Below are 144179 nucleotides of genomic sequence, written 5' to 3' on the forward strand. Positions count from 1 at the left end.
TGTAGTAACCATGAGTGGGGTACACTCCCAAAAGCTTTATGGTAATCAATGTATGCGTAGTGTAGTGACCTTTGTTTAGTTTTAGCTTGATATGTCACCCCTGCATCTATTATCAGTTGCTCTTTACATCCTCGTGCTCCTTTGCAACAGCCTTTTTGTTCTGTGTTGTATGTGTCATTAATTTCTGTGCAATGACTGAAGTTAATATTTTGTATAAGAAGTAAACAATATTGTGTATAAATTTCATTGGTATACTGTTAGCTGTTTTTGAGAAAATGTTCCTAAAAGATGAAAATTTTTTAAAGTTATGGGAAATGGCTTCCAAAGTTTTTTAATACATTCCTGCCCCATATGATGGATTAACAGCATCCTCCTCTTTTCCAGTGAGAGTTTCCTTTTCACTGGTCTTTTCTTCCCTTTTGGTGCATGTTGTAGGCTTTTGAGTCTTCTTCCTGCACCTCTTAGTCTTTCTTTATCAGTTAGGTGCCCTGTGGAAATGGTGTGTGCTGGTTGGAAACCTAAACGTTTCAGCACATCACATTTGATAATGTGTCCATTGTATGTTGCCACTGCATCATACACACGCCGAAATGCAGTGTTTTTATCTGTACAAACACTCTTTTGGGAATCCTAATCCAAATTAAATTATTTACACTTTCATTTGGATTTTGTGTTTTCCCATGTAAATACTTTTCCAATAAACTTGGCTGTGATAAATCTCAGAATATGGGCCTAATTACATCAATTACAGCATTTGACGAACTGTTTTTATGGTCCTATTCCTTTCCCAATTGGTACTTACACAATGAGTCATCACCTGTGTGGCACAGTGCATGTTGTGGGTGCTCATTTGTTGTTGCAATATGAAAAAATAATGCCTATACTGCTCTCCTCATCTGTGCTCAATGTTTCTTGTATTTTGCCTAATTGCATACCCATAATACTTTTGTGCAATCTGTCAATTGCTTCATCTGTCAATCTTCCTCTTCCTCCAAGGGTCTTACCATCACTAAGCTTCTGGGATCCTGATGTCTGCTTTAGTTTGCGCAAGCTGCACATGTCCAATGCACTTTTTTTTTTTTAATGTGAATTTCATTGCCATAATGTTCGAGTTCCTCTACAGCTTTTTATACCTTAGAATCACCATCTCCTAGATAGTTAGTGTATTGTACGTTATACCACTTCTGTGATCTGTGAAAAATTGCTTTCACAGCTTTCACAATGTTCGTCCTTGGTATTGCCCTTAAATCTACAATGTTTTGAGAGAATAGCAACATCAATTACTTTGCAACTGTCTCCACTGGTAGCTGTAACAACTCCATTTAGAGATTTATGACTTCTACGTTGGCTTGATCCATCTAAAGCAACAGTTAAATCTCTACAATTCCCATTATCTGTCACAGCTGCTTCAACAGCTTTCTTCATTGTTGCTTGAGCAATATCTTCAGCAGAAGATACACCAATTCATTCTAAAATTCAAACTTGGTTGGTGGTTTTGGCACGTTCATAATTCCACATAACATTGTCCCTGCAGCACTGCCCTTGCCAATGCAACGCAAGCCGTACACTAGCCTAACATTTATATCATACACCTTCTTTCCACTATTACCACTACAAGGAATACTGTTAGAATTAGAAAACGGAACTTCTGCAGCACATTTGTTACACTTCGATAACATTCTACATGCCAAACCAATGTATGAAGTTATTTTCAATTCCAGTCCTCTTTATTTGCAAACGTTGTTTCAAAATATTAGAGAGCAAGGAAATGTTAATTATTTCATTCACCTCATTACTGTCACTTTCAGAGTTTTAAAATTTTTCTTTGCTGTCACAAAGTGTCTTGCTGGAAGAAGTTCTATCACAGTCATTTGGAGTAGTCGGCGAAGCAGTCTGAGCAGTATCTCCCTTCCAAACAACAGAAGATTTCTTCTTCCACTCATTGTGCCTTTTCTTAAACACTCAATTGCTGAAACGGGGCATACTGATATCCACAAACCAGATACGTAAAACAGGTATGGCAAAATTCGTCAAACACGCAAAACTGAACAACTAAACAACACAAAGCAAACTCCACAAGTCAACACACACGGTATAGCAGTTATGTTTATCGATTGGAACAGTCACTTGTCACAGAGATAAAGCCATGCAACCCTGGAAAACAAAACACTGTCTAATTCCGCAAAGATACCCTGCTTGCAGCCAATGAGTGGCGCCGTCAGAGGTGACACACCAAGTCACTACAACAATTTACGCGGTACGTCAACTTTACAGTGATACAAAACCACTTAGAATTCACTTAGAAGGGTGAAACTTTATTTTTTTTTTTATTCAGAAAACTCTAAATAATTTTATAATGAAAAAGCCAAAAAACGTTGAGTCATCCCTTAATATAAAGGATGGCTTTCTTTCACTGCTAACAAATAAATGCAGAAACTGAGATTACCGAAGCCTGTAAGGTACAGAAACATGCAATTAAATTTCAGAAGACATTAACTTCATACAGTTTATACAAACACACAAACATCTGCAAATATATTCCTTGACAGCTAAGCTTCAGCTGGATTTTTCACTTATCAAAACATAATGCTCTACTTTGCCATAGTTAAGAGCCACATTAAAAAATCAGGTTCTTCAAACCTACAGACTTTCAATACTTTGTGAAGATTAATACAGTGCAAAATCATCATCTCTACTCTGTCTGGCAATTCAGACCACAAATTTGTCCTCCACTTTAAAGCAAAAGCTAGTTTTTCACAAATCTCCATGTTTATGATGTCACATCTCCTGAACTGTGTGGTGTGTAGTGATAATTTTGCACATGTGGTACGAGATTATGTAGCTGCTGCATGCATGGAGTGTTGCAAATGAAGTTCATAGGAAAGAAGTAATAAATTTAAAAGTTATTCCTGATGCCATGAAATTTTCTCCAGGGTCCCTTTCTTTTTCAACTGTGGCAGAAAAATTATTTTTCTCTATAAAATTCACAACACTGAAGCAATATTGTAGAAAAAAGAATTTGACCTAATTCAGCATGGGTCTGAGATAGCGTGCTCATTGCACGGTTTTCCTAAAGTTACACTGAATATAATATGTAAAAGCCATCAAATAAGCCAATATCTACAATTTTAATAACTAGGGCACAAATGGAAATAGGTTTTTCCAGTACTGTAAATCAATTTGTAACAAAGTTTTAAGATTGGGAGTGTGGAAAGTTAATGGAAATTTTTCTTCCCATCACTGAATATTAATCTATTAACTAATTCACACAAAAGATATATATTTACAGATCTAATATTGCATAAAAAAGACACACAAACATTTCAGCATGTTTCTCATACATAGATGTTCCACAGGTCAATATGTTATGACTAATGTCACAGAAAGTATAAATACAAGAGGCACAAGCATGTGCCAGGAAAGTAATTATTCACAAATTAAGTATTGCTTGCAAAGCAAATGTTTGAACTGTTCTCATTCTCTCACAAGAAGGCTAAGAAATCATATAATCAACAGAAACAGCTTCAAATAGAAAATAGGTATCACCTGCAAATATTGCATCTAATAGTTTGGAAATACAACGTAGTGCAAATAATATCTGTCGATTCACTTTTGAAAGCAGCACAAACAAGTGTGTGACCACATCTTTGGGTGCAGCAACCAGTCCATATTTATTCTGTTTTTGTTCGTTTGCTGCTTGGTTCACTGCTCTGGGAGTTTGAGTCTTCAGAAAAACCGAGCTGAGCAGAGAAGTCTGTGGGCCCTTGAGAATCACTAACAACAGAAAAACCTGCAACATGAAACACCAATGCTAATTCACTAAGACAAACTACCTCAGTAATGTTTTATCACAACTGCAAGACAGGATAAACCATCTATAGAAGTTATACAGGAAAAAGATATCCATTGTTATGTAATGGTAAACACTGTGTTTAGTAAGTATCGAAAATTTCATTAGTAAATTAATGATGGGAAGAACCCTTGAGAGCATCTATTTCAGCAGTTTTTTGGCTTCTCCATTCCAAATGCCTAATGCCTCAGCAAAAGTAACAACCTATGTCAAGAGGAGTAAATTGAGGCCTGTATTTTTGACAACTGGAAAGTCTTTTGACTGGTGGCCACTACAAAGGAGTGCAGAATGAAAGGACCATAACAAATTTATTATAGTGATGGAAGGGAAAAAAATTCACAGCAACAGTGACAGTACATGCAGACAAGGGAAAAAACTTAAGATATGTATTTAAACATATTACTTACTTGTTGGGCTATTTGATTCCAAGTGGTCTAATTTTGGAAAAGTTCCCACATGACCATCCTGGATTTTTGCAGAAATTGTGTGTGAACATTTGCACATGTTCCCAGTGAACACTAGTAAAATTTTACATTCAGCAGTTTAATACTTGCAGAGATATAGTCACTGCTCTCAACAGTGCACCCACGAGTTTTTGGCAATTTTGAGACATAAAATCACCAGCAATATTTTCTTGAAAGAAACCAAACTACACCCTCTTGTACAACTTTTTGTTCTCTCTCAAGCAATTTCCTGAACAATTTTCATATAAATAGTTTGAAGCAAAGTATGCCAAAAAATGTGAAGTTTAGTTTTTTATATGTCCACAAGTGAATGTGAGATAAACCTGAAACTTTGCATGTAATAACTTAGCAATAAAAGGTCTTAAAATATAAAATTTCATTCTCTTACTGCTTTCTAGTAGTTTAAAAATTGAGGGAATAGTTGACAATTTTTCTAAAAAATCAAAATGGCTATTTTTGGCCCACTTTTTTTATAAAAAGTGTACTGTGAACTCTTTCCACTTTCATTAGAAGACCCATGTTCTAAACCCCCAACAAACAAGTTTAGCAATGTGAGCATTTAAGGCCCTAAAAAAATTACATCAATGTGGAGGTACATTGAAAATGGTCCTATATTCTGCTGATGTGCAAGTCTGAAATCTTATTATGTTCTACAATTGTTTAGTACACACTGTGGAAGATAATATCAAAAGTCTTGATGACTAGGAAATGAGTGAGTCACAAAAACTGCAAATAAGTAGTGTTTCCATTTTTTAAAATGTGCTATAAAATTCTTTTTGTAAAAAATGGAATGGAATAAGGAATCCAGCAAAACGAATAGTTTGCTCTTTTTGTGGCTTTAATAATTTGAAAAGTGTAATTTCCTGCATCCTGTCTTATCAAAATTTCTTTCTGAACAAACCGATCAGCGACATCATCTGGCTGGCAGTATAGTTTTCCTCATTACATTCTACAGCAAATTAAAGAAAGCTGTAAAAAAAATTCAAGTAGCTTGAAGTAAACATATGCTTTGGGTCCTAAAACATTTAAAAGGAACCAGCAGTGGTTAAGCCACCATGGACCACTGCAACACTAATGCACTACATGAACTGTAAACTATGCTAACACAAAGTATATTATACCTTAAATTGGAATTAAACTTTTACTTCACTAGCATTACACAATAAAAATATACTAATAATTCTCTATAATTTGAATCCTTTCAAAAAGGCAGGACAACTGCTATGAAATTCACCAAAATTTACACAATGTGTCAACGGTGTCAAACCTGAAGGCAATTTTTATGACTGATCTCCTATTGTGAAGGTGGTTTGGCTGGATACTTAAAGGGACCAAACTACTAGCTCACGAGTCACTTCGTGCTCTATCAGACAGATCTATATGACTGTAGATCAGGGATAGCCAACTGCACACAGTACAGGGGAAGAAATCCCAAAGTCTACAAATGTCAGCAAAGCTGAGGTAAGTGACAAAAAAAGACAGGGAGATGGAGGAAGAAAGGTAAGCAAGGTGCCCCATCTAGGGAGCAGCCAGTAGCCCCTGAAAGCAAAGTGCTATGAGGGGATGAAGACATGCCCCAGCCACTGCCACTTACCAGAGGTACTCAACTCTGAAAATGCCTTGGAAGGACTAGACACAGGGAAAGAGAAGCACAGAGAGACAAAAGACGATCAAGCCCAGACAGCAGCAGCCTTGTCTGGAAAGAGGAGGTAACTGTGTGTCCTCCCAACCCCTCAATTTATCAATAAGGTTAAACAGCCCACCCTTAAGGAGAAAGGTAGAAGCCCATTTCACAAATAAAACTTAAAACTAATTCAGCCACTGGGACATCGTCTCCTAACACCGGGGGCTGCAAATCAGGGATTAAGACTCTGCTGCAGGGTGGCTAGGTTGGGATATACCAGCAAAATGTGGACCACCATTAGGTCCTCAGTATGGAGGAGATGACCATGAGTCAAGCCAAGTACAGCCAATGTGGAGATGGCAAAGGATGGTAGAGTTCTTGCAAGAGGCTTGCATGGAGGACATCCAAGAATACGTAGTATCCTTTATCACCTGTAGTTAGTTTGATGAAATCAGAGCGAGTCATTCCGTATTTAAGGCACCTAAAACTTGACAGAATAATACATATTGGAGGTCTGTTTCTGGAATATTTATCAAGAGTCAGTTTAATGGTAGCCTACCAGCAAGTTTATTCCTCAGGATCCTGGATAGCAATGAGCAAGGGATGGAAAGGGTAGCACTAGTAGAAAGCTTGCAGACTACTCATGGAATCACTGCAGATGGGAAAGGACCCCACCAATGCAGAAAGAGAAACGCTCAAGAGCGTGAGGGATGGCTACCAACTCCGCAGTGAAAACACTACAGCCATCCAGCAAAGTGAGTAGTCCAGTATGTCCTGCACGACTATAAGCAATGCCTGTATGACCAGCGAGCCTCAGCACCGGCTACCTGGCAAATAATACTTTGCTCAGAGTCCCCACGCCCCAGTCACAACAAGCTAATACTTCTTGGCATGCAAGGGTAGTTTTCAACTCTGTGGCACAGTGCAATCCCTACATGGTCAGGAGCTACCATGCATTATGGAAACAATGGCTTTCTGAATACCTTTTGACTAGTTACACCATGAAAAGGAACAAGTGATATGTTCATCAGTGGCAGCATATATGAAATGTGTTTCCATAAATGCTGTAAATAGAATCTAGATTCAGATTTTCAGCTGTGTTACCCAGGAAGGAATTTAAGATAACCAGAACCATTTCCACACTTATATATCTACTACAACTTTATATATAATGAACAAAGTATGAATAAGAGTAGATAATGCAGCCACCACAACACACAAAGACTCAACGGTCAGCCTGGAACTTTAAATTTTGTAGATGGTTACAAGAGAGAGAGCACATTTTATTTAAAAATGTCAGTGTAAAATATTTTCCTACTGCGAGTCAAGTTTTTATTAAAATTTATAAATAAATATGTAAATGGGATAATTAATACTCCAGACATAAAAATGTCACCACTCAAAATGAGATACTATTTCATTACTCTTATTGTGAAACAGGTAATGTTATTCTCTTTAAGTATCAGTTGGGAAGAACACACTTGAGTAAAACCATGTTTACATGGGCAACCTCCTGTTCAAAATCTGCTACTCATGATGTGTGCATGTCTCATACAACGATGTATATTAGCCACTAAAAACATTTTAAGTAGGTCAATGATCAGTTGATCATGCTAAGTGTAGAGTTCTCAAATGCCAAATATACTGAACAGCACACATGCCCAAAAACAGTGTGGCATCATCTAGTGACAGTGGGACTAAAAAATTAACCACATTCATGTTAAAGTAATATATTCTGTGCTTTTTGTGTCTTCTTAATCTTCAATTTACTTTTAGTTATGTTTCTGTGATACAGTGCAAAGGTTATATGAGAACTTTTTTCCATAAGATTTGTGTCCCACAAGAGAGACCCAATATTTTAAAGCAGTGAAGTATTTAGGTTTCACAATAGCTGGACAAAAAAGAATGCAAATAAATGACAGTTTTTATTTAAAAACTTTTTCAACAGTGACAAAGTTAACCCTATTATAGAATATAGTTTCTGATACTATTCGGCACCTAGACACAAGAAACGAAGGGCATAGTAAAAGTATGCTGTACACTGCCTTTTAAATAATGTTTGCTGCATGTGTATGTAAATATTTTCCCAGGCAAATAGATCCTGATGCTCTGATATGTTTGGACGAAGACTTTCTTTGAAGTCTCTTCGAGCTTGCTACTGGATACTAAAATCAATTCAATATTTTGGCAATCCAACTGTTCATCTTCAGGAAAATACTGCTTCTGCTGCTGAGTCCCACTGAGAACCGATACCAAGGCTGCAAATCAACATATTGTATAGGCCTCCATACCATACACTACGCATCACAGTTGCTGCCCTCCAAGACTGGGCAGGTGGTGCTACCCTTAGTAGAACACCAGCAGCTATGATGTATCTTACTCAGACAATTTTCAAACAAACTGACTGACTGACTGACTCACAGAAGAATGTTCTGTTTTCATGCAGGTTGGTACAGGGCCCACACCCTGCTAAGAGGGAACCCATTGTCTCTTTTAATCAAATTAATCACCAACCTAATTTCAATTGCCTGTTTATAAACACTGTTCCAAAACCAGAAGCATTGGCAGCTATCACAGTTTCGGCAAATTTCATACCATGTCCCTCATTTAAGCAATGTTCTGCTACCGCCAATTTTTACGGCTGTTGCAGCCTCGCATGACGGCTATGTTCCATGCATCTGTCATGAACTGTGCGAATCTAACAGCCAATGTAAGCCTTCCCACACTGACACAGGATTTTGTATATACCAAGCTTCTAAAGTCCCAAATCATCTTCCACAGGGCCAAGTACTGCCCTAATCTCTGAAGGTGGACGGAACACAATGTTAAAACTCCTTAAAATTCTTCCAATCTTACAACGCCCTCAGCATAAGGAATAAAAGCCACCGAGCTATGCTCCTCTTCATGCAACTCCGGTGATGCTCCAAACTCCATAGCCTGACGAATCTGCTTTTCACAGTATCCATTTTCCTTAAAAATAGCCATCCAATGCCCGAGTTCTTGGGTTAAGTTGTCCGTGTTGCAAATGCCATATGCTCTGCATATAAGAGTCCTCAGGATGTCACTGCGTTGGTATGGTGGATGGCAACTTTTAGCATCCACACACAGTGTGCATCAACTTTCGGTGAACACTGTGTCCCAGAGTACAGTCAGGTTTTTTGTAAACCGTAACACCCAAGAATTGAGGCATCCCATGACTTCAAACCACAATGGTAAATTTAATCCTGGGATGAAAACAGTTTCAGTGGTCCAAAAATCTGTTGAGAGCATCACATCCGTGCAGCTGGACGAAAAAGGTATCATCTACATACCTTCAGAAGCATGTTGGTTCCAAAGCCAAAGTCCTCAATGCTATATCCTCGAAGTCCTTCATAAATAAATTTGTGATTACAGGTGATAAAGGAATGCCCATAGCCACTCCATCATCCTGTTCAAAAATGTTGCTGTTAAAGGAAAAGTGGTCTGCCTAAGTTACATAAGGAAATCCTATTGTTAGCAATTTGGGTGCGCCCACTTATAACCTGGCGAAGTATTTAGAATCTGTTCTCAGTCCATACATTGGCAAGTGTGAACACCATATCTCCAACTCTGTGGATTTTATTCGATGACTGAAATCTTTGAGGCTGGGTCCTTCAGATTTATTAGCGAGTTTCGATGTGGTATCTTTGTTTACATGAAATCCTCTGGAAGTGTCCCTTTGATCAGTGAAAAACTGAATAGAGTGATAGTGAAGCTTTGTTATGTGCCGACATCCACATATTTTTCATTTTATTAACTGTTATCATTGCTAGTTGATTAAAAGTAGTCATCTGGGACAATGTTCCTATGGCGAAGAGGATAAAGTGCAACACCCTGCCATTTCTACAAAATGCTCAAATAATTTCCTTTCCTTCCTCCCTGTCCCCCTCCCACTAAGCCTTCTACTTTCATGTAGCAAATTCTACAATAAAAATCTGATCCTAAAATGGAGGGTACCTCTGTGGATTGTACAAATGAATTCCTTATTACCTCCTTATAGTCCATTGTTCACCTAAGTGGACAGATATTGTACTTACATGTGTTAGAATCTTCAAGTCCAAAGTTGGAATTTGAGGAATCCAGGGCTGCTTTCCGTGAAGGTGTGTTCTCTTTGTTGTGGTCTTTCATCTTCTTTTTCTGCAAACAAACACAACATTGAGAAAAGTTTGTATAGGCTAAATACTGTTTAGCAGCAAAGGTTGTAGCAGTTTTCCAGCACACTGGACAAAAGCTGTTAACTCTAGAAAGCTCTAGCAATGACTGCTTTAGAAATTTCTCTGAAGGTTTGCTGCAAGACAGGGAAGCATCTTTGCCAGAAGAAAGAAGCTTTCCGTGTTAACAGATAAGCATAATTTGCAGTTCTGATTAGTGGTAAACAATACTGTCGAAGGCATCTATCAATGTGAATGAATTAACTACAGTAAATCCACTATAGAAGCAACACCTTCCACGAGGAATAATGTGAGGACCACTACAGCAAAAAGTGAGCCCCAACCACCACACCACCAACACAGGAGGATGTGGGGTGGATAATAGTGATAATAATAATAATAATAATAATAATAATAATACAGAAAGATAGCAAAGCAGATAAGAAAGAAATACCAAAACCTCAAGTACAAAGTTCAATAAGGGATCCAAAGAGAACACAGCCTGCCAAATTGTGACTGTACCCATTCCGCATGCATTTGCAACACTATTGCAGCCAGTTGCAGTTAGTGCATATCATTTAAAAACAGTAGATAAAAGAATACTGACAAAAGTTAGGAATAGTGGGATTATTTCCTTAGATTGCCATTATAGAAAGTGGATGTAAAATGTTACAGTGGCTCTATCATATGATACTTAGTTCACTAGATAAGTTCACAAATTTGATACTGTCACCCATATGATGTCAGCAAGTCTAAATAGGGGCAGAGGTAATGTGAGCATCAAAACTTCTACTGGATCCAGCAAATGGAACATATACAAGAGAATGGTCCAATCTGACAAGCTGAAATCTACCCTGAAATTTTTCACACACTAAGAATATACTACAATTAATGTACTGTCAAAATTTTAGCTGCCAATGCACATTGAAAGTGTGTTTTAAAAAATGTCATGTTTACTCTGTTTTGCTGTTAAAAAAGCTTATTATAATAGCAGTTTGTACAGCATTTCCTGCACAGTGTGCAACTCTGAATAAGCATATGCAGCCATGGCAAGAGAACATAGTCCACATAGCGTGAAGTCCAAGGTGCTCACACGCAATTTTAAGCACTTCAACCGTACCTAAAATGTCAAGTCATTAATTTTGTGAAGGGCTTGCAGTTCATATTGTCAGCTAAACTGTTCTCTTCTTTAATTTTTGGTCCTAACGTCCACTGAGGTTACTGAAGAAGCACTGGCATTTGAAGCTGTGGAAACAGTAATCCACTGATACCACACACATTGTAGACAAATGTGTCTTAATACTCACCAACAGCACAAGCAACTATCTTTTTTGCTTGAAATGATAAAGCATGGCACGCAGTTCTTGCATAAAACCTGATGATTGGCTTTATACAAAACATTTTAGGCGACAAGAAGCAGCTTAGAATTCAGATCAGCTATGAATTTCTCTATAGTCTTACCTATTAATGACATTATCTCAACACTTTTACTTGAGGTAAACATAATTTTGAGGGGGAGGGATAGTATGGTGGGGATGGCGGACAGTGAAGGGCTGCAGGTTCGATGTATTGCAGGGAAAGTTCCCACCTGCACAATACAGGAAAGCTGGTGTTAGTGGGAACGATCAATATGGTAAAGGCCATGAACCAGTCATTGAAATGAAGGATGTCAGGTTTGGCAGCATGTTCAGCAAGAGGGTGGTCCACTTGTTTCTTGGCCGCAGTTTGTCAGTGGCCATTCATGCGGACAGACAGCTTGGTGGTTGTCATGCCCACATAGAATGCAGCACAGTGATTGCAGTTTAGCTTGTAGATCACGACTGGTTTCACAGGTAGCCCTGCCTTTGAAGGAATAGGTGAAGTTCGTGACCACATTGGAGTAGGTGGTGGTGGTGGTGGTGGTGGTGGTGGGATGTATGGGACAGGTTTTGCATCTAGGTCTATTACAGGGTATGCGCCATGTGGTAAGGGGGTCAGGAGCAGGGGTTGTGTAAGGATGGAAGAGTATATTGTGTAGGTTCAGTGGACGGTGGAATAACACTGTAGGAGGAGTGGGAAGAATAGCGGGCAGGACACTTCTCATTTCGGGACACGAGAGATAGTCGAAACCCCGGCGGAGAATGTAATTCAATTGCTCCAGTCCTGGGTGGTACTGAGTTAAGGGCAGAATGCTCCTCTGTGGCTGGACAGTGGAACTTTGGGAGGTGGTGAGAGACTGGAAAGATAAGGCACAGGAGATTTGTATTTGTTCAACCTTGCACAGTGTGCGTGTGTGCGCGATAACAAAGGCCTTAATGGCCGAAAGCTTCATTTGTTATTTGTGACAGTCTTTTTGTTGTGCCTATCTGTAACTCAGCATCTCGACTGTATGATGAGCGGCAACTTTCCTTTTCGTAATATTGTTAATAATACTGCACTAACAGGAGCAGTTCTAAACCTTTCAAATAGTTTTTCTTTCCTACTTCTGTGAGCTTCATTTTGACATACATTTCTTACTTTGTGTAAATCTTTCTTCCATTTATACAATTCATGTTCAGATTTTACAAAATGAAACTGACTTTGCACATTGCACACTACTTAAGTTTAAATTCTCCCTTCTTTGTTTAACCAAAAAATGTACAGCCTTTTCTGTGTGACAAGACTATTATTGTAGGGCCTATATGTTTTCTTGGGCTTGGAAGGTACTATATTTTTGTTTTGGACTTTAGTTATAACAACAATCATTTGAACCACAATTCAAGGAATCATCTGAGTTATTTCCTGTTTCTGCTAATATTTCCACAATTTCTAACAAAATGGTGACATCATTTGAATCAATGTCCACAAAATTAACTAATAAGTAGCAGACATGTAGTTCCTCAGAAAAAGTAGGCTATTTCGACTGCATACCAACAAGGTGCACAGGTATTGGAGGGGGGGTGGGGGGGGGGGTGGGGACCTCGTATGAGGTGTGTCCAAACACACTCCCGTTGGAGCCATGAAGCTTTTTTTTTTTGTGGCTTTAAAGTCACGTTAAAATCTAGCAATTATTAGTTGTCATGAATATGAGTTTAAATTCTGACTGTAGGAGATAGTAACTGAAACATCTGCCAGTTATCAGAAACAAAACTGGATATTATATCCTACTAAAACCTAGTATTTCCCCTACTAAAAACTAGCAATGCAGACAAGCTGATAAAATCTCAGGAAAGAGAATGACGAGGATAATAATGACTAGACAGTAAACCAACAGATGTAAAAGAATATGAAGAATTAAAAAGGTGGGAAGGACAAGAACCAGTCTAGACCACCAAGCAAAGGTAGTCATGAACTCATTAGGTCAGAGCAGGTGACAGTGCAATCCCTCAAGCGGCCAATGAGGCCAATGTGCCCCATCTCACAAGGAAGAGCAGAGATGGCCATGGGTAAAAGTAAAACAAAATCAGCTGCTTTGGTGTCCTCCACTAGCACCAGAACCAGCATGTCAGCAAGTTTAAGGTTACACCTTAAGGTGATCAAATTAGGGCAGTCCAGTAGGATGTTGGCCACCATCAGACAGACACCACACTGATAGTGGAGTGGACCCTCACATCACAAGAAGTGGCCATGGGGCATACGAAAGCAGTCACTCAAAGTCAACAGAAAGGTAGATTTCCTGGGAGAAGCACAAAGGGAAGGTAGCCACATGGCCTTGGTCCCCTTTATTGCTTGCAGTTTGGAGGAATTAAGGCACACCAGCACACCAATCTCCCAAGTCGGCAACCTAGTAGCCTACTTGGCCAACCAATCAGCATGTTCATTCCCGGTATCTCCACATGACCTCGGGTGTAGATAAAGGCAATCTATCATCTAGCTTGGTAGAGGTCAGAAAGTAAATCCTAGAAAGTCACAATCAATGAGTGTTAAAGGTAGCACTGGTCAATAGCCTGCAGACTATTCAGGGAGTCACTCCCTATTAAAAATGTCTCACTGGTGTAACAATGAAGGTGATACAGGACTCAGGCAATGGCCACTAATTCTGCAGTAAATACACTGCATCAGTTTGGCCAGGAGTGTTGGTTACTGCACCTCTTATGTGCATCAGCAAAGTCGTTTGTCCATCAATGGTAGATTAGTCCATATATACCACTTCCAAACATCTAAATGCATCGAAGATGGCCAGGAGAAGGCAACAAAAAAAACCATGAGTTTAAAAAAGGATAGGTCGAGACAGATCCCAAGACAGTGTATACACCATGGGGCCATATGCAACTGCTCCTTGGAAAGAGATGACAGTGGGGAAGTAAGTTCAGAGCACAGACACTGTATGAGAACTGCAATTGTAACTCCAGTCCTGGGCCTATGTTGTTTGAGGTGGCTTGCCCTGAAAGGAGAAATGACACAGTAGTTCGGATGCTCAGGGAAGCACCTAATGTGTATCACATAATATGTAGGGACCTCAGCCTCTGCAAGCAGGCTGTTCACCAGGCTGGTCCAAAAGGCACCTGTCCAAGTCCGACCGTACGATCGTGTATTGGGTCCAGCATCTGCAAAGTTGAAGGTGATACAGAGCCATATGCCAAGTTACCCTCATAGAAATGAGACAGGATCAGAGCTTTGAGGAGCCACAAAAGGGTAGTGAGACCAGCATATTCGCTTAAATTGGCAAAAACGGGGAAGCCACATCAACCGAAACGGGGAAGCCACATCAACCGGGCATCAAGGACCAGTCCCAAAATGCGATAAGAATTCACCAAATACAGCAATTTGTTGTCACGGTAGAGTTCTGGTTGTGGATGGGCAGTATGATTGTGACATAAGTACATGCCTTGGTAGCTAAAAATCTGAAGCATTGGTGAAAGCCAAAGACTGTACCTTTCATATAAGTCACCTGCAGTCAGCAGACAGCAATACCCACAGTGGGGAGCAACAGTAAATTGTCAGCATACAGGGAGGTGGCACCAGATCCCACAGCTGCAGCTACAACAGACAGCCACTTGAAAAAGAGGCACACAATACACAGCCCAGCAGGACCCTATTCTGGGGGGGGGGGGGGGGGGGTGTACTGAAGGAAGTACCAACTTCGACCTGGGAAGTACGGTAGGACAACAAGTTCTGGACAAAAATCAGGAGCTGGCCTCAGAGATACCACTCGTGTATGGTAATCAGGATCTGATGATGCATTATGATATCATAAGCCTTTTTGCAAGTCTAAGAAGACAATGATAGGGTGTTGATACCAAGCAAAAGCTGACCAGACAGACTCCAGGCAGACCAAATTATCAGCAGTAAAACAGCCTTGACAGTAACTGCCCTCTCAAGGAGCCGAAATACCTCCAAACTCAATGTACCAAGATTGCTGCCGATTCACCATATGTTCGAGCAACGTGCAGAAAACATTAGCGAGACCAACTGGGCAATAGCTGTCTATCTCAAGGGGTTATTTACCTGGTTTCAGTAGTACTGGGATGATCACGCTTTCTTGCCACTGAGATGGGAACTCACTCTCACTCCAGATATTGTTGAAAATGGCAGCGAAATCATGTTGGATAGCCACCAATAGGTGTTGGAGCATTTAGCTATGGATGCGGTCTGGCCTTATAGCCATGTCAGGACAAACACCACTGAAGAAGTCCCACTCACTGAATGGAGCATTACTTGGCTCTAGGTGATGTGCAGTGAAAGGTAAGTGAATTTGCTCCACCTGCAAGCTCAAGAATAAGAAATTCAGGCTGATAATTCTCAGACACAGGGGCTCTGCCAAATGCTCTGAGGCACCATCTAGGTCAGTGTACGTAACATCAATCAGGGATGCACCAAGTACACCTGTGGCCGACTGGTGCCCATAGAGGTGTCAAAACTTTGCCCAAACCTGCAAAGAATGGGTACATGGTCCAATGGTAAAACACTATTCGCATAACATCTGTCGTTTTATTAGGTAACAGACTCAGGATGGAGCCCTTTAAAGACAATGAAGTTCTCCATCAATGTATGTCACTTACGGCATTGGAGAACCAATCTGCAATCTCTAATGGCCATGGAGATTTCTGAAGAACAGAGGATCAGTAAGCGTCCAGCTGATAGAATGGCTGCAGTTGCACTTTGGATGGCTACACTGATACCTCCATATGGTGTGGTGTGAAGGGCGACAGTAGAGGCAAAGGCATCTGTCAGCATTGTTGACAGCTTATGTGGGCTGGTGATACTGAAAAGGGACAGGACGATCAGAAAATCATCACTGTTATGTGGGTCATATTGAATTCTACAATGGATAGTGGAGAGAAAGCCAGGACAGCAAATGGCAAGATCAATGGCCAAATAAGATTCTTCTGCCACAATGAAGTACGTGAGGACACGTATTCAAGAGACTGGGATCAAGCTCTGCAAGCTAAGTTTACATTGATTTATCTGGCAAGTGGTCTTAGTTCCATCAGAACTGTGCTCACACGAGCAGCCACAGCCTCCTAAGTCTTATCGAGTAGCTGATGTTCACTGTACACAGTGTCCAGAAATTATGTGCAAACTCTAACCAATGCTCTGTCACTATCAGCTCAATTCTTACAGCATCAACGGCTGCAAAGGGTAGGGGTTTACAATGCTGAAAACCAAGTTTCCTGGAAGGCAATGCAGAAATCTGGGGAAGCACATAAGAGATGTCCCAGCTCAGCCAAGTGGTGGAAAAAGACCACTACAGTTTCACTGGAGGATCACACAATCGGTATCCTTTGGGGCATGGATGGACCAAGGAGGCCACTCATGTCCTAGGTTCGCCTGTTCCACAGGCTGAAAGGATATGGCATCCCTACACATTGGTTCTGAATAAGGTTTCGTGTGTGTGTAAGGGGGGGGGGGGGATCTGATGCCACAGGAACTCCACCTCATGTACATAGGGACCACCAGAACATCCTGTCTTTGAGTTGTCCTTTTTGTCCCTCTTCTCCTTGGATGATTTCTATGTCTGCAAGAGCTTTTCTGCTCTAGCTTCTTGGACAGTAGGAATGTGAAGCTCTATAACCAGCCACTTACAGCTCTTTCAACCACTGGCTGGTGTCCAGTTGCAGATCAGCAGAATCCTGGGATGCAATCAACCTAAAGGACCCCGAACTGATGAGAGGCGGGGGCAAGGTGTGTGGGGAGTCACTCCCACAATGTGGCTGGAGCAAACAGTAGGAGTGGGGCCCCAACTAACAGGGGAGAGGGTGTAGGCAAGTGGCACTGAGGGCTCGACATAAAAGGCATGAATGGTGAGGGTACCATCACTGGAGTGGTGACAACAGCATAGCCTTAGCGAACAATGTACAGGATGCTAACCATTTCTTCTTGGATTCCTTGTACCTAAGTCAGTCAAGTGTCTCATATTCTTGGATTTTCTTTTCTCATCATAAGATGGTCCAGTCCAGTGATGAGGAGGAATGGTTGGTTGGTTGGTTGGTTGGTTAGTTAACTGAGGGGGGGGGGGGATCACACAGTATGGTCATTAATGCCATGACTGAATTTATCCGAAAGCACAGTCCAGTCGAGGGGAAGGGAAAATAGGCAAACAAAGAGAGAAAAGGAATGTCAGGACAGCAGGAAGAGGAAAGAAAATGAGAGGAGTGGGGGGGGGGGGGGGGGGGAATGAGGAGATCAGGGGTGTCCCAGAACCATCCTAGTCAGCATACGGATCCATACTGGGAAGTCGTCACTAGAATGTAAGTCTGGAGCCACTTCCCACAGAACTGAGTCTGCAATAGCTGGGGAACAAAAATATCAATGGCTGAGAAAGACCCTCTAGGAAAAGTGTGTCATCTGACCCGCATTCAGAAGGCAGATATTCTCAGAATGAATGTGCCACTCAGTCATCCGAACCCTGGAGCAAGTGGTAGCCGAGCCCCGTAGCACATAGCACAATGTGTGCCACAAGGATGGTTTGGTTGTTTGAGGTTTAAGGGACCAAACAGCAAGGTCATCGGTCCCTTGTTTCACATGTGGTCCATTCCGCTAATGTGACATCTCAGGAAAGTCAGAACAATAAAAGGGAAAAGGCTAAAAACGTAAAGGGGCAGTCGTGTTGTCAATGGTAAAAACAAAACGAGGGAAGTCAGCAAGAGAACGAACCCAACGCTATGCTGAAGCAGCATAGGCAAGACCAACTGTGACGTAAAAGGTACAACTGCTAGAATGTAGAAAGTACGTATGGGAATAGAAAGACTAACCAAGCCTTAAAAAAGAAAGGGTAAAACCAGAGTAAAAGAGGGAAGAAAAGAGGATTTCAGTCAGGGAGGTGAATCGGGAATCTCCGAACACTGCTTACAGTGGGAGACAGCCAAACACTCACCACCCTGCCCCAATACCAGAGAGATTAAAAACCTTAAAATTGCGAATAAAAACCACTTTCCCGGAGGAAACCGAGAACAAGAGAGACCATCCGGGAATCGTCAGCCAACATCAAAGGTAAAGTGTGGGGGAGTCTGTACTTAGCACGCAGAGCCAAAAGAAGGGGGCATTCAACCAAAATGTGGGCTACCGACTGGAAGGCTCCACAACCACAAAATGAGGGTGGCTCATCACACAAAAGAAAACCATGGGTCAGCCTGCTATAGCCAATGCGGAGAAGACACAGTGTGGTCAAGTCCTTTCGGGAGAGGCGAAAGGAAGAACGCCACGAGCCTGGTGTCACCTTAATCGCACGAAGTTTATTAGACAGGGGAGTAGCCTCCCAAGAATCGGCCCATGACTGCGCGAAGTGGGATTGGATGTGAAGCCGTAAATCCGCTGCAGGAAGGGTTACAACAAACAGGGGGGGGGTAAGTGACTGCTCCCCCAGCCAAACGATCAGCGAGCTCATTATCTGGGATACCCACATGGCCAGGGACCCAAAGGAAGTCAATGGAACAAGCAGCACGGTGAATATCAGCGAAATGGTCATGGGTGGCAGAGACCAAGGGATGGTGCGAAAAACACCGGTCAATAGCAAGAAGGCCACTCATCGAGTCCGTACATAACAAAACGCGGTTGTGTTGGGACTGTTTAATAAAGGTAAGGGCCTGGGAAATTGCCATAAATTCCGCAGTAAACACCCCACATGTAGGTGGCAGCAGATGATTTTCCGTTCCGACAGAGGACGTGAAGGCATACCCCACATGATCAGCAGATTTAGAGCCATCAGTGTAAAAAACAACAGCATCCCGAAACTCCCATAAAATTTGGCGGAAAAAGGAACGGAACACCACCGGGGGGATGGAATCTTTTGGACCTCGGCGGAGATCCATCCGAATTCGAGGCCGAGGAACTAACCAAGGGGGGTTGGAGGGGAGGGAGCGAGGAAGGCAGGACAAAGAAGGAAGCTGAAAATCACGGCAAAGAGACGCAAGGCAGAGCCTAACCGGTAAACCCGCCCGAGGGCGGGAGTCGGGTGGGCGACGTCCATGGTCTGGGAACAGGATAGAATAGGAAGGATGAGTGGGAGAGGAACGGATAGTGAGTGCATAAGACACCAGAATCTGGGACCGCCGAACAGAAAGGGGAGAGGATCCCAGGTTCAACCAGGAGACTATCAACAGGGCTAGTAGGGAAGGCACTGGTGGCCAAACGGATACCACGATGGTGGACTGGATCCAGCACGTGCAGTGTGGAAGGAGCAGCTGAACCATAAACTTGACAACCATAGTCCAAGTGAGACAGAACTAGAGCACGATAAAGACGGAGGAGGAGGAGGAGGAGGAGGAGGAGGAGGAGGGAACGGTCCGCACCCCAAGAGGAGTGGGCAAGGAAGCGAAGGACATTGAGTTTACGGAAACATCCTACCTTCAGATGTCTGATATGGGGCAGCCAAGTGAGCTTGTTGTCGAAAAGAAGACCCAGGAAACGAAACTGTGGGACCACAGGCAATCGGTGGGCATCGAGATTAGAGCTCTGGATCAGGGTGAATCATAGTACGGCAACAGAAGTGGACCACCCGCGATTTTAGAGGAGAGAATTGGAACCCATGTGAGAGGGTCCATGCAGAGGCATGCCGTATAGCTCCCTGGAGCTGCCGCTCTGCAGATGCCATCGAAGAGGAACTAACCCAAATGCAGAAATCATCCACATACAGGGCAGGGGCGACCAAAGGACCGACAGAGGCCACAAGTCCATCGATAGCAATGAGGAAAAGGAGGACACTCAAGACAGAACCCTGTGGGATGCCTGTCTCCTGGGTCTGTGGAGAATTAAAAACAGTACCAACTCGAACTCTGAATGACCGATGGAACAGGAACTGGCGGATAAAAATCGGGAGTGGGCCCCGAAGACCCCACTGATGAAGGGCAAGTAAGATGTGATGGTGCCAGGCCGTGCCATAGGCCTTGCGAAAGTCAAAAAACACTGCAACCAAATGGCGGCACTGGGAAAAAGCCTGCCAAACTGCGGATTCCAAGCGAAGTAAATGATCGATTGGAGACCGTCCCTCTCGAAAGCCACACTGGTAAGGGGACAATAGATCCCGAGATTCGAGGACCCAATTGAGCCAACGGGCTACCATCCGTTCAAGTAACTTACAAACAACATTGGTCAAACTAATTGGCCGATAGCTGTCAACAGATAGGGAGTTCTTACCAGGCTTAAGGACAGGAACCACGATGCTATCCCTCCACTGAGAAGGGAAGTCACCCTAGAGCCACATACGGTTAAACACCTGAAGAAGATGTTGCCGTTGTGGAGCACTGAGATGCTGAAGCAGTTGGTTATGAATGGAATCTGGGCCAGGGGCTGTATCATGAGAGGAAGAAAGTGCAGAAAGAAATTCCCATTCAGTAAAAGGTTCGTTGTAAGATTGTGACTCAACAGGTAAAACATAAGGTGGAAGCTTCAGCCCATTGTTTCAGGTGAAGGAAAGCAGCTGGATAGGAGGCTGATGCTGAGGCCACTGCAAAATGGGTCGCAAGATGTTCTGCAAGAACTAATGGGTCCGTACAAAGGCCATCTGGGAGGTGAAGGCCTGGGAGGGTGGACTGCCGATGGCAACCTTGGAGAGAGCGAAGTGTAGCCAATACCCGTGACAGAGGGACAGTAGAACCAAGGGAAGAAACGAATCGTTCCCAACATATCTGCTTCCTCTGTTTGATTAAATAATAGGCTTTAGTGCGGAGGCGTTTAATGGTAGTAAGGCTGGCTAGGGATGGGTGCCTCTTAAAGTGTTGCAAAGCTCGACGGCGATCACGGATGGCAATGGCAATGGGCGTACTCCACCATGGGACTTGCCAGCGACGAAATGGTCCAGATGAGCGCGGGACAGCAAGGTTAGCAGCGCGAACAATCGCGTCAGACATGTCACGTAGCACGCCATCAATACAACCCGACAAAGAGGGAGAAAACACGACCTGTGCAGTGTAGAGAGGCCAATCGGCACGTTGGAAAGACCAACGAGGTAACCTGTCCATCGGGGAGCGAGAAGGGAGCGAGATAATCAACAGGAAATGGTCACTATCACAAAGGTCGTCGTGTGGCGACCAGTGTAATGATGGGAGGAGAGAGGGAGAAGAAAGAGAAAGATCAATGGCAGAAAAGGTACCATGACCGGCACTGAAATGAGTAGGGCAGCCATCATTAAGAAGGCACAAGTCGTGGTCTGCAATAAACTGGTCTATAAGAAGATGGTCTAGATGGAAAGTCACTGCCCCACAAGGGATGATGAGCATTAAAATCCCCAAGGAGGAGGAAGGGAGGAGGAAGTTGCTGAAGAAGAGCAGTTAAGGCTGCAGGTGTAAGAGTCCTGTCAGGAGGGAGATAAAGATTGCAAACTGTGACCGCAGAGTCTAGGTGGACCCTAACAGCAACTGCTTCCAATGTAGTTTGAAGAGGAATCCAAGTGCTAGCAATGTCTGTACGGACCAACGTACAAACGCCACCAGAAGCCCGCAGGGGTCCGACCCGATTTCGACAGAAAACACGGAACCCACGGAGGGTCAGTGAGTGAGAATCAGTAAAATGAGATCCCTGGAGAACCACGCAAGCTGCAGAGTAAGACGAAAGAAGGGATTTCAACTCCGGAAGGTGATGATAGTATCCATTACAATTCCATTGCAGAACCACAGAACGATGATTTAAATGGGGGCTGAACACGCTAAAGCCAGTCATACTGCCGGATCCCCACCCGTCACCAACAAGGAGGGGGCGACATCCATGAACGACAGGTCAGAATCCAGTTGTGAAGTCAGAGAAGGGACCTCTGGTGACACCAGAGGCTCTTTGTCCCAGGACTTATGTTTCTTCTTCTTTTCAGGCTGAGAGAGGAGGGCTGTGTGGCATAAAGGAGCCAGCTACAGCAAGATCAGGAACAGAAAGAGACCGGGCGACCTGGGGGCCGACAGACCGCGGCTCTCGCGGTCGTCGCGCGGCAGCAGACCTTTGGCCTGGAAGGTGCCGGGAAGGGGCATCCCGGGAGAGGCGCCCTTGACCGGCAGACGCCGAAGGAGTGGGACACTTCTCCGGCTGGGGAGGGGGAGCAGCGCCCAGAGGAAAAGGTGTGAGGGGAGGGGGGGAGGATGGGGGTGAAGGATGGGGGTGAAGGATGGGGGTGAAGGATGGGGGTGAAGGATGGGGGTGAAGGATGGGGGTGAAGGATGGGGGTGAAGGATGGGGGTGAAGGATGGGGGTGAAGGATGGGGGTGAAGGATGGGGGTGAAGGATGGGGGTGAAGGATGGGGGTGAAGGATGGGGGTGAAGGATGGGGGTGAAGGATGGGGGTGAAGGATGGGGGTGAAGGATGGGGGTGAAGGATGGGGGTGAAGGATGGGGGTGAAGGATGGGGGTGAAGGATGGGGGTGAAGGATGGGGGTGAAGGATGGGGGTGAAGGATGGGGGTGAAGGATGGGGGTGAAGGATGGGGGTGAAGGATGGGGGTGAAGGATGGGGGTGAAGGATGGGGGTGAAGGATGGGGGTGAAGGATGGGGGTGAAGGATGGGGGTGAAGGATGGGGGTGAAGGATGGGGGTGAAGGATGGGGGTGAAGGATGGGGGTGAAGGATGGGGGTGAAGGATGGGGGTGAAGATGTAACCAAGGCGTAACTAGATGTCATGGACACAGGGTGAAGACTGTGTATATTTCTTACGGGCCTCTATGTAGGTTAAACAATCGAGGTACTTATACCCCTGTATCTTCTTTTCCTTTTTTTACACACACAGGAGGGGGAACACAGGGGCTCCCCTCATGGAGTGGATGTCCACAGTCACCACAGAGAGGGGCCTGTGAACAGCGGGAAGACGTGTCCAAAACGCAAGCACTTAAAAACACCTCATAGGAGGTGGGATGTATGGCTTCACATCACAGCGATAGACCATAATCTTAACTTTCTCAGGGAGGGTATCCCCTTCAAAGGCCAGGATAAAGGCACCAGTATCAATGCGATTGTCTTTAGGACCCTTCTGGACACGCTGAACAAAAAGTGAACACCCCGCCGTCCGAGATTGTCCCGAAGTTCATCATCAGTTTGAAGGATGAGGTCCCTGTGAAAAATCACACCTTGTACCATATTTAGACACTGGTGGGGGGTAATGGACACAGGAATTGTGCCAAGATGGGTGCAGGCACGAAGGGCCGCAGATTGGGCAGCTGAAGCCGTTGTTATCAGCAACGAACCCGACCGCATCTTGCTCAGGGAGTCCACTTCGCCAAACTTGTCTTCAATGTGTTCCACAAAGAATAAAAATTTGGTATTGGTGAAAGTATCTCAATCAGTCCTGGTGCAAACTAGATAACAGGGGAAAGGTTTCGACCCTAGCCGACGGGCCTGACCCTCCTCCCAGGGGGTAGCCATGGAAGGGAAGGCCGAAGGGGCAAGAGAAGAAGCATTTGAAGAATCAGTTCCACGCAGAGAGACAGCCACAGAAGAACGGCCAGAGTTCTGGACCCATATGCGTTTCATTTGCATAGCGTCCGCCCTGATACCATCCACTCCGATCAGTGGCTCTCCTCACGGGCGCAACCCAGCCACAGCAAGGGCCGTCTGGCACGGCGGCCATTGCCGGGAGTTCCGATGCTCCAGGATGAGCAACCACTCCAAGGCATACATGAGGTGGTCACAGTTCAGGTATCAGAAGTGTGATCCCTGTGTGTCCAGGGGGCTCAACCAAAGGGTACATAGCGACCCCACCACACGGGCTGGCTACCGTGCTGGCTATGCACCCTAGCATCAGACAACAACATGAAAGAAAAGGTGGAATGTACTAGGAAGGCGCACGTCGGAGACACTAGGTAAGGTGCTCTTCCCCGAATGGCTCGCACTGCGGAGGAGAAATTTTGTAATGGAGGTCAAACCCCAGAGGGGGACCAAGGAATGCCAAAAGGAGGAGATGATTACGCAACAAAGCCGGATTGTAAAACCAACAGAACCAGGAGGATAGCAGGGGCCAACATAAGCAAGGACACCAAGAGAGTGAGAGGAGAGGGCGACGGGAAAGGAGCAAGGAGGGGAAGGGGAAGGAAATGCAGCTCTGGAGAGAAAGAAGGCTGCAATAGCTCGGGGCCCCGCGCTCGCCACGCACATATCCACAAAAGAGTTGTGGACCCCTGGGGGGGAGCCACAAGGAGCATTGAGCTGGGAGTGCCCAGAAGAGTTCTGCCAGTACATCTGCATCCAAAGCATCATTAGGTGGAAGGTATAAAGAACATCTACATGATTACTCTGCAATTCACATTTAAGTGCTTGGCAGAGGGATCATCAAACCACAATCATACTATCTCTCTACCATTCCACTCGCAAACAGCGCGCGGGAAAAACGAACACCTAAACCTTTCTGTTCAAGCTCTGATTTCTCTTATTTTATTTCGATGATCATTTCTACCTATGTAGGTTGGGCTCAACAAAATATTTTCGCATTCGGAAGAGAAAGTTTGTGACAAATTCTGTAAATAGATCTCGCCGCGACGAAAAACGTCTTTGCTTTAATGACTTCCATCCCAACTCGCGTATTATATCTGCCACACTCTCCCCCCATTACGTGATAATACAAAAGGAGCTGCCCTTTTTTGCACCCTTTCGATGTCCTCCGTCAATCCCACCTGGTAAGGATCCCACACCGCGCAGCAATATTCTAACAGAGGACGAACGAGTAGTGTAAGCTGTCTCCCTAGTGGACTTGTTGCATCTTCTAAGTGTCCTGCCAATGAAATGCAACCTTTCGCTCGCCTTCCCCACAATATTATCTATGTGGTCTTTCCAACTGAAGTTATTCATTATTTTAACATCCAGGTACTTAGTTGAATTGACAGCCTTGAGAGTTGTACTATTTATCAAGTAACCGAATTTTAACGGATTTCTTTTGGAACTCATGTGGATCACGTACACTTTTCGTTATTTAGCGTCAACTGCCACCTGCCACACCATACAGCAATCTTTTCTAAATCGCTTTGCAACTGATACTGGTCTTCGGATGACCTTACTAAACGGTAAATTACAGCATCATCTGCTAACAACCTAAGACAACTGCTCAGATTGTCACCCAGGTCATTTATATAGATCAGGAACAGCAGAGGTCCCAGGACGCTTCCCTGGGGAACACCTGATATCACTTCAGTTTTACGCGATGATTTGCCGTCTATTACAACGAAGTGCGACCTTCCTGAGGGGAAATCACGAATCCAGTCGCACAACTGAGACGATAACCCATAGGCCCGCAGCTTGATTAGAAGTTGCTTGTGAGGAACGGTGTCTAAAGCTTTCCGGAAATCTAGAAATACGGAATCAACTTGAGATCCCCTGTCGATAGCGGCCATTACTTCGTGAGAATAAAGAGCTAACTGCGTTGCACAAGAACGATGTTTTCTGAAACCATGCTGATTACTTATCAACAGGTCGTTCCCTTCGAGGTGATTCATAATGTTTGAATACAGTATATGTTCCAAAACCCTACTGCAAACCGACGTCAATGATATAGGTCTGTAGTTTGATGGATTACTCCTACTACCCTTCTTAAACACTGGTGCGACCTGCGCAATTTTCCAATCTGTAAGTACATATCTATCGGTGAGCGAGCGGTTGTATATGATTGCTAAGTAGGGAGCTATTGTATCAGCGTAATTTGAAAGGAACCTAATCGGTATACAATCTGGACCTGAAGACTTGCCCGTATCAAGCGATTTGAGTTGCTTCGCAACCCCTAAGGTATCTACTTCTAAGAAACTCATGCTAGCAGCTGTTCGTCTTTCAAATTCTGGAATATTCAATTCGTCTTCCCTGGTGAAGGAATTTCGGAAAACTACGTTCATTAACTCCGCTTTAGCAGCACAGTCATCGGTAACAGTACCATCAGCACTGTGCAGCGAAGGTATTGACTGCGTCTTACCACTTGTGTACTTTACATACGACCAGAATTTCTTTGGGTTTTCTACCAAATTTCGAGACAATGTTTCATTGTGGAACCTATTAAAGGCATCTCGCATTGAAGTCCGTGCCAAATTTCACGCGTCTGTAAATTTTAGCCAATCTTCGGGATTTCGCATTGTTCTGAACTTCGCATGCTTTTTCCGTTGCCTCTGCAACAGCATTCGGACCTGTTTTGTTTACCATGGGGGATCAGTTCCATCTCTTACCAATTTATGAGGTATGAATCTCTGATTTGCTGTTGCTATTATATCTTTGGATTTGAGCCACATCTCGTCTACATTTGCACAGTCAGTTCGGAAGGAATGGAGATTGTCTCTTACGAAGGCTTCTAGTGACACTTTATCTGCTTTTTTAAATAAAATTATTTTGCGTTTGTTTCTGGTGGATTTGGAAGAAACGGTATTGAGCCTAGCTACAACGACCTTGTGATCACTAATCCCTGTATCAGTCGTGATGCTCTCTATTAGCTCTGGATTGTTTGTGGCTAAGAGGTCAAGTGTGTTTTCGCAACCATTTACAATTCTCGTGGGTTCGTGGACTAACTGCTCGAAATAATTTTCAGAGAAATCATTTAGGACAATCTCTGAAGATGTTTTCTGCCTACCACCAGTTTTGAACAAGTATTTTTGCCAACATATGAAGGGAAGGTTGAAATCCCCACCAACTATAACTGTATGATTGGGGTATTTATTTGTTACGAGACTCAAATTTTCTTTGAACTGCTCAGCAACTATATCATCGGAGTCTGGGCGTCGGTAGAAGGAGCCAATTATTAACTTAGTTCGGCTGTTAAGTATAACCTCCACCCATACCAATTCGCACAGAGTATCTACTTCGACTTCACTACAAGATAAACCACTACTGAGACACAAACACTCCATCAATTCTGCCTAATCTATCTTCCCTGAACACCATCTCAGAGTTCGTAAAAATTTCTGCAGAACTTATTTCAGGCTTTAGCCAGCTTTCTGTACCTATAACGATTTCAGCTTCTGTGCTTTCTATTAGCACTTTAAGCTTAGGGACTTTTCCAGCACAACTACAACAATTTACAACTACAATTCTGACTGTTCCTTGATCCAAGCACGTCCTGTATTTTCCATGCACCCTTTGAGATTGCAGCCCACCCCGTACTTTCCCAAGGGCTTCTAACCTAAAAAACTGCCCAGTCCACGGCACACAGCCTCCGCTACCCATGTAGCTGCCAGCTGAGTGTAGTGAACTCCTGACCTATTCAGCGGAACCCGAAACCCCACCACCCTATGGCGCAAGTCAAGGAATCTGCAGCCAACATGGTCGCAAAACCGTCTGAGCCTCTGATTCAGACCCTCCACCCGGCTCTGCACCATAGGTCCGCAGTCAGTTCTGTCAACGATGCTGCAGATGGTGAGCTCTGCCTTCACCTCTTAAGGAAGACCGACAGCCTTCAGCAAATCAGATAGCCGCTGGAATCCAGAGAGAATTTCCTCAGATCCAAAGCGACATACGTCATTAGTGCTAACATGTGCCACCACCTGCATCTGGCTGCACCCTGTGCTCTTCATGGCATCCGGAAGGACCCTTTCCACATCAGGAATGACTCCACCCGGAATGCACACGGAGTGCACACTGGATTTCTTCCCCCCCCCTTAGCTGCCATATCCCTAAGGGGCCTCATTACACGCCTAACATTGGAGCTCCCAACTACCAATAAGCCCACCCTCTGCGATTGCCCGGACCTCATCCTCAAACAGGGCAGGCAGCTGCATCTGGCTCAGCCAGAGACAGTACCTGAAACCTGTTTGTCAGACACACCAGAGAGGCTTTCTGATCAGCCTCCGGGGACGTCTTTTGCTGCCTGCCACGCCTTGGAACGACCTCCCAATCAACCACAGGCGAGGGCTCAACCCCACTGCCTGTAGCAACCGGGGCAACCACAGCGGCAGACCGATCTGGGGACAGACGGGACGAGATTGACATCCCCGTGATACCCAAGTCCAGCTCCCCACAGTGGTGCCCATTGGCAACAGCCTAAAGCTGCGCGACCAAAGTCAGCACCGCCTGCAGCTGTGAGAGAAGGGATGCCAACTCAGCCCTCATCCGAACACAGCAATCGCAGTCCCTGTTCATTCTAATCGATGTTGAACAACAGTTACTGAAACACGAGTCCGTGCCTAGATAATGCAAGGGAAACATGCATAGAATGTATGAACTAACCTGTACAAATGCCTAACAACTGCGCTACAATCTGCCTGAATTTACGATTACAGTAACTAAAACTCGACATTACACCTCCTATACGTAACTCACACGCAATTTAAGTAAGAATCTACGAAGTAAACACAGAAAAGAAGCTATATACGTATCTTTCTGCACTGTCGATATGCACCAACTGGGAGCTCAGGCCACACTGTAATATTAAATGGTGTGAGAACTATCACGGCAATTGCTTGCGTGGCCATGATAAGAGGGACAGGAAAGCAGTGGCATCTGGCATCAATGAAAACAGCCACTCCACCTTTACCTTGTCTCCAGTAGTATCATCCTTCCTGTATGGGTCGTAACCCCGTAATGCATGTGTGTCAGTGATTTTACGATGCATTTCTTGTAAGCAGACACAGAACAGTTTCTCCTGGACCAGGAGCTGTAATTCTTCCAAATGTGAGCAATATCCATTTCAATTCCACTGCAATACACAAGTCCCTGTGGAAGCCATTTTTTAGCAATGGTTGTTCTTTTATTTCTCCCTCGGAGGCAGTGATTTACCGGTGAGATCAGGGGGAATGTTAGCCAGTTCCCAGTTCCTCTGATTGGAAGTCCATATCCTCCAAAGCATAGTCCCTATCAGAGAGGGACAGTGCTCACTGATCTGGAGGTTTAACTATTGCTTTCTTGGACTTTGAACTACTTTTGGAAGGACTTTTCTTTCACTGATGAGAGGCGATGCTTGCCTGGGTTGCGGGGATGGCTTAGTTGGCTTCTGGTGGTGGGTAGTGATATGTGGCTTAGGTGCTAAGCCCATTGCTGATGGCTTCCGAATAAGTTCAGTTTCAAGTGGTGCATTTCCCCCACAGTTACACCAACAAGTGCATGTGCTCATACTTTAATCTGTGTTCTGAGTTCGTGTGAAGGCATCACACTTGGCGATTGGTGTCTTAAGGGCTGATTTGAAAGAAGTAGGAAAAACCAGAGGTCCTGAATTTTCCTTTCCTCATTGTAAACCTCACACTTTCTACTCCACACTGGATGCTGCCCCAGAGCAGTGTACAAGAACTGCCCGATTCGTGAGCTGAGCCTCCACAATTGTCACACACAGCACTCCCATAACATCACACAGTGGTATGGCCAAATCTCTGAAATTTGTAGCATTGCATTGGGTTAGGAACAAAACGGGTGAATCTGAAGACAGATATAGCCTGCAAGGATATGTTCAAGGTAACTCTGGCATACTAAACATTAGAATACATGTTGCCAATTTTTCCAGTTTGCCACTGACTCTCCTCATAGAGTTCTGCACTTCCAAAATGTCCATATTTTTCCATTCTTCAAGTAACTTCACGGGGTCCATCTCCATTATATCAGAGCAGGTAACCAAGCCCTTACTAAAGTTAAGGGTGTTATGGGACTCCAACTGGGTAGTCATCTAATGCCTTACATCCCAGGATCTTAGATATTTCCGTTGGATTAGCAGTTTCAACTAGAAATGTTCCACTACAAAGTAGAAACTTCTTAGAAACCCAGCAATACCTACCAATTCCTCGAAAACATGGAAAAGGGAGAGCTAACTAAAGGTTCCCCCCGTTCACTTGATTACAATAAAAGTTATGACACACTACTGCCCTGTTACTAAGATTCTAAGAATTCTTTTCAGGAAGACTGACCAACCGAGCATTCTTCGATGAGCAGATGTCGGGTAGGACAGTACACCCGTCTCGTCAGTAGTAGTAGTAGTAGTAGTAGTAGTAGTAGTTGTTTTTGTTTGGTGACACCGTTCCATAGGGATCCCACGAGACACTAGGGAAACAACTGTTGACCCAGGCACAACCCTGCATGCCTGAGCAAGCCTTATACAGCTTAGGGGGTGGAGGGGTTGGGGGGGGGGGGGTGGCAGGTGCCCCACAGGTTGCCTATTAGACACTGTTTTACCTCAACAGTCATCAGCACACAGCACACCTTGAGGTTGAGGGATTTTTATAGAGGTGTGTACCTTCCTCATGGTCCAGGCAGTGAAGCCAAGACCTTTGTTCTCTAAAACACACAACATTCCACCGCCGCACCACACAGTGGCCGCAGAAGCATGCCCGTAGCTTACGGTAACAGAAGGCTAGTGGCGCTTACCAGTCCCCAGCTCAGGAACCCAGAGGTCACCAATCCTGTGCTCAGCAAACAAATGCTGAATCTCTGAAGGGTCCTGCTGGGGGAGATGGAGGGAAGAACACTATGTGGGTAGAGTAGCCTTGATTGCATTATTAGACAGTGAGGTAGCCTTGGAAGAGTTGGTCACAACTGAGAAAAAAGGAATTTAATGTAAATCTGTCCCAGGACGTTTAAAAGAGATTGGGGAGGAGGGGATAAGTGTCCCTCCCCCTTCTGCCCAGCCAATAGATCTGCAAGTTCATTACCTGGGAGACCTATGTGGCCCCGAACCCAAAATAAATCAACCAACAAGCAGCATCACCAAGATAAGCAAAAAGGCCATGGATGGCAAAGACCTAGGGGTGGCAGGGAAAGCACTGAGCAATAGCCTGAAGGCCAGAGTTCACATGTAACAAAATTCATGTGAGGGAGGACCATTTAATAAAGCAGAGGGCCCAATATAGAAGGCCATCAATTCTGTGGTAAACTCACCATACGTAGCAAGCAAGATATGCTGTTCTGTGCCAACAGCAGACATGAAAGCATACACCCACATGATTGACAGATTTAGAGTCATCGGTGTAAGAAACATTGGCATCCTAGAATTCCTGTAAGGGTGTTCAGAACAAACAATAGGACACTGCTAAAATGATAGAGGTATCCAGACCCCAGAAGAGATCCATCCAAATCCAGGGCCAAGGAACCAACCAAGGAGCAATGGCGAGGGGTTGATCAAGAGAGGGGAGATGGAAATCACGGCAGACATAAGCGAGGTGGAGCCCAACTAGTAAAACTACCTGAAGCCGGGCAGCAGGTGAGCGACAGCCCAAAGTTGAGAAAAGAACAGAATAGGAGAGATGAGATGGGGAAAAGCGGATAGTGATTGCACAGGAAACCAGGAGCTGGGACCGCCTAAGCAAAAGGGGAGGGTTCCCAGCATCAACCAGAAGACTAATGATTTGGTTAGTGTTAAACCAGTGGCTAAACAGATACCACAATGGTGAACCAGGTCCAAGAGGACCAGTGTGGAATGGGCAACTGATCCATGAACTTGACAACCATAGTCCAGACGAGACAGAACTAATGGCCAGCAGAGGTGGAGAAGTGTGGAACGACTCATGCCTCAAGAGATGTAGACAAGGGAGTGAAGGTCATTGAGTTTACAAAAGCAGTCAACCTTCAGATGTCAGATATGGGGAAACCAAGTAAGCTTGTTGTCAAAACAAAGACCCAATAAACAGAACTGAGGGACCACAGTCAGGTGCTGCATGTCAAGGTAGACATCCGGATCAGGATGGACCGTACTATGGTGACAAAAATGCACCACCATCGACTAAAGGGGAGAGAATTGAAAATGTGCGAGTGTACACATGTAGAAGTATGCAGGATGACAACCTGGAGCTGTTTTTATGCAGAGGCAACCGAGTGGGAACTAGCCCAAATGCAGAAATTTTCCACATACAGAGCAGGGGTGACCAACAGTCTGCCTGAGGCCACAAGTCCATTAATAGTGATGAGAAAAAGGACACTTAAAATAGAGCCTTGTGGAACACCAATCTCCTGGGTATCCAGAGACCTGAGAAGGATACTGACACTGAACAACCAGTGGGGCAAAAACTGGTGAATAAAAATCAGGAGGGGGCCATATCATAGGCCTTACGAAGACCTAAGAAAACTGCAACAAGATGGCAGCACAGAGAAAAGGCCTGGCAAACTGCAGTTTCCAATTGAATCAGATGAAGGCTGGCCCTCCTGAAATCCGCACTGCTAAGGAGATAAATGATCCCAAGTTTCAAGGAACCAATGGAGCCAGTAAGCCAACATCTGTTCTAATGACTTGCAGAGGACACTGATCAGGCTCATTGACCGGTAACTATCAAGGGACAATGTATCCTCACTGGCCTTAAGGACAGGAACCACAATACTGTCTCTCCAGTGAGAGGGAGAAGATAGTTTTGTTGTTGAGGATTGAGGTGTTGAAGCAATTGGCTATGGACAGAATCAGCACCAGGAGCTGAACCGTGGGAAGAAGAGAAGGTCAAAAGAATTTTGCATTCAATGAAAGGTTCACTGTAGGATTCTGCCTGACAAGGGGTAAAACATAAGCAGGAAACTATGTTTCTGGAGGAGGAAGGTGGATGGATAGGAGGCTGATATTGGTGCCATCACAAAATGGGCTGCAGGAACTGATGGATCTGCACTAAGGCCACCTGCATGGGCAAGGCATGCAACAATAGACTGTGCTGACAACCTTGGAGTTTTTTTTTTTTTTTTTTTTTTTTTTTTTTGTGGTTTTAGGGCGCAAAACTGCTAAGGTCATTAGCGCCCAGCCCGTGACTTAAGACAGTAAAAAACCGAATTTTAAAACCAGCAGCAATGGGAACAAAGTCAGAAAATTTGAGAAACTAAAAATAGAAGAATGCTTAAAAATCCACTACAGGAAGGGGGTGATTGTCCCCAAAAAAAGGTTCAAATGACTGACGCCATTTCACTGTCACTAATAAACTGGAGAACGCGGTCGGCGGAGCGCGTGTCATCTGCTAAAATCGACGATAGATCAGGCGATAGCTGTAGACGGGAGCGTAACGGATTAAAATAGGGGCATTCAATTAAAACGTGTCTTACCGTCCACAGCTGAGAGCAGTGGGGACAGAGTGGGGGAGGATCGCCGCTTAAAAGATGTCGATGGCTAAAACGACAGTGCCCTATCCGGAGTCTAGCTAAAATTACCTCCTCCCGACGACGCGTTCGGGAGGAAGAGGTCCAAGCGCAAGGAAGGGCTTTCACTTCCCGCAATTTATTACAGAGAAGTGCCAACCAATGCGCATGCCATAAATGAGCAACTTGGCGACATAAACCGCTCCGTAGATCGGTGAAGGGAAGCGACCGAATAGCTGGCCGAGGAAGAGAGACTGCGGCCTTGGCCGCTATATCAGCCGCCTCATTCCCACAGATACCAGCGTGTCCCGGGAGCCAGAGGAACGCCACCGAGACGCCCCTCAGGTGGAGCAAGCGCAGACAGTCCTGAATCCGGTGGACCAAAGGGTGCACAGGGTAAAGAGCTTGGAGACTGAGGAGAGAGCTGAGAGAATCTGAGCAGATTACGTACTGTATCCGCTGATGGCGGCGGATGTAGTGGACAGCCTGGAGAACAGCGTAAAGCTCCGCAGTATAAACCGAACACTGGTCGGGAAGCCGAAAGTGAGTTGGGGTGTCGCCAACAATATAAGTACTCCCTACACCTAACGATGTTTTCGAGCCGTCGGTGTAAATAAATGTGGCCTCCGACATTGCTGCACATAGAGCAGCAAATGCCCGACGATAAACAAGTGTAGGGGTACCATCCTTGGGAAATTGACAAAGGTCACGGAGCAGGCAGATCCGGGGACGGAGCCAAGGCGGTGCTGTACCCCAAGTTGTCCAGAAGGTTTTAGGAAAGCGGAAGGAAAGAGAATGGAGCAGTTGACGGAAGCGGACTCCCGGGGGTAGTAGGGAAGAGGAGCGGCCTGCATACCCTACATCAAAGGAGGCGTCGAAAAAAAGGTCATGGGCTGGATTAGTAGGCATGGAAGACAGATGGCTAGCATAACGACTCAGGAGTACTGCCCGCCGATTGGACAGCGGAGGTTCAGCAGTCTCAGCATAAAGGCTTTCCACAGGGCTAGTGTAAAAAGCTCCAGACACTAAACGTAATCCACGGTGGTGGATAGAGTCGAGACGCCGAAGAATAGACGGCCGAGCAGAGGAGTAGACTATGCTTCCATAATCCAATTTCGAGCGCACTAAGGCGCGATAGAGGCGGAGAAGGACCACTCGGTCCACTCCCCAGGAGGTACCATTCAGGACACGGAGGGTGTTAAGCGATCGCAGACAGCGAGCCGAAAGATAGGAAACGTGGGAGGACCAGCTTAGTTTTCTGTCAAACATAAGACCCAAGAATTTAGCGACATCTGAAAACGGAAGGTTGACAGGACCTAGATGTAAGGAGGGCGGAAGAAACTCCTTACGTCGCCAAAAATTGACACAAACGGTCTTACTGGGTGAGAAACGGAAGCCAGTTTCGATGCTCCACAAGTGGAGGCGATCGAGACATCCTTGAAGACGTCGTTCAAGAAGGCTGGTCCGTTGAGAGCTGTAGTAGATCGCAAAATCGTCCACAAAGAGGGAGCCCGAGACATCAGGAGGGAGACAATCCATAATTGGATTTATGGCGATGGCAAATAGTACAACACTCAGCACAGATCCTTGGGGTACCCCGTTTTCTTGGGAGAAAGTACGGGAGAGAGTAGTGTTCACCCGCACCCTAAAAGTGCGCTCTGCCATAAATTCGCGAAGAAAAAGGGGCAGCCGGCCTCGAAAGCCCCAAGAGAACAGTGTGCGGAGGATGCCTGTCCTCCAACAGGTATCGTATGCTCTCTCCAGATCAAAAAATATTGCTACCGTTTGGCGTTTCCGGAGAAAATTGTTCATGATATAAGTGGAGAGAGCAACAAGATGGTCAACGGCAGAACGATGCTTCCGAAATCCGCATTGGGCTGGTGTTAAAAGACTGCGGGATTCTAGCCACCAAGCTAAACGGTAATTCACCATACGCTCCAAAACCTTACAGACACTACTCGTGAGAGAAATGGGGCGATAGCTAGAGGGGAGATGTTTGTCCTTTCCAGGTTTCGGAACGGGAACGACAATAGCTTCCCGCCACCGTTTGGGAAAGGTACTGTCGGTCCAAATTCGATTATAAAGGCGGAGGAGGTAACGCAACATTTGGACATGGATACCATCCGGTCCCGGGGCGGAGGAGCGAGAAGATGAAAGGGCATGTTGGAGTTCCCGCATGGAGAAAACAGTATTGTAGCTTTCGTGATTTTGAGAGGAGAAAGCAAGAGGTCGCACTTCCGCTGCACGTTTCTTCGGGAGAAACGCTGGCGGGTAATGTGAAGAGCTCGAAATCTCAGCAAAGTGCTGACCCAACGAGTTAGAAATTGCGACGGGGTCCACTAAGGTATCATGCGCGACAGTGAGCCCAGAGACCGGGGAGACACTAGGCGCGCCTGAGAACCGTCGAAGCCGACTCCAAACTTCCGAGGAGGGAGTGAAGGTGTTAAATGAGCTAATAAAGAATTTCCAGCTTGCCTTCTTGCTATCGCGGATGACGCGACGGCATCGCGCACGGAGCTGCTTATAGCGGATACAGTTGGCCAAAGTAGGATGGTGACGGAAAATGCGAAGAGCACGTCGCCGCTCACGTATTGCATCACGGCATGCCTCGTTCCACCAAGGAACTGGGGGGCGCCGGGGCAATTCGGAGGTGCGTGGTATTGAACGTTCCGCAGCTGTAAAGATAACGTCGGTAATATGTGTGACCTCATCGTCGACGCTGGGAAAGCGACGGTCATCGAATGTCGCGAGAGACGAAAAAAGTGTCCAATCGGCTTGGGCAAACTTCCAGCGTCGCGGGCGCATATATGGCAGTTGAGGCTGCAGTCTGAGGACACATGGAAAGTGGTCACTCGAGTGTGTATCATCAAGGGCGAACCATTCGAAGCGCCGAGCTAGCGGAACAGTACCGACCGCAAGGTCCAAATGAGATAAGGTTGTCGTGGAGGCAGACAAAAATGTGGGGACCCCAGTGTTGAGGCAAACTAGATCCGCTTGGTGGAAGACGTCTAGCAATATGGAGCCACGTGGACAAGGATGTGGAGATCCCCAAAGCGGGTGGTGGGCATTGAAGTCCCCAACCAGCAAATAGGGGGGTGGAAGCTGACCAAGAAGATGAAGGAGATCAGCCCGTGCCATTGGTGTGGATGATGGAATGTATACAGTACAAAGAGAGAACGTGTATCCAGAAAGGGAAAGACGGACGGCGACAGCTTGGAAGGAACTGTTTAAGGGGATTGGGTGATAATGGAGAGTATCATGGAGAAGAATCATGAGTCCTCCATGGGCTGGAGTGCCTTCAACAGAGGGGAGGTCATATCGGACGGACTGAAAGTGAGGGAGAACAAAGCGGTCATGGGGACGCAGCTTTGTTTCCTGAAGACAGAAGATGACCGGCGAGTAGGAGCATAAGAGGACCGACAATTCATCCCGATTGGCTCGAATGCCGCGGATATTCCAGTGGATAATGGACATGGGGTGAAAGGAAAATGGAGGAATGTGACCGAAGTTGCTGTCAACTCAGAGACTGCTCGGAGCTAGCAACCGACAGCATGGAATGGCATTCAGCCGAAGGCAGAAGATCCTGATCCATAGGTTGGTCAGGAGCAGTCCCTGCCACCAGCGATCGGCCGGTTGACCGGCCACCAGCAGTGCGCCTCGGCGACACAGAAGATGGCCGAGGGCGATTTCCGCCAGGTGGTGCTGTAGAGGGGGCACGCCTTGGCGGAGAAGGAGAGGAACTGGGTTTCTTTGTAGCCTTCTTGGAAGAATGTGGTTTAGATGAAGAAGGAACCGATGGTTGTGAAGTTGCGGTACGTAAAACATCTTCACGAGTATGCTCTTTTTTCGAAGACTTGGCGTCCGACTTTTGGGCTCGAGATGTAGCAGAACCCGACGAAGGGTGAGCCACAGAGTGGGCAGGCGAAAGTGGTGAGGTTGAACGAGCGATCTTTGCGCTGGCCGATCTGACGACCGTGGTACTAAAGGTGAGGTCGCAAGTCTGCGTGGCCGCCTCCTTTGTTGGCCGAGGAGAAGCAAGGACAGTGCTGTATTTTCCTGTCTGAGGCACGGTGGGCTTGCGACTGGCGAATAATTTTCGAGCAGCAAAGGTCGACACCTTTTCCTTCACCCTTATTTCCTGGATGAGCTTCTCGTCCTTAAAAACGGGGCAATCTCGAGAGGAAGCAGCGTGGTCACCCATACAGTTGATGCAGCGAGGGGATGGAGGTGGACAAGCACCCTCATGGGCATCCTTGCCACACGTAACACATTTGGCTGGATTGGAACAGGACTGGCTGGTGTGATTGAACCGCTGACATCGATAGCAACGCGTAGGGTTTGGGACGTAAGGGCGAACGGAAATTATCTCATAGCCAGCTTTGATTTGCGATGGGAGTTGAACTGTGTCAAATGTCAAGAAGACAGTGCGGGTTGGAATGATGTTTGTGTCAACCCGTTTCATTACTCTATGAACTGCCGTTACGCCCTGGTCAGACAGATAGTGCTGAATTTCTTCGTCAGACAATCCATCGAGGGAGCGTGTATAAACAACTCCACGCGAGGAATTTAAGGTACGGTGCGGTTCCACCCGGACAGGGAAGGTGTGGAGCAGAGAAGTACGCAGCAATTTTTGTGCCTGGAGGGCACTGTGTGTTTCTAACAACAGGGTGCCATTCCGTAATCTGGAACAAGACTTTACAGGACCTGCTATTGCGTCGACACCTTTCTGAATAATGAAAGGGTTGACCGTGGAGAAGTCGTGACCTTCATCAGACCGAGAAACAACAAGGAACTGTGGCAACGATGGAAGAATCGTCTGTGGCTGAGACTCAGTATACTTACGTTTGTGAGCAGACTTAGTGGAAGGTGAGGAAACCATTGCGGAAGAATCCCCCATGATTACCGGCGTCTCCGATGGCGCGCTCCTCCCTTGTGGGGGCCCTCTCTGAGGGCACTCCCGCCTTAGGTGATTGTTCACACCTTAGGTCACACCTCCCGACAAACGGACGGAGGGACCAATCGGCATTTTCGGAAGGTATCAGCTCGGGTAATCACCCCTCCCTGGGCCTGGCCGTTACCAGGGGGTACGTACGTGTCCTACCTGTCTACCCGGGGCGGGGAATTACGCGTTACCCCGTCACCGGCTACGCACGAAGGGCGTGGGTCGGCCTTCAGACACGCACAGGGAGGAAGAAAGAGAAAGGGAAGGGAAGGAAGAGAGGTCTCAAACGCCGCAGCGGAGAAAAGGGAAAGAGAAGAGGTAAGGAAAAGAGAAGGACAAAGGAAGGAAGAAGACAAAAGCAAGGAAGGCGAAGAATGCAGCACAATTACGAGCGTCCGTCTCCGGACGTAGGCACAAACCATACTCCCAGATGGGGAGAAAGGGAAGGAAAGAGCCAGAGGTGAGGGGAGGAGGGGCGAAGATAGGGATGGGGAAGGATGCGGAAAGGGAAGGTATGCAGCCCGGAAAGGAAGGAAGGCCACATTAGCTCGGGGTCCCATGCTCGCTACACACGTATCCACAAAAGAGTTGTGGACCCCCTGGGGGAAACCTTGGAGAGTGCACTGTGTTGCCCACGACCAATAAAGGGACAGAAGAACCTAGAGGATACAGAATGCTGCTCTGCTTATGTAATGGGCTTTGGCGTTAAGACATTTAAAGATAATAAGACCAGCAGAGGACAGGTGGCTCTTAAGATGTTGCAAGGCATGACGAGGATCATAGTTTGCAGTGGCAATAGCCGTGCCCCACTATGGAAGTGGTCAATACCAAACAGGGTCCGTCAAACGTGAACGGCAATACCAGCAGCATGGATTATCTTATCAGACAGATCACAGACAATGTCAATACAACCTGACAAAGAAGACATATACAAGACATGGGAGGTATACAGAGGCCAATCAGCATGATGGAAAGCCCAACAGGGTAAACTGGTCATCAGTAGGAAGGAAGGGAATGAGGGAATAAATGGGAAGTGGTCACTATCACGTAGGTCATCGTGTGGTGACCAGCGTAAGGAAAGAGAAGGGGAGGGGAAGAAAGCAAAAGATCAATGGCACAGAAAATGCCATAAGTGACACTAAAATGATTAAGGGAACCATCATTAAGAAGGCACAGGTCCTAATCTGCAAGAAATTGATCACTGAGGACCCCCAACAAGATGAAAAAGCACTGCCCCATAAAAGGTGATGGGCATTATAATTCCAAAGGGGGACGGAAAGGGAGAGTTGCTAAAGGGAAGGAGGGCAGTTAGGGCAGCATGTGTAGGTGACCTTTCAGTGAGGGAGGGAGGGAGGGGGGGGGGGGGGGGGAGAAATTGCAAACTGTGACCAGAGTCCAAGTAGACCCAGATGGCAACTGCTTCCAATGCGATGCAAAGTGGGAGCCATGAACTAACAATGTGCATATCTATGTGCTAACACCACCAGAAGCCCTCAAAAGCCTGACCCGATTCAGACAAGAAGCATGGAACCCATGAAGCGGTAGTGAGTGATTATCAGTACAACGAGATACATGCCGAGCAAAAAGCAACAAGTGACTGCAACTCTGGGAGGTGACTGTGTATCCATTACAGTTCCACTGAATAAGCTTGGAGCAGGTATCCAAATGGGAGCCACTGAATAAGCTTGGAGCAGGTATCCAAATGGGAGACACAAATGGGAGACAAACAGGCTGGAGCCAATCATGCTGAGAAGAAGAGAGGGGGGACAGTACTGTGGCGACTAAGACGGGGTAGGGGAGAAAGATGTAACACAGGTGAAGGTAGAAGTCATCAACACAAGGTGAAGTCTATCATATTTCTGACAAGCCTCAGTGTAAGAATCGATCAAGGGACTTATACTCCTGTATTTTCTTTTCTTTCTTATAAGCCAGGCCATCTTTGTGAGCATGGAGAGTGACAGTCGTGACAACTAACACACACGGGTGGCAGAAGACTTGGGGCTCCCGCCATAGGGTGGATGTCAACATTCACCACAGACGGTCCAATGTACAGCAGGAAGATGTGCCCAAAATGCAAGCACAAAAACACCTCATGGGTGGCAGGTCATACGGCTTCAAGTCACACTGGTAATGCATAACCTTGACCTCCTTCAGGAGGTTATCTCCATCAAATGCCACAATAAAGGCACCCCTGTAGGTGGGACTGTCCTTACAACCTTTCTGAACATGCCAAACAAAGCGAAAGCTCCAAACAAGTTCCAAATTGGCCCAAAGTTCCTCATCAGTTTGAAGGTTGAGGTCCTTATGAAAAACAACTCCCTCAACTATATTCAAAGACCGCCAAGGTGCAATGGACACCTGGACATCGCCATGATCAGAAGTGTGAAGGGCTGCAGCTTGGACAGCAGAAGTAGTTTTGATCAAAAGCGAAACCAACGTCATCTTACTGAGAGACTCCACTTTGCCAAACTTGTCTCATATTTTCCACAAAAATAGCATAGTGGCGGTGAACACGTCCCTGGCATTACTAGTAGTACAAACCAGGCAGCGGAGAAAGTGTTGTACCCAAGCCGGTGAGCCTGGCTCTCCTCCCAGATTGTTGCCAGGGTAGGGAAGACCGCAGTAGGAGAGGGAATGGTGGTGCTCCTCACAGCTGACACCAGGGGAAGGGGCATGCAGGCAAGGAGCATTCATGTGTTACAAATTATGTCCACAATCCCTACAGATGGGGCTGACATTAAAATGCGAAGATGTGTCCAAATCTCAAGGATTTCCAGCACTGCGTGGGAGGGGGAACATAGGATTTCACATTGCATCAATACATCATCACCTTGACCTTTTCGGGCAACGAGTCTCCTTTGAAGGCCCAGACTAACGCCCCAGTATCAACCCTATTGTCCTTGGTCCTGGTTCAACACTAACGACAAAATAAGCACCCCATCACTCCAAATTGGCATGTAACTCCTCATATGTCTGTAAAAGGGGGTTACAGTGGAAGACACTGATACCTTGTAACGTACCGAGACTTACGGAGAGTGACAAACAGGAAAGTCACCCTGCTTGTCATAGGCAAGCAGCACCCGTGACAGTGGTGGATGCTATTTTAATCAGAACTGAACCCCTTTTTATTTTAAAACTTGCTGTTACTTCACCAAACCTGGCCTAAAGATGTCAACAAAGAATAATAGCTTTGTCATCAAAAATAACTATCAGTCCTAGAACAAAGTACAAATTGTACCAATTGCCTTGTCTCTTAGCCCTATCTTCCTCCCACAGCATAGCCAGGGAAGGAAACGTGGGGTTGTGGCCATGCAGCCACAAGCGGGAGAAAGTTTGATCCACTTCATCTGCACTGGAGTCGCCCAATCCAGGTGGGGCGGGCTCTCCCTGCAGGCACCACCCAGACACCACAACAGCAACCTGGCTCATTAACCATTGCACGAAGTCCCCCTGCCCCAGCCACAATGAGCACATACTCCTTGGCATACATGAGGAGTTTCCAACTCAGGCACTGATAGTGCACTCCCTGCACAGTCAGGGTTGGGGGCTACCACTGTGCAATTACTTAATTGAACCCCTTCCTGGGCCGACTTCTACATCTACATTTATACTCCGCAAGCCACCCAACGGTGTGTGGCGGAGGGCACTTTACGTGCCACTGTCATTACCTCCCTTTCCTGTTCCAGTCGCGTATTGTTCGCGGGAAGAACGACTGTCTGAAAGCCTCTGTGCATGCTCTAATCTCTCTAATTTTACATTCGTGATCTCCTCCGGAGGTATAAGTAGGGGGAAGCAATATATTCGATACCTCATCCAGAAACGCACCCTCTCGAAACCTGGCGAGCAAGCTACACCGCGATGCAGAGCGCCTCTCTTGCAGAGTCTGCCACTTGAGTTTGTTAAACATCTCCGTAACGCTATCATGGTTACCAAATAACCCTGTGACGAAACGCGCCGCTCTTCTTTGAATCTTCTCTATCTCCTCCGTCAACCCGATCTGGTACGGATCCCACACTGATGAGCAATACTCAAGTATAGGTAGAACGAGTGTTTTGTAAGCCACCTCCTTTGTTGATGGACTACATTTTCTAAAGACTCTCCCAATGAATCTCAACCTGATACCCACCTTACCAACAATTAATTTTATATGATCATTCCACTTCAAATCGTTCCGCACGCATACTCCCAAATATTTTACAGAAGTAACTGCTACCAGTGTTTGTTCCGCTATCATATAATCATACAATTAAGGATCCTTCTTTCTATGTATTCGCAATACATTACATTTGTCTATGTTAAGGGTCAGTTGCCACTCCCCGCACCAAGTGCCTATCCACTGCAGATCTTCCTGCATTTCGCTACAATTTTCTAATGCTGCAACTTCTCTGTATACTACAGCATCATCTGCGAAAAGCCCCATGGAACTTCCGACACTATCTACTAGGTCATTTATATATATTGTGAAAAGCAATGGTCCCATAACACTACCCTGTGGCACGCCAGAGGTTACTTTAACGTCTGTAGACGTCTCTCCGTTGATAACAACATGCTGTGTTCTGTTTGCTAAAAACTCTTCAATCCAGCCACACAGCTGGTCTGATATTCCGTAGGCTCTTACTTTGTTTATCAGGCTACAGTGCGGAACTGTATCGAACGCCTTCCGGAAGTCAAGAAAAATAGCATCTACCTGGGAGCCTGTATCTAATATTTTCTGAGTCTCATGAACAAATAAAGCGAGTTGTGTCTCACACGATCACTGTTTCCGGAATCCATGTTGATTCCTACATAGTAGATTCTGAGTTTCCAAAAACGACATGATACTCGAGCAAAAAACATGTTCTAAAATTCTACAACATATCGACGTCAGAGATATAGGTCTATAGTTTTGCGCATCTGCTCGACGACCCTTCTTAAAGACTGGGACTACCTGTGCTCTTTTCCAATTATTTGGAACCTTCAGTTCCTCTAGAGACTTGCGGTACACGGCTGTTAGAAGGGGGGCAAGTTCTTTCATGTACTCTGTGTAGAATCAAATTGGTATCCCATCAGGTCCAGTGGACCAACCAGGGGACAAACAGGTCGTGCTGGATGTTCCCTAAATCTCCATTTCCAGCCCCTCAGTGATGCCCATTAAGAACACCTCAGGCTGCGTGACCAAAGCCCGCATGGAGCTGTGAGCATAGAGTCTCCAGCTCCGCTTGCATTGGGACACAGCATTCAGTTCCTACCCATATTCAATATTGTGGAAATGTACACTATAAAAACACAAGAAATTAAAGATTAAACTACAGAAGAATACAGACTAAGCAACTTGGTCCTACTTAGAAACTTTTAATATAGTGCACAAATGAACAGTCTCCACTGCTGCTACTGCACTAACAGATGTCGGCACCCTTTTCATCCAAAAATGAGATACTGATTGATAGTGTGTGATCCTACACTAGATAATGCCACCAATAGTTGTTTCTTAGAAACACCTGAAATCTCCAGACAGTACCCTTATTTCTAGCCCATAATGCTGCTAAGCTCCAATCTAAAGCTCACAAAAATAATAATGATAATGGATTAAGAACTGGTTTCCATGCCATTTGGTTTCCGGATAGGTTCTGTATAAATGGATGTCTCTGCGTGGTGTTCCCAACTTAGTCTATGCACATAGTCCAGTCAATAATGCAAAATAATCCAGAAAACCCTATAAGAGTAAGTACAGGACAGGTTTATCGCAGGGTGCAATTTTGTCCCTGCTCCTTTTTAACACATTGACAATGGACTTCAACTGCCAATCTACACCATGCTGATAAATGTAGTCATGCAGAGAATGAAATACTGGTATAAGAAACAATTCGAAGGCTAAATTATTTGAGACAAATGGATTAAGTAAAGTCATATTCACCAAGAACAGATAACAAAAGTCTTGCTGTCTGAAAACCTGAATGTGTAACTTACATGATCATAGTCAAATATTTGTCTTCGATGACAAGGCCCACAGGAACTTTCACATCAAACATTACTGAAGAGTACAAAAATGTAATATATATGCTCCATTTGCTAATGAGGATCAACTGGGGAGCAGACTTCAATACTGGACTACAGTTTAGCACGACCCCATTTCAGTTATGCCCGTGTGTACTGTTTTGTTGACTTGTGATTCAACATTACATCATCTTGACAAATGCCAATACAAAAAAACATTTTAGTTTCGCTTGTTGAAGCGAATCCAGACCAACAAAATCCCTACTGATAGAGATGATACACCATAATTTATCGCCAGCAATCCAGTACAAACATAATGAACTGTTTTTCTATCTTAACAACAAATCAAATTGTATATATCTGTAATTACAAATCACTGATGCTTCTTAACAATTTCTTGATTATTATTTACATAAGTAGAAACCAAATTGTTAATGAAGTTTTTCAATCTTAAAAACAATTGAATTGTAGATATTTTAAATACAGACCAGATAATGCTTTGCCTGAATAAAGCGAAACTCATCTGATGGAAAAAAAAAAAACATTTTCTTGTACTTTTAACAATCGAATGAAAATACCCTTAGGAATTGCAAAGCAACTACGGACAATATGGTCACACAAATGAAGAATTTGATGCCTACTACTTGTCCACTGTCTTTCAGTTGGAAGACTCATGTTTCATTTTTACAAAGCGACATTTGCAGTACCCTACACAATTATCTCTCCAAATGATGAAGCATCTTCAGGCCCATAATTACTAATACTTACTAAAATATAATTACTAAACAAGGATAAAGAGATACTAGTATTTTGTTGTATTATAGGAAAATTTATTCTTTCACCTGCCAAGCCATCCTATCCTGCAGTTTATAAAAAAAATGGCAATTCCTATAATCATATTTAATTTCAGTTCAGTGCTTATTCTCATGAAGCATTTATACAGCTAAAGAAGTAATCACCCCATTTCATAAAAACTGCAGGAAATGCTACCATTATTCCACGACTGCATTGCAAGATAGAGGCATACCGAAGAATTACAGAAACAATTTATTTTTTTGAGAAGGAGTCCATCCATTTTGGAATAATAATTAGCCACTGCTACCAATTTCTTATGAAGAGTTAGAGCTCCAGCCATGAAAGTGTAGAACAAAAAATTTCAGTACCTCTTCAGAAGCAGGGCAAGACCTTACACACAGATATAGCTTTCACTACCAGTGAGTCACTGGTATACCTGCAGCTGTTCAAGGAGTTTCAGAAAAAACACTAACATCAGTCATGTCTGCTTCAATAAAAATCTGTATCACAGTCTTTTACCACCCTGACAAATGGACACAAAGCTTATCTATTAATTGGCATGAAACCACAAATTCTCCAAGGCGAGAAACACTACAAATTAAGGGTCTTTTGTTGACTACTATAACATTACTGTGGGGAAACACAAAAACTTTGAAAATCACCTGCCAATAGAGAAATGAGTCAGAAGATGTGTGGAATTACTTGCAAGTTTTAAATTGTTCACCTGCCTTGTAGTATTAGTTACGAATATAACAGCACTTACTTTAAGAGACCACCTTAAATGCTTATTACTAAACTCACATAAAGAAACAGAATTTACTATACCTACCTGTTCACTACTGGAAACTGGAACCCATTTGTAGATTTTCATAGTTGTGTCTCCTATAGTCACCCATTTCTTTTCCCTATAAACAAATCACACAAGTTTATTCTAGCAGTATTCACAAATACAGGGTGGGTCAGGAGGAAAGGTACATGCTTTGAGGGGTGATAGTGATTCTGAACAAAAAAACTTCTTATGGACATATGCCCTACTCCACATGGTTTCCAAAGTAGAACAAATTTAATATCACTTTTGTATGTTTTTCTTGAATAACTTTAAAACTGCACCCTCCCGTGAAAACGTGTCACAGTACAAAATTGTTGTTGTTGTCTTCAGTCCTGAGACTGGTTTGATGCAGCTCTCCATGCTACTCTATCCTGTGCAAGCTTCTTCATCTCCCAGTATCTACTGCAACCTACATCCTTCTGAATCTGCTTAGTGTATTCATCTCTTGGTCTCCCTCTACGATTTTTACCCTCCACACTGCCCTCCAATGCTAAATTTGTGATCCCTTGATGCCTCAAAACATGTCCTACCAACCGATCCCTTCTTCTAGTCAAGTTGTGCCACAAACTTCTCTTCTCCCCAATCCTATTCAATACCTCCTCATTAGTTACGTGATCTACCCACCTTATCTTCAGCATTCTTCTGTAGCACCACATTTCGAAAGCTTCTATTCTCTTCTTGTCCAAACTAGTTATCGTCCATGTTTCACTTCCATACAGGGCTACACTCCATACAAATACTTTCAGAAACGACTTCCTGACACTTAAATCTATACTCGATGTTAACAAATTCCTCTTCTTGAGAAACGCTTTCCTTGCCATTGCCAGTCTACATTTTATATCCTCTCTACTTCGACCATCATTGGTTATTTTACTCCCTAAATAGCAAAACTCCTTTACTACTTTAAGTGTCTCATTTCCTAATCTAATTCCCTCAGCATCACCCGACTTAATTTGACTACATTCCATTATCCTCGTTTTGCTTTTATTGATGTTCATCTTATATCCTCCTTTCAAGACACTGTCCATTCCGTTCAACTGCTCTTCCAAGTCCTTTGCTGTCTCTGACAGAATTACAATGTCATCAGCGAACCTCAAAGTTTTTACTTCTTCTCCATGAATTTTAATACCTACTCCGAATTTTTCTTTTGTTTCCTTTACTGCTTGCTCAATATAGAGATTGAATAACATTGGGGAGAGGCTACAACCCTGTCTTACTCCTTTCCCAACCACTGCTTCCCTTTCATGCCCCTCGACTCTTATAACTGCCATCTGGTTTCTGTACAAACTGTAAATAGCCTTTCGCTCCCTGTATTTTACCCCTGCCACCTTTAGAATTTGAAAGAGAGTATTCCAGTTAACATTGTCAAAAGCTTTCTCTAAGTCTACAAATGCTAGAAACGTAGGTTTGCCTTTTCTTAATCTTTCTTCTAAGATAAGTCGTAAGGTCAGTATTGCCTCACGTGTTCCAACATTTCTACGGAATCCAAACTGATCTTTCCCGAGGTCGGCTTCTACCAGTTTTTCCATTCGTCTGTAAAGAATTCGCGTTAGTATTTTGCTGCTGTGACTTATTAAACTGATAGTTCGGTAATTTTCACATCTGTCAACACCTGCTTTCTTTGGGATTGGAATTATTATATTCTTCTTGAAGTCTGAGGGTATTTCGCCTGTCTCATACATCGTGCTCACCAGATGGTAGAGTTTTGTCATGACTGGCTCTCCCGAGGCCATCAGTAGTTCAAATGGAATGTTGTCTACTCCCGGGGCCTTGTTTCGACTCAGGTCTTTCAGTGCTCTGTCAAACTCTTCACGCAGTATCTTATCTCCCATTTCGTCTTCATCTACATCCTCTTCCATTTCCATAATATTGTCCTCAAGTACATCGCCCTTGTATAGACCCTCTATATACTCCTTCCACCTTTCTGCCTTCCCTTCTTTGCTTAGAACTGGGTTGCCATCTGAGCTCTTGATATTCATACAAGTGGTTCTCTTTTCTCCAAAGGTCTCTTTAATTTTCCTGTAGGCAGTATCTATCTTACCCCTAGTGAGACAAGCCTCTACATCCTTACATTTGTCCTCTAGCCATCCCTGCTTAGCCATTTTGCACTTCCTGTCGATCTCATTTTTGAGACGTTTGTATTCCTTTTTGCCTGCTTCATTTACTGCATTTTTATATTTTCTCCTTTCATCAATTAAATTCAATATTTCTTCTGTTACCCAAGGATTTCTATTAGCCCTCGTCTTTTTACCTACTTGATCCTCTGCTGCCTTCACTACTTCATCCCTCAGAGCTACCCATTCTTCTTCTACTGTATTTCTTTCCCCCATTCCTGTCAATTGTTCCCTTATGCTCTTCCTGAAACTCTCTACAACCTCTGGTTCTTTCAGTTTATCCAGGTCCCATCTCCTTAAATTCCCACCTTTTTGCAGTTTCTTCAGTTTCAATCTGCAGTTCATAACCAATAGATTGTGGTCAGAATCCACATCTGCCCCAGGAAATGTCTTACAATTTAAAACCTGGTTCCTAAATCTCTGTCTTACCATTATATAATCTATCTGATACCTACTAGTATCTCCAGGATTCTTCCAGGTATACAACCTTCTTTTATGATTCTTGAACCAAGTGTTGGCTATGATTAAGTTATGCTCTGTGCAAAATTCTACAAGGCGGCTTCCTCTTTCATTCCTTCTCCCCAATCCATATTCACCTACTATGTTTCCTTCTCTCCCTTTTCCTACTGACGAATTCCAGTCACCCATGACTATTAAATTTTCGTCTCCTTTCACTACCTGAATAATTTCTTTTATCTCGTCATACATTTCATCTATTTCTTCATCATCTGCAGAGGTAGTTGGCATATAAACTTGTACTACTGTAGTAGGCATGGGCTTTGTGTCTATCTTGGCCACAATAATGCGTTCACTATGCTGTTTGTAGTAGCTAACCCGCACTCCTATTTTTTTATTCATTAAATTTCCTACAAAAAAGGCCCCATTCATTTTTTTCTCTAGAACTAATGGTTTGTGCGAAGAGAGCACGAGAATGCTGAAAAACACGTAACGCACATGCACTGTAATTTACACAGTTTTTGTAGGCCAATTTGAAGTACCATTTTGAAGTAGCACGTTGAGACAAACAGTTTGATACGGGACACTTGTGGCCTAGCAGTCAGGAAACTACCTCAAATTGGCCTACAAAAACTATGTAAGCTACTGCGCACGTGCATCGAGCAAGTTTTTCAACATTCTTGCGCTCTCTTCGCACAAACCATTAGTTCTACAGAAAAAATAGGACGTTTTTGTAGGAAATTTAATATAGTTTAATTTTGTACTGCGACAAGTTTTCGCTGGAGAGTGCGGTTTTCAAGCTATTCAAGAAAAATGTAAGAAAGTGATATTAAATGCGTTCTATCTCTGAAACCATTCGGAATAGGGCATACGTCCATACAAAGTATTTAGTTCAGAATCACTAATATTATCACCCCTCAAAGCATGTACCTTTCCTCCTGACTCACCCTGTATATATCACAGCTGAAAACATAAAAAATAGTGCCTCTAAATGTGCAGAGAACTGATACTGATGACTCTGAAGATTTAAAAAAATAAACTGTTTGTAAGACTTCTGGACGATCATTTGCAAAATCCTTAGTTTAGAAATTTACTTTATTAATCAGGCCTTAGGCACATCAATCAGTTTTATTCATAACACAATCTTATGTAAGAAAACTTAATGCATTATCCAAAATAAAATTACACCGAAAGTAATGATAAAGACCTTACAGACAGCACAATAATAAACACAAGTAAAAGCATACAGGCAAATGCTCTCTTCAGGACCAAAGCTTTCTTTATCTCACAAAACAGAGCTGGATGGGTTAAGAGACTAAACATCAAGGCCATCAGTCCCTCGGTCAAGAGGGAATCTGGGATAAGTGGCATAAGCTAGAAATTTGATCAAACAGTGATTATTTAGGGGTGGTAAAACTGAAGCACAGAAAGAAATATTGAGGTAGAGAGCAGTATGCAGATCAGAGCAGACAAGGGCTCCCCAAGGCTCATCAGTGCTGAGTGAAAACTCACACATATCTGATCCCTCACCAATCTAAAGAAAGGCTATGACAATAATAAAATAAACACAGCTTTCTCACTTGCAGATTTGTCATACTGTAAGTAAAATCACTAAAAACATAAATAAATAAAAATGTAATCAGTTGGAACAATAGTCGTAAATTAAGTTAGAGAGAAAACCACATCAGGAAGTGGGTGGGAATCAGGCGAAGTGTAGCTCTGAGCTCAGCATACAATGGAGGGTGTCCCTCCCACAACTGTCCTACCCTCAATCTGTCAAACTGTTAAAGATGAGAACAGAGCCCACTTGCTGCGAGAAAACACAAAAACCTGTTCAACTGTACTTTCATCAGCAGCTAGTATGAATGATAAGAAATCCATAAGATCTTGCCTTTATTGGAGTGCTACTAAAACAAAGTTCATCAGAAAAAAATGGGACCAATCACACCTAAAAGCAATTAAAACAGAGCAAAAGAAGTCTAACAAAGATGGCTAGCTAAGGTGACAGTGTCAAGGACTCCCCAGGTTAAGCATGTGGCTGGAGATGTCCCAGCCCTCCGACCCCTGCCCCAAAACCAGTTTAAAATTTTAATCTGAGGATAGAAACCACGAACCAGCTCAACTGACCATACCCATCCAGCAATATTAGAGGCACAGAATCTGGAAGACCAAGTATGGCACAAAACCAAAAGGAGGGGGGAGGGGGGCGGGCATTTCATCAGGATCTGAATTAGTATCTGTCAGGATCCACAACTACAATGTGAGGAATGGCCCACTATGTATGATAAAATTATGTTTTAATCTGGTATGACGAATGGTGGATCTCTTCCAAGAGGAAAAAAAGGAGAAGGACCATGTAGCTGCAATCTCCTTGCTAGTGTGGAGTTTATCAAGGGGGCAACAGCAGACCAGATGTTCCTCTCCGAGTGATTAAGAGGTCTTATCTGCATCTGCCAATCTGTACCTGGAATCCTCCTCTAACCGAACAGCCACCCAGTTCATTCCCTGGGATACCAACATGACTTGTGACTAAAGAAAGAAAACAGAACAGGTAGTATGAATACAGTCAGAAAGAACAACATGAGCAGCAGAAATCACTTGCTAACACTGTTGACAGAGGTCCATTTAATAACACATAGGGCTTTCTTAATGGCCATCAGCTCTGCTATAAAAAACTACATATGAGAAGCAACAAATGTAATTTCTAACTGTTGAGAAATGTATTTATATCCATTCTTGAAAGTAAGCTTTAAAGTTTCAGTTTGCATTTATATTCAAGCATTTGCCATTTTACTTCTTTCACCATCCCCGTGATCATTTCCCTTGAGAGAAACAAACCTGCACCCATTCTCGTTGCCCTTCTTTGTATGCACTGAATAACCTCTGTTAGTCCCATTTCGTACGGGTCCCACACACACTAGCAATTTTCTACGACTGGTCGCAAGAGTGATGTGTTTAAGCAATCGCCTTTGTTGACTGATTGCATTTCCCTAGTATTCTGCCAAGTGATTGCTCTATTTCATATCCTTATGAATTGTACACCCAGATATTTGTATGAGTGGACTGATTTCAACTGTGACTGAAGGTGTAGCCATATGACTTTTTCAATTTTGTGAACTGCACAATTCTACATTCCTGAACATTTTAAGCAAGTTGCCAATCTTTGTACCACTTCGAAATGTTATCAAGATCTGAATGAATATTTGTACAGGTTTTTCCACACAGTACTTCATTACAGACAACTACACCATCTACAAAAATCCAGAGATTACTACTGTAAGAAACAATTGAGGAAAAACATTTCTGACTTTCATGAAGAATTATTTATTAATCTCCTAGTTATAAATTTTGGTACTGAACTGGCAAAAGAAACAAAATACCTTAAGCAACAAACTCTTGTTTTTTTCAATGAATATTGTTCCTCCATGAACACACTAAATTACTGTCCACTATTCAGCTTCTCTGGCACGTCACCAGTCTTGTCAGCAGGAAAAATACTTAAACAGCCAATCTGAATCCCACACTATTAATACAGTCTGCACGGTGATTAATATACAACACGGACGGCAAGGGTTCCAAAGCACTTGCCTAGGGCCCATCTGAAGTTACTTTTACATCTCTCGACAACTCCCTCCAACATAACATGCTGCATGCTCCCTACCAAAAAATCCTCTATTTCATTACAAATGTTGCACGACACCTGATACGATAACACTTCCGATAAAATGTGTAGAAGTGGTATTGAGTCATTCCACGTGGGAAAAATATATCTAAAAAGAAAGATGATGAGACTTACCAAACAAAAGCGCTGGCAGGTCGAGAGACACACAAACAAACACAAACATACACACAAAATTCTAGCTTTCGCAACCAACGGTTGCCTCGTCAGGAAAGAGGGAAGGAGAGGGAAAGAAAAAAGGATTTGGGTTTTAAGGGAGAGGGTAAGGAGTCATTCCAATCCCGGCTCGCACACACACACACACACACACACACACACACACACACACACACACACACACACACACATATATATCCATCCGCATATACACAGACAAGCAGACATTTGTAAAGGCAAAGAGTTTGGGCAGAGCTGTCAGTCGGGGCGGAAGTACAGAGGCAAAGATGATGTCGAAAGACAGGTGAGGTATGAGCGGCAGCAAATTGAAATTAGAAATTAGTGGAGATTGAGGCCTGACGGATAGCGAGAAGAGAGGATATGCTGAAGGGCAAGTTCCCATCTCCGGAGTTCTGACAGGTTGGTGTTAGTGGGAAGTATCCAATAACCTGGACGGTGTAACACTGTGCCAAGATGTGCTGGCCGTGCACCAAGGCATGTTTAGCCACAGGGTGATCCTCATTACCAACAAACACTGTCTGCCTGTGTCCATTCATGCGAATGGACAGTTTGTTGCTGGTCATTCCCACATAGAACACGTCACAGTGTAGGCAGGTCAGTAGGTAAATCACGTGGGTGCTTTCACACGTGGCTCTGCCTTTGATTGTGTACACCTTCCGGGTTACAGGATTGGAATAGGTGGTGGTGGGAGGGTGCATGGGACAGGTTTTACACCGGGGGCGGTTACAGGGGTAGGAGCCAGAGGGTAGGGAAGGTGGTTTGGGGATTTCATAGGGATGAACTAAGAGGTTACGAAGGTTAGGTGGACGGCAGAAACACACTCTCGGTGGAGTGGGGAGGATTTCATGAAGGATGGATCTCATTTCAGGGCAGGATTTGAGGAAGTTGTATCCCTGCTGGAGAGCCACATTCAGAATCTGATCCAGTCCCGTAAAGTATCCTGTCACAAGTGGGGCACTTTTGAGGTTCTTCTGTGGAAGGTTCCGGGTTTGAGGAGATGAAGTGGCTCTGGTTATTTGCTTCTGTACCAGGTCGGGAGGGTAGTTACGGGATGCAAAAGCTGTTTTCAGGTTGTTGGTGTAATGGTTCAGGGATTCCGGACTGGAGCAGATTCGTTTGCCACGGAGACCTAGGCTGTAGGGACCGTTTGATGTGGAATGGGTGGCAGCTGTCATAATGGAGGTACTGTTGCTTGTTGGTGGGTTTGATGTGGAAGGACGTGTGAAGCTGGCCATTGGACAGGTGGAGGTCAACGTCAAGGAAAGTGGCATGGGATTTGGAGTAGGACCAGGTGAATCTGATGGAACCAAAGGAGTTGAGGTTGGAGAGGAAATTCTGGAGTTGTTCTTCACTGTTGAGTCCAGATCATGAAAATGTCATCAATAAATCTGTACCAAACTTTGGGTTGGCAGGCCTGGGTAACCAAGAAGGCTTCCTCTAAGCGACCCACGAATAGGTTGGCGTACGAGGGGGCCATCCTGGTACCCATGGCTGTTCCCTTTAATTGTTGGTATGTCTGGCCTTCAAAAGTGAAGAAGTTGTGGGTCAGGATGAAGCTGGCTAAGGTAATGAGGAAAGAGGCAGGTGATGGGCGTGAAAGGAAGTGCTCCATCGCAGCGAGGCCCTGGACATGCGGAATATTCGTGTATAAGGAAGTGGCATCAATGGTTACAAGGATGGTTTCCGGGGGTAACAGACTGGGTAGGGATTCCAGGCGTTCGAGAAAGTTGTTGGTGTCTTTGATGAAGGATGGGAGACTGCATGTAATGGGTTGAAGGTGTTGATCTACGTAGGCAGAGATGCGTTCTGTGGGGGCTTGGTAACCAGCTACAATGGGACGGCCGGGATGATTGGGTTTGTGAATTTTGGGAAGAAGGTAGGGGTGCGGGGTGTTGGTGGGGTCAACCAACAATTCAAGGGAACAGCCATGGGTACCAGGATGGCCCCCTCGTATGCCAACCTATTCATGGGTCGCTTAGAGGAAGCCTTCTTGGTTACCCAGGCCTGCCAACCCAAAGTTTGGTACAGATTTATTGATATTTTCATGATCTGGACTCACAGTGAAGAAGAACTCCAGATTTTCCTCTCCAACCTCAACTCCTTTGGTTCCATCAGATTCACCTGGTCCTACTCCAAATCCCATGCCACTTTCCTTGACGTTGACCTCCATCTGTCCAATGGCCAGCTTCACACGTCCGTCCACATCAAACCCACCAACAAGCAACAGTACCTCCATTATGACAGCTGCCACCCATTCCACATCAAACTGTCCCTTCCCTACAGCCTAGGTCTTCGTGGCAAACGAATCTGCTCCAGTTCGGAATCCCTGAACCATTACACCAACAACCTGAAAACAGCTTTTGCATCCCAAACTACCCTCCCGACCTGGTACAGAAGCAAATAACCAGAGCCACTTCCTCATCTCCTCAAACCCGGAACCTTCCACAGAAGAACCCCAAAAGTGCCCCACTTGTGACAGGATACTTTCCGGGACTGGATCAGATTCTGAATGTGGCGCTCCAGCAGGGATACAACTTCCTCAAATCCTGCCCTGAAATGAGATCCATCCTTCATGAAATCCTCCCCACTCCACCGAGAGTGTCTTTCCGCCGTCCACCTAACCTTCGTAACCTCTTAGTTCATCCCTATGAAATCCCCAAACCACCTTCCCTACCCTCTGGCTCCTACCCCTGTAACTGCCCCCGGTGTAAAACCTGTCCCATGCACCCTCCCACCACCACCTCTTCCAGTCCTGTAACCCGGAAGGTGTACACAATCAAAGGCAGAGCCACGTGTGAAAGCACCCACGTGATTTACCTACTGACCTGCCTACACTGTGAAGCGTTCTATGTGGGAATGATCAGCAACAAACTGTCCATTCACATGAATGGACACAGGCAGACAGTGTTTGTTGGTAATGAGGATCACCCTGTGGCTAAACATGCCTTGGTGCACGGCCAGCACATCTTGGCACAGTGTTACACCGTCCGGGTTATCTGGATACTTCCCACTAACACCAACCTGTCAGAACTCCGGAGATGGGAACTTGCCCTTCAGCATATCCTCTCTTCTCGCTATCCGCCAGGTCTCAATCTCCGCTAATTTCTAATTTCAATTTGCCGCCACTCATACCTCACCTGTCTTTCAACATCATCTTTGCCTCTGTACTTCCGCCCCGACTGACAGCTCTGCCCAAACTCTTTGCCTTTACAAATGTCTGCTTGTGTCTGTGTATATGCGTGTGCGTGTGTGCGCGCGCGCGCACACACACGCACACACACAGACACAAGCAGACATTTGTAAAGGCAAAGAGTTTGGGCAGAGCTGTCAGTCGGGGCGGAAGTACAGAGGCAAAGATGATGTTGAAAGACAGGTGAGGTATGAGTGGCGGCAAATTGAAATTAGAAATTAGCGGAGATTGAGACCTGGCGGATAGCGAGAAGAGAGGATATGCTGAAGGGCAAGTTCCCATCTCCGGAGTGTGTGTGTGTGTGCGTGTGCGTGTGCGCGCGAGTGTATACCTGTCCTTTTTTCCCCCTAAGGTAAGTCTTTCCGCTCCCGGGATTGGAATGACTCCTTACCCTCTCCCTTAAAACCCAAATCCTTTTGTCTTTTCCTCTCCTTCCCTCTTTCCTGACGAGGCAACCGTTGGTTGCGAAAGCTAGAATTTTGTGTGTATGTATGTGTGTCTATCGACCTGCCAGCACTTTTGTTTGGTAGGTCACATCATCTTTCTTTTTAGATATATTTTTCCGACGTGGAATGTTTCCCTCTATTATATATATATATTTTTCCCCAACATAACAGTATTTCCCCAACATAACAATATCAAACTGACAATATTGAGTGCCAGTATCTTTATTTCGTATTTTTTCAGAATTGTCATTAAATATTCAAAGTTGTTCGTTTGAAATTTTAGTAGAACAATTTTACTTTCATTGTGTGAAGGAGTGTTACGACTTTTTGAGCTTTCATCACATCCAATCTTTCTCTTTGATGTGTATAGCAATTGTATGTGGCACAAAGGAAGTCCAATTGCACTCAGGAGTGGTGTTGTGAATGGAATAGCAAGATTTACAATGTGAAGAAACAGCGTACCAGTTGCAATAAGAAACAAAAATCTAAATGACAAGATAGATCTTTATTGTGGGCGGAGATTTCTGTGGGGAAAAAGCTGACAATCAGCACTACCAACTGCAACATTTACCATCGCCACAATGGCAGAAATGAAAAGAACTGGGAAGTGTTCCCGACAAAACTGATGTGACGAAAATGTACTACAGATCCTTTTGATGCCTTTCACTGTGCCACATGAAATTACCATTGTCAGCAAAGTGGTTGTCACCAAGTGTGAACGTGCATTTTCTTTAAATTTTTGCTCTAAGGGGGATAGGCAAGCTGCTAGCTTGTTGATGTACAGAATACCTAATAATAAATCAATACTTAAACATACAGCTCTAAAACCAGCAGTATATTTACAATGTGCAGCCAATATTTTTGTAGGCAGGTACAGCACTATTTTTTCATCGATATATCGAGGGCCGATAATGATTTGTTTAAACATTTAAAAAAAATATCAACACTTCTATTTGGTGCAGTCTCAATCTCATTCCATGCTATTTCCATGTTTTGAGGGCCCTGATGAAAAACCTTTGTGCCATTTATTTGTTTCTAACAAAGAGGTGCACACCTGGGTACAGCCACGGTTCTGTAGGCAACCACAAACATGGTTCCATAAATGTACTGACCACTTTATTACATAGTGGGATAAATTTATTGAAAGTTATAGCAATTTCTTTTGAAAGAACCAGTTTAATTAATTTTTTCCATTTGTCCTGTTTTAATTTGACTGCCCCTTATGCTACAAAAACTTTCGTTAGCAAAATTCTTTCAACAGCAGTTCATCATTGCATGGCTTTCTTCAAGCTAATGTTGAAAGGGTGTGTACAAGATGGGGGAACAAAGCAAGTTGATTTTTTTCCCTGAGGATGGGTTAGTGACTACTGCCCTCCCCTTGCCCCTGATTACATACACACTTCTTGTATAAGAAGTAACTGAGGTTATGCACAACATTTTTTTTCTAATTTTGAGTACTCTATACAAGCTAAGCTGCAGCACATCCACATACTTCACCTCATCTTCACTGATTAACAAATTACCAATGTGACGTCAAATAGAACAACTAACACCAGTCAGTAAAACCACCCCAGACGGTGTCTCCTAGCCCATAACAACATACAATTATTTCAATTCCATAAGAGAAAGATGTACTACCGCAAATATACATTTCCACATCATTTTTTTTTTTTAGATTATCCTCACAATATCTACCAATTTTCTTAATTTGGACTATGTACGTTCTTCGCTGGATTCCAGGAGATGATGAAAGACCATGATGTCAACCCAATGTAAGGTACGCAGGAGACATCAGAAAAAAAACAGAAGCAACAGAAATGCCTGTAGCAAAGAACTGCACTGCACAGAAGAGTCTGGAAAGTCTTTATCCAACAGCAGAAGACAAACTGCCCCTTCAACCTAGGTTTCCATGAGAATATTCCTTGCCCATGTACTGCAGTAACTCAAATACCTGGAAGTTACTGATAAATATCAAATGCACACAGAAAGGCAAGAAAACAGCACCGGAAAACAGTTTACAAAATTTCCTTCACCTCGAACTAACATTTCAAAAGATATTTTAGGAAAAGTTGAAACAGGAACACAAAGCAATGGCCAAATAAATAGTACAAATATTTGTTATAAACAGTGATCAGCTCAGCTACTGACAACTTCTTATATCTGAGAAAGTGAAGTACTTACCATTGCATAACCTAACAGACCTGTTAGAAAGACTTTTCAAAGTATATTAATCTGCATAGAAAGATAACTTTCAGATATTTAGTGCAAGTTACCCAGTCAGTTTGTCCCGAACTTTGCAACAAAATATTATTCAATTACAGTTAATTGTGGCATTTGTGGTACATAAGATTAGCATCTCTGCAGGTTCTTTTGTGTTCCACTATAGTGCCGACAGCAAGTCTGCCCCCTCCCACACTCTTATGTGCTTCTGTATGGCCAACAAAAGAGGGATCGTATGTTGCATCTGGCTGCTGCCAAACAGTGGTAAATCAAGCCACAGCTCCAGCTTGCACTGGCACCCAGCTAACTAGGATGTACCACCTGCCTAACATTCTTTGAACACAATTTTATGATACCCACACCTTGTCTATCCCGACCTGGTACACTGTCCACCCATGTAATTCACAGCATCTGTCAATAACTACATGTTTAATGAAAGTGATACGTGAACACTAAAATTCACAGCCAGAATCACTGAACAAAAATGCAGCACAATTTGATTGAAATTTCTCGTCATCAAGGATAAGGAGTGATCCATAATAGCTTTGGAGAAAATTTATTAGGGGAGACGGCATTCAGTACTAGTTATTAGTGATTACTAGTTTCAACAGTCAAGACCATCTTCTGATATGTAAAGTCTTGTATTTATATACAGTACATAAACAAGAGTTATATTAGCCATTACATATGAGTAAATGGAAATTCTACATTTTATATCTTTAAAAAACTTAATAGTCCTGTGTGGAATGTGCTACACAATAACCAACAGAATGTCAACATGGTATAAGAGATACAGTCAAAATTGAACAGGACGTACAAGAAGGTTTTTTTAAACGTATGAAAATATGGAATTTCCATTTCCTCATTTGTAATGACGAATAATGATTGTACATGTACTTATAGTATATGCATCACTTCACCGAGCAGAAGACGACAGACTTAGGTCTAATTGTTGAATCCAATAATCCGGAAAAAGTAATACTGAATGTAACCTTTGCTATTAAATTTTCTCCAAAGCAACATAATTTTCGTTATGAAAACGATTATGTATAAACCCGTGTGCCATCTTTTGCACTGATGGGCTAATGAATAAATTTACGAAATTTAGCGAGAGCACAATTTTTATAAAATTATGAAGCTGCATATAACCCAGTTCACTGTGAATTACTGCAGTTGCTATATGCACTGGTACAATTCTGCATGAAATACCAAGAGTGTAATTTGCTTCAAGAATGCCGTTCCAAGCTTACTTAAGGTACTCAGAATTAACCATGGCAGTGGAAAGAAGTAAACGCGAAACTCATATCTGACGTTCTTTTAAGATCTTAATGGTCGTTTAAAATCCACTACGAAAGGTTGCCGACCACTGTAACCTGTGACGACAGGAAGAAAATCGTCGTATCAAATACGTCATGTAACAATGATAAATGTTAAACTGGTTCTACCATTGCAAAGCTTATATAGGGTTATTTCCATTACCCCTCAAAATTATGCACCTCAAGAATACCTCCACACCATCTTTTCAGAAGTGCTGTTTATAGCGAGACCACTTTTCTACATATCCTCACATTAGAGAAAATGTTTGAAAGTATTTCTAACTAAAATTCGCCATTACCGAGATTTTTATCTTCTGCTTTCTCTTTTGCGGCACTAACACCGCAACCAGGAAAAATTTTGGGCACGAAAATACACACAGCTTTTGTTCAGTTATAATAGTATTTTCGAAGTTGATCAGCAGAAGCACGATTAATGACATGACATTTTTCAACTTACCAATGTCGAACTTTGTCGACGACTTGCATGACACGTTTAATGTCATCTTTAGCTCGGCTTCGGGTTTCAGCTCTTACGGATCTCGACATCATTTTGGAAAATGATGCTCAAAATCTAATGTCGGCTGTGCCAGATTGCATTTGTATCACCGCTTCTACCCTCGCTTCAGCAGACTACAACCAACACTGTACACAACAAGCGAGACCACTTCGATATTGATGTTCCTTGGTATCACAGACATTCCAATAGATACAGGGATCAGTAACATGCAACAGCGAAACACCCTTGGACAGACGAATGTGCTTGCGTTTACCTGCTTTTACTGATTTTGACCATTATCACAGAACGATATGTAATTTATGTATGGTTTGGACGACTGAAAATCGATATACATTTGACAGGACATAACATCGAACTATTCCACAAAACAATTCCAATAGCAGCATTCACACAGGCCGTCAGTGAAAAGGTACTAAAACATTCATTGGCAAGAATGTTTTGAGTCTGCGAAGTACCACGAGTCGTAGAAGTAATTATTTATTCGTCTTTTGGCCATTCATCACAACTGTATAGGACACACACGACAGCACATGTCAGCATCCACACAACGCTTTTTCCTTCGTTCAAATTGGCGCATGCACTTACATTTCCAACAGCGCAACTAGGTATGCCAATTCGTGCTTGCGTAATTTCCAGAAAATGGAGACCGTGCGTACAAGCGTGTTGCTTCGCGCGTTCGGTGGGAATTTCTTGCAATGCTTAGCAAAAGAGAAGCGGCTGGGGCCTATGTGTGTTTCATCGTGTAGTGTCTTAAGAGTTAATATATGTCCAGACGATGCCTCTTTCTTCGTGCGCAATCGCGGACACACGGGAATGAGGGCGCATGTACAAAAATTATGGAAAGAATGCACATACGCATGGGCATTTTCGTGTCCACTAGTTGCCTCATTAGACAAGCAGTCTGCTTAGGATACCCTAATTTGTTTGGTAGATTGAGCTGCATTTAATGTGATGAAAAGGCCACAAAAAAGAAAACACAAAGGCGACAGTGAGTTAAAAAGTATCAAAATATTAAGGTACGATTAACACAAAGTGACGACAACGTTCGGACTGGCAAATTCCAGAAGGAGGTCATAGGAAGGTTTTAAACTTTCTGCTTGGGAAACTGCAGCGATAATTCTGGCAATAACACTTCATTAGCCGGTAACCGGCGACTTATATCTCAGTCTGAACTATTTGTTTCGCATTAAAATAAATGAATAAAAAGTTTATTGGTTATTTCTGAAACTGGAAAATATGTAAGGAAAGTTCTTAGTCGTTAAATGAAGATCATTTAACTTTCAGTGCGTCATTTCTAATTTATTTTATAAAAAGTTGTGCAAACAACTTTAACCATGAAATATTATGTGCAGATTATAGTCTTCGGCCTCAACAAATCTGGGAATGTTGTACACGCCAGTACCCACTAGAATAGAAGCTGTGTTTTCAAGTTTTGAATTTCGCCTCATCCGTGCCCTTCATTTCACTTTCTTGTAGTTTGTTGAGGAGACAACACACTTCTCAGCTGTAATGTTAAGTTGCCATAACAGGAATATTCATCCACAGTTTTCATATTCATTTCACATATATTTGTAGACTTCTTATTCTCTGTGCTCCTACTCTGAGACGTATGGTATCTTACTCTTTGCAGTGAGATTGGAGACTCCTTATCTAATAATTTATTTGACGCTCAGGACATAACAACTCAATTTTTATTCAAAAGATGGCGTGTCGAGAGCTTCCGTCTACTCTCACCCAACAACAAACAACACAGATAGGTTATGCAGGCATGGACCTCACAGGCGGCAGCTCTTCAGACGACTGGCAAAGGATGGACGCACTCTGCCCAGCCACCAGGTGACAATCCAAGCACTACCAGAGGTCACTGGCCTTGTGGACCTTTTCTCCTCCACAGGCCTCGTGACCAAAAGTAGTACTGCAGTATCCTGGAGGCCAGGCAGTATTTAAGCTAGCGCCCAGACTACTCTAAGGAGTTTGCTCTGAGTGAGTTTCCTGGACCAGGCGCCAATTTTGAAAGCATTCCCACAATCAGGATCACACTCCGGAGCTGCCACTACGACACCACAGCCATTCACATGAGCCTTTGCCTACAGAAGCTGCTAGTCACGAACCTACACCATTTGTCGCCTCTACAGCAAAAAGATGTAGCCTCTGAAGCCTAGACCAACAACTGAACTCTGTAATATTTGTCTCTGGTTTTCATTCTCATTGTGCTGAATTTAAAAAATGGTTCAAATGGCTCTAAGCACTATGTGACTTAACATCTGAGATCAGCAGTCCCCTAGACTTAGAACTACTTAAACCTAACTAACGTAAGGACATCACACACATCCATGCCCAAGGCAGGATTCGAACCTGCGACTGTAGCAGCAGCGCGGTTCTGGACTGAAACGCCTAGAACCGCTTGGCCACAGTGGTTGGCTGCTGAATTTAAACTTTGGTGTATCCCTTCAAGACTTAAATGTTTCCTCATACTCTCAGCTCTCAGAACTTTAACTTTTGCATATCCCTTGTGAACTTCTCTTGTGGCATGCTTAGTGTATGTACATTGGATTTTTGAACTTAAGTGACTGTAACACTTCTAGGCCTTCAGCCTTCAGGTATTATTATTGTTCTTTCAAAATTCAAGAAGTCGCTTGTTTTAAATTATTGTGTTACAAATTAACTCCTGTCAGAGAAGATTGTCTCTATGTGTTGCAATAAGCTTCATATTCATTTATACTTGAGAATTTTTCATACTCCGCCATTGGTGGACATGTCAGCTGGTGATGAGGTCAGTGTTTCATCTGTGTGCTCTGACCTAAGTAGACTGTGTTTTGGCTTCTATCGTTCCACTTACTGTCGCGTTGCTTCCAGCATGACGGAACAAGTGGATGTCTCTGCCCAGGTGTTGTTATTGTTCCAGCAGATGCAGGACACTCACGAAGTCCTGATCGATTGGCCAGCTTGGCTTGGTCCTGGACTTGATTTTCGTGCATTCCCCCAATGAACGACTACACCAGATCCCTTTACATGGAAGGAACCTTCCTTCATGTCGCCTCCAGAGCTGTCCAGCTGCCTCTTCCGGATCGATTCCATGCTCATGAGCTTCTGAACAGTCCTCCCCAGCCTTCCAACAGTTTTTCAAGAAAGTGTGGGCAAAATACATTGCATGTAAGAAAAAACACATCTTAGCCCACAGCATTACAGATGATACCTAGCAGCACGCTTTCTTTCTGGCATACACATGAACAGACATTTAGCATCTTCTGCAACATCTTAACCCTGAATCAGAACGCCACACTCTGCACTATGACAGATTTAAGTGCAGTTTGCTAGAATATTTTGACTACTAAGTGCATGTGGCAGCAGCCCACTACAAGTTTTTCAGCTGCCATAAACTTAATGGACAGTCTTACCGCAAATCGATCACGTGTCTCCAGGGTTTATATCACGATTGCTGTTTCCACATAGTAATCCTCAGTTTAAGCAATCACAAGTAGCTTCCTTGGTCCTGGACTTGATTTTCGTGCATTCCCCCAATTAACGACTACACCAGATCCCTTTAAATTGCAGGAACCTTCCTTATTAGCATCTTTCTCATTATCAGAGCTTATGAAGTCTCTCAGACCGTCAGACACCTTGCAGATACCCATCACAAGTGTTTCTGTCCAACCAATACACTGCCCTCAGTCCCAGTCATGTCCACCACTCAGACAGGATTCACACCATGCATGTGAAGACTCAGCAGCCAGACGCGACATTGGACAGCTCCCTTCCTACATACAGTGTTTTGTTTGTCACCAGAGACACCAGTGCCACTAGAAGCGCGTTAAGTGCATCACTTATGTGAAATCTGGACATAGGGCTGAAGTGTGCCAAGCAGTGCTCAAAATGAATGTCAACTGTACATGTACAGACCTTTCACATGCAGGGTTGGGTGACATGGTGGACCTGTTCTTGAATATATCCTACATACAATGTGGTTCACCACTCAGAAGAATCTGTATCCCACATGGTAGCCATCAACAATGTGCCTATCGAGCTGCAGATGGATATGGGGTGGTTTTCCACAACCATCATAGATTGGCAGTCTTATTATCATATGGGATCTCCTTCCATTCAACTCTTTGACATTCTGTTGTGTAGTTACAGCAATGACATCATTAAAGTCAACAGCCAATTTACAGTCCAAGTTCAATACTATGCAACTAGTCTCACAGACAAGATTTTGGTTGTCCACAATCCTGGAGCCATCAGTCTCTTAGGCCTGAATCTGCTCAATGCTCTTGGCTCAGAAATCCACGAATACGCCCCCATTGTCGTCACTTGGCGTCAACCCCTATCCTAAGACCTCTTTTCCAAGTATAGCTCAGTGTTCACGCAACTTTCCTCAGCTGTCGAAGATTTTGAGGCACACATAGTTCTTGTTCCATAAGTGATGCTGAAGCACTTCAAAGTCAGAAATGTTGTATTCAGAGACAAACTTGAGATGGAGCTGCAGTGGTTACAGGATGAGTGTATTCTCACTCCTCTTCCCAACAGCCAATGGGCCACCCCAAACAATGCATTGCGCATTTGCAGGGATGTCAAGATAATCATTATACCCAATCTGTCATAGATGCTTATCCTACTTCCAAGGCAGAATACACAATGACCAGTCTCATGAGCAGCAAAATGTTTGTCAATTGGTATGTCTATCTTCAGCTTCTGTTGGTCAAGGATTCCTGATGCTTCTTAATAATCAGTACTCCTTTTCGACTGTTTAAGTATAATAGGCTTCCGTTTGGCATTGCCAGTGCTCCAGCCATTTTTCAGCACTACCTCGAGACCTCAGCTGCAAAGTGCCAGGCACGGTGAACTATTTGAATGACATTCTCATTGTAGACAAGGATTTGGCTAACAACATCCACACACTGTTCACGATCGTCCAATAGGAAGACCTCAAATACAATAAAGACAAGTGCTGTTGTTTCATTCACCAAGTGGAGACTTGGGTCACATTTTTAGTGCACAATGCATCCGCCCTACCTCACAGTAAACTGAGGTAGTGCAGAAACTTTCAGCCCCCACAAACACCAGAAATGTGAAATCAGTGTAGGGGTAGCTCAGATATTACTGTGAATTTATTCTGCTTGCAGCAGCCATTGCAAAATCATTACATTTCCTCTTTTACAAAGATCTCCATTGGCAATGCGGCCCAGCGTGTGATAAAGCCTTCTGGGATTTGAAACGACCTTGTCAACCCCTAATCCTGGCAGCTGATGCATCAGATTACGGTTTGGGGCGGTCCTTTCACATATGACCGACGCTGTGGAGCAGTCAATTGCATTTGTGTCTAAAACTCTCTCCACTGCAGAGAGTAACTACAGTCGGATAGAAAAATAAACCTTAGAAATCATACTTGGCCTAAAAAGTCTTGTGGCTATATCTACAGCTCTCATTTCACGTTGTTCACAGACAACAAACCCTTACTCCCTCTTTTCACAGTGTTGGGAAATATTCTGACCAAAACAGCAGGCTGTCTTCAGTGGTGGTCTGTTTTATTCAAATTATATGATATTCAACATGGTTCAATAACATAGCATGCTAAATCTGACCTCTTGCTTCTGCACTTGGGTCAGGACCCTGCCTTCGTCACGGATCTCAAAGTCTGCTTCTATCTGGACATCAATGCCTATGTAGCCATGGCTAACCTCCTATTGGACACCAAGCTCGTCACATGCTGCATGCTGAAGACTGAGTGCTCTGCAAGGTATTCTACCTTGTGTCGCCAGATGACAAGCAGCTGCAAACACAGAGGTTCAGGTCTACTGGTACTGCTGGAATGAGCTGTCCACGATATGTTCCTGCTCCAGGAGACAAACACTGCACCAGGCCAGACTCATGATACTGATAGCCCTCCAACAGTTCATCTTGTCTCTCTTCCACATCGGGTACTGGGGTTCTGTCTTCACCAATCACCTGCCCCACCAACATCTCTACTGGCAGGGCATGGATTCAGCGATCACCCACATGGTTACCTCTTGCCCAATCTGCCAGAGTAAGCAGGCTGCAACCTCCATGTCGTTTTTTTACCTTGGCCAGGCACTTTTGGCCTCTAGTCCTGGTTACACCTGGATTTCATGAATTCGTTCCTGGAGTACTCCTAGTTAACTGCTATAGAGGCTGGCAGGGATTTCCCCTTTGTCTTATGCATGTCTACCATGCCTGCAGGATAGACCATTCAAACCCAGTCCAGCATTTTTTCAGTTGATGGGCTTACAGAAACTATTGTCATGGATAATGGTCTTCATTTTGCTCCCACTGAATTCTCCGCTTCCTGTAAAGCAAATGGCATAGTGCTGATGCATATCCTGATTCATACTGCACCCTTCCACCCTGCTTTTGATGGACTAGCCAAATGTTTCGTCCATACTTTTAAATCCAAGCTGTCCAAGCTCCACTGCTATCAACCTATGGATAAGGCCATTATCCTCTTGCTAGCTTCTTCTCATTCCACTTTCTGGACATGTCAACACCAGCAGAAAAACTCCATGGCTGGCAATATCAGTCGCAATTTTCTATCATCCATCCTACCAGCGTCCAACCCTCCTCTCAGCAGTCCAACCATCACAGTTTCTCTCTTCAAGATCCCATGAGGGCTCTTGTCTTCACAACAGGCCACCTGCACTGGTTTTCAGCATTCGTTTCCAGTCTTCAGAGCCAGGCCATCGCCAAGGTGATGCTTCAAGAAGGCACAGTGTGTCACAAGTACACTAATCAATTGTGGCCTCACCATTGTCCTCTTCCTGGGTCCAGTAGTCTACCATCATGATGCCCATCCCAGTCATCGCCAGCATGTCTCGCCTGTGACCAGCTCCCTGGAGGGGCCTTAGCTGCTCCACACACTACACCAGCACCAACTTTGATGGAGGTGGACCTCAGCCCCCTATGCACTCCAGCTGCCAGTGGGGACCCAGCCACTTCCAGAGATACTGAGATGAGTTACTACTTCTCCTTCCCTTTGTATGTGGGTGAGGGGGGAGGAATGCTGTGTCAAGGCGTTGTGCCTACTCAGCCAGCAACCAGTAGCACACATGAGCTATTCAGGCATGCACCTTGCAGGAAACAGCTCTTCAGATGACAGACAAAGACACCATGCAGCAGTCCATGCTCTGTCAGAGGTCACTAGCCATGTAGACTTTTTTCGCCTCTGTGGGCCACGTGACCAATAGTAGTAGAGTGAGTTTCCCAGGGTGGGCGCTGATTGCGAAAGCAGTCCTACCATCAGGACTCACTCTGGCGCTGCTGCTAAGAAGCTGTGGCTGTCCTTGTCGATCTTCCCCTCCAGGAGCTGCCAACTAAGGATCTACACCATTCGTGGCCTCTGTACCAAAGAGACATGGCCTCCAGTGCTGTGACCAGCCATTGGACTTAATAATATTTGTCTTTGTTTTTCATTGGCAAACTTTTGTGCGTCACTTCAGGACTCTGACTTTTTCTCACACTCTCAGTTCTTTCACTTTTGAATGTCCCTTATGACCTTTGGTAGTTGCACACTTATTGTATGATCATTGGACTTTGAAACTTCCAGTTTATTGTGACATTTTCAGGCCTTCATCCTTCAAGCGTTATTATTGTTCTTTCAATATTCAAGTAGTGACTTGTTTTAAGTTATTATGTTCCAAACAAGCTCTCGTCAGAGAAGATTTGTTTCATAGCTGGGTATCTTTCATGCGCTGTTTTTGGTGGCCTTATTAAATAATCTTTAGAAGCAGAATTCCATGTGACTTCTCTTAATCTGTAATTATCTATAATTTTCTGCGTGCTTTCTCTGTAGTCAGCAGACATTACTGCACATTAATCGCCTTAGAGCATAATCTCAATACAGTATACGAGGAAACACACATTGACCTATACTCCGTTCATCATAAGAGTAAACCTGATGTTAACAAACACAAACACATGATTGGTCAGCAGCTGTAGCTCTCGTACACTGGTGTTGTTCCGCTCTTGGAAATAGGTCCAACTTAGATATTTTATTACTATGTCATTGTAAATGAAACTTATTCGGATGTATTAACAGCCATCAACGTTTTTTTAATCATACTTTAGCTGCGCAATTTTTATTTCAAAAATCGTGTTCAGTCACGGTCTTGTGGTCTGACTGTCTCGCTGTTCATATGTAAAGGGAAAAGGGATGACACCGCTTCCTGCCTCTTAGTGATACACGCGCACAGAACACCGTTAATGGCTAGAAAAAAGTAGTTCTTAATGTTTTTCACAAGATTACAGAGAAAAATTAGCTTTGACATTTTCCGAGGAACAGTATGTAACAAATATAAAGCGAACTGTAACAGTTACAGTGGCGTAATCGGTAGTTTGTTAATCATAAGGGCGACCATACGAATCTCATTGGGTTCTACAATGTTCTGTTTGAATACCTAAATCATTTAAATATGAAATTTATCAAATATATGCTAATGAACTCATACTTAACTCCCATATTTTCAGGAAATATGCACGTTTTCTAGTTTCCAAAGTAATGCCACATGCAAAATTCTGGTTTTCATGCAAATGCACATTCTTGATTATCGATATTTTATAAAAGATTCTTAAATATTTTCAAGTTAAGAAAAAATTACACAATTAATTTTTTTGAGGAAAATGAAAGATCAAATATTCTTTGTTTGAATATGCCCATTGTTTTGTAGGGCAGATGTGGTCTCACACGAGCCAGAGTGCTAAGCGTCGTAGAAACGTGGAAAACAATAATTCTCACAGTGTACATGCTGCACTTTTACAGTTGTCACCTAAATACTACAATCCGTTTATCGCATACATTTACCGAAAGAAACCAAACAATAATAGTAAAACTCGTTGCTTCACAGTTACTGACTGTGGCTTGCCGAAAACAAACGAGCTCCTGAGGAAGAAACTGTACAAAGAATCTCTTCTAAAACGAAGAGACACGAGATACAAAGCGTTAATAATAACATTAAAGAACGTAGCCAAGTATTCTGATAGGATCATTAACTATACAATTAATTTTGAGTCGTACTCATGTCTTGCATATTATCATCATATGAAAATGGGTCATCTGCCTCCACTGCTGTCAAGCGTGAAATGCAGATCATAAACTTTTTTTTGGAACATCAGTTAACAACAGTTAAGCATTTTGTGCTCTCCCAGGCGGTGACAGAGATTGAGGGAGCGAAGCGCCGCCGCGGCTGCCTCTGCCGGGTGCCAGCTAGTGGGTCCTGGAGAGCTCCGACACGTGCGGCGTTCAAATGCAGCAGTCTGCCGAGAAATCTTCCACAAAAATGTCTCTGGACGGAACCGTTACTATCGGTGTGTCAGAAAGTGAAATATAGTACCATGTAGCTGTTCTATCGTTACACTCAGGACTTCAGGCGAAAGGCACCATGAAACTTTAGGCAACAAGCAGTTTCGACCTCGACATGGTTCGAATGGCTCTGAGCACTATGGGACTTAATTGCTGAGGTCATCAGTCCCTTAGAACTTAGAACTACTTAAACCTAACTAACCTAAGGACATCACACACATCCATGCCCGAGGTAGGATTCGAACCTGGGACCGTAGCGGTCGCGCGTTTCCAGACTGTAGCGCCTAGAACTGCTCGGCTACTCCGGCTGGCGACCTCTACATGTTGCATTTAGGAGAGAAGCTGTTTACCGCTAGACCCAAAGAGATAGAGAATACATAGATAGGCTGTGTCAAATTCTTGAACACTCCCTGCGGTGCCACGCTGTACTAGTTGCCATATTTCGGGAAGTCATTCTGGGAGTGTTTTGAAAGTTAGAGAGTTCGTGTATGTTTTGTAAGCTACACAGCTGCCGAGTTTCTTTTCGAAGTCACGCGCGCTGTGTGCTCAGAGAATAAATGTATACACATATCTAGAAAAACGACTGAAAACTGGTGTAAATATTCTTGTATAATGTGTTCTGTAACTGTTCTGTGTTTTGTGTACAATGATGTATTTGTTTACTTATGTAATAAAGCTTTTTTTAGCCAAGTTCTTCTAAGCATATAATATTCCGAGTATTCTGTCGCGATGGAGAAGCTAACAAAAGCGTGCATCATACTTTGTAATATTTCCGAAACGTCAGGAGCATATGATCGTAAGCTTTTCTTTTGTGGCTGATATCTTAGTTGCTAGTTGGAAAGTATTGTCGATTATGTCTATTTTGTATGTTTCAGTTTTTTATATGAGGGCTGTTGGGGAAGTAAGGTCCGATCGGTCGCGAAATGAAAACTATAGTCCAGTCGCCGCTCCGACTTTGTCGTGGCTTTGTTAAACTTTCCAGTGTCCTCGTCACAGAATGCAGCCGTCTGTGCTTTCCGCTAATTCTCTAAGTTGGTCTGCCTTTCGTTGTTTGTACCAAAATGTTGTCTCTGCACCAGCGATTCATGTGAGCACAGATGAACAACGGAGGGAGCCAATTAAGGGCTGAATTGTGGGTAATCAAACACTTCCCATCGAAAACGCTGCAGGAGCGTCTTCATTGCCCCCCGCAGAACGCGGCTGAAAATTGTCTTGAAGAAAGAAATACATGACATTTATGTTATGTGGGCTGTATAGCTTCAGGCGAAACCTCTCACTAGATGCACATACTCGGCGGGAGACACTGTTGTTTTAGGCATTTCTATGGGATCACTTTGCCTTCTGAACTGGAAAGAGCGACGTGAAGCGATCGACATCCACACTAAAGACACTGCCCAACACATAATATGTACATAGTTCCATCGCACTTTCACAGCGGTTTCCACTTTGCGCCCAATAGGACCTTACTTTCCGAATACGTCTCGTAGCTGCAGTAGGCATTACACCAATAACACTCTTTTTGTTGCTTTGTGTAAACTAAATGATATTTGCTTTCAAATTAGAAAGCATGGACTACAGGCAGAAAGCTCCATAATTCCGTTTGACTAGATAGTTATTTCTATTAAATTACAGCTTCAAATTATAATAGTGCCCCTTTATACGCAAGGTACAAAGTACAAATTACTCTGTTAATCAGTCTTGATTTGATTTTGTATAAGGATAGTCATATTTCAAAGTTTTGATCTACAACAATTAGTTACATATGTTTGATTATAACTTCTGACTATAGTGTAGATAAGGTATTATGTGCAAAGTGTAAATTAATCTGAAACTGAATATTAGAAATGGAAACGTAGAAGGGTAGTCATGGGACTAAAGTGCGATATGGGACTCACCCTCCTCCCTCCCTGAAGTCTTGATTGTGGTGATGTAACACCAATTTTCGACTTATTTTGTATCTGTATCGATATTTCTATGTCCATCTGTAGTGCTGCGCGTATAGAATGTTGTATCTATTGAAAGGTGGCTACACTGAGCCACAGCGCCAGAAATCGCGCCAGAGAGTATTGTTCCGCCGCCTCCACTGGCAGTGATTATTGAGACGCAGCGACAGGCAGTTCGTGCCGAGAAGTTGTGATGGACACTGCTTGTAGCTGAAGTTAGAGTGAGATGCGGTAGTGGAGAGTGTTGTTCCATGTTTTATGCAGTGGTTTGATGGGAGAGATGATGATGTTCTAATGGAGATATTGTAATGGTCAGAGTGCATTTCGTCAATATATATGGAGGTATTTTCTTTTATTATTTCAGTGACCTGAATAATGTGTCATTACAGGTTCAGTCAACAAAGCATCTGGCTTGTGTTCTTGTGTTAGAGTGTAATTCTGGGTTTCTTGAGCAATTATAGTATTTCTAATTTTTTTTCTATCACGTCAGTATAATTGGTATTTAGAATTTCTTGTGTTGTTGAAGAAGAACCGTGCCAGATGTGTACATTGAGTCATACTTCCACACACAGAACAGCTACACTTGTGCTATGTTGGCTTCGTAGGTTTTATAGTTGCTGGGGACTTAATTAATTAATTGTATTAACTGAAATTTTCATTTCATTCTTTGTTGTTGTTCTATGCAGTCAGATTGCGTACTAATACTAGTCAGGGCCAGCCGTTTACGAAACAGCGTAATCGGACATACAGCGACAGAAAATTAAAAAGTATTTGCATTGCATTCTTATATCTTTCATTTAATTAAGCCCCCATGCACGTGGCGACCGCTGCTTCGGATCGTCCCTTGAAATTCTTCTGATTGTAAAAATAGTAGACAGTAGTATTGTTGTAGTAATCTGTAGTTTAGTAATTATAGTCTATGTTGCATGTGTAGATTTGGTAATTGTCACTCTTCTAATGGTATTTTTTTTCTCAGAATTTGATTTGTTGTCTTGTATACGCGTTTGACAATTATAGTGCAATTATTTCAATTGTTCGATTAATCGTGTTTGAGGGTAACATTTCATGTAAATGGTATTGTTGGAGATAAGGAGCCATTGTGTGTAATTTTCGTACAGTGACGAGTTTTGTATGTTTTGTAAATGATTACGCGATCGATGAAAAAGGCAAAAATGATGAATAGTGAGAATGACGAAATTGTTGACATGGCGAACTCGCTAACAGAGGAAAACAGTGTCATAAATAATGTAGTGGAAAACAATTTAATAAGTCGGGAAGACAGTCCGGAACCAGTTCAAAATTTTTCACAATCGAAAAATTTTCCGAATACGAGATTAACGACAGAAGAGATGGAGCAGTTGATGAGTGCAATATTAACTTTGCGATCTGAAATTAAAACAGAAATGAAAGCAATGACAACACGGTTATGCTCACAAATAGGGACGTGTTTCAAAAACATGAAAGATGAATCAAAGAAAGAAATTAGAGAAGTACAACCGATTTTGAATGCTCACAATAATAGTTTAATTTCAACAGAAATCAGACAAGAGGAACAGGACAGAGAACAGGAAGAAAAAGATCGCATGGTAGTACAAAAATTTTTAGAATTAAATTTACAACGTGCACACGATAAGGAAGAAATAATTGAAAGAATCGAGGAATCCGTACCAAATGACAGAATAAATAACTTAACGCAACAGTGTGAACAGTTAACTACTAAATGTGACAACACCGAAACCCGAGTCGCGACATTTACAGAAGACGTAAATAAACAGAAAGAACAAATAGGTGATTTATCGGAAAGAGTTGAGGAGATTTCAGACAAATTGACAAATCTTAGTTTAAATGGGGACAGAGATTCAGATGACACAGCTCCATTGCCATTTTCAGAAACCGAAGAGTACCAGAGCATAAATAAACATGTTGAAAATCAGGGAAAATTTAATGAACGCGTTAAAAGGGAAGTGGAGACATTACGAAAGCAAGTCAAACAAATTGAAGGCGAAATCGTGGGAAAAGATAGCAGAAGAAATTTAGAATCACGGATAGCAGAGGGCTTTGAAGAAAATAATTTATTTCATTTACGAGATGCAACAAGAGAGCGCCAGGCGCGCGAACTTGACAATAATCGACATTCGGACTGGGACAGACGCGGTAGGTCTTTGTCGCCACGAGGCGAAAACTTTGACTATAAACACTTTTTAACTGTTTGGAAATTTAAGATCTTTCGCAAATCTAAGAATGACATTCATCCATGTTCATGGTTAGATCAATTTACGTACGCACTTCCGCTAAATTTGCCACTAAGTCACAAACTGAAATTTATGTGCAGCTATTAAAGTCCTCAGGGGATTCACTACTCTAAGTGAATATGTGCCGTAGCGAGCATAGGGCCCCGAGCTGTAGTGGTGCTATTTCCCTTTTAGTTTTCTGTACCGCTGCCTACTCTTTTACTATTCTTTGCATCTATCGAAACAACTCTTCGACTATCAATCTATCTAGACAGTAGTAAACAATAACCTGATATGATTAGTTTACCTAAAAGTGATTTCGGAAATTACCGTTTGGACTTACTGTATCTTCAGCAGTATTCATTCGTAGCCTAAATGAAATTTTACCTGTTTATCTTCGTGACAATATTACTTCTTATGTCGACGACATTCTTATTGCTAAACATTCTTGGAGTGAGCATAACAAAATTTTGGATTCATTATTATGTATTTTTGCACGAGTTGGCATTACAGTGAACTTAGAAAAATCTGAATTTGGTCGTTCTCAGGTGAAATTTCTCGGTCACATTATTTCTACAGAAGGTATTCTTCCTGATCCAGAGAAATTAGACGCTATTCGTAATTATGCTGTTCCTACCACAAAACGTGATGTTCGTAGTTTCCTTGGCGTCTGTAATTTTCTTAGACGCTTTGTTAGATTGGGCGATTTGGCCACACCTCGTTTATGCAAATTATGTCAAAAGCCGCCAACTATTTCTCACAGAGCACCGTTGTTTCCTATCATTCCAGCAAAAGGACATGGCTGCAGTTGATTTGTTCGGTCCAGTGGTTCGATCTACTAATGGTTTTGCGTACATTTTCGTAGCAGTAGAGTTGACATCAAAATATGTGTGTTTTACACCGTTACGCAAAGCAACAGCTCGTTCAGTATCTAATGCTTTCATTAACCATTTTCTTAAAGAAGTGGGTCATGTTGATAAGGTTATATCAGATAATGGATCACAGTTTCGTTCTAAAATTTGGCTTCGTACTCTACGGCGTCGTAAAATTAAACCAATTTTCATTTCACTTTTTCACCCTCAATCTAACGCTTCAGAGAGATGGATGAAGGAAATCAATAAATTGTGTCGTCTTTATTGTCATCAGAATCACAGAACGTGGGATCAGTATCTTCATATTTTTCAAAACATTCTGAATGAACTTCCTAATGACTCAACTTCTTTACCACCTATACTGATATTAAAAAATAAAGCACCGACAAATCGCATTTCTGAAATCGTTCCTTTTCCGCCTTCACGGAAACTGCGGCATTCTGAAGTTGTCAACCTGGCTCTACAAAATATTGCATCTGCGGCTGCTAGAAGAGAGAAATTAGCTAAGCGTCCTGGTCGTTTAAAAATCTTGTCAGTTGGTCAGAAGGTGTTAATTAAGTCTCATCGTTTGTCTCACAAAGGAAAAGGCTTGTGTCGCAATTTTTTTCTGCTTTATAACGGTCCATATAGGATTCGCAAAATTATTCATGATAACACTGTTGAAGTAGAAACTCTTAAATCACGACGCTCTAAGGGAATACATCATATATCTAACGTTAAAATTTTTGTGGAATGATATACTTTTGAAAAATTTTTGTAGAATGACATACTTGTGAGAAACTAACAGCTACATGTAAACACACGGAGAGTACAAGGATACCGCGCTGTGTTTTGGCGGCGGCATATACTCAAAGCAACAGTCAAGTCTGCGCGCCGCATAGGGCAGTCGTTGACCGCAAACAATCACTTCCTACGTCTCGCGCCTACAGCTGATCGAGCGCTCAGTGCGAATGCACTGACAGCCGTAAACAAATACACAGTCTTTCTCCGAATAAAATCAGTATAAAGCTATAATGACTTGATAAATTATGTTACTAACGTTCAGTATTTTTCAGGATACGGTTCTATAAGATATTTAAGAACTTCAGGTAAATTCTGTGTGTCTCCGACGTTAAGACGACTTGCTATCGAGAAATTTTCAGGAAGAATGTAATTTCCAAGAAGAAACTAATAAACTAAAAAAAGGTAACTATTAATTGAGTTTATTTTTCAGGTAACATATTTCCACTTAGATACGTACTTTAGACTTAATTTGCTGCTCGCGATTACGTGATTCATACTTTGTGCTAATTACATGTTCTATGAATTTGCTTGTGAAGCGACGTGCTTGCGTACGTTAACTGATTTGACAATGATTATTAATGAACTGAGTTGTAACTTGTGTATATTATGCATCGCTTGGCTGCACTGCTTTTTCACTGATGTCATATTTTTTAATTATGTGCCTGCTGTGCCTATTTATTTAAATTATAATTGTCACCTGATTAATTGTGCTGATGTGGTTAGGTATGTAAGTTATACTTTGTGATTTATCTGCTTGCGCCTTCATGTTTATTTGTTAAGATTACATATGAACATTTATTTGCTTACGGTTATACGATGCTGATGACCTGTTTATTACGTAAGATATGTTTGCTGCTATGCGTATGGATTGCATATTTATACATTTCTGTTTGTTGTCACAACTACTCTTTAATTTTGTATATAGAAATGCTGTTGTACTGTGTATGAACATAGAGTTTAGGTTACACTATGGTATTAGTTACAGATTGTTCGCTTGGCAGAGCCTCGTTGTAAGAATTGTGCTGCATCCACTTGTTGACATTCTGTTCACTACTGGTATATTTACTCGCTATTGCTTGTTTTGCTTACGCTCAGTGCTTTATATTTTTAAGATAAGAAAATGAACTGCTATAATTCGACGAATGACATTAGTACAAGAAACTTCATAGAAGTCACATGAGCTGAAGGTTTTATGAAAGCTGTATAAATGTATGCCAATAGGAAGGAAGCTAACGACATGACATACCAACACAGTTATTACACTGCATTTTTCGTGAGCAATTGAAATAGGAAGTGACACTTGACACAAGAAATACTCCACATGTTTGCTTCTGTTTGCCATAATTCTTGAAGTGGTGTACACACTGTGAAATATTAGAATCATTCACACTCCGTAATCGTACTTAATTACTGAGAGTTATTCGAACTAAGTCTGTTAGAGGTCATGTATGCATTCTTTGTTTATAATTCATAATGAGTAGAAGATTTTGGTCAGATGGATTACACAGAGGTTGTGTGTTGACAGTGTGTCTTCGAATTGTATGGGATGAGGAGGTTTGCATTAGGATTTTATCTGTACTCGATCGAGGAGACTGACTAGAGGAAAGAGTTGTTATGGAAGTGAAATGATACTGGCAATAAGGTTTATATGTATCGACGTATTGAAGAGGTATTATGGAGGTATTGAGATTATATGAAGTTGATTGGAGTTATGGTGTATAAGAGGTAAAATAAGTGAGGTGCATATTTTTTTTTTTTTTTGTTGTTGGTCTATATGGAACAAGGAGGATGAAGATAGCAGACTAGAAGACTAAAATGGAAGGAAGATTGTCTACACACACTTTGTTAAATCACTAAGCAGTATGTACTTTTTTTTGGAGAGAGGAAGTTGCATATCTTGGCACACTGACAGTTGTTCAGCAACCGTACATTTTTATTTGGCTTGGCAAACATTGGTCTTGACATGATGACTATGACGCTGACTTAACTATTATTGACTGTTATACATTGCTGCCACTACTACTTGGTACACATGATGAACATGAAATTTTGACAGAAGTGGATTCACACAGTTAACACTATTCAATTACACAGTAGTACTTAATGTGGATGAAAGATGAGTGAGTGTGTTTTGTGTGTTTTCCTTTCATAATCCTACCCACCTATCTCCTAAATATTATTTTATTTGTTTGTAATGGCTTGCACTGACACCCATAAATATTATAGGTTTACTGATGTTTGTGTATTTGTAATAGTAATATGACAATTATCTGATATCATTTGTGTGTTTGTTATGATTTGTATGTTTAGTGTAAGAGCATTGTAAAAGCATTTGTATGTGCATTCAAACTATTGTTCATGCTTGAACTGTCTGATTAGTGATGGTGATATTATGGACTGTTACTTGTACTTTTTCTACATGATTGGTGCCACTAGGACATGTTTAATTTCTGCTAATGAACTGTGTGATCAGTGATAGTGAATATTATGGACTGCTGTCTGCACCTACTCAACAATGCTGGGTGCCACTGATGGACTGCTTCTACTGAAATGATGTCACCTGTTGGAGTCTGAACCTACTCCACATTGCTGGGTGCCACTGATGGACTGCTTCTACTGAAATGATGTCACCTGTTGGAGTCTGCACCTGTTCCACAATGCTGGGTGCCACTGATGGACTGCTTCTACTGAAATGATGTCACCTGTTGGTGTCTGCACCTGTTCCACAATGCTGGGTGCTACTGCTGGAACTGTCAACTACCTGTTATGAAAACATTTTATGTGAATATTTGTATAAACTGATTTTTTGTGTATTACTGTTTGTGAAAAGTTACAAGACTCTTACCTGCTCATATTCGTCATTGCTGACGCTATCGATTGAATTGTTTAACCACATGATATTTGTGTAAACTATTATGTAAAGTCATATGTATGAAAGAATTTGTATTCCTTACTGTATTTTATATATTAGGCTATTGTAAGGTCAGTGCAAAGCCAAAATTTTATCTAGTTATATGATACTTACGTATTAATATTATCTTTTATTTTTGTCTGTAATTTTTTTGACGAATTTGGTGGTATTTTCACCACCAATGCTGGCAAAAATACCATCAAATTCTAGCCCGTGGAGGAAGGGCATATGAAAGGTGGCTACACTGAGCCACAGCGCCAGAAATCGCGCCAGAGAGTATTGTTCCGCCGCCTCCACTGGCAGTGATTATTGAGACGCAGCGACAGGCAGTTCGTGCCGAGAAGTTGTGGTGGACACTGCTTGTAGCTGAAGTTAGAGTGAGATGCGGTAGTGGAGAGTGTTGTTCCATGTTTTATGCAGTGGTTTAATGGGAGAGATGATGATGTTCTAATGGAGATATTGTAATGGTCAGAGTGCATTTCGTCAATATATATGGAGGTATTTTCTTTTATTATTTCAGTGACCTGAATAATGTGTCATTACAGGTTCAGTCAACAAAGCATCTGGCTTGTGTTCTTGTGTTAGAGTGTAATTCTGGGTTTCTTGAGCAATTATAGTATTTCTAATTTTTTTTCTATCACGTCAGTATAATTGGTTTTTAGAATTTCTTGTGTTGTTGAAGAAGAACCGTGCCAGATGTGTACGTTGAGTCATACTTCCACACACAGAACAGCTACACTTGTGCTATGTTGGCTTCGTAGGTTTTATAGTTGCTGGGGACTTAATTAATTAATTGTATTAACTGAAATTTTCATTTCATTCTTTGTTGTTGTTCTATGCAATCAGATTGCGTACTAATACTAGTCAGGGCCAGCCGTTTACGAAACAGCGTAATCGGACATACAGCGACAGAAAATTAAAAAGTATTTGCATTGCATTCTTATATCTTTACTTTAATTAAGCCCCCATGCACTATCACGGAAATTCTTTGACTATGTATACATATTTCACTTATGTGAACTTTTGAACGATGTTGTTTAAATTATGCTTGTGAATTTAAATAACTACTGAAATGATTGTTATATAATGTACTGTAAATGACTTGGTCCGTAGTTAGGGAACGTACTGTTGAACGTAAAAGATGTGGGGAAGCCCCACAGCTACGAAAGTATCCTGGCAGAGTGGAAAAGGTGTGGTTGTCTTGCGAGTGGAAACTCGTCCTTTGTGATTGGTAAGGTGTCTGGGCTGAGCAGTGCTCGCTAGCAGTAGCGGGTCATTGTGTCTCATATTCCTTGAGTTTTGAGGCCAGAAGAGCTTAAAAACAGTATTTATGGGCCTCAGACGCTGCATTTGGTGGTGCCATTATCATGGCATGGTTTCTGGCCCTATAAATATAATTCCGACGCCAAGAAGATACGTAACAGGGCGAGGCCAACATTATCGCTATGACTGCATCGCCGCCAGGTTAAGAGCCACTGCAAAATACGCCACTAGTACCACCAGCCTTCCACTACATTGTTTATATTTGGCACTCTATAAATGGAGCAGGTATTTGTGAAATTTGGTTATCTCATAATAATAATTGTGGTGTTGCTAAAAACTCTATCTTACACCCATGATTATCCCAAGTCACAAACCTGGACAGGAATCCTATCTTAGTGAATTTAATTCCGAGTGTCCTGATTTATTATGAGAAAGTGGTTGAACTTGACTTAAATGTTGTGTTGTCATTTGCACAACCAATTATATTTTTGTTAGGTCTAAAGACTGCTTATCAAAGCACATTTTTTTTATTTAAAGAGTTATATTTTGTTGTGCTTTACTTAATTAATAATTAATGATAAGAATACTTACCATTTCTCATACATACTCGTGTAGTTTTGTTAATGAACATGGTTCTTCAAACCATGAAAGTTTAAGGGACTCATATACTATGCTAGTTAGTTAATGAAGCAACGCAAAGGCTCCTTCAGAGCCAGTGTAGTTAGATTTGCATTCATATAGTTGTGTCAAACCGAGTTTAAGAAAGAACCATCTACCATGTTGTCAATTCTAATGCACGATGGTTAATGTACAGGCATAGAGACGCTGTACTAAGCAATGAAGTTGTAGATTATGATCATTAGCAGCCCACCCCCCCCCCCCCCCTGATATAAATTCAGAATCATTTCAAGCTCTTCTCTGTTCAATATTGCCACTTGTTTCATGTGTGTCGGCCCAGATCACGTAAGAAACAGATTGCCCAATCGCTTGGTCTAGCAGGCAACCCTTGTCAGGGAACGGCCACCAGGCGGCAACAGCGTTACACCCTTACTTGTGGAATCAACCACTAGATGGCACTCCGTTCTGTGAAATATGTGGCAACATTGGCCGAACGCGTGCAGCTTTCCACTATTTGGCGTCTGTGAAGTACAGCTGTTTCCGACATACCGGTGGTAGTGGATCGAGTCGTCATGCTGAGGGCCTGCGAGTATATCAACTGTGGAAGGAGTAGACGAACAAATCCTGAACTAAAAATGTTCAGATTCCCGTCAAAAATAAAGAAAGGTTACGCGAGTGGATTTTAAATTGAGGTAAATCTATAAATTAGTTACGAATAAGAATTAATAAAGAGCCCTAAGCATTCGATCCTATCTAAATTTTGTCGATCTTATATTCTGATATAACGTGGCAGCCCTTCCTGTACAAGAATCATATCATATAATTTTTAAATGAAATCTTTGCTGCGCTTTGGACTTTTTTTAAACTGTTTATTCACTTCACTATCGTAATTTTAGCTGTAGAGGCGTTTTTGTGTGCAATGTGAAAACTGAAACCAATATAAGATATGGATAACAAAATGCAAAGCATAGTGTGGTAACATTTGGTAAACAATTTAAGAAGCATTACCTTACAACACCTTTCCTTTGGTACTTGAAAATGGCTCTAGAGCTGAGATGGCAACAGTGAAATAAATGAATAATAGCCGTCATCTAACTGCTAGGTCATCGGTCCCTCTAAATCCTGGTATATACTAGAGCGAACGAAGTGAACGAGTGTAAAACCTCGTTTACACTGCTGCAAATGAGTAATCATAGATAATTCGCCAATGTTCACTGCCATTCGTTTATACATGTGAACAAACGTTTATACTGGAATGAAGGGAGGAGGATAGAAGAGAACGAGCATAGCATGCAAACTATAGATGCTGCCTATTTTAATTTTTTTTTATCTGTGCGCTAATAATCCTCACACAGCTTTCACTCGAAAACAACACTGCTTATAGTAACAGGTCTGCGCGAGTGCAGATTGTGTATTACTTTTCATTTCGCATATGATTGTGAGAAGTATCCCTACAGTAGAAATAAACTTGGTTTGTAGAATTACAGGAGCTAATCTACATTCTTCGATTGAAAACTCGGGAAAAAACATAGCCGATCATGATCTACAGTCAGCTGTGTGACGAATGCATTTCGCGCGCAGCGCTCTAGCCAAACACAAATACCGAGCGAGGTGGCGCAGTGGTTAGACACTGGACTCGCATTCGGGAGGACGACGGTTCAATCCCGTGTCCGGCCATCCTGATTTAGGTTTTCCGTGATTTCCCTAAATCACTCCAGGCAAATGCCGGGATGGTTCCTCTGAAAGGGCACGGCCGACTTCCTTCCCCATCCTTCCCTAATTCGATGAGACCGATGACCACGCTGTCTGGTCTCCTTCCCCAAACAACCAACCAACCAACCGAACACAAATCAGCGTCATTCACGTCACCGAAGATACAGCGTTGCCAATTCCGCGACATGTACAGGTCAGTTAGCATTGTAGCGTCGCCTGCGACATCTGTTGACCGACGGGAAAACTATTTTTACGGTTGCCTGTTCTGCCGTAAGGACGGTCAATCTGTTTCTTACGTGATCTGGGGTGTCGGTAACTGGTTTTATAAACTGTTACACCTAGTTCATTTAAATTACATGTTGTTGAGAGTCATATGTTACTGTTCACTATCTCATTGGTCATTTGTTTGTTAGTAGCACATTTATCTGCAAAGTTAGGTTACTGGGACATAGTACGAACAGATGTAAGGAAAGAGTTCAGTGTGAGTGTCATGCAAGGTTAGGTTAGCCTTAGCACGGCTTTTTGCTTTATCGTTTTGCTTGACACAAGAGTGCCTAATTAGGCTGGCGATCTGTTTTAATACGTAATATTACAAGTCGCTTTTGTGCTGGGAGAACGTCTGTCCCCAACCCACCGTTTACTAGTGGGTATACTCTGCTGGAGTGTTTCGGAAATGAATCCCAGTTTGATTTTTCTGTTTCCATTTGATTAATTCACGGTGACAACTTTCAAAAATTCCTCACAGAGGTATAACCTTAGCATCGATTGTCGTTTAAGGTGATCGGTGGTACCGTTACAGTGAGATTGAACTACAGCAAAACTTAACATTTACGTTCGCCCCTTATTTAATCGCACTTTGACATATCTATCGCACTTTTGTCATAAAAACTATATGTAGGGTAAATTTAGAAAACGTCTATTAGAGAATGGGCAAGTCTCCAACTGTTTTGATGTAGTTGTGTACATCATAAATAAACTACAAATACTGTGAAGGGCATCTACTACGTATAATGTTGCAAAATTTGGCTCAATATGTAATTATATGTAAGCAGAGTAGTTTGATTCTTGAGAAAGACGAAGCAGTATTTTGGCTATTATTTTAATAAACTTAGCGACAACCACAAACTTCACTGTGTGTTCGACTGCCTGGGTGGATTACGTCGTAATATACCTGCTACGTGGGATGGTATCTTCCTGTTCACTGCAACACAGTTTTTGCTTTGAAAGTGAAATGAATGATACATAAATTGAAATTAATGTAATATTTCTGTACAACTTTCGTCTCTGAACTGATCCATATTCTTCGAAATTTTCTGCAAAACAGGGTGTCCTGAAACACATGAAGATGGACCCTAAATTAAATTTTATAGACCATATCTTTTACTTGTAATTGCTCTGCTAGTGGCCATCTAGGGTTACATTATTTAAATGCAAGCTACTGACACTGACAAAAAAACGGTGTATATAAAGTGTTAGTGCGCTGTAGTCAAAGGTAAAACTGCTACTAAATGTTAACAGTTGCAATTTCGTATTTTCTTTACCAAGCCCCTTTCTTTTGACTTCCGAAAACATGACGGTGCTTGTTAAGTTTGGTCACGCGGTCGCCTTTCTACAGTATTCTATCTCTTTGGCTAGACCAACAGACGTACAGGCAGCACAACAACTCGAACAGAAGACAAGACTTCCTCGAGGAACTGTCACAACCTACAGTGTTGCCAGATTGTGCTGATAGTCGGACTTACCCCATTATCGGCTGGTCACGTTATTTGTCCCATTTGGTGATCGGTCACCTAGGGTTTATGCCAAAGAATGTAGATATACACACTAACAAATCACTGCATATTCGGAAATAAAATGGTACTTACAACAAGGAAGAATGTAAATGTCATTGCTGCTCGTCTCACTCGCAACAATATAATCTTTGGTTTTTTAATCACACTGATGTCAAAAAATCAAAGTCACTCCTGAGAGAGAGCGCTCTTCAAGTAAACGACATAGAATATTGCAGAACATACTATTACCAGATTAATACGAAATCCAAGACTCTTTTACAAAAGCAATGGTGGGAAAAAAATTAGTGCACCGTCAGTCGCGAACCTGCTTGCTCCTGTTTTTGAACTGTCTCTCTCTTCGCACTATGCTAAGCTGGAGTTACACTAACCTAGACTTTAAACTTTATCTTGACAGTAATCTGAAGGCTTTCTAACCCCGATATGTCTTTGACTAGCATTTAACTACAACAAATCGAAAGAAAAAGTGAAGTGTTTCTGATAAATCTTCAATGCGCCGTTGCCACGAGTTGGTTCCTCCCGAGGTAAGGGGCAGAAATTGGCACTGTGGACCCACAGAGACATCTATCTGATGCTCGGTAGTAGAGCTTCCTCATTTCTGTTAGTTCTGGATGCCTCTGTAAGGATTTCTACATGGCCTTCGATACAATGGGATGGCCGGACGAGGGCAGAAATAGGGGACACTGCTCATGACCGCTCGGATGCACCAGTAACTGTGTCTCACAATGTGGTACTAAATACAGTCGACCTTTACCATACATGTGCTTTCGTTTTCTACCGCCTTTCCTTTGAAACGAGTGTATGCATTTGTGTAGACCGTGGAATGAGCGGAATTACCGCGCGTTTTACGACTGCCTATATTTTGATCCTCCCGACACTGATAAAACTATTCGAAAGCTTTCAAGCACGAACATTATGAGCTTTGATTTGTACGTACCGTGAACTACGAGTGTAAGGCTACTGTGGCTTTGTGTGTGATACTCCGAGATTAGCGTGTGTTACGAGTTCCTCCGAAGCATTAACAGTGACATACGTCCGCAGGAGAGCTCTCCAGGTTACAAATTTCCCGAGACTCGTGTGGTACAGTGCATCTCAAGCCAGCAGACGTTGTAACCCAGTCGGGCAGTTCCGACAACGCGACACCAGTGTTAGCAGCTACAGCCCAGTCCACGCACGACCGGTACCGTCGTCTGTAATAAAACAGCCCTTTGGACATCCTTATGCCTCCCCCCCCCCCCCGAACAGACTACATTATTTTATCATTATTTTATGCTTAATTAATTGATTACGAACAGACTACATTATTTTATCATTATTTTATGCTTAATTAATTGATTACTGTACAATGCTACAGTGTACATATACCAGTAATTAATCTGTTTGAGACAACTTATCTAAAACCTGAGTTTGCTCTTGTATTCTGCGCTCAATAGCAAGCTTGTGAAGATTACTAATAATAATTACTAAGTAATTGATCTAAATTTGCTACGCCTATGAGTCCGTTAATTAACATTTATCAAGAACTGACATTATCTACATAAATAAAGTGTATTTTGCAACTTACAAATTTCTTTTCGGCAAATAGGCTATTTTTGATAAACATATTTTACTGAATTCATATATGTGATAGGAATACGTTTCGTTCTCTCTTTCGACTGTAATTAACTAAAATGTAATGTTTATCGTTATTTTCTGGAAACTTGTAAATAACTTCGGAATTTGTAATGATATTACGTCCGCACCCATACAGAATTGCAAAGCATTATTTTCGGTATTTTTCTATGTATGTGAATTAATTTTGTCACACACTTTTAATTACCATTTCTTAAAACACTTAAATTCTGATTGTCAACGATTACTGTAAATCATATAAATATCAGTGGTTTGTGTACTGTTTACATATTTTTCGCCGACGTAAATCTTGCTTGCAAATAAAGCAATTTTGTGGAAGATCTGTACATGGGATTTATTTTGTACACTACACGATTAGTTTTGCATGTACAGCAGCACAGCAGAAGTCTTCGGGAGTACTTGCAGCGAAGATATACCTCAAGAATAAAGATCTACGAGACCCGTGAATTTCACGAACATCTTTGATACCGACATTTCATCTCTAAATTACTGAACAGTTCTGCATTTTTTCAGTACAATCATTTTATTGAGATAGTTGCATCTCAGCTGGTGGAGGCCCATTTTCTTTAAATTCTTGTGGTTCACGTTGTTTTTGTGGCCGCGAAACTCGGTATAATTTTTTGAATAAACTTTCAGCTATTACGAGCCTGCAAATATTTTATTTATCAGCAATCCAAACTATACACAGCCCACACCACGCTGACTTCTTCGCTATCAGCAGTTCCATTTTAATCCTGTTATGTAAGCGGTCTGCCTCTATTTCCTTAATCTATTATTCAGTGTTCAAACGTGCTTAATCATGGATTCTGTCGAAAAACGAAGTTTAATTGAGAAAAGAGCAATGATCAAGTCACAAGTGACTGGACTCTCCGCATTTGTTAACAGCTTTCAGGAAGGATCAAATCTCAACGGCGTAACAGTAAGGCAGTCACCTTTGAATGCAAGTAACGAGGAATACAACGACATCCAAACTCAAAGATTAACGATATGGAAGAATCTCACGATACAGACAGGTGCGTCATTTGAAGACATATGCTTAGATGTACAGGGTGACTCTTGTTAACTTTTACGAGGCTCACTCCAAAAGAAATGCACACTATTTTTTTAAATCCATCTTTTATTCTACATGTTTGAAAGTTTTACAGTGTGTAGATAGATCCTTTAGGAACAATATTTTCATTACTCCACATAATTTCCATCCCTCTCAACTGCCTTACGCCATCTTGGAACCAGCGCCTGTATACAGGCACGGTAAAATTCTGGACCAACCTGTTGGAGCCACTGTTTGGCAGCGTGCACAAGGGAGTCATCATCTTCAAACCTTGTTCCACGAAGAGAGTCTTTCAGTTTCCCAAAGAAATGATAGTCACACGGAGCCAGGTCAGGACTGTAAGGCGGGTGTTTCAGTGTTGTCCACCAGAGTTTTGTGATCGCTTCCATGGTTTTTTGACTGACATGTGGCAGTGCATTGTCGTGCAACAGCAAAACATCCTACTTTTGCCGATGTGGTCGAACTCGACTCAGTCGAGCTTGAAGTTTCTTCACTGTCGTCACATATGCATCAGAATTTATGGTAGTTCCACTTGGCATGATGTCCACAAGTAAGAGTTCTTCGGAATCGAAAAACACCGTAGCCATAACTTTTCCAGCAGAAGGTGCGGTTCTGAATTTTTTTTTTTTTTTTTTCGTGGGTGAATTTGCATGTGCCACCCATTGATTGCCTCTTCGTCTCTGGTGAAAAATGATGGAGCCATGTTTCATCACCTGTCACAATTCATCCAAGAAATTCATCTCTGCCATTCTCTACTGTTCCAAAAGTTCTCTGCATACCGTTTTTCTTGTTTCTTTGTGAGCCACTGTCAACATCCTGGGATACCACCTGGTACAAACCTTTTTTAACGCCAACACTTTCAGTATTCTGCAGACACTTCCTTCCCCTATCCCAACGTAGCGTGACAATTCGTTCACTGTGATGCGTCTGTCAGCAGTCACCAATTCGTTGCCTCTCTGCATATTGTCTGGAGTGTGTGCAGTACGAGGCCTGCCGCTGCGAGGACAATCCTCAATATTGCCGTGCCCTCTTACATCACGTAACCTGCTTGCCCACCGACTAACTGTGCTGCGATCGACAGCAGCGTCTCCATATATCCCTCTTCAACCTCTTGTGGATGTTTCCCACTGTCTCGTTTTCACAGCACAGGAATTCTATGACAAAACGTTGCTTCTGGCGAACGTCAAGTGTACCAGCCATCTTGAAACATGCTGTGACGGCGCCACTCACGAGAACAGGTTGAACTAAGTTTGTAAACAAGCGGGAAGGATGTACCTACACACTGTAAAACTTTCACACAAGTAGAATGAAATCTGTATTTTTACAAAAATAGTGTGCATTTCTTTTGGAGTGACCCTCGTACAAACCCCGAAGCAACATGGATGACGGTGAGATGAGTAATTTAATATTAAGGGTGGCACAAAGTCTTGCCTTGATTATACATATTTATAACAGAATAACCGTTTGACAGAATAATAAGTTACATTTGATGCCGTTATATAGGTTATTGTTACTAGTTTTTTTTTAAGACCACTTACGTTAATAAACCTCAACGTGAACTCGCTTGGTAGCTCGGAGAATGTCGATGTGGTATTCCAGTTACCGCCAGGCGGAAAAACCCATTACCGCTAACCTTTACTTAGACGTTTTGCTCCACAGTTAGAAGAATATCAACCATGGATAATTTTCCAGCAAGATGGAGCACCCGCCTCCCTCCCCCCCCCCCCACCCCACCCACACACACACACTGGGCTTTGATTGTGCGTGATTTCCTGGATGAAACATTTCTGGATCGGTGGATTGGAAGGAACGGTCCAACACCCTGGCCGTCCCGCTCTCCAGACATTACCCCCCTTTACTTTCTTTTCTGGGGCTGTATCAAGGGCAGTCTTCGCCACACCAGTTGCTGACGTCGACGAACTGAAGGCTAAGATACAAGCTGCTGTGGGTACTATGACAGAACACGTGTTACGAAACACCTGGCGGGAACTGGAATACCGCCTCGACATTCTCTGTGCTACCAAGGGAGCACACGTATGAGGTTTACTAACGGAAGTGGTATAAAAATAAAAAATAAAAAAAAACCTATTAACACTAACCTATGTAACGGCATCAAATGTAAATTATTATGTCAAACGGTTATTCTGTAATAAATTGTTAAAATCAAGGCAAGACTTTGTGCTCACCCTGTTAGACACACACGGCCGCAAATGCTGGGAAATACTCTAAAAGTGGATGAGAAATATTGCACATGTAACGTCAACAGATTACGTACCTCGCCGTAAATGCAGCGGTTGGGACTAGCCATTAAGGGATGATTGAGCGATGCAATAACTGCATTCGAGTAAACGATGCAAATTTCGATTACATTTTGTAAACGTAGAAGTTGCAGAAGTATTATCCTCGTTGTAACGAGGAAAAGCTGTTATAGTTTTGTATTTCTTTCCTTTTGTCCCTCTTTTTCTGTTTACAGACATTACTTAGTACAGAAAATTCGGAAGGTCATTCTTATTTACTTGTCACGCAATACGGTAGGTTTTTATTGTACTGCACTTTGCAATAAACCAGCGGAGACTGCAAGACTGGTAAATAAAATATGTAATAAATATTACGTCAATGTAAACACATAACTGTCTAATCCTGAGCCCAACGCGCTGGAGTTGAACTTGTGAACCCGCAGCCGCACTGACGTAAAAACTTGACTACTGTTCCGTCAACCAGGTGTGACAGACAAATAGGCGTAGCCGGTGCACGTGTGACGATGGACGTCATCTGGTGGCGTCATATATTCAACATTTCTCATCCACTTTTGGGGTTTTTCTCGACATCTGACGCCCCATGTTTCTTTTATTAAATTAATTATCTCAGCGTTATCTACGTCGCCTCAGAGGTTTTTAAACGGTAATAAGGATCAATCTGTAGAATCAAAGATAATGGCATTACTCCAGTCAAATGTTGTGGTACCACCTAATTCTTCAAATTCATGTACCGCAGGTCGCGTGAAATAAAGCTCCCAGCAATTTAATTGCGAAAATTCAATGGCAGCATTGCAGAATTCATGCACTTTTCCGACACTTTTAAGGTATTCGTTATTAGCAATCAGGCCTTAGCTGACGTCCAGCGGTTGTATCATTTGTTGACACGTGTTTCTGGCAAACCTCGTAAGCTGACTGAAAACTTACCGATTACAGAAAGTAACTTTAAGAGTCCATGGGATCTGACTGTTCAAAGGTGCAACAATTCCAAGTAAATTGTTGATCACATGCAACGGAACTGCTGAAACTGCCCAATGTCGAAACTGAACCTGCTAAGAACTTGCGAATGTTAATCAACCAGCTGATGAGAAATATAAACGCAACTGAGGTCATGCACGTCGGCATTCCATTCCATGAGGTATTACTGTTGCACGTTTAGCTGGATCAAATTAGTGTGAATCTGAGGAAACAGTGGGAATCTAAAACAGCTAGAAACCGACCGTCAGGCTTTAGAGTTTAACCATTCAGACAAAATGTTGCAACAATCCTAGCAGCCGGCCGCGAAGCATACTAACGTAGAAGGGTACAATTCTCAACGCACGTTTCTCAGCACTACTCCAGACTGTGAATTCTGTATTTCAGCGCACGAACTATGTCAGTTTCCTAAGTTCAAAGAGAGCTATTCTGCAAGCAGAATAGACTTTGTGAACAGGAAAAAACCATGTTTCAACTGTCTGGGCAAAATCATAGGCAGAAGGAACGCCGTGCCAGCAGCTGCGGCGTTTGTAACAAGCACCGCGCTACAGTACTGCATAAGGAATAGGCAGTTTTAGTGTCGTTAGAAAGCAAGGAGCAGGTATGCTACAACAGAAAACATGCCGCACAGTAAAAAGGAAACCGCGAGCATGTAGAAGTACTGTTACCATCTGCTCTTGTAAACATTGACAGAAAAAATGGGAAGGTGTACCAATGTTGAGCACTTCTTGACAGTACCTCACAAACCAACTTCAGGAGTAGGAGTTCAGCAGATCGCATGGGACCACAGCTCAGCTGGCATCCGATTCCAATAAGTGGTATCAGCGATGTTCAAATCATAGAATCGTAACACATTTTCAAAAAATGTTCAAATGTGTGTGAAATCTTATGGGACTTAACTGCTAAGGTCATCAGTCCCTAAGCTTACACACTACTCAACTTAAATTATCCTAAGGACAAACACACACACCCATACCCGAGGAAGGACTCGAACCTCCGCCGGGACCAGCCGCACAGTACATGACTGCAGTGCCCGAGACCGCTCGGCTAATCCCGCGCGGCTCACACATTTTCAATATGTACACATCTTCAATAGTTGCTGACTACTAAGCACATGCTGTCTGCGCATTACTGCCACGCTTAACAGGACTACTCAGAATAGCATCCCTTGAAATGTCGACGTGGCAGCTTCCTAAGCACGTAACGATAGCAGATCCATCATTCAACTAACCTGATGAGACTGATCTCCTGCTTGGAGCATCAATATATTTTGACCTTTCTGAAATGCAGTCAGCTGAAGACAGACATTCAACCAGTCTTACCGGACTCACTGTTTTATTGGATTGTACCAGAAATGATACCTCCTTACTCAGTCAGATCCTATGCACGAAAGGTATTCTCTTGTCTAAGACGCAACAACCATCTGGACACTCAGGTCGAATGGTTGGAGCAGCGAGAAGAAATGAAGTCTGTTTCTGTGCACAAAGAAGAAGAACGCTAATGTGACGATCATTTTGCGAAAACTATTCGTAGGAAACCTGACCACACAAAGGCAAAGGCATTCATTCATACGGTGCATCAATAAGTCTATTAGTCTATTACAAGGGGATCGAAGAACGGCAACATTGCCGAACTATTCCTATGAAAAACAAACTTATGTCACTTTATCCATTCTGGATGAGGAACAGTCGCTATGGATGGATGGCAGATTGGGACAGTCAGAAGAAGCACCTCATAATTCTTTCTTCTAAACATCATGTAACTAAACTGATCGTCATGGTACTGGCAGAAGTAAAGCTGTGAGTACCGGCCGTGAGTCGTGCTTCGGTAGGTAGAGCACTTGCCCGCGAAAGGCAAAGGTCCCGAGTTCGAGTCTCGGTCGGGCACACGATTTTAATCTGCCAGGAAGTTTCATATGGTCAAGCATCTTAATTTGTTGCACGCAGTACCTCAACTCCTGTTAGTAAATCTCAAAGGTACTGAATACCCAAACTAAGATCTTAATCAGGCAAATAATTCAGAAGTGTTTTTTCCATGCTGCGGCTTCAAGGCGACCACAGCAATACAGCTCATGGGACAACTTCCTTCAGGCCGAATAGAACAAAGCAGACCTTTCCTTAACTGTGGGATTGATTATGGAGAGCCACTTACACGTCAGGAACGGAGGAAAGAAGAAAAATACTAGGGCAATGGTCTACATCACTTTTGAACCCTGCAGGCGCGGCCTTTAATCGATTTCGCCTCTCGTTGACGATCTTTGTCGGGATGACTTTGGAGGTACGCCGGTGGTGCCATCGGTGGGTATAAGAGCCGTGAAACAGGAAAGTTTTTGGGCAGTGAGTGTGGTATGCGGAGCGAGTCGGCCGCGGGTGCGAGACGTTTGGAGTTCTGGATGGTACACGAGAGAACGAATCGGCTCCTGTGAATGCCCCGACACTGGTTTTGACTGTCGGTCGTCGCCTGCTTTGTGAAGTGGTTTCCGTAAGTGGGCATGATATTTTGGAAAACACATCATCGACTTGGAGCTTGTTTGCCGGTTTGACGCTAGTGAAGGCGATCCGATTTCTTACGGGGCTTAAGGAGTGAAAGGACGGCAACCATCTTGTCCAAGTTAAGTAACTTCCGTGTATGTATGTACACAAAATTCTCGAACTTTTTGCCGCGTCAATTCAGGGCGAAACCTCAAGCTTTCGACGACTTCCACCATCGACATCGTCAAGAGCAACTTGCTGGCAAAATGGCTGCTGTGGTGGCCTTATATAGCGCAAAGATGGTTTCTGATTGGTCGGCAGTTACGTCATGCTGTCGCAGAAGCTATCAACGTCTGCGCTGGTGGCATCACCGCTCTCGCAATAGCGTAAACATTGAGGACGAATATCTATGGCTCTTCTTTGCACCGCTAAGATTATATTCCCCGTCATTGTTGAAGGTTGTTCCCATGCATTCTTATTTCTATAGCCTCTTTAATTATAGAGTCCCTGTATGTAGGAGCCTGGGACAAAACTTTAGTTTCGGCAAACAGTATTTTATGTTTGTTTATGAGACTGTCCTCAGCAACTGCGGGTTTCTCTAGCTCACGATTTCTAATATACCGTTGATGTCCTGCACAGCGGTCGGAAACGGTGCGGATAGACTGACCGACGTAATTGCTTTCGCATTCACATGTGATGTAAATTTGAGGAATCCTGAGGCCGAGACTGTCCTTAACAGGGCGTAGCTTCTACTTTAGCTTCTTAGCAGGTTGGAAAAGTAGACCTGATACCTCGTCTTCCCAGCACTCTGCCTATTTTGCTTGATGTAGCACCGCAGAAGTGAAGGAATGCAATCGGTGGCTCACCGTGTGAATGGTCAACAGTTTTACAATTCCTTTTCTTGGTGAATGCTGACTTGATATCACGTGACCCATATGCGTTCTTCTGGAACACATACTTCAAATGATTGATTTCGGAAACAAGTGGTCTTAGAAACGGTTTTTGCTGCTTGTATCAGTATATTTAATAGCACTGTCTTATGGTGTAAACTCTGGGCGCTCAGATATAAATCAGTGTCGTCGGCTTTCGGTACACTGAATGACCAAGACGTCCATCCGACTATCGATGCACCAGCACATCTGAAAACGACAGCCTTCCCTCTTCCTCGACGGTGAACTGGCTGTTTGGATGCATGCTGTTCGGGTGCTCCTGGAAGTGCTCAAGACCTTTTACGCCGCGTTACCAGGCGATAAACGTGTAGTCAACACAACGATAAAGTGAAGATGGACCAAGTGGAGCTGAATTTAATGCACGTTCCTCAAAACGTTCTATAAAATAGTTGGCCATTGCTGGAGACAACGGAGAACGCATAGCCATTCCGTCCGTGATATCATAAAATTTACCGCCGTACAAGAAGCAGGGGGTCATGAGATGTAACAACTTTATCGTTTCTGGAGGAAAATGCTCTGTCAACAGTTTTACTGTGTCCTACACAGGAACTTTTGTAAATACTGAGACCATATCCAGGCTGACTAAAATACCGTTTGGGCTAACTCCAGTCTGTTTAATTTTCTCAATAAACATCTGAGAGTTTTTAATGTGATGTTCACAGTGGCCGACTACTGGAGTCATCAACTTAGTTAAATATTTTGCCAGCCTATAAGTAGGAGAAACAACGGCAACAGTGCCGTCACGAAAGATTTCGTTCTCACGTAACTTCGGTGTGTGTCTTTGCTTCTCGCTCTTCCCTCCCCCCGCTGGGATTTATGCAACCACCATTCATGATTAATAGCAGTTGTTTAAAAGTCATTTGCTTGAAATCTGATCAGTGAGTTTTGGTTAACCGTAGCTGCCTATTCAGTGACTATTAATTGTTTTTATAATTCTGTATTTCGTGTGTGTACTGAATGACAGTGAGTTCATAATTAATGGCTGCTGTTTATAAGTCACTAGATGTTACCCGGTGCTTTGCTCACATATCAGTTGTTGTAAAAAATGGAAATGCCGTGTGGCTAGGGCCCCCCGTCTGGTAGACCGTTCGCCTGGTGCAAGTCTTTCGAGTTGACGCCACTTCGGCGACTTGTGTGTCGATGGGGATGAAATAACGATGGTAAGGACAACACAACACCCAATCCCTGAGCGGAGAAAATCTCCGACCCACCCGGGAATCGAACCCGGGCCGTTTGGTACGACATTCTGTCGCGCTTTTTTTTTTTTTTTTTAAACCTCATTTTTTTCGTTTTCGTTCGTTTCATCAGCTCGGGGCAGACGTCGCAAGGCACCCGTTTCAGTTCGTCGTTAATCCATTAACTCAGCTTTTTTTATTACAGAGGGCAACTAACCCTCTGACCGAACACGCTGAGCTACTGTGCCGGCTAACCACTCAGCTACCAGGGGCGGACGGCAGTTGGTGTGTTCAGATGATTGATGGCGAGCAAGCAAGCCAGTAATTTTACGAGGTGTATGTGTATATGGTGCTGTAGAGATGTACGTATAAATAAGTATGCAGTGCCGGTATGAAGGTACATAATGAATGTATTTCTATTATTTTGGTGTATGTAGAATCTGAAAGCATGCATTATATTTTCTAATTACATTTTTTAAAAATCCTCAATTCATTACATTCGTGCAGAAGTAGAGATTTTAGAGGTTTCTCTAGCCCACCTAATACTGGATGTGAGATTTTACCACCAGAGCAACATATACCAACCGTTTCTCCCTTCTATTTAAATTAGTTATGATGCATATATTTTTGATCCATCCCCTTATAATGACTAATTTATGGTTAGCTTAGGTAATAGAGCATAATCAAATGTAGCCTCACCGAAAGCCTCCCACGTTCCATGTGTTTCTCAACTCTCTGTTTGTCGTACAGCCTTTATTATACATGACGCCGTCGCTGTGAATCCTCAAGCGTCTAGGAAGCTATAAGAGACGCTTGACGCTCAGAGTTTAAAATGCGACCGGCTCGTGACTGTTCTGATGTCTCTATAGCTCTTAAGGCCGCCTAAAGTTCTGCGTCCAAGTTCCGGTGGACATGGTATTGTTATAAGGTTTGGTGGACTCGAGTAACCTTCGCAATCTGAGCTCTCTTAGAACTATGCGTTAAATGAGATTTACATTTGTGAGGCTTATAATAGTAGTTTTAAATATGGTATTCGGGCTTATCATCCGATTTTATTGTTTTATCTCCACCAAAACTCTCCAAGTATGCAAGGTGACCCCTTATAACAAACAGGCTCACTATTTTGTAGGCTCTGTAAGATACTAAGATTTCTGAGTCCATTTAACATTATGGTCTGTAATGAATGAACAGGAAAGTCTCTAGAGTACATGTTTTCAGGTTAAGGAGGGCAGCTAGCCCCTTTCTTTACCTTCTGCCCTCGGTGGCGAACCCCTACAGGGCATCTGTGAGTTCCAGTGGAGGAGGTTAAGTAGTGTAGGCTCGTCCTTCTATCGATCTTTGTCTGGATGACTTTGGAGGATGTAATGCAGTATGCTAAGATTTCTGGCCAAAATGAAGATAAGTTGGTGAACGATATGAATGACTTAGATATAAGACCAATTCTCGAAAGTGATACACTAGTTCTAAGAAGTGTGACCATGGGCGCTAAATGAGACAGGGAAGTAGTTTATACAGATCATTGTCGAATATGCTAGTAGAAGAAGTACAAGAATCGAGGATAAGGAAAGGAATGAATCGATGCGCTCGTCGATCACGTAAGTTAGCTGTGGTTTTTCCGAGGAAGTATAAGAATAAGATAGTCAAAGCTAGGAGAAGGCTAAGAGGTCCCTCTTATTTGGATGGAATGTTCGATGAGGACGAGAAAACATCAAAAAAAGGAGAGTTCGAAGCGGAAGCAAGGAGGCCCAGGGCCTACCAAAAAGAATGAGAATCTTGTGGGTCATTAACCATAGGTCAGGCTTAGTGATGCCACGTGAGTTGGTCACTATGGTGTACGCACCCTTAGTGTGTAAGTGTTACTTCAAAAGTGATTTGCTGGTCTTTATGTATTATATAAATAGTGGGGGTTATTTTAGTATTTCTTAGAAAGGTTCGTAAGTCCATAGGTGGAAGTATTCTCTGTGATGATTGTATCAGCATAGTAAGTTGAGAGTGTTTAGTGTATAAGAGTAATGGGAATAAAACTTCGGTACAATCCAATACTCTATGCTAGTTTTATGTGAATGGGGATAACTAGGATGAGAAAGGAATAACATAGGAAGCTAGGAGAATCGAGCAGACAGCAGTATTACATGAGATAGCTATAGACTGAGCTGATAGACGTAATGCCATCAGATCTGTTTCCTTGTAAACGTATGATTGGCATCACAAGTCAGGGAGTTAAAGCTGCAAGTAACCTCTTCCGCTAACGTGAATATACAGGGTGTTACAAAAAGGTACGACCAAACTTTCAGGAAACATTCCTCACACACAAAGAAAGAAAATACGTTATGTGGACTTGTGTCCGGAAACGCTTACTTTCCATGTTAGAGCTCATTTTATTACTTCTCTTCAAATCACATTAATCATGGAATGGAAACACACAGCAACAGAACGTACCAGCGTGACTTCAAACACTTTGTTACAGGAAATGTTCAAAATGTCCTCCGTTAGCGAGGATACATGCATCCACCCTCCGTCGCACGGAATCCCTGATGCGCTGATGCAGCCCTGGAGAATGGCGTATTGTATCGCAGCCGTCCACAATACGAGCACGAAGAGTCTCTACATTTGGTACCGGGGTTGCGTAGACAAGAGCTTTCAAATGCCCCCATAAATGAAAGTGAAGAGTGTTGAGGTCAGGAGAGCGTGGAGGCCATGGAATTGGTGCGCCTCTACCAATCCATCGGTCACCGAATCTGTTGTTGAGAAGCGTACGAACACTTCGACTGAAATGTGCAGGAGCTCCATCGTGCATGAACCACATGTTGTGTCGCACTTGTAAAGGCACATGTTCTAGCAGCACAGGTAGAGTATCCCGTATGAAATCATGATAACGTGCTCCATTGAGCGCAGGTGGAAGCGTAGTTGACGAAACTAAAATGAGCTCTAACATGGAAATTAAGCGTTTCCGGACACATTTCTACATAACATCTTTTCTTTATTTGTGTGTGAGGAATGTTTCCTGAAAGTTTGGCCGTACCTTTTTGTAACACCCTGTATAATAGTGCATACATAGTCTGTAAGATGTCTGTAGAACATAACCGGGGGAGGACAGGTATTGCAAAATGCTAAACTAGGAAATATTGCTTCAGTGTCTCATGACTCAGTCCGCTAATGGTTCAAATGGCTCTGAGCACTATGGGACTTAACTTCTGAGATCATCAGTCCCCTAGAACTACTTAAACCTAACTAATCTAAGGACATCACACACATCCATGCCCGAGGGAGGATTCGAACCTGCGACCGTAGCGGTCGCGCGATTCCAAACTGTAGCGCCTAGAACCGCTCGGCCACCCCGTCCGGCAGTCCGCTAATGGAGAAAGGGTATATGTATAAGGTTTTGTGTGAGTTATTCGACCAAATCCCACTCAGAACGTCTGAGAGTAATGTATAAATATTAAAGGGCGGTTCCTCAGCAATAAGTAAGGGCGAGGAGGAGGCTCTGTGCTGTGTCAAAAGCACGGATTTCGTTCGCCATTATAACTGATGAGCATCCTATAAGGTAAATGGCCAATAACACCTGGTGAATAGAATAATCATATGAGTATGATGTACTAAAAGGCTATAAAACATGTTCTACATGACCTGAGCGCACCGCAGAGAAACCAGGTGGTGAACGAGCGCGGCTTCAGCGATTTAACAACTCGCCAAACTGCGTAAGCGATACGACGCAGCCGGCCGCCAACGACGTTACCCGACGGCCAAAAGGAATAATAATTTAACTGTCAAAAGTTGGCATGGCGTTGCGTGTTTGTTCATGTAAATGGTTCCCATTGCATGTTAGAAATTAGTTAGTTCCCCAGTAGACCTCTTACCGATAAAGTTAATCTCGGGGTGGGTCCGGGTCGGATATAGTACTGACCCACTGCGTGTTATATTGTGTTGTAATTGCAAGTCTAAGTGTCACCCTAAAAGTGACGTGTTTTAAGGATATTTAATTTCAAAGTGCAAGGGAAACTTATTTTGATTTAATCTGAGTGATGAATAATTTCTGAAAACAGTATTATTACATAAAGGCAGTGATCTCCAGGTATAGAGATCACTGCATAAAGGTGAATCAGTTGAAACTCTTGCAAAACAACGAAAGCAAAGATTTAAGTTTCAGAGATATTACTAGCTCCTTGCGTAACATAATCCCGAGTTGGTATTAAGACGTTTTGGTTTCAGTGGAAATCTTAATTGTGATACTAATAAAAGCTAACAAGATTACATTTACGTAAGAAAAGTTCTAAATGAGTGAAAATGAGAAGTGAAGTTACTTGAAGTTGTTCCGAAAAGTCAGCACTCATACTCACAAAGGTGTAGTGCTTAGTCAGTGGAATACATTACGTATCATTATTTACATAGTAACGTTAGACTACACGGAAAGATATAGAATTATCGCCTCAGTTATCTTTATCCCAGTATAAACGCTGTCAAAATACGACTTTAATATGACTCGGTCTTAGCACTCACTTCATGTTTGAGATGAATATTAAAAGTTATTAAAAGATTACGAGGCGGTTGCAGAGAGATTGTTCTGCGTTGGAAGGAAGTCATTGCTTGTGAGTACAATTCAAGCTCGATTTACGATTTAGTATGACATAAACAGGTATGGTATTGAAATAATTTTGGTGTCTTATTGTGGACGATAGGGAGATAACGTGTGTTGTCGCAGTATTCTGCTATTCTCGTCATTGCTGATGGATAGCTATTGTCATTGTCATTTGGATATTTCGGTGTATCTATTTGTGGTATAGTAGCATTGCGGTACGACCTCGAATTTTGGGTATAATGAAAATGTTGTTTACTATTATCCTAGCATTTGAGTCTCCTGTCTCGTCAGTGTTTATTATCGTTGAAGTTGCTAGGAATTTCCAAGAATGTTTGCCTATCGAAGCCGCGGGCTCCAAACGATAGATATCGAACGTGGGATTCTAAATCGATCAGGCGACTGTGGTGGCGGGCATTATGGGCATGTTTATAGTGGTCGCTACAGCAACGACAAAAGGATAGCGTTACTAAAATATTTGTAATTACAAAGGAAACGACTTACTCACTCGTCGTCGACGTTGTCGTCATGAGAAAGGCCATTTGATGTGTATGCTACGGGAAGCATTCACTTTTTGCCATAACATGGATAGACTCTGCCAATGTCACGCAAAAATATGGATAGAGTGTCACATCTCCGACAAAAATTCAATCAATTTTCTACATTGCATAAGTATGGAATTAGATTCTTTCACGTGAGGCAATATGCCGAAGAAACGTCTACAATACGAGACATCCCACTCACTACCATCGTAAGTCGTTTGGGTTTCCCTAGCATATCACAAATAATTTATCATAACGCCCGCCACCACAATCGAATTAAAATTCCAAGTTCCATATATATCGTTTGGAGCCTGTGACCTCGATAGGCAAACATTCTTGGAAATTACCCAGTTGCCTATCACCAATGGGTCGGTCCTCAATTTGTTGTCTAAGAGTGCAAATATTGTACAAGCTAGGCTTCAAGTGTTAGACAGGCGCTCGGTTACTACTGGAATCTTCTGTGGTCGGATAGCGATCCACAGTCATAACATCGACTGTAGTACAAAATCTGTAACTAATTCATGCTGTAGTGGTCGATTTGTCCGCTCAAGCAATTTTGCGCGGCAGGAAGCCATACATCAGCGGCATCGCGACGTTAGTACAGTACGATCCCTTGTCATTTTGAGTTAGAACTCGAGTTCCGCCTGTCGGCGCGTTACACGTTTTGTGACTGCTTACAATTTAGATTTTCTTTGCACGGAGCCAGCGCAGTGATGGCTTCTGCAAACTTCAGAAATAATATGAGCAATAATTACATTTACAAAATATCTATCTATTTGCCCTATACGTGTGTTACCTTCCGCTAGTACACTACTGGTTCATCTCACAAACAGTCTTAGAATTAAGTGACCGAAAACGAACTTCTTCTATCAAAACAGTTTTTAATTTTGGGTTAAAATCAATCCCCTTATTCGTTCTTAAATAGTTCAATAGTTTGTTAAACCAAATCAAACTACTGGTGTATAAGCTTCTGTCATTTTTAATTTTGTTCTTTTCTGAGCGTACTTGTAGTGATATTTTGTTCTAGTGTTGTGTTCATGTAAATTACTGCACTTGATAACTTCAGTTGCTTGACTCATAAAGATGTAAGTAATTTAAATACGTACAAAAAATGTACAGGGTGTTTGGGTTTTATGCGTGATAATATCGAATGTGATGTAATTGAGATATTTATCGGCGGTTTGCTTCTTCAAGTATGATAACTAAGAACATATTCTATGTATGCTTGCGGCAACTAGTACCATGTGCACATGCGCGTAACTGCTTTGGTCATGTAAACACCTCAATAGCCATGTGTCATGTGGACTCCACAGCAGGTGTTCTGCGTACTTTCTCTCACAGAGTTAAAGTCTGTTACAGTGGTACAAGGTTGTTTTCGGCGGGAGTATGAACCGTGTACCATGCCACTTTGCGAACATTGTGAGAGATTTCTTGGATCATGAGTTCCCAGATCGATGGTCTGGGAGATGTAGTCCATCGATTGCTTGATCCTCTAGAAGCCCAGACACTTAATTTTTTGTGGGGGTTTATCAAGAATCTGGTGCACTAGATAACAGTTCCTGAATTACCAGATATGAGCAGTTGCACCTGTGCAGATGTCGCAAATGTTATGCCTGAAACGCTGCAAAACACTTGTAAATAAGTGAAATGCAGATTAGATGTCCATCACGTCACTAATGTTGTGCATATTGAAGTGTATTAGGTGTATAAAATTTTTTTTGAGTTGTGTGTGGTGAGATGGCAGACTGAGTGGAAAGTTTTATTGAAAGGTATGGTGGAATTTAAAAATTATTGATTTTATTTCTTTCTTTGGATTTCTGACTTAACCAGCTGTGTTTTACAGTTGAGCTACGGCTCGGCCTGGGCTGCTGCAGTGCCGGATGTTTCTAGACACCACACCTACCCACACTCACTCCACGTGAACAGCGTTCCCGCTCTGGGAACGCTGTTGCAAAGCACTGCTGAAAGAGGGATGCGTCCAGACAATCCGCTACCAGCCAATCAGACGACTGGGAAAGGTCACGTGGGGAACACTGAGCAGGCTGTCGAGAGTGCACCAGTACCACTGTGTTTCTCTGTTGTTCACCAGCTCTCATCCCAACCAGAAGAGTTCTCCAGCTCCTCTCTCCCGGCAGTGTGCCCCTCAACAATCTGGCTGAACAGTCTTCTGCCACTCCACATTCTGTATTTTCCTGTATCCATTAAGAGTAGGAGCTGGAGCAATAAACTCCAGCCAATGACCTAAACAGTTCATATTTTAACTTTTCAACAAATTTCCAGACACTCCCACGCTCACTAAAGTCCTAATCTCGGATCATCCATGTACAACTGATGTCACCTGCAGAATTAGAACTCACTGTTCAGCCAGGGTTATTGGCATATTCCCTTGAGGATAGTTGCTGCTTGCTAATTCCATGGAGGAGAGATGGCTCCATGCTGTTAGCCTGTAGCTTAGCATTCGTTTGGCGTTCAGAAGCGCCTAGAACAAGATACACTGTGTGTGAACACGCCGACGCCGACGCTATTCTGGCGTGAGCTGTCTGCACCCCATGCCGCCATGGGTCAAATGTTCAAATGTGTGTGAAATCTTATGGGACTTAACTGCTGGGGCCATTAGTCCCTAAGCTTACACACTACTTAACCTAAATTATCCTAAGGACAAACACACACACCCATGCCCGAGGAAGGACTCGAACCTCAGCCGGGACCAGCCGCACAGTCCATGACTGCAGCGCCATGGGTCCATACCGATGCCGATGTCATCGACGCGCCACACCGTGCTGCCGACCTTGCCGACACCACCATCTCCATGCGACTTCAACCGATACTTAAGAAGCTAATGTAAGTCTCACTGCCACGCATGCTTATTCTTTGCTACCATCTTTCTGCGAGTAGCTGCTATTGCAGTCGGTCACGCTTAGGTTACAATGTTCATTTACATGTTGAGACCTTTTCTCTTTTGTTAAAGTCTTCCAGTCTCTGGAATTTGTGATCTTAGAATATGTAACCATGCTTCATACATACTCTCGTTGGTTGCCACAACGCCAGGAGGCAGCTGCTCCTGGGAGTGCTGAGGTAGCTAATGCCACTCTATTTCAAGAGTAATGCTACAAACAGTGCCCGTTGTGGAAGCCGTGTCTGCTGATGCTGCTGAGCTGACAAGGCAGTGGGCGGTAGCTGCGGCCTGGATTCGGTTGTGGGCTGTGCTCCCGGCTGTTGGGTTTGAGCTGTTACGTTACCCCCCTCCTTAGGTGAGTCCAGTACTCTGGATTCCAGTTTTGTTAGTATGACTGTAACAAACACTTTAACGTCTATCAGCACTCTTTCATTTCCAGAATAAGACTTTGGTGTGTCCTTCTCGTTTTATTTTACACTAGATACATTACCTCACTCCTACGATACTCAAGCACCGAATTTCTCTCTTTTGGATTTTCTCCCTTCTTTTTTCTTTCACAATTTATTATCAAGTCACTTCCTCACTGTTCCCGGCATGACTATTGTGGACTCGCAGGTTGAAGGACAGTTATTATAGCTGTTGTTGTGGTCTTCAGTCTTCAGTCCAAATGCTGGTTTGAAGCAGCTCTCCAAGCTACTCTATCCTGTGCAAGCCTCTTCATCTCTGCGACATACATTCTTCTGAATCTACTAACTGTATAAATCCCTTGGTCCCCCTCTACCATTTTTACCCCTCACACTTCCCTCCAGTACAAAACCGGTGAATCCTTAATGTCTCAGAATGTGCCCTATCGACCGATTCCCTCTTCTAGTCAGGTTGAGCCACAAATTTCTTTTCTCCCCAATTTTACTCAATACCTTCTTGTTAGTTATGTGATCTATGCATCTAGCCATCAGTATTCGTCTGTAGCATCACATTACAAAAGCTTATATTTTTTTCTTGTATAACTGTGCGTGTTTCACTTTCACATATGACTTCGCCCATACAAATATTTTCAGAAAAGACTTCATAACAGTTAAATCAATATTCGATGTTCACAAATTTCCCTTCTTCAGAAACGCTTTTCTTGCCATTACCAGGCCACATTTTATATCCTCTCTACTTCGGCTGTCATCAGTTATTTTGCTGCTGAAATCTACTACTTTGAGTGTCTCGTTTCCTAACCTAATTTGCACAGCATCCCCTGATTTAATTCGAAAACATTTCATTATCCTTATTTTGCTGTTATCGATGTTCATCTTATATCCTCCTTTCAAAATCCGGTCCCTTCTGTTCAATTGTTCTTCCAAATTGTTTGCTGTCTCTGAGAGAATTACAATGCCGTCGGAAAACCTCACAGTTTTTATTTCTTCTCGCTGCACTTTAATTCCTACTCCAAATTTTTCTTTTATTTCCTTTACTGCTTGCTCAATGTACAGATTGAATAGCATAGGGAGTAGGGATTGGCTGCAACAGTCTCACTCCTTTCTCAACCACTGGTTCCCTTTTATGCCCCTCAATTCTTATAGCTGCCGCCTAGTTTCTGTTCAAGCCTTTCGCGCCATGTATTTTACCCCTGCAAAGAGAATATTCCAGTCATCATTGTCAAAAGCTTTCTCTAAGTCTACAAATGCTATAAACGTAGGTTTGCCTTTCCCTAACCTATCTTCTACATTGAAGCGCGAAAGAAACTGGTATAGGCATGCGTATTCAAATTCTGTGTAAACAGGCAGAATACGGCGCTGCGGTCGGCAACGCCTATTTAAGACAACAAGTGTCTGGCGCAGTTGTTAGATCGGTTGTTGCTGCTACAATGGCAGGTTATCAAGATTCAATTGAGTTTGAACGTGGTGTTATAGTCGGCCCACGAGCGGTGGGACAGAGCATCTCCGAGGTAGTGATGAAGTGGGAATATTCCTCTACGACCATTTCACGAATGTATCGTGAATATCGGGAATCCGGTAAAATATCAAACCTCCGACATCGCTGAGGCCGGAAAAAGGTGCTGCAAGAACGGGACCAACGAGGACTGAAGAGAATCGTTCAATGTGATAGAAGTGCAACCTTTCTGCAGATTGCTGCAGATTTCAATGCTGGGCCATCAACAAGTGTCCGCATGCGAACCATTCAACGAAACATCATCGACTCGTGTACCCTTGCTGACTGCACGACAGAAAGCTCTACACCTCGCCTGGGCCGTTAACACCGACATTGGACTGTTGATGACTGGAAACATGTTGCCTGGTCAGACGAGTCTCGTTTCAAAATGTATCGAGAGCATGGACGTGTACGGGTATGGAGACAACCTCAAGAATCCATGGATCCTGCATATCAGCAGGGGACCGTTCAAGCTGGTGGAGGCTCTGTAATGCTGTGGGGCGTGTGCAGTTGGTGTGTATGGGACCCCTAATAGTCTATATACGACTCTGACAGGTGACACGTACGTAAGCACCCTGTTTGATCACCTGCATCCACTCATGTCCATAGCGCATTTCGAAGGACTTGGGCAATTTCAGCAGGAATTGGCTCCAGGAACACCCTTCTTAGTTAAACACTTCAGATGGCCACCAAACTCCCCAGAGATGAACATTATTGAGCACATCTGGGATGCCTTGCAACGTGCTGGTACATTTACGGACAGCTCTGTAGGATTCATGGTGTCAATTCCCTCTAGCACTACTTCATACATTACTCGAGTCCATGCCACGTCGTGTTGCGGCGCTTCTGCGTGCTCGTGGGGGTCCTACACGATATTAGGCAGGTGTACCAGTTTTTTTGGGTCTGCGGTGTACGATAACTCGTAGGGTCTGTATTGTCTTGCATGTTCCAACATTTCTCTGTAATCCAAATTGATCTTCCCTGAGATCCGCTTCTACCAGTTTTTTCCATTCTTCTGTAAACCATGACTATTAAACTGATAGTTCGGTAATTTTCATACCTGTTAGCACCTTTCTTTGGAATTGGAGTTATTATATTCTATATATATTCTATATATATATTCTATATATATTCTATATATATATTCTATATATATTCTATATATCTTTGGAGAGAAGAGAACCACTTGTATGAATATCAAGAGCTCAGATGGAAACCCAGTTCTAAGCAAAGAAGGGAAGGCAGAAAGGTGGAAGGAGTATATAGAGGGTTTATACAAGGGCGATGTACTTGAGGACAATATTATGGAAATGGAAGAGGATGTAGATGAAGACGAAATGGGAGATAAGATACTGCGTGAAGAGTTTGACAGAGCACTGAAAGACCTGAGTCGAAACAAGGCCCCGGGAGTAGACAACATTCCATTTGAACTACTGATGGCCTCGGGAGAGCCAGTCATGACAAAACTCTACCATCTGGTGAGCACGATGTATGAGACGGGTGAAATACCCTCAGACTTCAAGAAGAATATAATAATTCCAATCCCAAAGAAAGCAGGTGTTGACAGATGTGAAAATTACCGAACTATCAGTTTAATAAGTCACAGCTGCAAAATACTAACGCGAATTCTTTACAGACGAATGGAAAAACTGGTAGAAGCCGACCTCGGGGAAGATCAGTTTGGATTCCATAGAAATGTTGGAACACGTGAGGCAATACTGACCTTACGACTTATCTTAGAAGAAAGATTAAGAAAAGGCAAATGTACGTTTCTAGCATTTGTAGACTTAGAGAAAGCTTTTGACAATGTTAACTGGAATACTCTCTTTCAAATTCTGAAGGTGGCAGGAGTAAAATACAGGGAGCGAAAGGCTATTTACAGTTTGTACAGAAACCAGATGGCAGTTATAAGAGTCGAAGGGCATGAAAGGGAAGCAGTGGTTGGGAAAGGAGTAAGACAGGGTTGTAGCCTCTCCCCGATGTTATTCAATCTGTATATTGAGCAAGCAGTAAAGGAAACAAAAGAAAAATTCGGAGTAGGTATTAAAATTCATGGAGAAGAAGTAAAAACTTTGAGGTTCGCCGATGACATTGCAATTCTGTCAGAGACAGCAGAGGAGTTGGAAGAGCAGTTGAACGGAATGGACAGTGTCTTGAAAGGAGGATATAAGATGAACATCAACAAAAGCAAAACGAGGATAATGGAATGTAGTCAAATTAAGTCGGGTGATGCTGAGGGAATTAGATTAGGAAATGAGACACTTAAAGTAGTAAAGGAGTTTTGCTATTTAGGGAGTAAAATAACCGATGATGGTCGAAGTAGAGATGATATAAAATGTAGACTGGCAATGGCAAGGAAAGCGTTTCTCAAGAAGAGGAATTTGTTAACATCGAGTATAGATTTAAGTGTCAGGAAGTCGTTTCTGAAAGTATTTGTATGGAGTGTAGCCATGTATGGAAGTGAAACATGGACGATAACTGGTTTGGACAAGAAGAGAATAGAAGCTTTCGAAATGTGGTGCTACAGAAGAATGCTGAAGATAAGGTGGGTAGATCACGTAACTAATGAGGAGGTATTGAATAGGATTGGGGAGAAGAGAAGTTTGTGGCGCAACTTGACTAGAAGAAGGGATCGGTTGGTAGGACATGCTTTGAGGCATCAAGGGATCACAAATTTAGCCTTGGAGGGCAGTGTGGAGGGTAAAAATCGTAGAGGGAGACCAAGAGATGAATACACTAAGCAGATTCAGAAGGATGTAAGTTGCAGTAGATACTGGGAGATGAAGAAGCTTGCACAGGATAGAGTAGCATGGAGAGCTGCATCAAACCAGTCTCAGGACTGAAGACCACAACAACAACAACAACAACAACATATTCTTTTTGAAGTCTGAGGTTATTTCGCCTGTTTCATACGTCTTGCTCACCAAATGGAAGATTTTTGTCACGGCTGGCTCTCCCAAGGTTATCAGTAGTTCTAACAGAATGTCGTCTATTCCCAGGATTTTGTATCGACTTAGATCATTCAGTGCTCTGTCAAATTCTTCCCGCAGTATTATATCTCCCATCCCATCTTCACCTATGTCCCCTTCCATTTCTATAATACTGCCCTCAATCACACCTCCCTTATATAGGCTCTCTATGTACTCCTGCCACCTTTCAGTTATCTTTTCTTTGCTGAGGATAGGTCTTCCAGCTTCGTTCTTGATATTCATAATGTGGTTCTCTTTCCTCCAAGAGCCTCCTTAATCTTCCTGTAGGCTGTGTCTGTCTCTTCCCTAGTGACAGATGCTTCTAAATCATTACATTTGCCCTCTAGCCATTCCTGCTTAGCCATTTTGCACTTCCTGTCAATCTCACTTTTAGACGTTTGTATTCCATTTTGCCTACTTCATTTTCTCCTTTCATCAATTAATTCAGTACCTCTTGCGATAGCCAAGGATTTCTACTAGGACTTGTCTTTTTCTCTATTTGATCCTTTGCTGCCTTCACTATTTCATCTCTCAAAGCTACCCATTCTTCTTCTACTGTATTTCTTTCTCCTGCTCTTGTCAATCGTTCCCTAACGCTCCCTCTGAAACTCTCAATAATCTCTGGTTCTTTCTGTTTATCAAGGTCCCATCTCCTTAATTTCATACCTTTTTTGCAATTTTATTCAGTTTTAAACTACAGTCCATAACCAATAAATTGTGGTCAGAGTCCACGTCTGTCCTTGGAAATGTCTTACAATCTAAAATCTGATTCCGAAATCTCTGTCTTACCATTATAGAATCAGTCTGTAACTTTCGGTATCTCCAGATCCCTTCCACGCATATAGCCTTCTTCCACGGTTCTTAAACCAAGTGTTGGCGATGGTTACATTATGCTCTGTGCAGAATTCTGCCAGGTGACTTCCTCTTCCATTCCTTTCCCCCAGTCCATATTCACCTACTATTTTTTCTTCTCTTCTCTTTTCGTACTATCGAATTCCTGTCCCCAATCACTATTATATTTTCGTCTCCCTTAAGTATCTGATTAATTTCTTTTATCTGAGCATACATTTCTTCAATCTCTTCATCAACTGCGGAGCTAGTTGGCATAGGCTACAATAATGCGTTCACTATGCTGTTCATAGTAGCTTACACGCATTCCACTTCTCTTATTCCTTATTATACCTACACCTGTATTACCCCTATTTTATTTTGTGTTTATAACCCTGTATTCACCTGACCAGAAGTCCTGTTCCTCCTGCCAATGAATTTCACTAATTTCCACTATACCTAACTGTAACCTATCCATTTTCCCTCTTAAATTTGCTAACCTACCTGCCCGATTAGGGAATCAGACATTCCACTCTCCGATCAGAAGAACGCCAGTTTTTTTTCTCTTTCTCCTGATAATGACATCCTCCTGAGAAGTCTTGCCCGAAGTTCGGATGGGTAACTATTTTATCTCCGGAATATTTTATCCAAGATCACTGATTGCGCGGCCCCTTCCGCCGGAGGTTCGAGTCCTCCCTTGGGCATGGGTGTGTGTGTGTTGTTCTTAGCATAAGTTAGTTTAAAGTAGTGTGTAATTCTAGGGACCGATGACCTCAGCAGTTTGGTCGCTTAGGAATTCAGACACATTTGAACATTTTTTTTTTTACCCAAGAGGATGCCATCATCATTTAACTATACAATAGCTACATCCCCTCGAAAAAAAAAAATACTGCTGTAGTTTCCCCTTGCTTTCAGTCGTTTGCAGTACCTGCACAGTAAGGTAGTTTTGGTTGATGTTATAAGGACAGATCATTTAGTCATCCAGACTGTTGCTCCTGCAACTGTTGAAAATGCTGCTGCCGTTCTTCAGGAATCACATAGCTGTCTGGCCTCTCAACAAAGACCCCCCTCTGTTGTGGTTGCACCTACGTTACGGCTATCTGTATTGCTGAGGCACTCAGGCCTCAGCACCAATGGTAAGGTCCATGGTTCGTGGGTGGTTGAAGTAAGGTAAGGACCGGATTTAGGCTACTTATTATCTGAGACTGCAGTACACAATACTTACTATGATCAAAATTACACAAAGGGCTGATGTGCTGGCTCCAATGGTTATGAGTCAGTTGTGCCGTTCGTTCCAGTATTTTCTTATGTGATCGAGTAGATGTTTCATCATCACACGACTATTTTGTGCTGCTATCGTCTGTTCCATGGGAACCATAAGAGTTGGGTCTAATGTGGCGTTTAGGAAAGTCAGCTTTTCCTTGGGCAGGGTTTCTAAACGCAGAGCAGGTAGGTAAATTAATGAGTTTAGAGTTGTGGTTCCGGTAATGGTGGCAGATAATCTGAAAATGAGACCTGAAATGTCAGGTTGCGTGCCATTTGTTAGCATCTCCTGATCTCGTAGCTCTATGCCCTGGGCGCTGCCCAAATGTCTTTGGTCGTAGCAAGTGGCAATGTCTCATATCAGGTTCGGTGCTGAGTACGGCCAGTGTGACCCTATATTCTGGAAAAATTGGATTTCACTTGCAGTGACTTCCCTGAAGGAGTCAGTTGCAGGCTTCTCGACGCGAAACGGAGTATATTGGCATGACACAGGTGCGGTGTGTGTTCGCTTTGAGGGGTAAGCAGTGACGTGCCTGACTCGGCACTGCAGTGACTCCTCAATGGAGAGTAGTACTTCCTCAAGCCCTCGTCATCTTAAATGACTGAATTAACGTAGTAAGCAACCATTATAAAGAATCTGCATCCTTAAAGTCACACGCCAAAGAGTGTCTGTCACACAAATACTCACTCATTCTCACTTATTTGCTTCTATACCAACTGCATATAAAACGAAACAATTGATTTAAATCAGACACGCTAATTTTCTATTAACAGTTCTCTAACCTGTTACCTTTATGCAAATGTTCTCCCTTAACTTTTCTCTCATAATTCATAACTGATAAGTAACTACAAAAATTCAACTCGTGAGACTTCCTCGTGGTCTTAAGGTGCACGGATGTCTCGGAACAATCTCCGGTACCCTCTTCGTCTATGACTTGCTTCTGTCTTTTCTTCTTCTGCTTTCTTTGCCCATTACCATGGTAGTGGTCCAGGCGGGTTAAACAATCCTCACATTCTTCTAATAACTGCTCTATATCTAGTCTCTCACTTCCTTTCAGATTCGATGGTCCCCTCAGTGCAGTTAAAGCGACAGACTGTCACAGTTTGCGATTTATACATTGAAATACCTTCCTAATTCTTCCTCTAAAACCTCTAAGTTAGCTATCAGGGTTCCTTTCGATAGCCTCGCCTCCTCTGAACCAAAATTACCTATAGTGACAGGCATTGCTCGGTTACTGTCTAACTGCTGCACCTATGACAAACTTGGTGGTATAAAACCTGGTCCAGTACCTCGTTCTCTGACAAGGGCGCTACCACACACACAATGTTAACCGGCAGATCAGCTTTCGGTATCGTATCCCGCGAGTGGAGTCTGAGAGAGCGTGTATGCAGTTGATCTAGGTGTCGGGTGTTCCTAGCAGCAGTTCGGCTTTTCAGCCTTAAAACTGAGAGGAAAAATATTCCATCCAGCTTTACCGTGCGCTGCTACAGATCGACTTTAGCATGATGTTTATTCAAGAAGTCCAGATCTAGAATGACATCGTACCCAATGCCTATGGAAGGCAGAACTTCACATGTTCGGATGTTTCTCCCTCCCACTCGGTAATCCAACAAAGTGGAACCGAGACAATTCACACTTCTACCACTCACACCACTTAACCTACAGTGTGGTGGGTTCAGACTCACTGTACGCAATATACTCTGGCTAGCATACCCTGCAAAAACGCACAAGCGCCTGTTGTTCTGCCTCCTGCAAATTGGCTTTATTGGCATGATCATCGTTCATTAATTCACAAGTAGAGACATTCATATGCTTGATGCGGTCCACAGAACTTTCTACTGATTCTCTCCTGTTATGCACTACAACATCAAATTGTTCACGATAATACAGCCAGGCATTACCGTTCCTGTAACTTCCTGAAAGTAGGCGAAGGACTCAGCATCCCGCAGTTTCTCATTGCACACCACGGATATCCTGGCATCCCCCACTAATTTTAAACGAGCTACGCTTAACAACTGTCATCTTTCCATTTCCCTAATTTCACGATTGTATGTAAACTTTATTGATGAACACGAACAGACGTGGCTCATCACATCTAAAATAGACAGACTGCAGGCAACGGGAGGTGATCCTCAGACCCCAGCACAGCGGAATGGGCACGCTTGGGCAGGTGTTCCTGTGTGTGATAGCCGTGATGTGGCTACCACAGCATGCTGGCGGGTGGCCGCCGACAGCTACGGTGTGGTGGTGCAGCAGCGAGACGGCATCCCTGTGCCCGAGTTGGATAATCGGGGAATGATCGTTTGTTCGTGACCTCGCAGGGGCAGTGTTATAAATGACATTACGATTAACGCAGGATCTGCGTCATCGGATGGTTTAGCTACACTACTGGCCATTAAAATTGCTACACCAAGAAGAAATGCAGATGTAAACGGGTATTCATTGGACAAATATATTATACTAGAACTGACATGTGATTACATTTTCACGCAATTTGGGTGCATAGATCCTGAGGAATCAGTACCCAGAACAACCATCTCTGGCAGTAATAACGGCCTTGATACGCCTGGGCATTGAGTCAAACAGAGCTTGGATGGCGTGTACAGGTACAGCTGCCCATGCAGCTTCAACACGATACTGCAGTTCATCAAGAGTAGTGACTGGCGTGTTGTGACGAGCCAGTTGCTCGGCCACCATTGACCAGACGTTTTTCATTGGTGAGAGACCTGGAGAATGTGCTGACCAGGGCAGCAGTCGAACTTTTTCTGTATCCAGAAAGGCCCGTACAGGACCTGCAACATGCGGTCGTGCACTATCCTGCTGAAATGTACGGTTTTGCAGGGTTCGGATGAAGGGTAGAGCCACGGGTCGTAACACATCTGAAATGTAACGTCCACTGTTCAAAGTGTCGTCAATGCGAACAGGAGGTGACTGTGACGTGTAACCAATGGCACCCTATACCATCACGCCGGGTGATACGCCAGTGTGGCGATGACGAATACACGTTTCCAATGTGCGTTCACCGCGATGTCGCCAAACACGGATGCGACCACCATGATGCTGTAAACACAACCTATATTCATCCGAAAAAATGACGTTCTGCCATTTGTGCACCCAGGTTCGTCGTTGAGTACACCATCGCAGGCGCTCCTGTCTGTGATGCAGCGTCAAGGGTAACCGCAGCCTTGGTCTCCGAGCTGATAGTCCATGCTGCTGCAAACGTTATCGAACGGTTCGTGCCGATGGCTGTTGTCTTGCAAACGTCCCCATCTGTTGACTCAGGGATCGAGACGTGGCTGCACGATAAGATGCCTGTCATCTCGACTGCTATTGATACGAGGCCGGTGGGATCCAGCACGGCGTTCCGTATTACCCTCCTGAACCCATCGATTCCATATTCTGCTAACAGTCATAGTATCTCGACCAACGCGAGCAGCAATCGCGATAGGCTACAATTCGACCTTTATCAAAGTCGGAAACGTGATGGTACGCATTTCTCCTCCTTACACGAGGCATCACAACAACGTTTCACCAGGCAACGCCGGTCAACTGCTGTTTGTGTATGAGAAATCGGTTGGAAACTTTCCTCATGTCAGCACGTTGTAGGTGTCGCCACCGGCGCCAACCTTGTGTGAATGCACTGAAAAGCTAATCATTTGCATATCACAGCATCTTCTTCCTGTCGATTAAATTTCGCGTCTGTAGCACGTCATCTTCGTGGTGTATCAATTTTAATGGCCAGTAGTGTATAACAACTTCCTGATGGGGTGGTCCTGCTAGCTTAAATCCTGTTTCCACGTGCCGACATTTGCCGAAGACATCCTGGCTCAAATGGCTCTGAGCACTATGGGACTTAACATCTGAGGTCATCAGTCCCCTAGAACTTAGAACTACTTAAACCTAACTAACCTAAGGACATCACACACGTCCATACCCGAGGCAGGATTCGAATCTGCGACCGTAGCGGTCGCGCGGTTCCAGACTGAGGCGCCTAGGGCTGCTCGGCTACAGAAGACATCCTGTATCGAGGCTGCGGTGTGGTGTAATAGGTAGATCGGTCACATAAGTAATGGAAGTCCACGTAACATCCCTCGTGCGGAAGTTACAGTTGCAGAAGCTGTGTCTGCTGACACTGCTGAGCTGGCAAGATCTCGGCCAGTAGCTGCGGCTTGGTTTCGGTTGCTGGACTTCACTCCCGGATGTCGGTGTTTGATCCATTACACTACTTTTTACAGGTCACTGCATGTTCTTGGCCATATGTATTCCAATTGCTGATAACCAAATTGAAACTTTCAGGTGGCATGCAAACCAATGTAGAATCAGTTACCCAATGTAACATTTGATATCCTGGCAAAGCTTTAGCAGAACAGGCATGTGAGCCTATGTAGAATCAGTGGATGCATTACACAATACAAAATTTGATATACTGCAAAGGTTTAGCAGAGCACTACACCGCCAAGAGGGTAGTTAGTTATTTGTGGCACAGGAACGGTGAAGATCCTGAGGTTTTTTCAGGTCGAATTCAAATCATATTTTGTTGCACACTAGTGCTAGGGAAAAATGCAATGAAATACTAATTGAAGAAGCTGAAGTGAGAGGTACTCGTACTGATGTATTCATTCGCATAACAAATCTGCAGATAGGTATGAAAGTAAAGGTGGACTCCCCTATCTCATTAGACGAAGCTGTTACATTGGCTCTGCTGCATGAAGAAGTGGGTTGGTTCACTTCCAACCCTACATAAAACAATGAGGAAAGGTGTAGTTAATGAGACGGCAAATGTAGTTTTAGAAGGTATGCAAGCTCTGGGGAAACTGTCAGAATGTTAGTAGATAAAGGAGATCAGATTAGTATATTAATTATGTTACACAAGCATAAGCGTGCGCTTAAGCCGCTGTGTTGTAATATAAGTGGATTAGGGGGGAAAATAATTATGCCTGAGGACTTGTTTTGTAAATCTCCGCCGGCCGGTGTGGCCGAGTGGTTCTAGGCGCTTCAGTCTGGAACCGCGCGACCGCTACGGTCGCAGATTCGAATCCTGCCTCGGGCATGGACGTGTGTGATGCCCTTAGGTTAGTTAGGTTTAAGTAGTTCTTAGTTCTAGGGGACTGATGACCCCAGCTGTTAAGTCCCATAGTGCTCAGAGCCATTTTTTGTAAATCTCCAATTGAGAAAAAACGTATGGATTTGATATGGAAATGCAGATGGGATTTTCATAGCATATTAGGAAAAGACTTCCTACACTGTTTCCTGGTAATGACACATTATAAGACATAAACTGTGCAATTCAGTGAGGCGACTCACTGTTTTGGCAGTAAGCATGCACCTCAGTCGCCAGGAACCTGTGGTGTGAGGTCTCTTCCACAGGCTCTGACAGAAGCGTGTATATGAGTGTTAAAAACTAACTCCAGTGTTGCAATCAGCGTAGGTATAGAGAAAGTTCTTTGGATTTATGTGAAAACCTGTATACTGCCGAGATCAGACTTTCTGGTCGACCAGCTGAGAACAACGACGTACTCAACAGGTTGTTAATTCATGTCAAAAGGAGTATACATAAACTGGAGTTAGTGGGGAAGAAGTTTTGTGTACTAATATGTGTTGATAACTTTGGCCAAAGAGATATAGATATCCCATGTGGAACTAGATCCGCTGATGGGCTTGGGCTTGTTTTGGGGAAGGAGACCAGACAGCAAGGTCATCGGTGTCATCGGATTAGGGAAGAATGGGGAAGGAAGTCGGCCGTGCCGTTTCAAATGAACCATCCCGGCATTTGCCTGGAGCGATTTAGGGAAATCACGGAAAACCTAAATCAGGATGGCCGGACGCGGGATTGAACCGTCGTCCTCCCGAATAGATATCCCATGTGGAACTAGATCCGCTGATAGGCTTGGGCTTGTTTTGGGGAAGGAGACCAGACAGCAAGGTCATCGGTGTCATCGGATTAGGGAAGAATGGGGAAGGAAGTCGTTCGTGCCCTTTCAAATGAACCATCCCGGCATTTTCCTGGAGCGATTTAGGGAAATCACGGAAAACCTAAATCAGGATGGCCGGACGCGGGATTGAACCGTCGTCCTCCCGAATAGATATCCCATGTGGAACTAGATCCGCTGATAGGCTTGGGCTTGTTTTGGGGAAGGAGACCAGACAGCAAGGTCATCGGTGTCATCGGATTAGGGAAGAATGGGGAAGGAAGTCGTTCGTGCCCTTTCAAATGAACCATCCCGGCATTTTCCTGGAGCGATTTAGGGAAATCACGGAAAACCTAAATCAGGATGGCCGGACGCGGGATTGAACCGTCGTCCTCCCGAATAGATATCCCATGTGGAACTAGATCCGCTGATAGGCTTGGGCTTGTTTTGGGGAAGGAGACCAGACAGCAAGGTCATCGGTGTCATCGGATTAGGGAAGAATGGGGAAGGAAGTCGTTCGTGCCCTTTCAAATGAACCATCCCGGCATTTTCCTGGAGCGATTTAGGGAAATCACGGAAAACCTAAATCAGGATGGCCGGACGCGGGATTGAACCGTCGTCCTCCCGAATAGATATCCCATGTGGAACTAGATCCGCTGATAGGCTTGGGCTTGTTTTGGGGAAGGAGACCAGACAGCAAGGTCATCGGTGTCATCGGATTAGGGAAGAATGGGGAAGGAAGTCGTTCGTGCCCTTTCAAATGAACCATCCCGGCATTTTCCTGGAGCGATTTAGGGAAATCACGGAAAACCTAAATCAGGATGGCCGGACGCGGGATTGAACCGTCGTCCTCCCGAATAGATATCCCATGTGGAACTAGATCCGCTGATAGGCTTGGGCTTGTTTTGGGGAAGGAGACCAGACAGCAAGGTCATCGGTGTCATCGGATTAGGGAAGAATGGGGAAGGAAGTCGTTCGTGCCCTTTCAAATGAACCATCCCGGCATTTTCCTGGAGCGATTTAGGGAAATCACGGAAAACCTAAATCAGGATGGCCGGACGCGGGATTGAACCGTCGTCCTCCCGAATAGATATCCCATGTGGAACTAGATCCGCTGATAGGCTTGGGCTTGTTTTGGGGAAGGAGACCAGACAGCAAGGTCATTGGTGTCATCGGATTAGGGAAGAATGGGGAAGGAAGTCGTTCGTGCCCTTTCAAATGAACCATCCCGGCATTTTCCTGGAGCGATTTAGGGAAATCACGGAAAACCTAAATCAGGATGGCCGGACGCGGGATTGAACCGTCGTCCTCCCGAATAGATATCCCATGTGGAACTAGATCCGCTGATAGGCTTGGGCTTGTTTTGGGGAAGGAGACCAGACAGCAAGGTCATCGGTGTCATCGGATTAGGGAAGAATGGGGAAGGAAGTCGTTCGTGCCCTTTCAAATGAACCATCCCGGCATTTTCCTGGAGCGATTTAGGGAAATCACGGAAAACCTAAATCAGGATGGCCGGACGCGGGATTGAACCGTCGTCCTCCCGAATAGATATCCCATGTGGAACTAGATCCGCTGATAGGCTTGGGCTTGTTTTGGGGAAGGAGACCAGACAGCAAGGTCATTGGTGTCATCGGATTAGGGAAGAATGGGGAAGGAAGTCGTTCGTGCCCTTTCAAATGAACCATCCCGGCATTTTCCTGGAGCGATTTAGGGAAATCACGGAAAACCTAAATCAGGATGGCCGGACGCGGGATTGAACCGTCGTCCTCCCGAATAGATATCCCATGTGGAACTAGATCCGCTGATAGGCTTGGGCTTGTTTTGGGGAAGGAGACCAGACAGCAAGGTCATCGGTGTCATCGGACTAGGGAAGAATGGGGAAGGAAGTCGGCCGTGCCCTTTCAAATGAACCATCCCGGCATTTGCCTGGAGCGATTTAGGGAAATCACGGAAAACCTAAATCAGGATGGCCGGACGCGGGATTGAACCGTCGTCCTCCCGAATGCGAGCCCAGTGTCTAACCACTGCGCCACCTCGCTCGGTGATCCGCTGATGATAATGGAGTAAGGTAAGCAGACATTCAGTGTGAACCACAGTTTAAACATTAACAAAAAGAAGCACTTACTGGTAAGAAAAGTTTGCACTCTTGCACCCTTACTAAGAAATCAGTAGTATGGAAGTTAGTGCAGTTGCCTGCGTAAGAACGGAATCTTTTGTATCCAGTTCTGGAAGGATAAGCGTGATTATTCGAGGAGCTGCGGTATTTGCCAGCAACTGACTTCATACAGCACGAAATTAACCACAGGAGACGCTAATCTAGTGCTCAGAAACCATACAGGCTACCATTTCATCCACAATCCGTTCCTGAGATACCATTCAACAGCAGTTGGCTGCAGGCATAATTCAACCTTCTGAAGCCCATGGGCTTCGCCAATTATCGTGGTACCTAAGAAGTCAATCAATGGTGGAAGAATGTATCATCTACACAGTGAGTGATATATCAGCTGTAAATAAGGTCACGACACCTGATATACCCTCTCCCCGGTATCTAAGCTGTAGACAACCCCGCAAGTTCGGAATGCTTTATCTGTCAAGATAGCAGGAGTTTAGCAAAGCCGGCCGCTACCTTATGAGCTTTTGTGTTTCCGCCTGTTATGCACGACGAAAGGCTAATCCGTGGATTTTGTATGGAAAAGTCGACGCCACATGAATCCCTTAGATAAAATTTCTGGTTGTATTTGAATGCTGTCCATATTTACACTTTTTTATCGAGTCTGATATAGTACTTACAATTGAATATCATATCGTAAACTCTCACTTAATGTTGTCGTTTTAAAGAGAACTTTACCAAGTCAAAGTAATATGTGTTGATACTATTCGTCGTTCTCATGGTGAACACTCAGGACTTCGATTGGAATATCTCTCATAGGCGATCAGTATACATTTAAGCAATCAAATTCAGATATCTGGTGAGCCCTGAACATACAGGAGGGCATCTCGGTATGCCCTACTGTAAGGACACAGTTACCATCAGTTCATGCTCCCATGGTAACCAATTACCGCGTGGTACTACGAGGTAAAGTGACTCTCGATGACCAAAGTCAAATGTAATATTTTCTGACGTTTATGTGATCACAAATATTCTTCTTATGGTTGAGCATTGTAGTGCTAGTAGACCACTGTTAGAACCACCTGGCGTGGGCGCGTCGTGACGCACTGCTGGGCTGAACACACCGGAGCTCTGACAACAGACACACTGCGCCACAGCCTTGTACACTGCTGTAGCGACGCCGCACGTTTCGTTTAAGAATTCTAACTGCTAAAATATGTGTGCACAACTCACTGAATGATGGTTACCATGTTCCTTAGCGGTAAGCCTACCCTGAAATACCATCCACCACTTCTCTCCTGGTTTATCGGAAGAGTTCTGCAACTTTAAAGTGATCGTATGAAATTGACATCCCACATAACTCAGACGTTGCTCACATTCAGCAGTCGTCTTGATCGGCCCACTCCCCAGAGAGAGCCATCTGTTGTTTGTTTAGACACAGCTATAGTACACGCAATTGGGGGGTTAAATTTGCCAGATCTTTTCTTTGTGAAAGGAACCCCCACCGTGTCTTCCTGCTGTTTAACATCTTTGTCAGGTATCTGGCTCAAGGCTAGCCTGCCCCAAGACCTGGTAACCACATTGTATAAGCCTCACGTTAATTCAGATTTGGCCAGCGTTTGCACTCTGAGCCTGCTGAGCGCTCTGGCTCCTGCATCCACAGCGCCCTTCTGAGCAGGTGTGTGAGTGACCTGCCTGTATGCTGAAGGTTACGGAACGTGAAACTCTTTATCTTCCTTCATTCCAGCTGGAACTGGCGATAAACGCTTGTACGCGAGACATTTGGTGACGTTCGCATCTTATCTGCCTACAAACATTATCACTGCTACGTACAAATTATGGTAGGGGCTATGACAACCTTCGTTTTCTCTACTGTCTGCTCAATTATTGCACTTCCTCTTACTTGTCTTCCACATCTGTCTGAATAGCGTGGCAAAACTACACGTTCCAAGTAGAGCAAAATCTTCTCTGTACCACTACATAGCGCAGCCATCATCATAAAATAATTTTCTATATCAGAGATCCTACTGTGGAAAGATCTTCCTAAAATATCAGAGAAATTACCCCGCTTTGTAATAACAAACATAGTTCTTGCTCCATCTTCTATCACAATAGTTATCTATTCCACACACTTTTCGGCAGCTCACTACACTGACCCTGCCCCCTGTCTCTTGTCTCCTTTCCCACTTTTTTCTGTACAGAATCCTCTATTGAGGTAATCTGCTCTTTCTTAACAGATTCTAGTCAATCGTTTCAATTTCTCCTCTGGCATTGTTCTTCCTGCGTTTCCTGATATTGAATGTGTATTTGAAAGCGTTAAACTAGTTAATTTTATTATAAATAGTAATGCCTATTGCTATTATTAACATTTTATCACTATGACTCACCATTATTATATATGTTGGCAATTATAAATACCCTCATAGCAGTATCCCAGATATAATGTATACATTTCTGAGGCACAGTACGGTTGCTGAACAATAGTTCTGTAATATTCACTAGCCTAGTGTCCAATCCGATATAACAGAAGACCTGAAGGTCGTAACCTGGTCAGACTAAATAAAACAATGAGTAAATAAAAGTAAAGTAAGATATCACGGTAGACCGAATGACGTTGCGGAATATCTAACCATTAATGAGTACATGTACTCCTTAACTATATCGAGGCGTGTAATATGACACTGAAGAAAAGTGTTTGTTTCAGATATGGTTTACAGTTCGCAGACAACAAAACATTATTATCCAAACTTCTTTATATAAACTTTATATGTGGTATACACGCTAGCTAACAACGTGCAATTGTAACCATTTTCATGTTGTAATTTGAACGTACTATAATTCTCACTTGCTTCCTTTATGGTGCTGCACTAATCTACAACACTAACAAACACATCTACTCCTGTGTTCTTCTGTCGAATCAGTTAGTTATGGACACGAGATGTAGATGGACATGCACTGCTTATGGACGTCTGTTAATATTCAGAGGCGTGTACATGATTTCAAAATAACTCCTGCACCCCACTACATACGTCAGTAAACAGACAGACGTTATACTGTTTCCAATTATAGTTGGTTTATCTTACTGTTGAATGGATGAATGCCTTGGCCCTCTAGACCATGCGCTTTTTTTTCCCTTTATTATCATTTCCATTCCCCATCAGGGGCTGGCTGGCAGCAGCATACGCGCTGCTTTTGAGCCAAGAGACATAAATAGACAGGAATAACACGGTGGAATATAGAACCAAAAATGGCGGAACAGAAGAAAATAAGACATACAAAGCGGTGACTGTAAATTGGAAAGAAAAACCTAAAGAAGTATGTTACACAACAAAAACACACACTACATTAAAAGGCACTAGGCAAAGTACGACCGGAGCATAAAAGTCCGTAGAACGAGTAAAACAGCCACATGATGGGCGGTGTAGCAAGGTACTGTCATGGACAATAAACAGGTCGAGCACACCATTAAAACCCACATCACTAGATGACACTGTAGAACGGCACCGAAACACAACACTAACGTAGCACACTGAGACTGAATAAAAATCTGGGAGGATCTGCATGGGAGGGGGGATAAGGGAAATGCGAAGAAGGGGCAGGAGGCGAGGAGGAAGGGAGAGAAAGGGGGATGACGTGGGGGATGAGCCGAAGGAGGGCTGGGAAGGGAAGGGACGGGAGAGGAAAACATCTGAGGAGGGGGTGCAGGGACTCGGGGGGGGGGGGGGGGGGAAGGAGGAAAATCCGCTCTGGGAGAAGGAGGCGTGAGGAAAAAGGGGACCCTGGGGAGGGGGGAACAAGGCCAGGTTATAGTTGGAAGGAAGGGTATACGTCACGGCGAAGTTCATCATCTGGGAGTGGGAGGCGCTGGAAATTGCCCTGATGAAGGAGATGTAGGTTGTGGAAGTGGAGAGGGGGGTGGGGGTGGAGAGGAAGGAGGAAACCAGGTGGGGGGGAGGGAGGGGATCAAGCCTGTAGACAGTGTAAAGGATGTGGAGATGTTGGAGGAAAAGGAGGAGGTGAGGGAAGGGGATGAGTTCATACAGGAGCCATGTGGGGGAAGGAAGGTGGATACGGAAGGCAAGGTGGAGCGCATGGCATTCCAGGATTTGGAGGGCCTTGTAGAAGCGGGTGGGTGTGGAGATCCAGGCAATGTTGGCACAACAGAGGATAGCACGGATGAGGGATTTGTAGGTGTAGAGGATGGTGGAACGATGCAATCCCCATGTCCAGCCAGACAGGAGTTTCAGGAGGCGGAGGCGGGAATGGGCGTTCTGCCTTTCTGCTGGATGGTCAGGAGGTGTGAGGAGTTCAGGTGAGGTGACAGTCGAGGGTGAGTCAAAGGTATCTCAGGGTGTGGGTGAGCTGGATGGGACGACCATAAAGGGTGAGGTAGAAATCATGGAGACGGAAGGAGTGGGTGGTGCGGCCTATGATGATTGCCTGGGTTTTGGAGGGGTTGAGATGAAGGAACCACTGTTTACACCAAGTGGTGAACTGGTCAAGTTGGGTTTAGAGGGTGCGTTGGGATCATTGAAGGGTAGGATAAAGAGCCAGGAAGGCGGTATCATCAGCATACTGGAGAAGGTGGACAGGTGGGGGTGGCCATGCGCTTTCATTTCGCAATGCAATTCATATGAGTGAGTTCTATGTAGCGAACGAGCTCGCAACTTCTGTACAAAAGGGAACCTTACTGTACAATGGTTAACGAATTGTTATGTAAATACAAATAGTTTTTCTGTTTAGTGTTGATTAAGTGAACTTGGCAGGTTCCTTTTTATGAGTGCGTATTGGGAACCACAAATCCCATGACTAAGAACATGTAACAGGATGGCAGAGCTAGAATTCTAAGACACTTGAACAATGGCATACAACAACTTCATGAGCTGAGACCGCTGATCCTTGTGATTACCATTTCTGGGATAAGATTACATCTTCTGACTGCATAAAATTATCTTAGAGCTTGATATCATAATATAAAATACAGTGAAAGTATGGTAAGTAACTAAGATTTCTCGTTTCAGTGTCAGAGAGTGTGGAAATTATTCTTATAGCAAGGACCAGTACTTAATTTCTGCATAAGATCATGAGTGTGGAAATTATTTTTATAGCAAGGATGCCAGTATTTAATTTCTGCACAGGATCTTGAATGTGACCAGGCATGACTGATCACGTTTCAGTAACTGAAACATTTCATCATGAATTCTCAAAAAGACTCGAAGACTTTGCATGGCTAAAGACTGATTTCCATTTATCTGTCTCGCGATTCTGCATTTAAAAGGTCTGAATCAAACATTAAAATAACTTTAACGTCTTGTCTATGCAATTGAGGATATTGTTCTTGGGGTAATCTTTTATGAAAGTCTTGTAAATGGAGACCGACGTGACAAATAAATGGAAATTCAGCGGCGCAAAGTCTTCGAATCTCCTTGAGAACTCGCGATTAAATGTTTCAGTTTCTGAAACGTAATCAGTCATGTCTGGTCCACAAAAGACTACCTCGAGTGCCAGGAAATGTTTCATGTCGTGACTTGAAGCGGATTTTTGCATAGGATTAATATTTGTTTGATAGCATCTGTGAACAAATGATAGTTACCTTGCGTTAACAGACTTGTTGAATTCAAATAAATGGTGATGTCGATCATAAGAGATTTTGTCACTATGCTACGTACCCTTAACGCAGTTTTATCCCCAATTGCTGCCTACAGTTCAGCTGGCATTCATATCGTCTTTGTGGCTGGTGTTGCAGTGACGTTCCAATGACTGTTTTTGCAGCTCATAATAGTCTGATGCCAGCGGACAGACGCCATGGTATTGCTAATGCAGAAAATGATTCTAATTTAAGACAACTAGTACTGCTAACAAACTCTTTGGCAGCGTTTGACTAGGCGATTGTCTTGCTCCGCTAGAGTCCGGCTGCAGCCTCGCTTTTTCCTTTCCCCTCCCTGCTCTATCCTGAACCACGCGGCAGGAGAGCTCGCGCTAGCGAGTGCTGTTTGACCAGGCCTGCGTTAACCTGCTCAACATAAGCGGAGCCTCAAGACAAAAAAAATGATACTGAAACAGTTACCGGAAATTTTAGTACATGCAAGGGTAGTTAAATTACCCATTGTACCCTACATTACGGCTAGACAAGGCTAGGAAACACTCCTTTAACAATCATTGACATACTAACAGCAAAATCCAAGGGGAAACTTAGACTCCACTCTGCAGTAGACAAGTTGTGTTTGCGTTCACTTCCTTGCTACACAGTGCAGGATAGTGTATAAGAACTTATATAGCTGAAAAAGCGAGCACACTACCGCCCACAAGGGGAGAGTGTGGCAGCACTGGATAGTGGACTTCAGCCAGCTAACTCGTCATGTGTGCCTACGAGCACAACATATTCGAACACAGATACGTATGCTCATAAAAATAACAATTTTAATTCAGCAATTAAAACAAAAATAGGAAACTAATGCAAATTATGACAAGTTTTTCCAAATACCATTCCGAGGGAGATACCACATTTTTCGAAAGCTATTACTACGTTATTATCAGCTACTGCACTAGAACTGAAACCATAAGCATCAAAGGTAAGTTCGTCGCAGAAGATGCTGCCATTAGTGCTACCTACTGGGATCAGCCACCCAGCACGCCGAAAAATGGGGCATGAGAGGTAGGTCAGGAGAATACAAGCAGAGGACTCATGAAACTACACAGTTAAGGACTGAGATACTATACGTGAATTATAACGCGGATGAGATACTATAAGCTACACATTAATTCGGTAGCACTGATGATTTAATCGATTATCAAGAGACAACATCTGAGAGAGTCATTAAAAACGTGTCAGTAATTAAAAACAGTTTTTTAGTAGCGATGTGTAAGAGACAACATTGAATTTCACATCCTTTTACGCGAGATAAAGACACCAGACTTTTCACAAGAGTAAATGCTCACAGTACCTTCAGTCTGATAGGAATGCAGTGAAAACTGATCTGAAACTAATAAGGGTGAGCTGTTACTGATTTTACTGACTCCGCATGTTATGTTCAGCGTAAGGGTGCTGAGCTCTCAGTTGCTACTGTTGCACTCAATGTATTGCATTCTATGTGTACTGATTCAGTTGTTCTGAAGGTATGACAGCCCCCTCCCCCCGCCTTCCTCAGCGTAGCCATCACTATATCGCATAATGAATTGAATATCACTATAAGTGGAGTATGTTATTTAGAATGAGTATCACTAAATGTAAGAAAGTATACTTGATACTGTTAGATAGGGTAGGTCACTTCTTATTTGTTTATTTGAAATAAGGGGGAACTCACGCTTAAAATGCTTTTTGGTGTCACATCACTTCTGATTGTGGTTTTATTTCTCTTGATGTGAATAATGTAATGATTGCTATTTTAGCTCTCTTCGGAAAAGTACATATTGACGCCTTACAGTGGCATATATTGCGTAGTTATTGAGTTTTAGTGTCATAAGACACGTCCATTCTCACAAGTGACGTCGCACTATTTCCCTAACAATAGTTGTGAACGTATAGCAGCCATTCAGATGCGTTAAGTGCAATAGAAGCATGTTACTCCTATAAGCTCTAACAGTAGTTACCTGCATTACGAAAGATCAAATTCGCTTGGTATATTTTGGTGCTGCCGTGGAATTGTAGGTAGAGACACGAAAAGTTACTGAAACACGTTAGGCTGTAGCCGGCCTTCCATTTCACTCTTTTTTCATTAAACAAATTAGATTCATGATGTGAGCGGACAGTTTCTTCCGCAACAGCAGATGTACATACGAGAGAGTGCATGGTTAACCATGGAAGTGTGTAATGATTGCCGAGGTTACTCTTTTTTCTTTTCAGTTCTAATCGAACGAATAACTTAAATTGGAAAAATCACATAGCTAATGTTGAGGGAAAAGCAAACCTGGCTGCGATTTATTGGCAGAACACTTAGAAAATGCAACAGGTCTTCGAAAGAGACTGCTTACACTACGCTTGCCCGCCCTCTTCTGGAGTATTGCTGTGCAGTGTGGCATCCACATCAGATAGGATTGATGGAGGTCACCGAAAAAGTTCAAAGAAGAGCAGCTCGTCTTCTATTATCGTGAAATAATGGAGAGAGTGCCACTGATATGATCACGAATTGGGGTGGTGGTCATTAAAACATAGCATTTTTCGCTGCGGCAGGACCTTCTTACGATATTTCAGACCACCAACTTTCTCCGCAGACATATCGTGAAATGATCATCGTAATAAAATAAGAGAAATCAGAGCTCGGATGGAAAGATTTAAGCACTACTCGAGAGTGGAATCGTAGAGAGTAGCTTAAAAGTGGTTCGATGAACCCTCTGCCAGGCACTTAATTTTCAGTTGCAGAGTAATCATGTAGATATAGAAGCACGTGCAGCTGCGTGGAAAGTTCATTTCTTTAGTAGTTAACTGGGAGTGCTAGTTGTGGCCTGGAGGTCCCCACTAATTGCAGCATCGGGCAAGGCGAGTTCTCTGTATGTTGGTAGACTTCAGAGTGAAGATTGGTTCGTCCTAAGCCCCTGAGCAGTGAGGAAAAAGGGCCTTCAGTCCATTCACTGTGGCTGAAGGCAGCACAGGCTTTGACGGGTAGACAACGCTGGCGGTGGACGGCGCCTGGCGCCTGCCGCCTGAGGGTCTCTGAGTACATTGGCAGCCTTTAGACTTCGCCGTCTTGGCGAATATGTATACCGAGTTTCTCCAAAATGCCTTTGACCACCTTCACAGTCCAGAGCGCCTAGAACAGATAACACCATAGCAATGGAGAGACAGAACTCCTCTGAAGGCAACGCTTTGTGTTGTGCCGCTGGGCCGCCAGCGCCATGATCGTAGAACTTGAGGTACTGCTTACGGAAAATTTACAGAAAGTTTAGGTGAGACGGCTTTTGGTTGGTCGGCGCTCGAACTTCTGCGAGCGGCGACTTGCCATAGATCACAGCTCGAAACTTCTAGAAATTCGAGTCAAATTTTCTAGAATATGGGCACAGGAACGTTGTTAGAGGATTACCAATTGGGAGAATTGGAGACGCTGCCACAGGTTGGCTTCAGTTTTGGTGGGATCACATCACGACAGAGTGGATAGAACAAGTTTCTCGCCATTAGGTTGGAGTTCTACAGACAGACAGTTTTGAGTCCTGTGTGGTGAGATCTTATACATTCCGAGCAGAGTGCCTTGTGAGCTGCTGATGTAGGAATTCAGATCGGACAAGGCATGCCAGAGTCTAACACCGCCTGCAACCTCAGCTCACGTCGTATGTCACATTTTGTGCAAATGTCGCAGCAATGTGGAGAGTACAGAATTCGTAAGTAAGTGCGTTTTTACAGTTTAATTAAAGATTCTCTTTTGAGGTGGCCACCTGACCATGACTTTGCTCTTTGGAGTTATTATTCTTTATACTCACTAACGTACCGATCGATGCTGTCATCACCATTGATTTAAATCTGCGTTTAAATCCAGCCAGAACAGATATGCACGTACTTCACCATTTCAGTTTTATCCTGTTTGAACACTTCCGAACACTCTTTTTCCCAGAAATCCACTATTACAGTATTACAATTTTGAGATGAGTACCTACACTCATTTTCTCCAAGCCAAATATTTGTTTCATGTTTGCTTTTATTATTACTTGAAGTTCATAATTAATAAACGTACAAGACTCGGAATCCCGGTCTTATTCCAGTAGTCGATACTCCCCATCACTACCCAGTAATTTATTAACATTTATCAGGGCACAAAGCTACGGTTCACCTGTTTCCTTCTGCACAGAACACTTCCATACACCTGGAATGTAGTGGGGGATTTGCACGCCGAGAGGGGATAGTCGGTGTATGTCAGTGACAAAATGGTGGAGTATAGCATATTTAAATTTCATGTGTAAAGTCAGGGCATAATTGACAGGTTCATGGCATACTCTCACAAAAGTGGGAAGTAATTAGATTGAAGTTGCCGCGCGCATTTTCCAGTTGTGTGTGTTCCTAGGAAGTCTGAGTATCTGCGTTGTAGTGTTCAATTCGTTGTTTAACTATGCTGTTAGTTTGTCAGTTCTGGTGCAATTCTATGTCCAATTTTGTTTGACAGGATAGATTCTTCGCATCCATCCATTTGTGGAAATTTGTAGTTGACGAGAACGCTGAATGAGAGTCAGTGTGAGGGGGCTCTTGTGCGAAATAGCTTGTCCAAAATCAAACTTAATAAAGACAATGAAGATATGGCAGAAGTCGTAGATTTATGCATATTAAATACGGGACCATTCATTCCAAGCAGAATGTGCCAGCGACCTCAGCAGTAGATGGTACATCAGGAGACGGAGTGGATAGACCAAGTGCTGAGGATCTAGACACTGTAAGATGGCTGTAATTCCGCACCTTACAAGCACTCATCCGAATACTTTGCTGTGATCTACAAACACAATTAGGTATCATGTGATAGGATGTACATCGTATATATGAATACCTAAAGGAGACTGACATTGTCATGTGCGCCTTGTAAATAATTGTTAACGCTTATTGCATGAAAGGTGACGGTGTGTCTTTATTATCAGAACGGCGTAATGAATGATTGCCTGTACTAGTAGAGGTGGGAACGACAGTGGAAATGAAACAGTAGGCGGAACTCAAGCCCTGGGCGGAGGGCCCACAGAACTGTGGTGGTCCAGCTCCACACAGGAAGTGCCAAGACGGACAGTCTGGACACCTGAGCGCGAAGACTCAATACAGGGGCGGCCGGCCGCTGTTGTAGTAGGGCCAGAAGGATAACCAGACAATACTTTCGTACTCTGGAAAGCTTGGACACAGCTGAGAGGAACGAAGAAGTGCCACCTCGGAAACCACGCGGGCTGGGTTATTTCCAAGGATTTTTACTCAGAATCGTACCATTGTACGAGTATAGGTATTTCCTCGCAAACTTTCTGCGCTGGACGACAAAAGACTAAAATATGGTTGGTTGGCGTTCGGGAGTATTGTAGAGAGGGAGAATATTCCGTGGTTACAGGAATGTCATTCGCCTTCTGTGTTACAAGGGTGGGGAGCTGAGCCCTGCTGGGAAGCCAGGTCTTCCGTTGTGAGCGCCCTTGTGTGACGGTCGCTCGGTATCAGCTTTGTTGGTGCAGACGGACTTGCTACCTTATAGTAAGAACAGTTGGGCACTGTACTGTTGCGAACCTATACGAACCTGGACTTCACTTCCTGGTTGGAAGTCGTCGTTGAGTACGCAGCGTTCAGTAACTGAGAGCACTTCTTCTGCCTATACTTACGTTGAGACGTTATCTGAACTCCGTCCTTGTGGCTGGGAGTTCGCGTTTCTCGTCTGTAGAACACAGAGAGGAGAAGACAGTATTAGAGTATATTAGTGAGAGGACCGCCTTCTGCCGTCCTAGTGTTTGAAAGCGCTTATTTGTGGCTGGAGTTCTTCCATCATCACAGACGAGTACGAGAACCATCACTTCGACGCACCGGACGCAGTACATAGGGTGATATCGCAAATTGCTTCGGCTTATTAGGGCTATAAAGCTAAACAGCTGTGATCACGTTAGTTTATTTCCACTGAGGTTCCACCCCACCGTAGATTATCTTTGAAAGTAGCGTCTTCTAGTGTGTGGTAAGTAGATGATGTCAGTCATTTCACGTTAGTGATATTAGACCGCGCAGTCATAATAAGGGGCAAAGTTGGGCAATTGATTAATAATTTTAGTTAGGAGACATAGACAATTGTACTTAAACGGCTGATTTTAATCTATAATAAATATATATTGATCAACAACGTTTATCATTTAGTAGTATTAGTTGGCTTCATCATCCATTTATGTTTGGATTATAATTTATATGTTAAAAAGAGCATTAAGAGATCCTAAGATCTGCTTCAGGGGATAGTCAGACAGGGCCAAATCATCATTTTAGCGTTTATTATTTTCCGCTGCGCACATTCATTTTTAAACGCGCCTGGAGTAGCATCTTGGAACACGATCGTATCATATATGGTGATGCTGTATTCATATTTAAGGAGCGTAGGGGGAAGGATTTTGCGGTGGGACCCATTGCAACCCCACAAAAAGAAATGCGCGATTTCACCTACTCCATCCTTGTCCGATTCAGTAATAACAGGTGACGTCCTAGCAGGAATCTCTGAGTTGCTAAAGTGCATTAATGTGAGTATTGCAGCGACAAAGAAACAAACTGAAGATAGTAATTCAAAATTAGATACAAAGATAGAAGCAGGTAACTGTGCCAGTCCAACCACGCAATAGAAATTAAAGGATACCAGGAAGGAACTGTCAAATTTAAGTGCAAGAATTAGAGAAATGAATAAAATGGTAGAGCAAGTCCCTGTGGCTAAACTGACACGCAGGCAAGATGCAAGTGAACGTAAAGAAAAGGAAACAGGAAAACATGTGGCTACATCGGAAGACAAAGATTTTAAGAATCAGAACAAATTGAACGTCATCTATGTGCGGCTACTGAGCAATTAACGATTACGAACCATACTCTCATGAGAGAAGAAATCAAGTCCACACGTCATCAGTCTGCAAAAACTTGTGTTGTATCAACAGGCGAAACTCCAGGAGCTGAAGCACTTGTGGAATTTAAGGAACGACAAGAGATGCTTAACGGATAGCAGAATGCCAAGGGAGCACAGTTAGACCCGGACAGAAAGGGTACGGACGCTAATCAATGAAGTGTTGGGAGGGGGGAGTCAACGCACTCTCCTTAGTTACAACAACTGAGTGCCAGTTAGACAGATGCGTGCAGGTGAATCAGTAAATGGTGTACAGGGGTCCCGCCCTGTCAGATGCAAGTAGAGTTACTGTTGCACAACGACTGGACTTTAGAGATCAAGAAATGTTAGCAGGTGCAGACCATTGTGCTTACAAGCATTACTTAACGGTATTTAAGTTTTAAACTTTCAAAGACAATGGTAATTTGATCTACCCGAAAGCTTGGCCGGAATAATTTAATCACTGTCTCCTGCCGTCATGGTCACTGATGCTCTGCCTTGAATTTACTTGTGGTTTGGTGGGGGGAGAAATCACTATAAGAATGCAGCCAACTGTGCAGAGATGTTCAACATACAAAGAGTTCCATGATGCCTTCTTGAGTAATTAATGGTCAAACGCAGACTAAGAAAGGGTGAAGATTGAGATCGTTATGGGGAGAGACTTTCAAGGACCTGGCGGGCGAAAGGCAGTGAAGTTGCTGGAAGCGCTACTAAAAAATAATCAGTTCCTGGACATGCTGTACTGTTCTGCTGAAATTATCTGCTTCTGTTACCAGGAATTACTGCCACATTTCAAATATATCCTCACAGGCAGGACTGGAGGTGATATTGGAGCACTTAAGAGCCTACTGCAAGAATTGAGTTAGTACAAGGGGAGGGGGGAGGGAGGGAGGAGGTGGTTGTTGTGGTCTTCAGTCCTGAGACTGGTTTGCTGCAGCTCTCCATGCTGCTCTATCCTGTGCAATCTTCTTCATCTCCCAGTACCTACTGCAGCCTACATCTTTCTGAATCTGCTTAGTGTATTCATCTCTTGGTCTCCCTCTACGATTTTTACCCTCCACGCTGCCCTCCAATACTAAATTGGTGATCCCTCGATGTCTCAGAACATGTCCTACCAACCGATCCCTTCTTCTAGTCAAGTTGTGCCACAAGTTCCTCTTCTCCCCAATTCTATTCAATACCTCCTCATTAGTTATGCGATCTACCCATCTAATATTCAGCATTTTTCTGTAGCAGAGGGGGGGGGGGGGAGGGGGACGACCTTATTTGACAGCGACCGTATGATGAAACGCATAGTTCTGTGGGACCACAGAGATCGCATAGTGATAGGAGGAATGAGAGAGCACATACGAATGGAGGTGGTATTGCTAGACAGCAGCACCCGCGAGTAAACAACTGCATTACTTTCCAATGGCACAGTCAGAACAGAAACAGATCACACGAAAACGGAAGGACAAGGCGTGGAAATCGTGGAGATCTGGCATCCTGGCCTGCACTAGAATCCAGCTGCAGGACTATCGTCACGGCTGCGACAGGTGGCTCAAAAAGGCCTAACAGAATGTATGTCAGTGGCCGACATCATAACGATAGAGGTGAGTGCGTTGGGCTATTAAGATTTGTGAGATATCCTCCCAGAAAGGAAAGAGAGAATGAAGATCCAAAGTGTACGTTCCAAAGTAAATGCAATAACTGGCAATAAAGGACTCCCTGCCACTAATGATAGTGTTAGTCAACTCTCGGTGGTCTGAAGTTTGCGAGCGCTCGGTGCTTGCAGAATACTAATTGACACGCCTTGAGCCTGCATAAAACAAAGATACATGGTGTAGTTTCTGGGAAAACAATGGAGGTTAAGCTAGAAGTTCGACTTGATTTTCTGTGCCAAGGGACGAAACTGGAGTGGAAGCTATCGTTGAATCGTATGATCAATATGAAAATAAGGAGGAACATCCGTTTGACATACTGCAAGTTTCAATGGCCGAAATAGAGCAGAAGATCCGAGAAAAAAAGTGCGTATTAAATCTCACAAACGATGTAACAAGCTAAAGGGCTTGTATCGCTAATTCTTCCCACTGTTCTATGGACCACTGAATACTTGACATTTAATTAACACCTGCTTTACTGAAATCGAGTCGATAAAAATCGCATAAATCCCGAGGTACACACCACTTAAATAACGCAAAACCCTTTATAGAATAATGTCTTAGGTTTAAGTGATGAGCACTTCAAATTCAATTTATGTGGGTGGATTACAAGCTCACTGGTAAAGGAGGTTTAATTTGTGTCTATATACAGTCAGGTGGATTCAGAATTTCATTGGGGGGGGGGGGGAGGGAGTTTACACGTTTTTTTGCTTGATGCATGCGGTGGTGCAATGACCCAAGTTGGGGCGAATCTTAATACTCGTATCTGTAGCTGCAGCTGCAGGAGTTATTCAGGTAAAAGTTACAGTGGTTCAGCCTACAGTTACGGTATAGTTCACTTTGTTAACTTACATGCTGATGCATGCGTGTGTGATGAAAATGAGGTACTGTTTACAGAGCACTACATGTGGTCCAAACTTCTCTCATGTAGAGGTGTTTAAGTAATCACTCGCAGTGTGACATATAGGAGGTCTGTTCAATCTAGAATTTAAGCAGGATGTGAAGTGTTAGTGATGCCTAACGTTTGAAGGAGTCTTCGTTGCGCAATCACCATGGGTTCTCCGCCCTATTCTGCGATGTCTGGGAGTTGTTGAAGTTTTGATGTTTAGGAGGGAGATAAATAATGTTGTTGAACCTGCATGAAGAAGTTATGTTGGCACACTCCAAGTGTTGTGAATCCTTCTTGCAGATTTCTTTTTTTCTTTTTCTTTTTGAGGTCTCACTGAGCCGGTGAGACGACAGTAGGAGAGGAAATGCAATGATCGGGATGATAGGTGAGCAAAATGACACATGTAGTTCGTGTGGCGTCCATTTTCTCATCACGGAGCATAGTTACTTAGTACCCACAACGATATTATGTTCTGTTTTGTCTGTTGACAGTAGCAGATGGAGCCCCACGTGCTATGGCGGATGAAGCAAGAGGAAATATGCTACTAAGAGATAAGACGATAGGAGGAATCTCATGTGAGAAGCAGAACCAGACATTCATTTTGCACGAGTTGGACAAAAGAAGCTGAGACGGTAACTAAGGAATTGCACAGAAAGAGAGCTGCTAAAGGGTATAATTTAATAACCATAAGGTAATACAGCCAGACAGTGTGGCATGAGGTGAGATATACAGATAATAAAGTTTACTTTTTCGTTTAATCCGAAGTTCTATGGCTATGATAATTTAAAATATAAAAGGTTTGTATTACATTTTCTCGGTGCATGTGTGTGTTATTAATCTGTTGCAGATGACACAGTCGATGACGAAGTTGAGGTGTGGTGTCCAATGAGGTAAAGGTGACTGAGATGTCTTTAGGGGTTTTGAGTTGTCATATAGTATAGCTGGGAGCATGAAGTGTTTAAGTTTAAATAACAGAGATCCTCTTGCAGGAGATGTTCATACTAAAAGCATGAGATGGAATAAATTAATAAACTATCATAAAATAGCACACTAGCCCCACTAATAATGCTACTTGCCTCCATATAGGAATCATTTGGGTTTTGTATCTTTAATGAGTTGTGTCCTTTAAGGGTGGTTGCAATGAAACTGTGATATTAATACTAATAATAACATTCTCATATCGACTCCCTTGAGGATGATTATGTGTTCAACCTTTAAGTCCCTTAAGGACAATTGTGGCATAATATTAAGAGGTTAAATAGTCAAAAATTATTTGATCAACAACTGTTTTGGAAACTGTTTTACTCTAAGTGTGTGTAAGGATGGATCTTAATTTTTTATTCCCTAAATGTTCTAATGTAGTTTTGTAATGTAAAATTGTGGGGTCATGAACTGATTAAAGAGTGTAAGGTCTGTGTAGATGATGTAATCTATCAGCCAACGTGAAGATCAGCGGCAGCGGCACACACAGCACGTGACTTCAAATGGTGAAGTATGACGTGGAATCATGCAGAAGTGTGTCCACTCGACCAGCTGCGAGGGACTGACAGAGAGTAAACAGTGGCCGTTGTACTTCCAAACAGGCCGGGAGATGGTCTTAGTCAGGGAGGTGGTGCAATACGCAGCCAACCTGGGAGCTGTGAACCAGCCAGCTGTCGACATAATCCAGCATAGGTGACAGCTAGATACTGTGCCCGGAGATCTGTTCACCCAGCTGGCCATTCTCATAGGACAACCGAACGCAGAATGGACTTTACTTTTTGCATCTGCACATGATAACGAGTTACTTGAGTTGTTGGCGACTATAATCTATAATATACCTCCTCTGGACTTACTTAATTGAACCACTGTCACATGTCATGACTGAGCCTACTGCTCAAACTCAGCAATTATCTCCATGAGAGAAACTAGAAAAATTCCTCTTCCGAGGCATCTTGGTTCACCCAAAGACCATTCTTAATTTTTCACTGGCAGAATGCCACACCAGGTGTCTCCAATCCCATATGCCTGCGTAGTTTGCCTGTACATCACTAAGTTACAGCTCTTTTGTATTGCAGATCTTATACCCTTCAATTCCTTTGCTATCTAATCTACAGTCAATTAATGGGTCCAGCACGCCTGTCTCTTCCTGGTGGAGCAAATATGCACTACCTCCTGAACGGAGCTGCGTGAAATGTTGCACTACCTTGTCTGTGGAGATCACCAACCCACAGCATTCTGACACTCTGCCAACTGAGCAGACTACATGCAATTTGATAGTCAATATGATGCTGACATTGAGAGGCAGGGCTGCAGTCATTGAGAGAAGACACCCTGCACCTTCCCGCTGAACAAACTGTAACAGGTCAAACACTGACAGCCAGGACCGCAACCCAGTAACTAAGACCAGGCCACAGCTACGGCCAATGGTCTACCAACAGTAGCATCAGCAGGTATAGCACCTGCAGCTGGCATACAACCGCTCGCTCACCGGTAATCTGTACCTACAGATTGGAAAATTGCGCAGGTCGCACCAGTGTTTAAGAAGGGTAGTAGGAGTAATCCATCAAACTACAGACCTATATCATTGACGTCGGTTTGCAGTAGGGTTTTGGAGCATATACTGTATTCAAACATTATGAATCACCTCTAAGGGAACGTTCTATTGATACGTAATCAGCATGGTTTCAGAAAACATCGTTCTTGTGCAACGCAGCTAGCTCTTTATTCGCACAAAGTACTGGCCGCTATCGACAGGGGATCTCAAGTTGGTTCCGTATTTCTAGATTTCCGGAAAGCTTTTGACACCGTTCTTCACAAGTGACTTCTAATCAAGCTGCGGGCCTATGGGGTATCGTCTCAGTTGTGCGACTGGATTCGTGATTTCCTGTCAGGAAGGTCGCAGTTCGTAGTAATAGACGGCAAATCATCGAGTAAAACTGAAGTGATATCAGGTGTTCCCCAGGGAAGCGTCCTGGGACTTCTGCTGTTACTGATCTATATAAATGACCTGGGTGACAATCTGAGCAGTTCTCTTAGGTTGTTCGCAGATGATGCTGTAATTTACCGTCTAGTAAGGTCATCCGAAGAACAGTATCAGTTGCAAAGCGATTTAGTGCTGTATGGTGTGGCAGGTGGCAATTGACGCTAAATAACGAAAAGTGTGATGTGATCCACATGAGTTCCAAAAGAAATCCGTTGGAATTCGATTACTCGATAAATAGTACAATTCTAAAGGCTGTCAATTCAACTAAGTACCTGGGTGTAAAAATTACGAACAACTTCAGTTGGAAAGACCACGTAGATAATATTGTGGGGAAGGCGAGCCAAAGGTTGCGTTTCATTGGCAGGACACTTAGAAGATGCAACAAGTCCACTAGAGAGACAGCTTGCACTACACTCGTTCGTCCTCTGTTAGAATATTGCTGCGTGGTGTGGGATCCTTACCAGGTGGGATTGACGGAGGACATCGAAAGGGTGCAAAAAAAGGCAGCTCCTTTTGTATTATCACGTAATAGGGGGGAGAGTGTGGCAGATGTGATACGTGAGTTGGGATGGAAGTCATTAAAGCAAAGACGTTTTTCGTCGCGGCGAGATTTATTTACGAAATTTCAGTCACCAACTTTCTCTTCCGAATGCGAAAATATTTTGTTGAGCCCAACCTATACAGTAGAAATGATCATCAAAATAAAATAAGAGAAATCAGAGCTTGAAAAGAAAGGTTTAGGTGTTCGTTTTTCCCGCGCGCTGTTCGGGAGTGGAATGGTAGGGAGATAGTATGATTGTGGTTCGATGAACCCTCTGCCTAACACTTAAATGTGAATTGCAGAGTAATCATGTAGACGTAGATGTAGATAGATGTAGAGACATCATGCAGACTCCCGTCGTGTCAGCGACCAACCTACCGATTCTTCCAGGAGTGCTAGTTCCGTAAGGTTCGCAGAAGAGCTTCTTTGCCTGCGAAAGGCAAAGGTCCCGAGTTCGAGTGTCGGTCCGGCACACAGTTTTAATCTGCCAGGAAGTTCCATATCAGCGCACACTCCGCTGCAGAGTGAAAATCTCATTCTGAAAACATCCCCCAGGCTGTGGCTAAGCCATGTCTCGCAATATCCTTTCTTCCAGGAGTGCTAGTTTTGCAAGGTTCACAGAAGAGCTTCTGTGATGTTTGGAAGGTAGGAGACGAGGTACCGGCAGAACTAAAGCTGTGAGGACGGGTCGTGAGTCGTACTTGGGTAGCTCAGATGGTAGAGCACATGCCCGCAAAAGGCAATGGTCTGTAATGTAACATATTATTAAGGTATATATATATGTATATATATATACACTCCTGGAAATTGAAATAAGAACACCGTGAATTCATTGTCCCAGGAAGGGGAAACTTTATTGACACATTCCTGGGGTCAGATACATCACATGATCACACTGACAGAACCACAGGCACATAGACACAGGCAACAGAGCATGCACAATGTCGGCACTAGTACAGTGTATATCCACCTTTCGCAGCAATGCAGGCTGCTATTCTCCCATGGAGACGATCGTAGAGATGCTGGATGTAGTCCTGTGGAACGTCTTGCCATGCCATTTCCACCTGGCGCCTCAGTTGGACCAGCGTTCGTGCTGGACGTGCAGACCGCGTGAGACGACGCTTCATCCAGTCCCAAACATGGTCAATGGGGGACAGATCCGGAGATCTTGCTGGCCAGGGTAGTTGACTTACACCTTCTAGAGCACGTTGGGTGGCACGGGATACATGCGGACGTGCATTGTCCTGTTGGAACAGCAAGTTCCCTTGCCGGTCTAGGAATGGTAGAACGATGGGTTCGATGACGGTTTGGATGTACCGTGCACTATTCAGTGTCCCCTCGACGATCACCAGTGGTGTACGACCAGTGTAGGAGATCGCTCCCCACACCATGATGCCGGGTGTTGGCCCTGAGTGCCTCGGTCGTATGCAGTCCTGATTGTGGCGCTCACCTGCACGGCGCCAAACACGCATACGACCATCATTGGCACCAAGGCAGAAGCGACTCTCATCGCTGAAGACGACACGTCTCCATTCGTCCCTCCATTCACGCCTGTCGCGACACCACTGGAGGCGGGCTGCACGATGTTGGGGCGTGAGCGGAAGACGGCCTAACGGTGTGCGGGACCATAGCCCAGCTTCATGGAGACGGTTGCGAATGGTCCTCGCCGATACCCCAGGAGCAACAGTGTCCCTAATTTGCTGGGAAGTGGCGGTGCGGTCCCCTACGGCACTGCGTAGGATCCTACGGTCTTGGCGTACATCCGTGCGTCGCTGCGGTCCGGTCCCAGGTCGACGGGCACGTGCACCTTCCGCCGACCACTGGCGACAACATCGATGTACTGTGGAGACCTCACGCCCCACGTGTTGAGCAATTCGGCGGTACGTCCACCCGGCCTCCCGCATGCCCACTATACGCCCTCGCTCAAAGTCCGTCAACTGCACATACGGTTCACGTCCACGCTGTCGCGGCATGCTACCAGTGTTAAAGACTGCGATGGAGCTCCGTATGCCACGGCAAACTGGCTGACACTGACGGCGGCGGTGCACAAATGCTGCGCAGCTAGCGCCATTCGACGGCCAACACCGCGGTTCCTGGTGTGTCCGCTGTGCCGTGCGTGTGATCATTGCTTGTACAGCCCTCTCGCAGTGTCCGGAGCAAGTATGGTGGGTCTGACACACCGGTGTCAATGTGTTCTTTTTTCCATTTCCAGGAGTGTATATATATATATATATATATATATATATATATATTGCCAAATGGCTGTGTTACAATGTAAGTTTGACCACTAGGAGTGCTGTATAAAAATTTCATCTCTCTAGCTTGAGTGGATTTTGAGAAAATGTTCCTTATATTCGAAAAATTCTAATTTACGGAAAATGGCTATCAAAGTTTCTCAATACATTGCTGCACTATAGGATGGATTATCAGGGTCTTCTTCTTCATCCTCTAAAAGCTTCCTCTTCTGTCTTCTTTTCTGGCCTGTTGTTCCATCATACTTCATATGCCTTTCTCTTCTTTCTGCTCCTCTTATCCTTTCTCTGTCAATATTTCTTAGTGCTCGTACAGTGTTGACCCCAGCTGTAAATCCTAATGCCTTCAGAACTTCACACTGTTCCCTTGGTTGTAGGTTGCTATTGCTACATAAATGCCAAAGTGCAGTGTTTTTATGCTTACAAACACCCTTTTAGGAATCACTTTCCAAATCAAATTGTTTACGCTCTCATTAGGATTCTGCATCTTTCCGTGTAGACATTTGTGTAACAATTCTGGCTGTGCTAAGTCATGAAAAATTGGTTTTATTGCATTTATCACAGCTGCTGGCAAACCATGTTTGTGATCATAGTCCTTTTTTGCATTATATTTGCAACAGGAATCTTTTGGGCACAGGCTGTGTTGAGGATATTCATTGGAAGAGGCAGTATGAAAGAACAATGCCCACACTGCTTTTCGCATGTCACTAACATTACTAGCATTACTAGAATTTTGCCTTATAGCATACCCATAGTATCTCTGTAGATGTTCAATCACCTCATCAGTAAGCCTGCCTCTCCCTCCTATTGTCTTTCCATCACTGAGCTTACTTGAACCCAAAGTTTGTTTGAGCCTTCGATCCGTGCACCCATACGCTTTTGCACATGCCCAATGCATTCCAACTTTTCAACTACAAATTCATTTCCATATGGTTTCAGTTCCTCTATAGTCTTGAAACCTTTGGAGTCACCATCCCCAAGGTAGTATTTGTACCTAACGTTGTATCTGGGAACTGAACGTTCAAAAATTTGTTTCACTCCATCCACTTCCATTGCTCCACTTGATCCACTAAAATTTGCCTCACAGGTTCCACTGTGCTCTCCTTTGATTTTATTTTTGCACCTACAATGTTTTGATAATATTGCAACATCTATCACTTTTGCACAATCACCCCAAGTAGCAGTTACAGCCCCATTCAGGGATTTATGACCCCTCTTTTGCCAGGAACCATCTAATGCCACTACCAAATCCCTAGAACCACCGTTCATTTCTACAGATTCCTCCACTGCTTTCTTCATGGTTTTCAAAGCCACATTTTCAACAGAGGATCCTACCAGTTCACAGTAGTACCCAAATTTGCTTGGAGGCGATGGCAAGTTCATAATACCACAAAACAGTTTACCAGCAGTAGACCCTTTTCCAATGGATCGAAGACCATACACAAGTCGAACATTCACATCAAACACTCTAGATCGTCCATTTTCACCAAAGAGACTGGCATGTGAATTGTAGAAAGTCACTTGATACTTGCAACATTCACAGATTATCTTCATCTCACAAACTAATCCAAAGTGCTTTGTTATCTATAGTCCCACTTCTACACTTGAACACATTTTGCACAGAACACTTTCTTTCAGCACAGAAGATAATAATCCAATATTCAGTACTTCGTTAATATCATCACTGCCACTAACATATTCACGAAATCTGTCACTTGCTAGAAGATGTCACAGGGCTATGGCCGGCCATGTGTTGCTTAGCAGAAGAACGCACTGTTTCAGTAATTGTAGTATCGCAACTTGGTATTAGTGTTAATTTTCTTTTCCCTACGTTCTTCCTCTTCTTATATACACGGTTACTAAAACGTGGCATCGTAACCAGAACAACGCTGTACACAAGAAGTATAATACCACCAACAACATGCGCAACACTGAACTAATTCGAAACGGTAAACAGCTAAGAGACGATGTTCCGCGCTCTTAGCGCTTCATTTGTCACAGAAAACAATGTTCCAATTAATTTTCGGCAGCAAAAAAAAAAAATCGTAATTTTTTGGATTTGACCACCTCCGGCTCCCCTTAAAGGAAGTTATAGAGATAGAAAAGTTTATTCGTACATTCACGACGAATGTACCCGACTGTTCATCCATCATTCCGCGGTGCGACGAGAATCCAGCATCAAGAGGGTCGAAGCACACAAGAATAATTTATGTGAGCAGAAGAGGGGCGATCCGGAACCAGTATTGTCATACCAAGCTCTATGCAGAATGGCGGTAACAAGAAAAAGAGGTACGTAAATTTAAATGTTGAATATATGTATTGAATAATGAGGGTCTGTTGATATTAATGCCTGTTAAAGTTCATTTCCACTTTCTTTCAATTATTCTTGCAAAATTAGCCAACAGTTCAGTGAGGTGAGGTGAGCAAACCTATACGCACTCAATTATCTGACGAATTATCCGGTAAGTTCACAGAGCTCGGTAAACAACTAGAGCAACAAATAATTAGCGACATGTCAAAAAAAAAAAAATGGTTCAAATGGCTCTAAGCACTATGAGACTTAAAATCTGAGGCCATCAGTAGACTTAGAACTACTTAAACCTAACTAACCTAAGGACAACCCAAACATCCATGCCCGAGGCAGGATTCGAACCTGCGACCGTAGCAGCAGCGTGGTTCCGGACTGAAGCGCCTATAACCGCTCGGCCACAGCGGCCAGCTAGCGACATGTCCCGCAATATAGATACGTTAACGGAAAAGGTAACATCCGTAGACTATAAACAGGAACAACTTGCAGGTGAGTTCCAAAACCTTAGTGAAGCATATTCTCAAATTCGGGAGACGTAATCCCAAGTGGATGGGAGACGTAATCCCAAGTGGATGCGTCGGTAAAAAATGTGACTAACGCCGTCTGCGAGCGGTAGATCAGTTAAGCTTAGAGTCAGAATTTGCCAAAAAAGAGAGACAAGTTATATGCAAATGTAAAGGAAATAAATTAAAAAGCTGAAGCCAGGGTGCCGGATAAGGGCAGCACCCTTGCTGAAGAGGTAGTGTCAGAATGCAAAATTTATGTAGATATTGTAGAAGACGCTCTAAAAGAGAAGGAAAGTCAACTTCTAGCTAAAATAAACTCTGGTTTAAAGGAAGCAGAAAAAAGGTTGCGAGGCAGCGTTGCTAATACTACTTACATTCCAAAACAACGCATGACAGAAAACAAACCTTAGCCCGTCGAAGGAAAATAGCGAATGTTGCACGATGCAACAACACTTGCCGAGTTGCACCTGTCGAGCAAGCGCAGTTGCCATGCGCTACCCCACAAGCGAACATAAAAACGCCTGTCACTGACAGCGCGGCGTGTTTGTCAACATTACTTGCAGATGAGGGACTACTTAGGCATCGACAATTTCCGATATTTCCTTCTAAAGGGTAAAGAACACACAGTGTGGTCTTTATCAGATCATTTCGAAATGTTTTACCTCGTACCCGGATCGAAGCCCAGAAAATTAGATTTGTTGTTGGATATGCACAGGGCGACGTTCTGCTATGGGCTACGGACATGACAGAACGTTGCCACTATTATGAACAGTTTGAGAGAGCATTTCTGGATAAATGTGAATTATCCTTTTTTTCTATTTCTGATAAAAATATTGTGATCCTAGTTGTATTTTGAGTGCTGAATTGAAAACTGTTTTTGGTTTTTTTCTGTCAGGGATAGTTTATGAGTAATCGCAATTTTATTTCTTTTTTCAGTTTCTAATATAGTGCAGCAAACGTGAGGTGAAATTCGACGAACAAATGCACATCTTTATGATGTTATAAGTTCATCACATTAATGGAGGGTGGGATCTAACATATAACACAGTAACCTTTGTGTATACACTTTGAAGCATTTATTTGACATGAGAAATTACAGAAAATTGACAAACAAAGAGCCACTGCCTTGTAATGCAGCTCCCTGATTTGTGGGCCCACAAATACACCTTCCTTTATTTTTGCAGCTGAAAAACAGGGGAATTTGGTAGCTAGATATGCAAACCCACAGCCTGTTGGATCCATGGCCTTCACGAATTGTTTCATCAGCCCAAGTTTGATGTGAAGCGGTGGAATTAGTATATATTCAAGAGCTACCAGACTTTCACGTTGTACATTCTTTTCGCCAACTTTCCTCTTCACCTAGGCCATTTCTTTTCCACGTAGTGAGAATTTCGGTCTCGACTATCCCACTCGCAAAGAAAACAGGCATACTTTGTGTAGCCTTGTTGCATTCCCAGTACCATAGCAATTACCTTGAAATCTGCACATATTTTCCATTTGTGTTCATTGTATTTTAATGAATTTAGCAGCCTTTGTACGAATTCGTAATTCTCTTTTGTCAAACTAGCGTAAGCTACTGGAACAGAGGGTATTTTATTTCCGTTATGGAGCAAAACACCCTTCAGACTTGTTTTCGATGCATCTATGAAAAGTGTCCACTCCTGTGAAATATAAGTGAAGTTCAGCACTTTCATCAGGCCAGCAACGTCATTGCAAAATGTCAGTGCTTCGTCAGTTGAAAAATAAGAAATAAAGGCATGTTCTCTGTGCCTGAACACATTGATTTTATTACTTTGGTGCAGTAGATTATACTCTTGTAATCTTGAACCAAGCAGCTGCGCCTTTTGATTACTTAGTCCTAGATCACGTACTAAATCATTTAAATCTGCCTGTGTTAACAAATGTGTAGATGAATCACTTGTGCAGTGATATAAAGAATCATCATCTGTGATTTCTTCAGTACTACTTATTTCACTGTCACTCGGAATTTGACCTCCAGCTGTTGAAGGTACTGGCAGGTTGTCGGAATGCTGCACTGGCATTCTCGCTGAAGGCAGATCTGGGTAAACAATGTGCCTCTTCGACTTTTTGTTTGTAAAACCCTGAATTTTTGTTAGACAGAAATAACAATCAGTAACATGGTCCTTAGGCGCCCTCCACACCATGGGAACAGCAAACATTGCCACATTCTCTTTACCTTTCCACCAGTGAATTAGTTTGTAGCACAACAGAAATTAGTGCCCATTCTTTATCTTGATCGCCTACCTCTACTCCAAAGTAATGTTTGTATGCTTTCTTTATGACTGAAGAAATTTTCTTCCTATTTCTGGCAAAAGTGAACTTTCCGCAGATGTAGCAGAAGTTGTCCGGCTTATATCGACATCCACGACGACGTGATATTTCTGCAAATTTAAAAATATCACTTTGGTAATACACCTGTATTAAATTAATAGTAGGGAACTAGAGGAACGCTGATGAGTAAAAACAAGCAGTCGTTTTACCTTCAGCACCAGGCTCAATCAGTTTACACACAGGAACTAAAAAATTCAACCGTGCTCGGAAATATGACAGACAGTTACTTGTCAGCCAAAACACCCAATTGTTAAAACTGACACAAATTGCGGCTAACACCACTGTTGTAAACTCGATGCACCTGCCCTAGGAGGCGTGAAGCTTTACTGCCGAGGCAGCGTCCGGCTGTCGCCGTTCGAGTTAATAACTTGTTTCAGGTGGTCTTAATGACATAGGTGTGGAAGGGGATAACCTATTGATGTCTGATTCTTCCCACCTGCTGTTGCACAAGAAATTATCACGTTCTATCACTACTGGATGCGGCAACATACCCGTATTTCTCTATAACGTCTCTGTGTTTGCCATGAATTGTGAATATACATATATATATACATATTACATAAAAAGTATCCCTGACAACGATATTTTGTTTACATATTTGAATTTCCCACGGTAAAATGGTCTAGAAGCACATACTTTAATATCAGAAATAGAACCCATGTCGAACAGTGTTATTCAACCCAGCTCCGTTCAATGGCAAGTATGGAAGCTTAACGGACTATTTTGAAAAATATTTGAATAAAACCAGATACTGGACAAACCCGGTATCTCAAGTAGACGTGCTGAAAATTTTAAAGAGCCGTCTTCCTGCCCACATTATGGAAAAACTCATTACGAATACTTTCTGTCTGTACTGGAATCAATAGATTTGATATACGAAGAGAGACCAGTACAACCGAAGCCTGTTAATATGCCGATAGCGACACAGAGATTTACGGACCAACAAGTAAACAACGGATTCATAGTAAAACATGGATGGCAACCTTACCCCACACAGACCTATAGTAATGGTAACGGTAATCACAACGACAATGGAGAAAGCCGTAAATACAAAGGTGGATATAAAAGAAATGAGCAAAAATTTAGCAAAAACAACTACACTGGGCGAGTAAGCGTATGGCCATACTGTACAATATGTGCAGACGCAAGTTACCGGCAATAATCAGCCGATTGCTTGGCGAACGCAAAACAATAACAGACAACCGAATAACCCACAGACAGCG

At 43.3% G+C, this 144179-nt stretch overlaps 1 protein-coding gene across 1 annotated transcript; it reads right to left on the reverse strand.

Moving 5' to 3' along the window:
* Nucleotides 1-3260: 3260 nt before the first annotated feature.
* On the reverse strand, nt 3261-60300 carry LOC126162589 (B-cell CLL/lymphoma 7 protein family member B-A). Its single transcript, XM_049919195.1, has 4 exons — nt 59996-60300; nt 45941-46016; nt 9994-10093; nt 3261-3790 (listed from the first exon to the last, which is right to left on the reverse strand). The coding sequence occupies exons 1-4, from the start codon at nt 60085-60087 to the stop codon at nt 3672-3674; spliced, it is 387 nt and encodes a 128-aa protein (XP_049775152.1). The 5' UTR covers nt 60088-60300; the 3' UTR covers nt 3261-3671.
* Nucleotides 60301-144179: the final 83879 nt, after the last annotated feature.

The sequence above is a fragment of the Schistocerca cancellata genome, chromosome 1, assembly GCF_023864275.1.
Source record: "Schistocerca cancellata isolate TAMUIC-IGC-003103 chromosome 1, iqSchCanc2.1, whole genome shotgun sequence".
NCBI lineage: Eukaryota > Metazoa > Arthropoda > Insecta > Orthoptera > Acrididae > Schistocerca > Schistocerca cancellata.

Bases quoted from the DNA above. Each gene is read 5' to 3' on its own strand.
- LOC126162589 (XM_049919195.1), bottom strand. From the start codon at position 60,087: ATGATGTCGAGATCCGTAAGAGCTGAAACCCGAAGCCGAGCTAAAGAT. The intron at 46,017-59,995 runs GTAAGTTGAAAA...ATTTGTTTATAG, and splicing joins GTCGACAAAGTTCGACATTG to GGAAAAGAAATGGGTGACTA. The intron at 3,791-9,993 runs GTAAGTACAATA...TTCATGTTGCAG, and splicing joins ACTTGAAGATTCTAACACAT to GTTTTTCTGTTGTTAGTGAT.